Source organism: Oncorhynchus nerka, linkage group LG15, assembly GCF_034236695.1.
Source record: "Oncorhynchus nerka isolate Pitt River linkage group LG15, Oner_Uvic_2.0, whole genome shotgun sequence".
Classification (NCBI taxonomy): Eukaryota; Metazoa; Chordata; class Actinopteri; order Salmoniformes; family Salmonidae; genus Oncorhynchus; species Oncorhynchus nerka.
Genome location: NC_088410.1, coordinates 16599340 through 16716839, shown reverse-complemented (window position 1 = coordinate 16716839; position 117500 = coordinate 16599340). Strand labels below are relative to the sequence as shown.

Below are 117500 nucleotides of genomic sequence, written 5' to 3'. Positions count from 1 at the left end.
AGACGACGCAATCACCATCACACTGCACACTGCCCTAACCCATCTGGACAAGAGGAATACCTATGTAAGAATGCTGTTCATTGACTACAGTTCAGCATTTAACACCATCGTATCCTACAAACTTGGGCCTCGACCCCGCCCTGTGCAACTGGGTCCTGAACTTCCTGACGGCCGCCCCCAGGTGGTGAGGGTAGGAAACAACATCTCCACCCCGCTGATCTTCAACAGTGAGGCCCCACAAGGGTGCGTTCTCAGCCCTCTCCTGTACTCCCTGTTCACCCATGACTGCGCGGCCATGCACGCCTTCAACTCAATCATCAAGTTTGTAGACGACACTACAGTGGTAGGCTTGATTACCAACAACGAAAAGACGGCCTATAGGGAGGAGGTGAAGGCCCTCAGAGTGTGGTGTCAGGAAAATAACCTCACACTCAATGACAACAAAACAAAGGAGATGATCGTGGACTTCAGGAAACAGCAGCGGGAGCACCCCCCTATCCACATGGACGGGACAGTAGTGGAGAGGGTGGAAAGTTTTAAGTTCCTCGGCGTACACATCACAGACAAACTGAAATGGACCACCCACACAGACAGCGGGGTGAAGAAGGCGTGGCTTGTCACCAAAAACACCCACAAACTTCTACAGATGCACAATGGAGAGCATCCTGTCGGGCTGTATCACCACCTGGCACGGCAACTGCTCTGCCCATAACCGGAAGGCTCTCCAGAGTGAGGTCTGCACAACGCATCACCGGGGGCAAACTACCTGCCTTCCAGGACACCTACACCACCCGATGTCACAGGAAGGCCATAAAGATCATCAAGGACAACAACCACCCGAGCCACTGCCTGTTCACACCACTACCACCCAGAAGGCGAGGTCAGTACAGGTGCATCAAAGCTGGGACTGAGAGACTGAAAAACAGCTTCTATGTCAAAGACTATTAAACAGCCATCACTAACATTGAGTGGCTGCTGCCAACATACTGACTCAACTCCAGCCACTTTAATAATGGAAAAATTGATGTAATAAATATACCACTAGCCACTTTAAACAATGCCACTTTATATAATGTTTAAATACCCTACATTACTCATCTCATATGTATATACTGTATTCTATACCATCTACTGCATCTTGCCTATGCCGTTCGGCCATCACTCATTCATATATTTTTATGTACATATTCTTATTCATTCCTTTACACTTGTGTGTATAAGGTAGTTGTTGTGAAATTGTTAGGTTAGATTGCTTGGTAGATATTACTGCATGGCCGGAACTAGACGCACAAGCATTTCGCTACACTCGCATTAACATCTGCTAACCATGTGTATGTGACAAATACAATTTTATTTGATATCCCTACTCTTTCTCCATCTTTCCCCTCTCTCACTCTTTCTAAATCACACATTCAATCTTTTCCGCTCCCCTTTTCTGTCTCACCCCTTCCCCCCTCTCTCCGTCTCTCTCACCCCTTCCCCCTCTCTCTCCATCTCTCTCTGCCCATGCCCCTCTGTCAGCCCTTCACCACACTCTCTCCATCTCTCTCAGCCCTTCCCTCTCTCCCTCTACCTCCCTCACCCCTCTCTGTCAGCCCTTCCCCCACTCTCTCCATCTCTCACCCCTTCCCCCACTCTCTCCATCTCTCACCCCTTCCCCCACTCTCTCCATCACTCTCACCCCTTCCCCCTCTCTCACCCCTTCCCTCTCTCTCTCCATCTCTCTCACCCCTTCCCCCTCTCTCTCCATCTCTCTCACCCCTTCCCCCTTTCTCTCCATCTCTCTCACCCCTTCCCCCTTTCTCTCCATCTCTCTCACCCCTTCCCCCTCTCTCTCCATCTCTCACCCCTTCCCCCATCTCTCTCACCCCTTCCCTCTCTCTCCATCTCTCTCACAACTTCCCCCTCTCTCTCATCTCTCTCACCCCTTCCCCCTCTCTCTCATCTCTCTCACCCCTTCCCACTCTCTCTCCATCTCTCTCACCCCTTCCCACTCTCTCTCCATCTCTCACCCCTTCCCCCTCTCTCTCCATCTCTCTCACCCCTTCCCCCTCTCTCTCCGTCTCTCTCACCCCTTCCCCCTCTCTCTCCGTCTCTCTCACCCCTTCCCCCTCTCTCTCCGTCTCTCTCACCCCTTCCCCCCTCTCTCCCGTCTCTCACCCCTTCCCCCTCTCCCCGTCTCTCTCACCCCTTCCCCTCTCTCTCTCTCTCACCCCTTCCCCCTCTCTCCGTCTCTCACCCCTTCCCCCTCTCTCTCCGTCTCTCTCACCCCTTCCCCCTCTCTCCGTCTCTCACCCCTTTCCCCCTCTCTCCGTCTCTCTCACCCCTTCCCCCTCTCTCTCCGTCTCTCTCACCCCTTCCCCCACTCTCTCCGTCTCTCACCCCTTCCCCCCTCTCTCCGTCTCTCTCACCCCTTCCCCCTCTCTCCGTCTCTCTCACCCCTTCCCCCACTCTCTCCATCTCTCACCCCTTCCCCCTCTCTCTCTCATCTCTCACCCCTTCCCCCTCTCTCTCTCATCTCTCTCACCCCTTCCCCCTCTCTCTCTCATCTCTCTCACCCCTTCCCCCCCTCTCTCTCATCTCTCTCACCCCCTTCCCCCTCCTCTCTCTCATCTCTCTCACCCCTTCCCCCTCTCTCTCTCTCATCTCTCTCACCCCTTCCCCCTCTCTCTCATCTCTCTCACCCCTTCCCCCTCTCTCTCTCATCTCTCTCACCTCCCCCCTCTCTCTCTCATCTCTCTCACCCCTTCCCCCTCTCTCTCTCATCTCTCTCACCCCTTCCCCCTCTCTCTCTCATCTCTCTCACCCCTTCCCCCTCTCTCTCTCATCTCTCTCACCCCTTCCCCCTCTCTCTCTCATCTCTCTCACCCCTTCCCCCTCTCTCTCTCATCTCTCTCACCCCTTCCCCCTCTCTCTCATCATCTCTCTCACCCCTTCCCCCTCTCTCTCATCTCTCTCACCCCTTCCCCCTCTCTCATCTCTCTCACCCCTTCCCCCTCTCTCTCCGTCTCTCTCACCCCTTCCCCCTCTCTCTCCGTCTCTCTCACCCCTTCCCCCTCTCTCTCGGTCTCTCTCACCCCTTCCCCCTCTCTCCGTCTCTCTCACCCCTTCCCCCTCTCTCCGTCTCTCTCACCCCTTCCCCCTCTCTCTCCGTCTCTCACCCCTTCCCCCCCTCTCTCCGTCTCTCACCCCTTCCCCCTCTCTCCGTCTCTCACCCCTTCCCCCTTCCCCCCTCTCTCCGTCTCTCTCACCCCTTCCCCCTCTCTCCGTCTCTCTCACCCCTTCCCCCTCTCTCTCCGTCTCTCTCACCCCTTCCCCCCTCTCTCCGTCTCTCTCCCCTTCCCCCCTCTCTCCGTCTCTCTCACCCCTTCCCCCTCTCTCTCCGTCTCTCACCCCTTCCCCCTCTCTCCGTCTCTCACCCCTTCCCCCTCTCTCCGTCTCTCTCACCCCTTCCCCCCTCTCTCCATCTCTCTCACCCCTTCCCCCTCTCTCTCAGTCTCTCTCACCCCTTCCCCCTCTCTCCGTCTCTCTCACCCCTTCCCCCTCTCTCTCTCAGTCTCTCTCACCCCTTCCCCCCCACTCTCTCCGTCTCTCTCACCCCTTCCCCCTCTCTCTCCGTCTCTCTCACCCCTTCCCCCTCTCTCTCCGTCTCTCTCACCCCTTCCCCCTCTCTCTCTCATCTCTCTCACCCCTTCCCCCTCTCTCTCTCATCTCTCTCACCCCTTCCCCCTCTCTCTCTCATCTCTCTCACCCCTTCCCCTCTCTCATCTCTCACACCCCTTCCCCCTCTCCTCTCTCTCTCATCTCTCTCACCCCTTCCCCCCCTCCCTCTCTCATCCCTTCCCCTTCCCCCTCTCTCTCTCTCTCTCACCCCTTCCCCCTCATCTCTCTCACCCCTTCCCCCCTCTCTCCCTCCATTATCTATTCATCAATCTCTGTGTAAATCAGTGTGGAACAGTGTACCACACACAGATGAATTACAGAGAGATGATATTATCTGCTATTAACATTAACACAGGAGCTGACTGTAGAGTGTGATTGGGGATCTATATTTAGCAGAGAAGATCAGAAAAGGTGAGTGTGTGATACACTGTGAAACACACACACAGTGAGATTTCGAATGAGTGTGTGTGGGTTTTACTTTGATGAGAATGATGATGATGAGGCATACGGGCACGGCACACACACCTGGTTCATCCAAGTCCATACCTGTCACAATTCAAAAAGACCCCCCCCCCCCACACACACACACACACACACACACCATCCCTCAACCAACCAATCCGCCCCCCCCCACACCAACCAACCCCTCCCCCCCCACACGCACCAACCAACCCCTCGCCCACACGCACCAACCAACCCCTCGCCCACACCAACCCACCCACCAAACAACCAACCCCTCCCCCACACCCACCCACCAACCAACCCCTCCCCCACACCAACCCACCCACCAAACAACCAACCCCTCGCCCACATCCACCCACCAAACAACCCCTCCCCCACACGCACCAACCAACTCCTCGCCCACATCCATCCACCCACCAACCAACCCCTCCCCCACACGCACCAACCAACCCCTCCCCACACCCACCCACCAACCAACCCCTCGCCCACACCAACCCACCCACCAACCAACCAACCCCATCCACCCACATCCACCCACCAACCAACCCCTCGCCCACATCCATCCACCCACCAACCCCTCCCCCACACCCCAATCAACTCTCAACTCAACCTCTTCCTTCTTCAGGTCTCATCTCCCTCCATCTCCTATGGAGTTACTATCCAGGCCTGGTATTTCTGGTCAGACAGAGTCAAGGACGACAGAGACCTGAACTTGTGAAGTGTTTTTAGGGGGTTGACAAAAGTGCTGTCAGTGTATCACATATAGACCTGCCTTATGGGCCCTGGTCTAAAGTAGTGCACCCAATCCAACTATAGACACATATAGACCTGCCTTATGGGCCCTGGTCTAAAGTAGTGCACCTAATCCAACTATAGACACATATAGACCTGCCTTATGGGCCCTGGTCTAAAGTAGTGCACCTAATCCAACTATAGACACATATAGACCTGCCTTATGGACCCTGGTGTAAAGTAGTGCACCCAATCCAACTATAGACACATATAGACCTGCCTTATGGGCCCTGGTGTAAAGTAGTGCACCCAATCCAACTATAGACACATATAGACCTGCCTTATGGGCCCTGGTCTAAAGTAGTGCACCCAATCCAACTATAGACACATATAGACCTGCCTTATGGGCCCTGGTCTAAAGTTTTGCACCTAATCCAACTATAGACACATATAGACCTGCCTTATGGGCCCGTGTCCTAAGTAGTGCACAAGGGAATAGGGTGCCAGTCTAGGGTGCCGAATCAAACTATAGAAATGTGGCCCAAGGGTCACGTAGACCTGCGATCTAGATTCAGCTTCCCCAGAGGACTGATTAACACCTGGTCTAACTATAGAGTCATGGCTCTAGGGTTAAGGAGACAGGGGGATAGTGTCAGACTAGACCTAGTGGTCCAACTACAGAGTCATGGCTCTAGGGTTAAGGAGCCAGGGGGATAGTGTCAGACTAGACCTAGTGGTCCAACTATAGAGTCATGGCTCTAGGGTTAAGGAGACAGGGGGATAGTGTCAGACCATACCTAGTGGTCTAACTATAGAGTCATGGCTCTAGGGTTAAGGAGACAGGGGGATAGTGTCAGACTAGACCTAGTGGTCTAACTATAGAGTCATGGCTCTAGGGTTAAGGAGCCAGGGGGATAGTGTCAGACTAGACCTAGTGGTCCAACTATAGAGTCATGGCTCTAGGGTTAAGGAGCCAGGAGCCAGGGGGATAGTGTCAGACTAGACCTAGTGGTCCAACTATAGAGTCATGGCTCTAGGGCACATATGTCAGAGTAACCTAGTGGTCCACATCCATGGCTCTAGGGTTAAGAAGGTTTTTAGACCCTGTGGATGATCTTGATCAGAACCGGCCAGCAAGCCGGCAGCCCGCAGATCTTTTACAGGGGATAGTGTCAGACACCTAGTGGTCCATAGATTTCCTGCAGGTGACGCAGGGGATAGTGTCAGACTAGGCTGTGGTCATTTCAATATTTATTGGCACAGCAGTGTCAGCATCAACAGTAAAATTAACTTTCAGATACCCATCAAAAATGGCAAAACGGAAGGTGGATACTGAGAACCGGGGTTTCAAACAAGGTGGGAGTCGGAGTATATGTTCAGGGTAGCTGGAAAACCTGTGTGTCTTCTGTGTGGAGAAAGTGTGGGGTTGGATATAATGTCAGACTAGACCACGGCTCTAGGGTTAAGGACAAAAACAAGAATATGGTCATGGCTCTAAGGTTACAAGGGCAGAGGAATTAAAACGTGGCCTCAAATCTCGACAGGCTCTGTGGTCAAAAAAGCTAAATCACAAGGCCAGGCTCTGTTAAGGCCAGGGGGATTTTGTCAGAAGAGATCCTAGTGGTCAGCCCGGCCATTTACGGAGGGGATTTCATCAAAAACTGCATGATTAAAGTTTGACTAGACCTAGTTTGCCCAGAAAAAAGGCAACTCTTTTTAAATGTGAGTCTGAGCAGAAACACCATTGTCAGACTAGACCTAGTGGTCCAACAATCTAAAAGAGCAGATTGCTCTATTCCTTGGGGGATAGTGCAGACTATTTCTGACATTGCCCAGTTGTCAATTTTCATCCGTCATGGCTCCAACCTTAGACAGGGGTTTTTGGCTAGTGTCAGATGGCACAACTAGATGATTTGTATAGTGGTCTAAATGAGATGGAGGCCTTAAGGAAACAGGTGGGTTTGACAGACCGGTCCAACTAGCACCTGCGATGTGTGGACACAGGAGCGGACTGGGTTAAGGAGACAGGGGGATGGCGAAGACCTAGGGTCCAAAAGATGCTCTAAGGGTTAAGGAGACAGGGGATAGGTGAGCTGACAGCTTATCATTGTATCTACACCAGGAGGAGCCCAGGGGATAGCGTTGACTAGACCTAGGGATAGAGTCATGGCTCTAGGGTTACGGGTGCGGTCAAGGCTCTGAAAATGGAGCATGGGATGAGTCATCAGACTAGACCTAGTGGTAACTTTAGAGCCAAAGGTCATGGCATTTCTGACGGAGTTAGAAACGGAGCATGGTGATTTGCCTTATCACACAGAGATGGCTAAGCCAGGGCTCTGGTGCTTCAAAGATGTTTCAGGGGAGATTTGTCTGTTCTTAGCAAAGGGAAAGACACAACACAACTCCTCTATGGTTAGGAGACAGAAATGTTTCAGACTAAATGGCCTGGCTCTAGTGGTCATCTGAATGCAATAAACTTGCAGCTGCAGGGTTAAGGGATCAGGGGATCATGTCAGCTGATATGTACAGTACAGTTTTAAAACCAAACTGGAGACAGGGGATAGTGTCAGGGGAAAGAAAATTTGAGCCACTTTCAGACTGCCAGACCATAGTGGCTCTCTACCAGTGCGTTCCCGAGCACACAGTGGTCCAACTATAGGTCATGGCTCTAGGGTTAGGAGCCAGGGGGATTGGCTGATAAAATAGGTAGCCAGACTTTCGACCCGGATAGCACAAAAAAGCAGGTTGGAACTGCTCGGAACCCATTTGCTGTTGAGTGGTCACCACAAACCTCCAAATGGAGTTGAGACCTCAATGCAATGATGCACTGAGGGCAAAATATGAGCTGCAGGGGGCACATAGTGTCCAGCTGCGCATCCAGGCTGCTCAAACGTTGTCTATGTTTGGCAGCACTCTATTACCAGTGTGTGAACAACTGTTTTCTTTCATGGCCTGAACAAAACATCACACAGAAGTGTCGACTTACTGTGAACACCTCCACTCAATTCTGAGGCTCAGAGCCTTACCCGAACATTGATGAACTTGTGGAAAAGATGGGACACCACCAAGTATCACCCTCAACCTCAAACAAGTGAACATTACTGTGCAATCACATATTTAGAGTTTTACTCAGTTCAAGTTTAAAAGTTAAAATTTAATATTTGTTTTCACTGTCATGGCTCTCCTTAAACAAAGGTTGTTTTGATTAATAGATCAGCACTTTATTTTTTTGTATTTCAATCCAATTATATTTTAAAAATATTTCAGTTGAGTGGATGATAGAAAATTGCTATTATTGTTTTTTTCTTTGAAGTAAATTTAGCCCACTTTTGCTAAAATAGAAAATATAGTCTACTGATGGTGCCTTGAATACTCTAGGTTTCTATTTAATGTTCATGTTATGGGGATATTTATATAAAGGAAATTTGTCTTTTGTGTCTGTTGAAAATTAAAGATTACTGACAGAGCCATAAGAAAATATTGCTTTATTTATCTGATCATATTGTAATATATTTGTTAGGTTTTCAGTAGGTTCAATTAGGTTCACTAGACTATATGGTCATTTAAAAAGTTTCAATGAACTCTGAACAGTCCGGCCCTCGTCTTGTAGCTGATTTTTTTATTTGGCCCTCCGTCCATTTGACTTTGACAGTCATGGCTCTAGGGTTAAGGAGACAGGGGATAGTGTCAGACTAGACCTAGTGGTCTAACTATAGAGTCATGGCTCTAGGGTTAAGGAGACAGGGGATAGTGTCAGACTAGACCTAGTGGTCCAACTATAGAGTCATGGCTCTAGGGTTAAGGAGACAGGGGGATAGTGTCAGACTAGACCTAGTGGTCTAACTATAGAGTCATGGCTCTAGGGTTAAGGAGACAGGGGATAGTGTCAGACTAGACCTAGTGGTCTAACTATAGAGTCATGGCTCTAGGGTTAAGGAGACAGGGGGATAGTGTCAGACTAGACCTAGTGGTCTAACTATAGAGTCATGGCTCTAGGGTTAAGGAGACAGGGGGATAGTGTCAGACTAGACCTAGTGGTCTAACTATAGAGTCATGGCTCTAGGGTTAAGGAGACAGGGGATAGTGTCAGACTAGACCTAGTGGTCCAACTATAGAGTCAGGGCTCTAGGGTTAAGGAGCCAGGGGGATAGTGTCAGACTAGACCTAGTGGTCCAACTATAGAGTCATGGCTCTAGGGTTAAGGAGACAGGGGGATAGTGTCAGACTAGACCTAGTGGTCCAACTATAGAGTCATGGCTCTAGGGTTAAGGAGACAGGGGGATAGTGTCAGACTAGACCTAGTGGTCTAACTATAGAGTCATGGCTCTAGGGTTAAGGAGGCTCTAGGGTTAAGGGGGGATAGTGTCAGACTAGACCTAGTGGTCCAACTATAGAGTCATGGCTCTAGGGTTAAGGAGACAGGGGGATAGTGTCAGACTAGACCTAGTGGTCTAACTATAGAGTCATGGCTCTAGGGTTAAGGAGACAGGGGGGGATAGTGTCAGACTAGACCTAGTGGTCCAACTATAGAGTCATGGCTCTAGGGTTAAGGAGACAGGGGATAGTGTCAGACTAGACCTAGTGGTCCAACTATAGAGTCATGGCTCTAGGGTTAAGGAGCCAGGGGGATAGTGTCAGACTAGACCTAGTGGTCCAACTATAGAGTCATGGCTCTAGGGTTAAGGAGCCAGGGGGATAGTGTCAGACTAGACCTAGTGGTCCAACTATAGAGTCATGGCTCTAGGGTTAAGGAGACAGGGGGATAGTGTCAGACTAGACCTAGTGGTCTAACTATAGAGTCATGGCTCTAGGGTTAAGGAGACAGGGGATAGTGTCAGACTAGACCTAGTGGTCTAACTATAGAGTCATGGCTCTAGGGTTAAGGAGACAGGGGGATAGTGTCAGACTAGACCTAGTGGTCCAACTATAGAGTCATGGCTCTAGGGTTAAGGAGACAGGGGGATAGTGTCAGACTAGACCTAGTGGTCCAACTATAGAGTCATGGCTCTAGGGTTAAGGAGACAGGGGGATAGTGTCAGACTAGACCTAGTGGTCTAACTATAGAGTCATGGCTCTAGGGTTAAGGAGACAGGGGATAGTGTCAGACTAGACCTAGTGGTCTAACTATAGAGTCATGGCTCTAGGGTTAAGGAGACAGGGGGATAGTGTCAGACTAGACCTAGTGGTCTAACTATAGAGTCATGGCTCTAGGGTTAAGGAGCCAGGAGCCAGGGGGATAGTGTCAGACTAGACCTAGTGGTCCAACTATAGAGTCATGGCTCTAGGGTTAAGGAGCCAGGGGGATAGTGTCAGACTAGACCTAGTGGTCCAACTATAGAGTCATGGCTCTAGGGTTAAGGAGACAGGGGGATAGTGTCAGACTAGACCTAGTGGTCTAACTATAGAGTCATGGCTCTAGGGTTAAGGAGACAGGGGGATAGTGTCAGACTAGACCTAGTGGTCCAACTATAGAGTCATGGCTCTAGGGTTAAGGAGACAGGGGGATAGTGTCAGACTAGACCTAGTGGTCCAACTATAGAGTCATGGCTCTAGGGTTAAGGAGCCAGGGGGATAGTGTCAGACTAGACCTAGTGGTCCAACTATAGAGTCATGGCTCTAGGGTTAAGGAGCCAGGGGGATAGTGTCAGACTAGACCTAGTGGTCCAACTATAGAGTCATGGCTCTAGGGTTAAGGAGACAGTGGGTTAGTGTCAGACTAGACCTAGTGGTCTAACTATAGAGTCATGGCTCTAGGGTTAAGGAGACAGGGGGATAGTGTCAGACTAGACCTAGTGGTCTAACTATAGAGTCATGGCTCTAGGGTTAAGGAGACAGGGGGATAGTGTCAGACCATACCTAGTGGTCCAACTATAGAGTTATGGCTCTAGGGTTAAGGAGACAGGGGGATAGTGTCAGACTAGACCTAGTGGTCTAACTATAGAGTCATGGCTCTAGGGTTAAGGAGCCAGGGGGATAGTGTCAGACTAGACCTAGTGGTCTAACTATAGAGTCATGGCTCTAGGGTTAAGGAGCCAGGGGGATAGTGTCAGACTAGACCTAGTGGTCTAACTATAGAGTCATGGCTCTAGGGTTAAGGAGCCAGGAGCCAGGGGGATAGTGTCAGACTAGATAGTGTCAGACTAGACCTAGTGGTCCTAGTGGTTGGTTAAGGAGACAGGGGGATAGTCTCAACTATACCTAGAGTCATGGCTCTAGGGTTAAGGAGACAGGGGGATAGTGTCAGACTAGACCTAGTGGTCTAACTATAGAGTCATGGCTCTAGGGTTAAGGAGACAGGGGATAGTGTCAGACTAGACCTAGTGGTCTAACTATAGAGTCATGGCTCTAGGGTTAAGGAGACAGGGGGATAGTGTCAGACTAGACCTAGTGGTCCAACTATAGAGTCATGGCTCTAGGGTTAAGGAGACAGGGGGATAGTGTCAGACTAGACCTAGTGGTCCAACTATAGTCATGGCTCTAACTTAGAGTCAGGGGGATAGTGGCTCTAGGGTTAACTATAGAGTCATGGCTCTAGGGTTAAGGAGCCAGGAGCCAGGGGGATAGTGTCAGACTAGACCTAGTGGTCTAACTATAGAGTCATGGCTCTAGGGTTAAGGGGCCAGGGGGATAGTGTCAGACTAGACCTAGTGGTCCAACTATAGAGTCATGGCTCTAGGGTTAAGGAGCCAGGGGGGTAGTGTCAGACTAGACCTAGTGGTCCAACTATAGAGTCATGGCTCTAGGGTTAAGGAGCCAGGGGGGTAGTGTCAGACTAGACCTAGTGGTCTAACTATAGTCATGGCTCTAGGGTTAAGGAGCCAGGAGCCAGGGGGATAGTGTCAGACTAGACCTTGTGGTCTAACTATAGAGTCATGGCTCTAGGGTTAAGGAGACAGGGGGATAGTGTCAGACCATACCTAGTGGTCTAACTATAGAGTCATGGAGATCTAGGGTGCCTTATGGGACCTGGTCTAAAGTAGTGCATCTAATCTAACTATAGACACATATAGACCTGCCTTATGGGCCCTGGTCTAAAGTAGTGCATCTAATCTAACTATAGACACATATAGACCTGCCTTATGGGCCCTGGTCTAAAGTAGTGCACCTAGTCTAGATATAGACACATGGAGAACAGGAGGGACTGATTAAAACCTGATCTAACAATATAGCTATGGCCCTAGGGTCACCTCACCAATGGGAGGAGTCACACGTTCCAATTACACTCTTAACGACCCATAACTTAATGAATGCATTCAGCTCGTTTAACACAGCTAGCCAATAGGGAGGGAGTTTTTCTGTTTTGTCTTAATTGGATGACCCACTTCATGGTTGGCTTGGGTGAAGTGAAGGATCATGGGAGGATATAAATGGTGCCCTTAAGGAGGAGGGCACCTGAGCGGCTGGTTGGTGTGTGTGTGTGTGTGTGTGTGTGTGTGTGTGTGTGTGTGTGTGTGTCCTGTCCCCACTTAAATAGTTAATAACCAAACTGTGCCATTGACACAGCAACCAAATCTAGAGGCATTCTGCCAAAAATGAAACTTCATTCAAGACATCAAGACATGACTACACCTGAACACAACTCTCTCCCTCTGTCATCTTTTGCACTGTCAAAGACAAAAGACAAACCTCACCACTTTCTCACCTTCTTACTCTGACTACGACTGGCTTAGCTAACGCTAGCTACTAGTGCATCTATGGCCCATCGCCTCGACTGGGTAACAACGCTAACATTAGCTAGCGCATCCCTATGGCTCATTGCCTGTAGCGCTAACGCTAAACTGGACAACACAAGTCAAATGTGTGATTAGTGCCATCCATCTCCACGTCGGGTCATTGACCATAGTTTACATTACATCTAATGGACACTTCAGTTCACATGACCAAACGCAGATAACAGTCTGAAGCACTCAACCACACACACACACAGTGCTGAGAGGGATGGATAAACTATAATAACTATGGTGTGGGCAGAGAGGACTGTGAGTTTACGGTTCTCTGTACTGTGTGTGACAGGAAGGGGAGGGGGGAATGAGTGTGTGTGACAGAGAGAGGAGGGGAGAATGAATGTGTGTGTGTGTGTGTGTGTGTGTGTGTGTGTGTGTGTGTGTGTGTGTGTGTGTGTGACAGAGGGGAGTGGAGAGAATATGTGTGTGAGAGATGCAGTATGTTTGCCCATGTCCCAAGCTAAAGTACTGGTCTCCTTTAACTGTGGTTAGTGAAGCTTTAAAACTGAGTGATACGACACACACACACACACACACACACACACACACACCTTATTTAAACAACAAGCTCTCACAGTCTTACTGTAGACATCCAAACCCTTGTCCATAAATGTCAAATTTTGAAAGTTAAGTTTAGGCAATAATTCCCAATGGTTAAAGGATAGGGTTAAGGGTTAAGGGGTTAAAACTAAAATAAATAAAAAGGTCCTATCACTGGGATTGAACACGTGACCCTCGGAGCCGCCCGTCCGCCATCCCCGCCCACAACGCCATAGCATAACCCAAGACAACTTGATGGTAATAGCGCTCACCGTTGCCCCTAGTGGACAGCTTTGAAGTCATCTTTTTTCTTTAATTTGGCAGTGGATCTTGTGTGACCTGGCTGTATATAACCTACAGTCCAGAGGAGAGTCATCCTCCCGCTGTCATAACGGTCTTTCCTGACATTATGGAATCTGTGTGTCTGTGTGTGGGGAGGGGTTAACTATTGTAACAGAGATTGTGTGTAAAGACTAAAAGCCATTTTCTCTGCAAGGATTTCAAACGACCACTGACGGCCACTTTAGACCAGGTCCTCGAGAGTAGACACACACACACACACTCTAAACAAGGTCACCCAAACACACCCACTAACCTATCCCCACCCTCACACACACCCCTTATCTCCCTTCCCAGTCGAGTTAAGACAGCAGTAGAACTTAAATGGTGTTTTTCCTCTCGATCTCTCTGGCATGACCAGAATGAGAACAGGGGGAACTAAAAGAAAGACAGACAAACCTCTCCCAAGGAAAGATGACGGGAGCGAGAGGAGAGAGCGTGACAGAGGATGGATGGAAAGAGTGGAGAGAGAGAGAGGAGAAAGACAGTAGAGGATAAAAGGAGCAAAACAGAATGAGAAACCACTCTCAGAGACAACGGAGTCACTGACTCAGGGGGGTGGAGAAACAACCTCTGTTTAACCCTGTTAATGACTCCATCAGGTCCTTTCCAGTCACAAATAGATCTATAGAGAGACTAGTCAATTCTTCAGCTAGAAACCAAACAGATCTACACTACCGGTCAAACGGTTTAGAACACCTACTCATTCAAGGGTTTTTCTTTATTTTTACTATTTTCTACCTTGTAAAATAATAGTGAACACATCAAAACTATGAAATAACACATATTGAATCATGTTGTAACCAAAAAAAAGTGTTAAACAAATCTAAATATATTTTGAAATAGCCGACCCTTTGCCTTGATGACAGCTTTGCACACTCTTGACATTCTCTCAACCAGCTTTATGAGGTAGTCACCTGGAATCCATTTCAATTAACAGGTGTACCTTCTTAAAAGTTAATTTGTGGAAGTTCTTTGCTTCTTAATGCGTTTGAGCCAATCACTGGTGTTGTGACAAGGTAGCCCAAATAAATGAGTAACAGACACATCTCAACATCAACTGTTCAGAGGAGACTGTGTGAATAAGGCCTTCATTGTCAAATTGCTGCAAAGAAACCACTACTAAAGGACACCAATAATAAGAAGAGACTTGCTTGGGCCAAGAAACACGAGCAACAGACAATAGACCGGTGGAAATGTGTCCTTTGGTCTGGAGTCTAAATTGGAGATTTTTGGTTCCAACCGCCGTGTCTTTGTGAGATGTGGTGTGGGTGAACGGATGATCTCTGCATGTTTATTTCCCACCGTAAGGCATGGAGGAGGAGGTGTTATGGTGTGGGGGTGCTTTGCTGGTGACACTGTCCGTGATTTATTTAGAATTCAAGGCACACTTAACCAGCATGTTTACCACAGCATTCTGCAGCGATACGCCATCCCATCTGGTTTGGGTTTAGAGGGACTATCATTTGTTTTTCAACAGGACAATGACCCAACACACCTCCAGGCTGTGTAAGGACTATTTTACCAAGAAGGAGAGTGATGGAGTTCTGCATCAGATAACCTGGCCTCCATAATCCCCCGACCTCCAACAAATTGAGATCGTTTGGGATGAGTCAGAAAAGCCAACAAGTGCTCAGCATAAGTGGGAACTCCTTCAAGACCGCTGGAAAAGCATTCCAGGTGAAGCTGGTTGAGAGAATGCCAGACGTGTGCAAAGCTGTCATCAAGGCAAAGGGTGGCTATTGAAGAATCTCAAATATAAAATATATTTTGATTTGGATTTGAATCCATGTGTTATTTCATAGTTTTAAAGTCTCTAAAGTCTTCTACACTGTAGAAAATAGTACAAATAAAGAAAAACACTTAAATGAGTAGGTGTTCTAAAACTTTGGACCAGTAGTGTATGTTGATGTATATCTACAATGTTTTGTGTAATTCCCACCTGATTGTGTGTTGTGTGTGTGGAGGGGCTGTCCTTCATATGACCCTGTGGTTACTTCAAACAACATGCTAACTGTCATTGATCACAATGTTACATGGTTGCTTGTTTATGTGGTGGTTATGGTAACATGTTGCGTTATCCTGACAGGGTTTGAGTTGTGTGGGTAAGCGTGAAGACCGTAACCAAAGCAACAGTTTTACAGTATTGTAGGCCTACCTCAGCTCGATAGATAGATAGATAGAGAGATATAAAGAGAGAGAGATCGAAACAGAGGGTTAAGAGGAAAAAAGAGAAGTACTGCATCCCTACCTCAGCTCTGGGGGAGGAGAAGACATCTGTCTGGTTGGTTTTGACTGTCTTCCTGGAGAGAGGGGGAGAGAGGGGGAGGGGGGGGAGCGAGAAATAGAAAGGGAGTTTTAACATTTCATCGTACTGTCAGAGATGACAGTTTAGAAAATGTGAAAAACCCTGCGGTGAGTGAGGTCAGTCCAAAGAGGAAATAGAGAGAGTCCTAGTTTACATCACTTCCTGTTGAGAGAGTCCCTAATTAGCACATAACATGTCCTTAGTTACCACATATCCTAACGGGGAACTCTGACAACATCCCAAACAGCACCCTATTCCCTAAATAGTGTACTATGGGCCCTGGTCAAAAGTAGTGCACTATATAGGGAATAGGGTGCCATTTGGGACTCAACCCCGTGACACGAGAGAGCAACACATCAGAGAAGTGAACATTAGAGGAAACGACAGTGGCCAACAACTCTCTGTTACAGGGCTAAGTGAAGGCGGTTCAGAGGTCAAGCAGTCTCAGTCATGTGAGACTGTGGTGCAGTGAACTCTGAATGAGTCAACGGTATAAAAGAAGTATGGAGGGAGCAAGTTGTTTTGGGGGAGTAGTAGCTGACTGCTAAAGAGTCCCAGAGTTACAGGAAGTAGCAGCAGTAGTGACACGTTGAAACAGTATTACTGTGGTATTATATTTAAGCAATAAGGCCCAAAGGGGTGTGGTATACAGCCAATATACCACGGCTAAGAGCTGTTCTTAGCATGACGCAACACGGAGTGCCTGGATACAGCCCTTATCCCATATACTACAAACCCCCTGAGGTGCCTTACTGCTGTTATAAACTGGTTACCAGCGTAATTAGAGCGGTAAAACTAAATGATAGCTTACACTCTACGTGTAGGGGGCCGGAGGCGACGCAGGGCTCGTGGTTGGTGCTGACTGTCTGACTCAGTCTGGTAGAAAAACATCCTGATGTCGTCATCCAATAGAACCCAGGTAGGCAGGCCCAGCAATCTCTAGGAGAGAGGAGAGGAGAGGAGAGGAGAGGAGAGGAGAGGAGAGGAGAGGAGAGAGAGGAGAGGAGAGGAGAGAAACATATAGAGAGAGACATATAGAAACATATAGAGAGAGACATATAGAAACATATAGAGAGAGACATATATATAGAGAGAGAGAGAGAGAGAGAGAGAGAGAGAGAGAGAGAGAGAGAGAGAGAGAGACACACAGTGGTGGAGCAACATTGTGACATGAGAAAAAGCCCTGGCTAAATTTGGAGATCACTCACTGCCCTTTCAATCTGCAGATACACACTGAGTGGACAAAACATTAGTAACACCTTCCTAATATTGAGTTGCGCCCTCTTTTGCCCTCAGAACAGCCTCGTCAGGACAGGGACTCTACAAGGTGTTGACAGCGTTCCACAGGGATTCTGGCCCATGTTGACTCTACAAGGTTTTGAAAGCGTTCCACAGGGATGCTGGCCCATGTTGACTCCAATGCTTCCCACAGTTGTGTCAAGTTGACTGGATGTCCTTTTGGTGGTGGACCATTCTTGATACACACAGGACACTGTTGAGCGTGAACAACCCAGCAGCGTTGCAGTTTTTGACACAAACCAGTGTGCCTGGCTCATAATACTGTACCCCGTTCAAAAGCACTTAAATCTTCTGTCTTGCCCATAATCACTCTGAATGAGAAACATACACAATCCATGTCTCAATTGTCTCAAGGCTTAAAAATCCTTCTTTAACCCGTCTCCTCCCCTTCATCTTTAACCCGTCTCCTCCCCTTCATCTTTAACCCGTCTCCTCCCCTTCATCTTTAACCCGTCTCTCCCCTTCATCTTTAACCCGTCTCCTCCCCTTCATCTTTAACCCGTCTCCTCCCCTTCATCTTTAACCCGTCTCCTCCCCTTCATCTTTAACCCGTCTCCCCTTCATCTTTAACCCGTCTCCTCCCCTTCATCTTTAACCCGTCCCTCCCCTTCATCTTTAACCTGTCTCCTCCCCTTCATCTTTAACCTGTCTCCTCCCATCTTTAAACTGTCTCCTCCCCTTCATCTTTAACCTGTCTCCTCCCATTCATCTTTAACCCGTCTCCTCCCTTCATCTTTAACCCGTCTCCACCCCTTCATCTTTAACCCGTCTCCCACCCTTCATCTTTAACCCGTCTCCGCCCCTTCATCTTTAACCCGTCTCCTCCCCTTCATCTTTAACCTGTCTCCTCCCCTTCACCTTTAACCCGTCTCATCTTTAACCCGTCTCCTCCCCTTCACCTTTAACCCGTCTCCTCCCCTTCATTTTTAACCTGTCTCCTCCCCTTCATCTTTAACCTGTCTCCCTCCCTTTAACTTCATCTTTAACCTGTCTGCTCCTCTCATCTTTAACCTCCCTCCCCTCATCTTTAACCCGTCTCCTCCCCTTCATCTTTAACCTTCCTCCCTTCATCTTTAACCCGTCTCCTCCCCTTCATCTTTAACCCGTCTCCTCCCCTTCATCTTTAACCCGTCTCCTCCCCTTCATCTTTAACCTGTCTCCTCCCCTTCATCTTTAACCCGTCTCCTCCCCTTCATCTTTAACCTGTCTCCGCCCCTTCATCTTTAACCCGTCTCCTCCCCTTCACCTTTAACCCGTCTCCTCCCCTTCATCTTTAACCCCTCTCCTCCCCTTCATCTTTAACCTGCCTCCTCCCCTTCATCTACACTGACTGAAGTGGATTTAACAGGTGACATCAATAAGGGATCATAGTTTTCACTCGGGGTATATTCTCCGTATGACTTACCTTCATATAAGTGTTGAGTTCTGGAATTCTATTCTCTGCAATCTCCTTCTTATTGCCAATGAACACTTTACCTAGAGACACACAAAGACACACACCATAGATCGTCTCCCGACATTTTCCCCTCCAACAAGACCAACCAATAACTAAAACTCTTCCTTTCTGGAAATCGATCAATCCGAAATAACTCATTTCAAGGTTGACAGTATTGCCTTTGGGTGGTTGCATAAATATCAACAACATAATGACGTTTTAATTGCATTTCTCATCAGAGTTGATGATATGTTAATGAAACATCCCACAGGCCACAGATGTAGGATCTTCATTTGATCACTCTTTTGTCACTGAGAATTTTCATGCACAGCAGGGAATGAAACCGTGTAGTGTATTCGAGGTTTAAAAAGGCCTCTGAAGTTTGTACTTTTCCCTTTACTATGGCACACTTGATGTTCCCTAAATGAAAAATGTATCAAACACTACAAAAATGTCCATGAATCATAATCCACATTATAACTCACATTTGTTGTTGCTGCAGGATTATTTTCCTGCTGTAAACTGGCTCAAATTAAGAGTCCACATCTGTAGCGTGTGTTCCATATGACACCCTATTTCCCATATAGCCACTATGGGTCCTGGTCTAAAGAAGTGCACTACATAGGGAAAGAGGGTGCCATTAAATAGGGTGCCATTAAATAGGGTGCCATTGAGACACAGACTGACGGTACGATACAAATAAACAAAGACTGTAGTTGAATGACTGTCCAACCAACAGCTATCTGAGATACTCAGAACACACACACACACACACACAGCTACAGTACAACTCGGCCCAACTGAATGTCACCTAGAACTTCTAGCTGAATATAATTATTAACATTTAGAACACCCCCCTGAAGTTCCTCTGTGCTCCAATTGTAACGTTCTACATTAGATTCAGCTACTTCCCTCTGCTGATAAAACTCATTTAGAGGGAGAGAGAGAGAGGAGAGGACAGAGAGAGAGGAGAGGACAGAGAGAGAGAGAGGAGAGGACAGAGAGAGAGAGAGAGAGAGGGAGGGGAGATGGAGGGAGGGAGAGAGGGGGTGGAGGGAGGGAGAGAGAGAGGAGAGGACAGAGAGAGAGAGAGAGAGAGAGAGAGAGAGAGGAGAGGGCAGAGAGAGCGAGAGGAGAGGACAGAGAGAGAGAGAGAGAGAGGAGAGGACAGAGAGAAAGAGAGAGAGAGAGAGAGAGAGAGAGAGAGAGAGGAGGACAGAGAGAGAGAGAGAGAGAGAGAGGAGAGGACAGAGAGAGAGAGAGAGAGGAGAGACAGAGAGAGAGAGAGGAGAGGACAGAGAGAGAGAGAGAGAGGGACAGAGAGAGAGAGAGGAGAGGACAGAGAGAGAGAGAGAGAGAGAGAGAGGACAGAGAGAGAGAGAGAGGACAGAGAGAGAGAGGAGGGACAGAGAGAGAGAGAGGGAGGACAGAGAGAGAGAGAGAGAGAGAGAGAGAGAGAGAGAGAGAGGAGAGGACAGAGAGAGAGAGAGAGGACAGAGAGAGAGAGGAGAGGAGAGAGAGGACAGAGAGAGAGGAGAGGACAGAGAGAGAGAGAGAGAGAGAGAGAGAGAGAGAGAGAGAGAGAGAGGAGAGGACAGAGAGAGAGAGAAGAGAGAGAGAGAGAGAGAGAGAGAGGAGAGGACAGAGAGAGAGAGAGAGAGAGGACAGAGAGAGAGAGAGAGGACAGAGAGAGAGAGAGGAGAGGAGGACAGAGAGAGAGGGGAGAGGACAGAGAGAGAGAGAGAGAGAGAGGAGAGGAGGACAGAGAGAGAGAGAGAGGAGACAGAGAGAGGAGAGGAGAGGACAGAGAGAGAGAGAGAGAGGGAGTGGATCAGAGAGAGAGGGGGAGATGGAGGGAGGAGGACAGAGAGAGGAGGAGAGGACAGAGAGAGATTTAGAGACAGAGAGAGAGGAGAGAGGGAGAAAGAGGAGAAGGACAGAGAGAGGAGAGAGAGAGGGAGAGAGAGAAGGACAGAGAGAGAGAGAGGAGGGAGACAGAGAGAGAGAGGGAGGAGGACAGAGAGAGAGAGTGGGGAGATGGAGAGAGAGAGGGAGAAGGACAGAGAGAGTGGGGGAGAGGGAGGGAGAGAGAAAGGGGAGGAGGACAGAAAGAGTACCTCCAGGCTCTGATCAGGCCCTAATTTACCCAAACAAGGGCACTGTGATCGTTCATCCACCATCTGGCCTCTGGATCCCTCCCTACCACTGAGGAAGGCTGGACAGTTCCGCTCCAGCCCAGTCAAAACTGTTCCCTCCGCTCTGGCCCCCCGGTGGAACAAACTCCTCCGACGATCTCCAGGACAGCGGAGTCAATCACCACCTTCCGGAGACACCTCAAACCCCACCTCTTTAAGGAATACTCTATCTGGATCTCCCTCCATCTCCCTCCATCACTAGGATCTGGCTATCTCCCACTCCATCCCTCTCTCCCCCCTCCATCTATCTTAAAAGATTTAGATGCACTACTGTTCCACTGGATGTCATAAGGTGAATGCACCAATTTGTAAGCCAATGTCTGGATAAGAGCTGTCTGCTAAATGACTTAAATGAGAGGACAGAGTGAGTGTGTGTGAGAGAGAGAGAGAGAGAGGGGACAGAGAGACTGTAAGAGGAGGACAGAGAGAGTACAGAGGAGAGTAACAGAGAGAGAGAGGAGAGAGGGGAAGAAGAGAGGGAAGAGATGGGGGAGAGAGAGAGAGAGAGTGATGGATGGAGGGAGGGAAACATGGAGGGATGGGAGAGAGAGAGAAGGAAAGAGGGGTGGAGAGAGAGAGAGAGAGCAGTTTTCTAGGAGAGAGACACTAATTATTCTGTTAAACAGGTATTCAGTCTTGGCAGAAATCCAACTGTTTGGGACACAGACAGAAAGAGAGAAGGAAGAGATGAGACAGACAGAGAAGGAGAGAGAGACATATAGAGATGGACAGACAGACAGACATATAGAGAAGGAGAGACAGACAGACATATAGAGAAGGAGAGACAGACATATAGAGAAGGAGAGACAGACAGACAGAGAAGGAGAGACAGACATATAGAGAAGGAGAGACAGACATATAGAGAAGGAGAGACATATAGAGAAGGAGAGACAGACATATAGAGAAGGAGAGACAGACATATAGAGAAGGAGAGACAGACATATAGAGAAGGAGAGACAGACATATAGAGAAGGAGAGACAGACATACAGAGAAGGAGAGACAGACATATAGAGAAGGAGAGACAGACAGACATAGAAGGAGAGACAGACAGGAGAAGGAGAGACAGACATATAGAGAAGAGACAGACAGATAGAGAAGGAGAGACAGACAGATAGAGAAGGAGAGACAGACAGATAGAGAAGGAGAGACAGACAGATAGAGAAGGAGAGACAGACATATAGAGAAGGAGAGACAGACATATAGAGAAGGAGAGACAGACATATAGAGAAGGAGAGACAGACATATAGAGAAGGAGAGACAGACAGATAGAGAAGGAGAGACAGACATATAGAGAAGGAGAGACAGACATATAGAAGGAGAGACAGACAGATAGAGAAGGAGAGACAGACATATAGAGAAGGAGAGACAGACATATAGAGAAGGAGAGACAGACAGATAGAGAAGGAGAGACAGACATATAGAGAAGGAGAGACAGACAGATAGAGACAGACATAGAGACAGACAGACATAGAGAAGGAGAGACAGACACATATAGAAGGAGAGACAGACATATAGAGAAGGAGAGAGACATATAGAGGAGAGACAGACATATAGAGAAGGAGAGACAGACAGACATAGAAGGAGAGAGACATATAGAGAAGGACAGACAGACAAAAAAAGGAGACAGACATATAGAGAAGTAGATACAGACATATAGAGAAGGAGAGACAGACATATAGAGAAGAGAGACAGACATATAGAGTCCAGACATATGGTCAGGAGAGACATTCAAAGTCATAAATCTTTAGAAGGCAACGATGCTAGAGCTATCGGAGACAATCACTAAAGGAGCCTTGTAACAATGTATTTATAGGAGACATAGATGTCTTTCTCAGACATACAGAGACTCGCTGTCTGTCATTCTCTCCTACTCCTAAGGAGAGTCTGTCATATAGAGACTCTCTGAGTCAGCTTCTGTGTCTGTCTGTCATATAGAGAAGGAGAGTCTTTCTGAGAAGGTCTTTCTCTACAGAGAAGGAGAGAGACATAGAGAAGGAGTGACAGACTGTCTTTCTCTCTCTCAGTCTGTCTTTCTCTCTCAGACATATGGAGAAGGAGAGACAGACAGACAGAGAAGTCTGTCTGTCTGAGAAGGAGTCAGACTGTCTGTCTGTCTCAGACATACAGAGAAGGAGAGACTCTCTCTGAGTCTCTGTCTGACTTTCATAGAGAAGGAGAGACTCTCTGTCTGAAGGTCAGACTGTCTGTCTCTCTCTCTGTCTGTCTTTCTCTCTGTCTTTCATACTCTCTGTCTTCTGTCAGACATACTCTCTCTTCTCTCTGTCTGTCTGAGAAGTCTGACAGACTGTCTGTCTCTCTCTCAGACTCTCTCTCTCTCTCAGACATCTCTCTGTCTGTCTGTCTGTCATCTCTCTGTCTCTCAGACTGTCTCTCTCTCTCAGACAGACATATAGAGAAGTCTTTCAGACTGTCTGTCTGTCTGAGACAGACACTCTCTCTCTGTCTGTCTGTCTCACATATAGAAGGAGAGACAGACATATAGAGAAGAGAGTCTTTCTCTCTGTCTGTCTGTCTGTCATATAGAGAAGGAGAGACAGACATATAGCTCTCTCTCTCTCTCTCATCTCTGTGTCTGTCTGTCTTTCTCTCTCCCTCTGTGACTGTCTGTCTTTCTCTCTCTCTTTCAATTGGCTAATCCCTGGAGAGACAGACACTCACTCTCACTTTCTGTCTTTGAATTGGTGAGTGTGTGTGTGAGTGTGTAAATGAGAAGGAATAAAGTAAAAGTGTTTGACTGACATATAGAGATAATATCCAGTAACACAGAGAGGGAATAGAGAAGGAGGTCTATCTGATATGGTGTTAACACAGAGATATAGAATAGGAGTCCTGGTCTATCTGACATGAAGTTAACACAGAGAGGAGAATAGAGAGTCCTGGTCTATCTGATATGGTGTCAGACACAGAGAGGGAATAGAGTCCTGGTCTATCTGAATGGTGTTAGACAGACAGAGAGGAATAGAGTCCTGAGTCTATCTGATATGGTGTTAACACAGAGAGGGAATAGGAGTCCTGGTCTATCTGATACAGTGCCATAGAGAAAGTATTCGGACCCCTTGAACTTTGCAACCTATTGACATTTCAGGCTTCAAACATAAAGATATAAAACTGACATTTTTGAGAAGAATCAACATACAGAGAAGGGGACACAATCATGAAGTGAAACAGACATTTATTGGATATTTCAAACAGAGAATGAAGACAGACATACAAAATGAAAAGACATGAAAAGATTCAGACATACAGAGAAGGAGAGACAGACATACAGAGAAGGAGAAAATTATTCAGCCCCTTTACAGACAGTGCAGCAAACTCTGTCCAGAAGTTCAGTGAGGATCTCTGAATGATCCAATGTTGACCTAAATGACTAATGATGATAAATACAATCCACCTGTGTGTAATCAAGTCTCCGTAGAAATGCACCTGCACTGTGATAGTCTCAGAGGTCCGTTAAAAGCGCAGAGGCATCAGACAAGAACAAGGAACACACCAGGCAGGTCCAGATACTGTTGTGAAGAAGACATTAAAGCCGGATTTGACATATACAAAAATATTTCCCAGACATATAGAGAAACATCCAGACATAGGAGCACTGTGCAGACATATAATATTGAAATGGAAGGAGTATCAGACCACTGCAAATCTACATAAGACCTGGACAGACCAAGGAAGACTAGAAAGGAGAGACAGACATATAGAGAAGGAGAGACAGACAGATAGATACAGACATAAGAGAAGGACTGACAGAGATATGGAGAAGAGGACAGACAGATCACTATGGATGAACTGCAGAGATCTACAGCTGAGGTGGGAGACTCTGTCCATAGGACAGACAATCTGTCGAAGGATATTGCACAAATCTATAGAGAAGGAGAGACAGCCTTTATGGAAGAGTGGCAAGAAGAAAGCCATTTCTTAAGATATCCATAAAAAGACAGACATATAGAGGAGAGAGAATGTAAAGTTTGCCACAAGCCACCTGGGAGATCCCCATTCAAAGTCATAAACATGTGGAAGAAGGTGCTCAGAGCTAGATGAAACCAAAATTGAACTTTTTGGCAACAATGCAAAATGTTATTTATAGGCGAAAAGCAACACAACTCATCACCCTGTCTTTCACACCATCCCCACTGTCAAACATGGTGGTGGCAGCATCATGGTTTGGGCCTGCTTTTCTTCAGCAGGGACTGGGAAGATGGTTAAAATTGATGGGAAGATGGATGGAGCCAAATACTCTCTCTGTCTGTCTGTCCATTCTGGAAGAAACCTCTGATGGAGTCTGCAAAAGACCTGAGACTGGGACGGTCTGTCTTTGTCTTCCAACAAGACAATGATCCAAAACATAAAGCAAAATCTACAATGGAATGGTTCAAAAATAAACATATCCAGGTGTTAGAATGGCCAAGTCAAAGTCCAGACCTGAATCCAATCGAGAATCTGTGGAAAGAACTGAAAACTCCCTTCTGTGCTCTTTCATCCAACCTCACTGAGCTCGAGCTGTTTTGCAAGGTCTATCTTTCTAGTCTCTCGATGTGCAAAACCCTGATTTGAGACATACCTCACACTCACTTTCTGTCTTTGCAAAAGGTGGCGCTGTGTGTGTATTAACTTAAGGGGGCTGAATCATTTTGTGTGTGTGTTTTTCAGTTTTTGATTTGTTAAAAAAGTTTGAAATATCCAATAAATGTGTTCCACTTCATGACTGTGTCCCACTTGTCCTGTTGATTCTTCAACAAAAAATACAGTCCTTATATCTTTATGTTTGAAGCCTGAAATGTTGCAAAAGGTGTCAAAGTTCAATAAAGGGTCTATCTGAATAACACAGAAGGCACTGTATGGTCTGTGATAACACAGAGAGGTAATAGGAGTCCTGGTCTATCTGATATGGTGTTAACACAGAGAGGGAATAGGAGTCCTGGTCTATCTGATATTGTGTCAAAACAGAGAGGGAATAGGAGTCCTGGTCTATCTGATATGGTGTTAACACAGAGAGGGAATAGGAGTCCTGGTCTATCTGATATGGTGTTAACACAGAGAGGGAATAGGAGTCCTGGTCTATCTGATATTGTGTCAAAACAGAGAGGGAATAGGAGTCCTGGTCTATCTGATATGGTGTTAACACAGAGAGGGAATAGGAGTCCTGGTCTATCTGATATGGTGTTAACACAGAGAGGGAATAGGAGTCCTGGTCTATCTGATATGGTGTTAACACAGAGAGGGAATAGGAGTCCTGGTCTATCTGATATGGTGTTAACACAGAGAGGGAATAGGAGTCCTGGTCTATCTGATATGGTGTTAACACTGAGGGGGAATAGGAGTCCTGGTCTATCTGACATGGTGTTAACACAGAGGGAATAGGAGTCCTGGTCGATCTGATATGGTGTGTTTTACACAATGCCAGGGTGAATGATATTTTTTACATAACTCATACCCAACATACCCAACATACACAACATACACAACATACCCAACATACCGAACATTCATGTACAAGGACACACCCAACAGCATAGACATAATATGTATATGTGCAAAAGCGCATATAACGTACACACACACACACAAACACACACACACACACACACACACACTGAGCAGCCCACCCCTCCACCCCCCTCTCACCAGGCAGGGTGGGCAGCCTGCAGGTGTTAGGTCCAGATGTGCCCTGGTCTCCAGGTGAATGCTTCAGCTCCAGGTCACTGTGCAGGTTGAAGAACTGGCTGTACCTCCGGTAGATCAGGTACTTACTACCACCTCTGGTCCTTACCTCCATCACAAAACGCTGCCGGGAGACAGGGGGAGCAGGGAGAGGGGGGCAGGGAGAGAGGGGGGGGAGCAGGGAGAGAGGGGGGCAGGGAGAGAGGGGGCAGGGAGAGAGGGGGAGCAGGGAGAGGGGGGCAGGGAGAGAGGGGGGCAGGGAGAGGGGGGGGCAGGGAGACAGGGGGGGGGAGGGAGGGAGGGAGGGAGACAGGGGGGGCAGGTAGAGAGGGGGAGGGAGGGAGAGAGGGAGAGAGGGGGCAGGGAGAGAGGGGGGAGCAGGGAGAGAGGGGGGGATCAGGGAGAGAGGGAGGGGGGCAGGGAGAGAGGGGGGGGCAGGGAGAGAGGGAGGGGAGGAGCAGGGAGAGAGGGGGAGCAGGGAGAGAGGGGGGAGCAGGGAGACAGGGGGCAGGGAGAGAGGGGATGGGGGAGGGGGGGAGGGAGACAGGGGGGCAGGGAGAGAGGGGGGGGGCAGGGAGGGAGGGAGGGAGGGAGGGAGACAGGGGGGAGGGAGAGGGGGGGGCAGGGAGGGGGGGAGCAGGGAGAGAGGGGGGCAGGGAGAGAGGGGGGGGAGGGAGGCGAGGAGGAGGAGGAGGAGGAGGCGAGGAGAGCAGGGAGAGACGGAGGGGGAGGAGGAGGGAGGGAGGGAGGGAGGGAGGGAGGGAGGAGGAGGGAGAGAGGGAGGAGGGGAGGAGAGCAGGGAGGGGAGGGGAGGAGGAGGAGAAGGGGAGGAGAGCAGGGAGGGAGGGAGAATTCTTACATGAGCTTTTGAGATGCTTTTCACACCATTCTTAGCGTTTAAAGCGTTCTCACCATTCTAACTCGTGGGTTGTGTGGTCAGTGTTCACCAGCATACAGAGACACACTTACATAATAATCGATGAAGCCCTTTTTCTCCTCGATGTCTGCGATGGTGGCACTGATGGGAATGTCGTGCGGAAGCTGGTCAAAATCACTGAGCGAGAGGAGAGGAGGAGGAAGAGGGAGAGGAAGAGGAAGAGGAGAGGAGGTGAGGTGAACTAAGAAGTAAACAAATGCTTAGGTGATGTTCAGCTTCAAGACGTGCTGTATGACGTCAATAATATGTACAACCATGGATTGGGAAAGAACCCTGGGGGTTATAGAACATCAGCAACATATCAGACAGGTTAGAGCAGTCCAACCGCAGGCTGATGTACAGGGCTTCATGGCACCGAGAACTCTCTCTCTCACACACACACACACACACACACACACACACACACACACACACTGCGAGGAAACACACGTCATAGCGTACACACACGCATTTATGTAGGGTGAATGTTGCAAAACGAGTCACTCTGGTGACTATTATGGAATTTAGTTTAGTTTCAAATTCACAATCGTGACAGATGACTGTTCTAGAAAGATTGGAAACGCGCTGCATACACTATAGAAGAATAGGCTCCTACCACAGATAAAAGGGAAATATCTTCGCTGTTACTATTCCATTGCCTAGTTACTGGCTAAATGCCCAATCTGGCCCTCACATGGCCACCTAATCTTCCCCTGTTCCCAGTTGGCTCATTCATCCCCCCTCCTCTTCTCACTTCTCAGTCGATTTAACTGGTAAAATAAGGGTTACATAAACGCACATTAACAACAGTTCCGGAATCAGAAGTTCACATTTGCTAACAGTCCTATGCTGCCTTCAACAACCGCTGTCACCACCGGCCTCGTAACTCACCTCTCGTCTCGTAGTTGCTTGGGCAGCGACGACATGTTGATGGAGACCGGGCCGATTGAAGAATGAAACTTTCGGATGGATTTATCAGAACACAGTACAGTCGCCTCTCACTTCAACCCTCCTTCGATGAACAGAAACATGAACTGAAAATCTGCTACAGACTCGCAAAGTGGTTTCATGGAGCGGAACGAACGCGATCAGAAGGCGCAAACAGGCGACAGAGCGGAACGTGTGCAATCAGGAAGCCAAAATCAAGTTCCCCAAAATGATTAGGCTACACGCAGCGCCCGTTTCTGAAGTTTGCTGAGGTGGATGTGGAGGGAAACAGTGTCTTGTTGTTCTCGAGCCTCTTAACAGAGAATCAAATAAGATGCAGATGTAAACTTGATAGGTTAAAATAGGTTAAAACGCACACACATATATATATACATATCTCCCTCTCTCACTATTGCTCTCTCGACTACTGTGTGGGTTCGTTCAAGCTTGAAAAGTATGTCAATTACAATGCAACTGGCAACATCAGGCATTGTACAATCATGCGACTGGCAGAGTAAAATAGCCACTAATTGATAAATGGACCATGTATGTTGTATGTCTTCTGTTTTCTGCAGATAGAATGCTTGGCCTGCACCTGTTCTTCAATCCGCCGTCATAATAAGGGAAGGGGGGGAGGGATCAGTTGAAGATCATTTTTACGCAGCACCATCTAATCTGAGGCCTTTGGCCCAGTTGTAACATGTAAAGTCGATTCCTTTTCACCAGATGTCAGCGAAGAGAGCAGTACAGGGTAGAAGAGAGCAGTACAGGGTAGAAGAGAGCAGTACAGGGTAGAAGAGAGCAGTACAGGGTAGAAGAGAGCAGTACAGGGTAGAAGAGAGCAGTAAAGGGTAGAAGAGAGCAATACAGGGTAGAAGAGAGCAGTACAGGGTAGAGGAGAGCAGTACAGGGTAGAGGAGAGCAGTACAGGGTAGAGGAGAGCAGTAAAGGGTAGAATAGAGCAGTACAGGGTAGAGGAGAGCAGTAAAGGGTAGAAGAGAGCAGTACAGGGTAGAAGAGAGCAGTACAGGGTAGAAGAGAGCAGTACAGGCTAGAAGAGAGCAGTACAGGGTAGAAGAGAGCAGTACAGGGTAGAAGAGAGCAGTAAAGGGTAGAAGAGAGCAGTACAGGGTAGAAGAGAGCAGTACAGGGTAGAAGAGAGCAGTACAGGGTAGAAGAGAGCAGTACAGGGTAGAAGAGGGCAGTAAAGGGTAGAAGAGAGGTACAGGGTAGAGGAGAGCAGTACAGGGTAGAAGAGAGCAGTACAGGTTAGAAGAGAGCAGTACAGGGTAGAAGAGAGCAGTAAAGGGTAGAGAGAGCAGTAAAGGGTAGAAGAGGGCAGTAAAGGGTAGAAGAGGGCAGTAAAGGGTAGAAGAGAGCAGTACAGGGTAGAAGAGAGCAGTACAGGGTAGAAGAGAGCAGTAAAGGGTAGAAGAGAGCAGTACAGGGTAGAAGAGAGCAGTACAGGGTAGAAGAGAGCAGTACAGGGTAGAAGAGAGCAGTAGGGTAGAAGAGAGCAGTACAGGGTAGAAGAGAGCAGTAAAGGGTAGAAGAGAGCAGTACAGGGTAGAAGAGGGCAGTAAAGGGTAGAAGAGGGCAGTACAGGGTAGAAGAGAGCAGTAAAGGGTAGAAGAGAGCAGTACAGGGTAGAAGACAGAGTACAGGGTAGAAGAGGGTAGAAGAGAGCAGTAAAGGGTAGAAGAGAGCAGTACAGGGTAGAAGAGAGCAGTACAGGGTAGAAGAGAGCAGTAAAGGGTATAGGAGAGCAGTACAGGGTAGAAGAGAGCAGTACAGGGTAGAAGAGGGTAGAGGAGAGCAGTACAAGGTAAAAGAGAGCAGTAAAGGGTAGAAGAGAGCAGTAAAGGGTAGAAGAGAGCAGTAAAGGGTAGAAGAGAGCAGTAAAGGGTAGAAGAGAAGGTGTAGGGTGGAAGAGAGCAGTAAAGGGCAGAAGAGAGCAGTACAGGGTAGAAGATAGCAGTAAAGAGGTAGAAGAGAGCAGTACAGGGTGGAAGAGAGCAGTAAAGGGTAGAAGAGAGCAGTACAGGGTGGAAGAGAGCAGTAAAGGGTAGAAGAGAGCAGTACGGGGTAGAAGACAGCAGTACAGGGTAGAAGAGAGCAGTAAAGGGTAGAAGAGAGCAGTAAACGGTAGAAGAGAGCAGTACAGGGTAGAAGAGAGCAGTACAGGGTAGAAGAGAGCAGTACAGGGTAGAAGAGAGCAGTAAAGGGTAGAAGAGAGCAGTACAGGGTAGAAGAGAGCAGTACAGGGAAGAAGAGAGCAGTAAAGGGTAGAGGAGAGCAGTAAGAGAGAGGGGAGAGAGAGAGGGAGAAAGAGAGGTGGGTAAGAAAGAGAGGGGGGAGAGAGAGGGATGAAAGGGGGAGAGAGAGAGGGGGAGAGAGAGGAGGGGTAAAGAGGTGGGAGAAAGAGAGGGGAAGAGAGAGAGGGGGTGAAAGAGGGGGTGAAAGAGGGGGAGAAAGAGAGAGGGGAGAGAGGGGGGAAGAAAGAGGGGGAGAAAGAGAGAGGGAGGGAGGAAGAGAGAGATGGGGAGAAAGAGAGAGGAGGGAGAGAGAGAGGGGAAGAGAGAGGGGAGAAGAGAGAGGGGAAGAAAGAGAGAGGGTGGAGAGAGGAGCAGAAAGAGAGAGGGGGAAAGAGAGGGGGATGAAAGGGGGGAGAGAGAGGGGGAGAGAGGGGAAGAGAGAGAGAGGGGAGAGAGGGGGGAAGAAAGAGAGGGGAGAGAGAGGGGGATGAAAGAGGGAGGGGAGAAAGAGAGAGGAGGGAGAAAGAGAGAGAGGGGAGAGAGAGAGGGGGAAGAAAGAGGGGGAGAAAGAGAGAGGGGTGAGGGAGGAAGAGAGAGGGGAGAAAGAGAGGGGGAAAGAGAGGGAAAGAGAGAGGAGGGAGGAAGAGAGATGGGGAGAAAGAGAGAGGAGGGAGAGAGAGGGGAAAGAGAGGGGGAGAGAGAGGGGGAAAGAGAGAGAAAGAGAGAGGGGGAAGAAAGAGAGAGGGGGAGAAGAGAGGGGGAGAGAGGGGGAGAGAGGGGGAGAAAGAGTGAGGGGGATGAAAGAGGGGGAGAGAGAGGGGGATGAAAGAGGGAGGGGAGAAAGAGAGGGGAGAAAGAGAGGGGGGAAGAGAGGGGGAGAAAGAGAGAGGGGGAAGAAAGAGGGGGAAAAGAGAGAGGAGGGAGGAAGAGAGATGGGGAGAAAGAGAGGGGGAAAGAGAGAGGGGGAAAGAGAGAGGAGGGAGGAAGAGAGATGGGGAGAAAGAGAGAGGGGGAAGAAAGAGGGGGAGAAAGAGAGAGGAGGGAGGAAGAGAGATGGGGAGAAAGAGAGAGGAGGGGGAGAGAGGGGGGAAAGAGAGAGGAGGGAGGAAGAGAGAGGGGGAAAGAGAGTGGGTAGAAAGAGGGGGAAGAGAGAGGGGGATGAAAGAGGGGGAAAGAGAGAGGGGGAGAACGAGGGGGAGAGAGAGGGAGAAAATATAGAGGGGGATGAAAGAGAGGGGGGGGGAAGAAAGAGAGGGGGAGAGAAAGGGGATGAAAGAGGGAGGGAGAAAGAGAGAGGAGGGAGAAAGAGAGGGGGGAAAGAGGGGGAGAAAGAAAGAGGGGGAAAGGGGATGGGAGAAAGAGAGAGGGGAAGAAAGAGGGGGAGAAAGAGAGCTGGGAGGAAGAGAGATGGGGAGAAAGAGAGAGGAGGGAGAGAGAGGGGGAAAGAGAGGAGGGAGGAAAGAGGGGGAAAGAGAGAGGGGGAGAAACGAGGGGGAAGAGAGGGGAGAAAATATAGGGGGATGAAAGAGGGGGAGGGGAAGAAAGAGAGGGGGAGAGAGAGGGGGATGAAAGAGGGAGGGGAGAAAGAGAGAGGAGGGAGAAAGAGAGAGGGGGAAAGAGGGGGAGAAAGAAAGAGGGGGAAAGGGGGTGGGAGAAAGAGAGGGGGGAAGAAAGAGGGGGAGAAAGAGAGCTGGAGGAAGAGAGATGGGGAGAAAGAGAGGGGGGAAGAGAGGGGGAAAGAGAGAGGAGGGAGGAAGAGAGATGGGGAGAAAGAGAGAGGAGGGAGAGAGAGGGGGAAAGAGAGAGGAGGGAGAAGAGAGATGGGGAGAAAGAGAGGAGGGAGGAAGAGAGAGGGGGAAGAGAGGGGAAAGAGAGAGGAGGGGGAAGAGAGAGGGGGAAAGAGAGAGGAGGGAGGAAGCGAGGGGGAAAGAGAGAGGGGGAGAGAGAGGAGGGAGGAAGAGAGGGGGATGAAAGAGATGGGGAGAGTGAGGGGGAGAAAGAGAGAGAGAAAGTACATAGTCCGTATGTCCATCTCCTAACTGCATATCTACATCAGTTATTCAGGCATCTTGTAGAGCAGGGGTGTCAAAGTCAAATGGACGGAGGGCCAAATAAAAAAATCAGCTACAAGACGAGGGGGACTGTTCGAATGTTCATTGAAAATTTTTTAAATGACGGTCTAGTGAACCTAATTGAACCTACTGAAAACCTAACAAATATATTACAATATGATCAGATAAATAAAGCAATATTTTCTTATGGCTCTGTCAGTAATCTTTAATTTTCAACAGACACAAAAGACAAATTTCCTTTATATAAATATCCCCATAACATGAACATTAAATGAAAGAAACCGGTATTCAAGGCACCATCAGTAGACTATATTTTCTATTTTAGCAAAAGTGGGCTAAATTTACTTCAAAGAAAAACAATAATAGCAATTTTCTATCATCCACTCAACTGAAATATTTTTAAAATATAATTGGATTGAAATACAAAAAAATAAAGTGCAAAAATCTATTAATCAAAAACAACACTTTGTTTAAGGAGAAGTAACATGCAGAAAACAAATATTAAATTTTAACTTTTAAACTTGAACTGAGTAAAACTCTAAATATGTGATTGCACAGTAATGTTCACTTGTTTGAGGTTGAGGGTGATACTTGGTGGTGTCCCATCTTTTCCACAAGTTCATCAATGTTCGGGGTAAGGCTATGAGCTGAAGAAATCCTCAGAATTGAGTGGAGGTGTTCAGCAGTAAGTCGACTTCTGTGTGATGTTTTGTTCAGGTTCATCAAAGAAAACAGTTGTTCACACAGGTATGTGCTGCCAAACATAGACAACGTTTGAGCAGCCTGATGCGCAGCTGGGGCATTGTGCCGGGAGGAACGGGCGGGCAGCACCCACTGCCGCATATTTTGCCCTCAGTGCATCATTGCATTGGAGGTCAATCAACTCCATTTGGAGGTTTGGGGTGAGCTTTCCACGTCAACAGCAAATGGGTTAAGAGCAGTTCCAACCTGGGGTGCTTCAAAGTCAGCAAATCGGCGGAAAGTCAGCGGCAAGCATACCTATTTTATCAGCCAACTGTGTGCTCGGGAACGCACTGGTAGAGAGCTTCTCTTTCATGGTCTGGCAGCTGGGAAAGTGGCTCAAATTTTCTTCCGCATCTGCGTCTCCCACAGAGTCAGTTTGGTTTTAAATGCCTTCACTGTACTGTACATATCAGAGATGACAGATCCCGACCCTGCAGCTGCAAGTTTATTGCATTCAGATGACTCGGGTCACACAGAAAAGCCATTTCACACAGAAACATTTCGAGTTGTGTTGTGTCTTTCCCTTTGCTGTCCAAGAACAGACAAATCTCCTCACGAAGCTCGAAACATCTTTGAAGCACCTTTCGAGCTTAGCCATCGCACCTCTGTGTGATAAGGCAAATCACCATGCTCCGTTTCTAACTCCGTCAGAAATGCCTTGAACTGGCGGTGATTCAAACCTTTGGCTCTGATAAAGTTAACTGTGCGCGTGATGATGCTCATTACATGCTCCATTTTCAAGGCTTTACCGCACAACGCTTCCTGGTGTATGATACAATGATAAGCTGTCAGCTCACCTGTCGCGTTTTCCTCTTGCATCTTTTCCCGGTCCGCTCCTGTGTCCACACATCGCAGGTGCTCCGGGTTGTCAAACCCAGAGTTTTTCCCAAGGCAGCTCCATCTCATTTACACATCTTGACACCTCTTCATACAAATCATGCCCCGTAGTTGTGCCATGCATAGGGTAAAGCCAAAAACTCCTCTGTCACGCTTAGGTTGGAGTCCACTCCGGGATGAAAATTGACAACTGGGCAATGTCAGAAATGGGTGCTCTCATCCACAGCCAAGGAATATGCAGCTGCTCTTTTAGATTGATGGACAACTGGTCTACTCTCTCGGCAATGGTGTTTCTGCTCAGACTCACATTTAAAAAGAGTTGCCTTTTTTTCTGGGCAAACTTCGACAAACTTTAATCATGCAGTTTTTGATGAAATCCCCCTCCGTAAATGGCCGGGCTGATTTAGCGATCTCTTCTGCCAAAATAAAACTGGCCTTGACAGCAGCCTGGCCTTGTGATTTGGCTTTTTTGAACAGAGCCTGTCGAGATTTGAGGCCTCGTTTTAATTCCTCTGCCTTTTGTAGCCTTTGTTCCATGTCCATATTCTTGTTTTTGTCCGCGTGTTTCGTTTCATAATGTCGTCTCAGATTATACTCTTTCAGTACCGCCACACTTTCTCCACACAGAAGACACACAGGTTTTCCAGCTACCTTCGTGAACATATACTCCGACTCCCACCTTGTTTGAAACCCCGGTTCTCAGTATCCACCTTCCGTTTTGCCATTTTTGATGGGTATCTGAAAGTTAATTTTACTGTGATGCTGACGACTGCTGTGCCAATAAATATTGAAATGAAGCAGCCTACTGGGGGTCAGCATTGTGGGAAATGTAGTATTGGTGCGGAAAAGATCTGCGGGCTGCCGGGCTGGGGCCGGTTCTAATAATAAATCAAGATCATCCCAGGGGCCGTAAAAAACCTTCTCCATCCCGATTCAGGTGTTGTAGAGGGAGCAGTCAGCAGTGTACACTGAATGAACAAAACATTAAGGACACCAGGGGAAAGTTAGGATCCCTGTCACTTGTTAAATCCACTTCAATCAGTGTAGATGAAGGAGAAGAGACATGTTAAAGAATCATTTTTAAGCCTTGAGTCAATTGAGACATGGGTTGTGTATGTGTGCCATTCAGAGGGTGGATGGGCAAGACCAAATATTGAAGTGCCTTTGAAAAGAGTATGGTAGTAGGTGCCAGACGCAGTGGTTTGTGTCAAGAACTGCAACGCTGCTGGGTTGTTTACGCTCAACAGTTTCCCGTGTGTATCAAGAATGGTCCACCACCAAAAGGACATCCAGCCAACTTGACACAACTGTGGGAAACATTGGAGTCAACATGGTCCAGCATCCCTGTGGAACTCTTCAATATTAGGAAGGTGTCCTTAATGTTTTGTACACTCAGTGTGTGTATGCGTGTGTGTGTATGTGTGAGTGTGTATGTACATGCATATATCCTTGCCAATATCTGGGCATTTAAAGAGATGACAGAGGACATATCGATTCCCTCTCTATTCTCACACTGTGTGGCTGACTGACTACACGGACAATTTGAAACCGAGGGTGTGTGTGTGTGTGTGTGTGTCAAATCCCCCGTGATGAAATGTAGATATGTATTTGGACACAAGTGGTGAAGCCCATAATAGAAACACACACTAGACCCATAACTTGGCTGTTCCAAGCTTCAGACATCCACGTGTGTTTTTAACACCAAGGTCACATCAGTTGTGTGTGTGTGTGTGTGTGTGTGTGTGTGTGTGTGTGTGTGTGTGTGTGTGTGTGTGTACGTTTTATGCGCTTCTGCACATATACATATTATGTGTATGCTGTTGGGTGTGTCCTTGTACATGAATGTAAACCAACAATAGTAAACCAACAAAAATTCAGAGAAGTGAGAACATTTTTCCGGGATTCACTATTACTTCACACCCAGAGAAGGAGAGAACGGAGGCCCCATGGAATCATCCCTAAATATATTCTACTACAGAAGAACATAAAAGGTCAAACCTAAGAGGTGAAGATTTTACATTACAGGTTTTACATTATAACATGCTGGGACATAATCTATCTTCACCTCTTAGGTTTTACATTAACACATGCTGGGACATAATCTATCTTCACCTCTTAGGTTTTACATTATAACATGCTGGGACATAATCTATCTTCACCTCTTAGGTTTTACATTATAACATGCTGGGACATAATCTATCTTCACCTCTTAGGTTTTACATTATAACATGCTGGGACATAATCTAAGAGGTGAAGATAGATTATGTCCCAGCATCTGTTAAACTCTTAGAAATAAAGGTGCTATGTAGAACCTAAAAGGGTTCTTCGCCTGTCCCCATAGGAGAACCCTATTAATCAACCCATTTTGGTTCCATGTAGAACCATTTTGGTTCCAGGTAGAACTCTTTTGGGTTCCATGTAGAACTCTTTGTGGAAAGGATAACCATTTGTTGGAACCAAAAGGTGCTGCACCTATCCTATAGGTGCTGCCAAAGAACTCTCTTGGAACCCTTTTTCTCTAAGAGTGTACAGTTCTAACTAGACTTTTTCTAACTCCTTTGTAGATGGTGTTATGTGATGATGAAGTATGGATTTTAGGGCCCATACTAAACATAGTATGCAACACCATAAATGCCTGTGTGTGTGTGTGTGTGTCAGTATGTCCATGTAGGCTACATCCATCTCATACTGTACTTCAAGATCTCTCTCTCTCTCTCCTTTCTTCTTCCCTTCATCCCCTCTGGAGGTCTCCATGTTACCAAGGTAACGGAGTTTCAACATCGAGGGCCATGCGTGTCGGTCGAGTGTTCCCGTTAGATAGACTGTGTGTGGCATGTTATTTGCTTAGGCTTGGTATTGTAATCCAGACATGTCCACTAAGACATGAAACCACAGGGCCTCAGACACGCTCACAGTATACACACTGAGTTATAACCCATTTCACACCTGTCATGGAGTGTAACGCTCCACCTGCTGCTGAAAAGCACTTGGACCATTTAAAACTGAGCTGCTTTCACCTCTCTCTCTCTAGAATGAGTTGAGTCTTTTCATCTGTCTTTCTGTCTCTGCCTTGTCCTTGATTAACCCTCTATCCTTCCGTTGGTCCGTCGTCTCCTTATTTAACACAGACAGACTTACGTTACTGTTTCCATTTCTCCCTCTCTGCCTCCCTCTCTGCCTCCCTCTCTGCCTCCCTCTTTGACTCCCTCTCTCTCTCCATTTCCCCCTCTCTGCCTCCCTCTCTGCCTCCCTCTCTCTCTCCATTTCCCCCTCTCTGCCTCCCTCTCTGCCTCCCTCTCTCTCTCCATTTCCCCCTCTCTGCCTCCCTCTCTCTCTCATTTCCCCCTCTCTCCATTTCCTCTCTCTGCCTCCCTCTCCCTCTCCATTTCCCTCTCTCTCTCCATTTCCCCCTCTCTGCCACCCTCCCTCTCTCCATTTCCCCTCTCTGCCACCCTCTCTCTCTCCATTTCCCCTCTCTGCCTCCCTCTCTCTCTCCATTTCCCCCTCTCTGCCACCCTCTCTCTCTCCATTTCCCCCTCTCTGCCTCCCTCTCTCTCTCCATTTCCCCCTCTCTGCCTCCCTCTCTCTCTCCATTTCCCCCTCTCTGCCACCCTCTCTCTCTCCATTTCCCCCTCTCTGCCACCCTCTCTCTCTCCCTTTCCCCCTCTCTGCCTCCCTCTCTCTCTCCATTTCCCCCTCTCTGCCTCCCTCTCTCTCTCCATTTCCCCCTCTCTGCCTCCCTCTCTCTCTCCATTTCCCCCTCTCTGTCTTCCTCTCTCTCTCCATTTCCCCCTCTCTGCCTCCCTCTCTCCCTCCCTCTCTGCCACCCTCTCTCTCCATTTCCCCCTCTCTGTAGCATGTCCATACTTCAGGAAAGTGCTGATGCAGGGTAATGCAATAGATGGGGAAACAGCATGATGAACAGAGAGAAGGAATGGGGGAGACAGGGAGGGAGGGAAACAGAGAGAAGGAATGGGGGAGACAGGGAGGGAGGGAAACAGAGAGAACAGAACAGGAGGAACAGGGGGGGTCAACCAATATGAAGAGGGAGAGAGGTGGGGAGAGAGACAGACAGACAGCTGTGGCCCAGGATTTTGACTCTCTCTTTGTGTCATAGGGAGTATGTCTGGGATATTACACACACATACACCTTTGACAGTGAGCAGCCACAGAGAGATGGATCTAGCTATGCTGGCCTTGGTTGCCAGCAGCTGGCAAGAAAGACTGATAAATATAGTCTGAGGAAGATGAGAAGGACAAAGCAAGGGATGAGGGGAAGTGAGAGAGGGGGGGCCTTTTAAAGAGATTGAGGGAGAGATAAAGGATAGAGAGATACAGATTGATAGAGGGAGATGGGGAGAGAGATACAGATTGACAGAGGGAGATGAAGGGAGAGAAAGGAGAGAGGTAGAGAGAGATACAGATTGACAGAGGGAGATAAAGGGAGAGATAAAGGAGAGAGGTAGAGAGAGATACAGATTGACAGAGGGAGATAAAGGAGAGGTAGAGAGAGATACAGATTGACAGAGGGAGATGAAGGGAGAGATAAAGGAGAGAGGTGGAGAGAGATACAGATTGACAGGGGGAGATGAAGGAGAGAGGTAGAGAGAGATACAGATTGACAGGGGGAGATGAAGGAGAGAGGTAGAGAGAGATACAGATTGACAGGGGGAGATGAAGGAGAGAAGTAGAGAGAGATACAGATTGACAGAGGGAGATGAAGGGAGAGATAAAAGAGAGAGGTGGAGAGAGATACAGATTGACAGGGGGAGATGAAGGGAGAGATAAAGCAGACTGCAGAAACAGGCTACCAAGAAGATTGCAGAAACAGGCTACCAAGAAGATTGCAGAAACAGGCTACCAAGCAGACTGCAGAAACAGGCAACCAAGCAGACAGCAGAAACAGGCTACCAAGCAGACTGTAGAAACAGGCTACCAAGAAGATTGCAGAAACAGGCTACCAAGCAGACTGTAGAAACAGGTTATCAAGCAGACTGCAGAAACAACCTAAGAAGCAAACTGTAGAAACAGGCTACTAAGAAGACTGCAGAAACAGGCTACCAAGGTCAGCTGTATTTTCTTTGATTACTAGATTTCTTGAGTTATCTTAGATTAAATCAGACTATTTTGAGGGAGTATGCGATCACACTCATTCGGGTCACCTAGCCAAATTCAGCTAGCCGCCAGCAGAACCGAAAAATGTGGAACCCTTGAGCGAAAGAGAGAGAAGAGAGAGAGAGAGAGAGAGAGAGAGAGAGAGAGAGAGAGAGAGAGAGTGCGGTAGAGAGGTAGAGAGTGAGGGAGAGAGGTAGAGAGGTAGAGGTAGAGTGAGGGAGAGAGGTAGAGAGGTAGATGGTGAGGGAGAGAGATAAAGAGGTAGATGGTGAGGGAGAGAGGTAGATAGTGAGGTAGAGAGGTAGATAGTGAGATAGAGAGGTAGATAGTGAGGTATAGAGGTAGATATTGAGGTAGAGAGGTAGATAGTGAGGTAGAGAGGTAGATAGTGAGGGAGAGAGAGGTAGATAGTGAGGGAGAGAGGTAGATAGTGAGGGAGAGAGGTAGATAGAGAGTGAGAGAGGTGGAGGTAGATAGTGAGGGAGAGAGGTAGATAGTGAGGGAGAGAGGTAGAGAGGTACATACTGAGGTAGAGAGGTAGATAGTGAGTTTGTATGTTGTCTACCTCACTTGCTTTGGCAATGTTAACACATGTTTCCCATGCCAATAAAGCCCTTGAATTGAATTGAATAGTGAGTGAGAGAGGTAGATAGTGAGGTAGAAAGGTAGAGAGGTAGATAGTGAGGTAGAGAGGTAGATAGTGAGGTACATAGTGAGGTAGAGAGGTAGAGAGTGAGGGAGAGAGGTAGCGGTAGAGTGAGTGAGAGAGGTAGAGGTAGAGTGAGGGAGAGAGGTAGATAGTGAGGTAGAGAGGTAGAGAGGTAGATAGTGAGGTAGAGAGGTAGATAGTGAGGTAGAGAGGTAGATAGTGAGGTAGAGAGGTAGATAGTGAGGGAGTGAGGTAGATAGTGAGGGAGAGAGGTAGATAGTGAGGGAGAGAGGTAGAGGGGTAGATAGTGAGGTAGAAAAGTAGAGAGGTAGATAGTGAGGTAGAGAGGTAGATAGTGAGGTAGAAAAGTAGAGAGGTAGATAGTAAGGTAGAAAGGTAGATAGGTAGATAGTGAGGTAGAAAGGTAGAGAGGTAGATAGTGAGGTAGATAGTGAGGGAGAGAGGTAGATAGTGAGGGAGAGAGGTAGATAGAGAGTGAGAGAGGTGGAGGTAGATAGTGAGGGAGAGAGGTATATAGTGAGGGAGAGAGGTAGAGAGGTACATACTGAGGTAGAGAGGTAGATAGTGAGGGAGAGAGGTAGATAGTGAGGTAGATAGTGAGGTAGAGAGGTAGAGAGTGAGGGAGAGAGGTAGCGGTAGAGTGAGGGAGAGAGGTAGAGAGGTAGATAGTGAGGGAGAGAGGGAGATATTGAGGTAGAGAGGTAGATAGGTAGATATTGAGGTAGAGAGGTAGATAGTGAGGTAGAGAGGTAGATAGTGAGGTAGAGAGGTAGATAGTGAGGTAGATAGTGAGGTAGAGAGGTAGATAGTGAGGTAGAGAGGTAGAGAGTAGATAGTGAGGTAGAGGGGTAGATAGTGAGGTAGAGGGGTAGATAGTGAGGGAGTGAGGTAGATAGTGAGGGAGAGAGGTAGATAGTGAGGGAGAGAGGTAGAGGGGTAGATAGTGAGGTAGAAAAGTAGAGAGGTAGATAGTAAGGTAGAAAGGTAGATAGGTAGATAGTGAGGTAGAAAGGTAGAGAGGTAGATAGTGAGGTAGATAGTGAGGTAGATAGTGAGGGAGAGAGGTAGATAGTGAGGTAGAAAGGTAGAGAGGTAGATAGTGAGGACAGCAAAGAAATGTTTTATTAATAGTAGTGGTTGATTGGTTAGTAATGTTGAGAAAGTGATCTGACCCTAGGGCAGTGTTAGTACGTCATGTCTTGAACCCCACTGTCCCTCTCCCATACACTCCCAAAATAAATGCTATGTATGTATGTATGCATGTATGTATGTGTATGTATGTATGTATGTATGTATGTATGTATGTATGTATGTATGTATGTATGTATGTATGTATGTATGTATGTATGTATGTGTGTGTGTGTGTGTGTATGTGTGCATGCGTGTATGCGTATGTGTGTGTGTGTGTGTGTGCCTACATATGTGTGTGTGTGTGATATATAAGACTGATAGTGGACACCCCCCTCTCTTACCCTATCTCAACTCCTGCCCCTGTCTCTTTTTCTCCTTCACTTTCTCCCTCACTCTATCCCTCACTCTCCCCATCTCTGTCTCTTTCCAGTGTCTAGTCCCTCACTAGCCAGGTAAGGTTGATCATTGAAAGGTCTGGGTTGTGGGATTGGTTGTCATTGGTTCACGAGACTGGATGCATAATTATTACTAATTCTTATTAATTATTGCAAGCAAATACTGTCTGGTTGGGGTCTGTAGTTAATGCCTGACGTTCAAACTCGCAGAAAAATAATGTTCTTTATTCACTTTACGTTGGTTTGTTTTTGGTCATCTTGTGTTAGAAAAGGATTGTTGTTTTGAGAAGTGTTGGACAGGTTGATATGTAGTATGCTGTGAATTCAAACAACATGTATAGACAATTCTGGGTAGTGACTCTGTGTTCTTGAATGGCTGGATGTTGGTAGAATTCCATTTTAAAACCTGCAGCTATTCTAAGTCCCAGTTCTGACCCAGACGGAATCCTCAGGATATTTGTAATTCTTAGAATATTCCTGAAACAATGGTTCTAGTATTCTATGGTCTGCTTGGAAATGTCAGTCTCCTGTCCACTCAGCCAAAATATGACTGCGTGTGTGACTGTAGACCAAGACACGTGTGTGTGTGTGTGTGTGTCACACCCTGACAATAGTTTGCTTTGTATGTTTCTATGTTTTGTTTGGTCAGGGTGTGATCTGAGTGGGCATTCTATGTTGTGTGTCTAGTTTGTCTGTTTCTGTGTTTGGCCTGATATGGTTCTCAATCAGAGGCAGGTGTTAGTCATTGTCTCTGATTGGGAACCATATTTAGGTAGCCTGTTTGGTGTTGGGTTTTGTGGGTGATTGTTTCCGTGTCTGTGTTTTTCACCACACGGTACTGTTTTGGGTTTCGTTCATTCCACGTTTATTGTTTTTGTATTCAGTTGTTCATGTGTACTATTTCTTATTAAAAGATTAAAAGAACCATGGACACTTACCACGCCGCATATTGGTCCTCCGATCCTTTTCGCCTCTCCTCTTCGGAAGAAATCCCTTAGTGTGTGTGTGTGTGTGTGTGTGTGTGTGTGTGTGTGTGTGTGTATATACTTTAAACCAAGACATGTACGACTCCATGACTTATACAACTGTTATACGATGTCAAGGTTGAAATATTACCCAGTGCAATACATCATAGTCACATACATCATAGTCACATACATCATAGTCACATACATCATAGTCACGTACATCATAACCACATACATCATAGTCACGTACATCATAGTCACATACATCATAGTCACGTACATCATAACCACATACATCATAGTCACGTACATCATAGTCACGTACATCATAGTCACATACATCATAGTCACATACATCATAGTCACATACATCATAGTCATGTACATCATAGTCACATACATCATAGTCACATACATCATAGTCACGTACATCATACTCACATACATCATAGTCACATACATCATAGTCACATACATCATAGTCACATACATCATAGTCACGTACATCAGTCACATACATCATAGTCACGTACATCATAACCACGTACATCATAGTCACGTACATCATAGTCACATACATCATAGTCACGTACATCATAACCATATACATCATAGTCACATACATCATAGTCACGTACATCATAGTCACGTACATCATAGTCACATACATCATAGTCACATACATCATAGTCACATACATCATAGTCACGTACATCATACTCACATACATCATAGTCACATACATCATAGTCACATACATCATAGTCACGTACATCAGTCACGTACATCAGTCACATACATCATAGTCACGTACATCATAACCACGTACATCATAGTCACGTACATCATAGTCACATACATCATAGTCACATACATCATAGTCACGTACATCATAACCATATACATCATAGTCACATACATCATAGTCACATACATCATAGTCACGTACATCATAACCATATACATCATAGTCACATACATCATAGTCACGTACATCATACTCACATACATCATAGTCACATACATCATAGTCACATACATCATAGTCACGTACATCAGTCACATACATCATAGTCACGTACATCAGTCACATACATCATAGTCACGTACATCATAACCACGTACATCATAGTCACGTACATCATAGTCACATACATCATAGTCACATACATCATAGTCACGTACATCATAACCATATACATCATAGTCACATACATCATAGTCACATACATCATAGTCACGTACATCATAGTCATGTACATCATAGTCACATACATCATAGTCACATACATCATAGTCACATACATCATAGTCACGTACATCATACTCACATACATCATAGTCACATACATCATAGTCACATACATCATAGTCACGTACATCATAACCATATACATCATAGTCACATACATCATAGTCACGTACATCATACTCACATACATCATAGTCACATACATCATAGTCACATACATCATAGTCACATACATCATAGTCACGTACATCAGTCACATACATCATAGTCACGTACATCATCATAATCATAGTGACACATCATAGTCACATACATCATAGTGACATCATAGTCACATCATCATAGTCACATACATCATAGTCACGTACATCATACACATACATCATACATCATCAGTCACATACATCATAGTCACATACATCATAGTCACATACATCATAGTCACATACATCATAGTCACATACATCATAGTCACATACATCATAGTCACATCATAGTCACATACATCATAGTAGTCACATACATCATAGTCACGTACATCATAGGCACATCATAGTCACGTACATCATAGTCACATACATCATAACCACATACATCATAGTCACGTACATCATAGGCACGTACATCATAGTCACGTACATCATACTCACATACATCATAACCACATACATCATAGTCACATACATCATAACCACATACATCATAGTCACGTACATCATAGTCACGTACATCATAGTCACGTACATCATAGTCACATACATCATCGTCACATACATCATAGTCACATACATCATAGTCACATACATCATAGTCACATACATCATAGGCACGTACATCATAACCACATACATCATAGTCACGTACATCATAGTCACATACATCATAGTCACATACATCATAGTCACGTACATCATAACCATATACATCATAGTCACGTACATCAGTCACATACATCATAGTCACGTACATCATAACCACGTACATCATAGTCACGTACATCATAGTCACATACATCATAGTCACATACATCATAGTCACGTACATCATAACCATATACATCATAGTCACATACATCATAGTCACATACATCATAGTCACGTACATCATAGTCATGTACATCATAGTCACATACATCATAGTCACATACATCATAGTCACATACATCATAGTCACATACATCATAGTCACGTACATCAGTCACATACATCATAGTCACGTACATCATAACCACGTACATCATAGTCACGTACATCATAGTCACATACATCATAGTCACATACATCATAGTCACGTACATCATAACCATATACATCATAGTCACATACATCATAGTCACATACATCATAGTCACGTACATCATAACCATATACATCATAGTCACATACATCATAGTCACGTACATCATACTCACATACATCATAGTCACATACATCATAGTCACATACATCATAGTCACATACATCATAGTCACGTACATCAGTCACATACATCATAGTCACGTACATCATAACCACGTACATCATAGTGACGTACATCATAGTCACATACATCATAGTCACGTACATCATACTCACATACATCATAGTCACATACATCATAGTCACATACATCATAGTCATGTACATCATAGTCACATACATCATAGTCACGTACATCATAGTCACGTACATCATAGTCGCGTACATCATAGTCACATACATCATAGTCACATACATCATAGTCACATACATCATACTCACATACATCATAGTCACGTACATCATACTCACATACATCATAGTCACATACATCATAGTCACATACATCATAGTCACGTACATCATAGGCACGTACATCATAGTCACATACATCATAACCACATACATCATAGTCACGTACATCATAGGCACGTACATCATAGTCACGTACATCATACTCACATACATCATAACCACATACATCATAGTCACATACATCATAACCACATACATCATAGTCACATACATCATAGTCACGTACATCATAGTCACGTACATCATAGTCACATACATCATAGTCACATACATCATAGTCACATACATCATAGTCACATACATCATAGGCACGTACATCATAACCACATACATCATAGTCACGTACATCATAACCACATACATCATAGTCACATACATCATAGTCACATACATCATAGTCACATACATCATAGTCACGTACATCATAGTCACGTACATCATAACCACATACATCATAACCACATACATCATAGTCACATACATCATAGTCACATACATCATAGTCACATACATCATACTCTATTTGACCGTTGTATGACACAAACCTGAAGCCAGTCAAATGTAGGACTATAGCAGCACTTCCTCATTTCAACGCCCGTCACCCAACACGGTGATAAATAGCTACTATTGGGATAAACATCCCATTAAAAAGAGGCTTTGCACCATCTGATAGAGAGAGAGGACATCTGGGTGTCCCCTAAAGACAACCCACACAACACAGGCCCAATCCCAAATTCATCTCTCAGCCCTTCATCAGCTTGTGGAGATCCGAGAGGATTTGATTGGTTAAAGCAATATGGTGACACTTCAACCTAGCCTATCATAGGGCAAGATGAAACTATTACCATATTGCTTATACCAATCGAATCCTCTCAGATCTCCACAAATGCTGGAAATAGGGCTGAGGGATGGATTTGGAATTGGGCCATGGTCCTGTTAAAATAATGTTAAAAAATAAGACATTTGACCATTGTAGTTAACGGTATATGTCACTTTAGCTAACAAATTTGTTGTAGTTAGTTATATTGCTCCTTCTTGGTCAGGTCGTTATTGTAAAAGCTAATATGTTCTCAATGACTTACAGAGGCATAAATACAGTTCTATGTCGTAGAGTTGTACACCACTCGACGTGACATAGTACCCTGCAGTGGAAGGCTCACATTGTCAAGACTAATCGTCACGTTGTTTTACCTCGAGTGGGCTACACTAACCTTCGACCCCCTGTGTACGTGCCAGAAGGGTTCGGGTCGCTGTCAATCATATACCGAATGTGTGTAGATGTCAAAGACAACTGGAGAAGTTGTTTTACCTGTGATGAAGTGGAACTGTTAAAGATTCTAGAAGGGTTAGGTAGCTTTGAAACATATGTAGATGCCACTGGTAACCCCATACTGCTAGAAGGGTTAGGTAGCTTTGAAACATATGTAGATGCCACTGGTAACCCCATACTGCTTGAAGGGTTAGGTAGGTTTGAAACATATGTAGATGCCACTGGTAACCCCATACTGCTAGAAGGGTTAGGTAGCTTTGAAACATATGTAGATGCCACTGGTAACCCCATACTGCTAGAAGGGTTAGGTAGCTTTGAAACATATGTAGATGCCACTGGTAACCCCATACTGCTTGAAGGGTTAGGTAGGTTTGAAACATATGTAGATGCCACTGGTAACCCCATACTGCTAGAAGGGTTAGGTAGCTTTGAAACATATGTAGATGCCACTGGTAACCCCATACTGCTAGAAGGGTTAGGTAGGTTTGAAACATATGTAGATGCCACTGGTAACCCCATACTGCTAGAAGGGTTAGGTAGTTTTGAAACATATGTAGATGCCACTGGTAACCCCATACTGCTAGAAGGATTAGGTAGCTTTGAAACAGCTTGTTTTACCTCTGATAAGTGTAGCTGTTGATTCAATATACATACTATAAGGGTTGGACTTGTGGAACACAAGTTGTTTTACTTCTGACACACCACACACACACACACGTATGTAGATGCAGAAGATGACTGAGGTTCATGTGCCACACCCCTTAGCGCTTAGCCACAAGCATGACAACATGCTAACATGCTAACATCATGATGAAAACATACCTGTAGGACACAGAAGCCACAAGAGACCTGGAATATATAGAAGATACAGGACATATAAAGAGATACTATCGGCAGGGTTACAATATTCTGGGAACTTTCAGCTTCTCCAGAAATCTTGCTTGGTGGAATTCATGATTTTCTGCTTATCGCCTCCTAAATATAGAATATATGAGACATGGGAGACATGGGAGATATGAGAGATGTGAGAGATATGAGAGATGTGAGAGATGTGAGAGATGTGAGAGATGTGAGAGATGTGAGAGATATGAGAGATGTGAGAGATGTGAGAGATATGAGATATGAGATATGTGAGCGATATGAGAGATGTGAGAGATGTGAGAGATATGAGAGATGTGAGAGATATGAGAGATGTGAGAGATGTGAGAGATATGAGATATGTGAGAGATATGAGATATGTGAGAGATGTGAGAGATGTGAGAGATGTGAGAGATATGAGAGATGTGAGGGATATGAGAGATGTGAGAGATATGAGAGATGTGAGAGATATGAGAGATGTGAGAGATGTGAGAGATATGGGCCTTGGCTGCGTCCTTGGCGGATGTCTTGGTCCATACTGTACTATTATTAGAAAAGTCCAACAGACAGACAGATGGACAGAGTTAGATTTCAAAATATATCTGTTACCAAGGAAGAGAGAGGAGGGGGCGAGATAGAAAGGGGGAGATGAAGAAAGAGAGAGAGATAGAGATATATTAAGAGAGAGAGAGAGGAGAGAGAGAGAGAGAGAGAGAGAGAGAGAGAGAGAGAGAGAGAGAGCTATTTTCACATTTAATTAGTCACAGTCTCCTCATACACGTTTCTGCCAAAACCATACAACCATACAAACACACACACACACACACACACACACACACACACACACACACACACACACACACACACAACCAAACACACACACACACACACACAACCATACACACACACACACACCAGAAAAAGCAACAAATACTTATGCACATTTACAGAAGCTCTGGCACTGACTTACCCACACACACACACAACCACACACACAACCACACACACAACCACACACAACCATACACACAACCACCCACACACACACACACACACACACACATACACACAAACATACACACACCACCACACACAACACAACAACCACACACACAACCACACACAACCATACACACAACCACACACACACACACACACACATACACACAAACATACACACACCACCACACACACACACAATCATACACACACAAACACAGGAACACACATACATGGACACACACAAACACACAGCTCAAACAGAGCAGTAATATCTAACACACACTAGACTCTATCCACCTCCATGTAAATAGACTCTATCCACCTCCATGTCACTAGACTCTATCCACCACCATGTCACTAGACTCTATCCACCTCCACGTCACTAGACTCTATCCACCTCCATGTCACTAGACTCTATCCACCTCCATGTCAATAGACTCTATCCACCTCCATGTCAATAGACTCTATCCACCTCCATGTCACTATACTCTATCCACCGCCATGTCACTAGACTTTATCCACCTCCATGTCACTAGACTCTATCCACCACCATGTCACTAGACTCTATCAACCTCCATGTCACTAGACTCTATCCACCTCCATGTCACTAGACTCTATCCACCTCCATGTCACTAGACTCTATCCACCTCCATGTCACTAGACTCTATCCACCACCATGTCACTAGACTCTATCCACCTCCATGTCACTAGACTCTATCCACCTCCATGTCACTAGACTCTATCCACCTCCATGTCACTAGACTCTATCCACCTCCATGTCACTAGACTCTATCCACCACCATGTCACTATACTCTATCCACCTCCATGTCACTAGACTCTATACCGCCATGTCACTAGACTCTCCACCTCCATGTCACTAGACCACCACCATGTCTACTCCACCTCCATGTCACTAGACTCTATCCACCTCCATGTCACTAGACTCTATCCACCTCCATGTCACTAGACTCTATCCACCACCATGTCACTATACTCTATCCACCTCCATGTCACTAGACTCTATACCGCCATGTCACTAGACTCCATCAACCTCCATGTCACTATACTCTATCCACCGCCATGTCACTAGACTTTATCCACCTCCATGTCACTAGACTCTATCCACCTCCATGTCACTAGACTCTATCCACCTCCATGTCACTAGACTCTATCCACCTCCATGTCACTAGACTCTATCCACCTCCATGTCATTAGACTCTATCCACCACCATGTCACTAGACTCTATCCACCTCCATGTCACTAGACTCTATCCACCTCCATGTCACTAGACTCTATCCACCTCCATGTCACTAGACTCTATCCACCACCATGTCACTAGACTCTATCCACCACCATGTCACTAGCCTCTATCCACCTCCATGTCACTAGACTCTATCCACCACCATGTCACTAGACTCTATCCATCTCCATGTCACTAGACTCTATCCACCTCCATGTCACTATACTCTATCCACCACCATGTCACTAGACTCTATCCATCTCCATGTCACTAGACTCTATCCACCTCCATGTCACTATACTCTATCCACCACCATGTCACTAGACTCTATCCATCTCCATGTCACTAGACTCTATCCACCTCCATGTCACTAGACTCTATCCACCTCCATGTCACTAGACTCTATCCACCACGTCACTAGACTCTATCCACCTCCATGTCACTAGACTCTATCCACCACGTCACTAGACTCTATCCACCACGTCACTAGACTCTATCCACCTCCATGTCACTAGACTCTATCCACCGCCATGTCACTAGACTTTATCCACCTCCATGTCACTAGACTCTATACCGCCATGTCACTAGACTCTATCCACCTCCATGTCACTAGACTCTATCCACCTCCATGTCACTAGACTCTATCCACCTCCATGTCACTAGACTCTATCCACCTCCATGTCACTAGACTCTATCCACCTCCATGTCACTAGACTCTATCCACCTCCATGTCACTAGACTCTATCCACCTCCATGTCACTAGACTCTATCCACCTCCATGTCACTAGACTCTATCCACCTCCATGTCACTAGACTCTATCCACCTCCATGTCATTAGACTATATCCACCACCATGTCACTAGACTCTATCCATCTCCATGTCACTAGACTCTATCCACCTCCATGTCACTAGACTCTATCCACCTCCATGTCACGAGACTCTATCCACCACCATGTCACTAGACTCTATCCACCTCCATGTCACTAGACTCTATCCACCTCCATGTCACTAGACTCTATCCACCTCCATGTCACTAGACTCTATCCACCTCCATGTCACTAGACTCTATCCACCACCATGTCACTAGACTCTATCCACCTCCATGTCACTAGACTCTATCCACCTCCATGTCTCTAGACTCTATCCACCTCCTCACTAGACTCTATCCACCTCCATTTCACTAGACTCTATCCACCTCCTCACTAGACTCTATCCACCTCCATTTCACTAGACTCTATCCACCTCCATGTCACTATACTCTATCCACCTCCATGTCACTAGACTCTATCCACCACCATGTCACTAGACTCTATCCACCTCCATGTCACTAGACTCTATCCACCTCCATGTCACTAGACTCTATCCACCTCCATGTCTCTAGACTCTATCCACCTCCTCACTAGACTCTATCCACCTCCATTTCACTAGACTCTATCCACCTCCTCACTAGACTCTATCCACCTCCATTTCACTAGACTCTATCCACCTCCATTTCACTAGCCTAATCAGGCTTTATCTCAGTAATATAGAGGCTTCCTCACCCCATGGCCTCGTTCTTATTCAGAATGATTAGACAGAGTCAGACAGAATGTCCCTCTGACGGCTTCCACCAAATTATCTTTCAACGTCTTCTTGCATTATTGCAGGCGAGGGAAAGGATGCTACTGGAGACTATTGAGATTCTCTCTCAGTTGTACTGAGTAGTTATTAAGAGATATCTGTCTGGCTCTTTACTGACATCTATTGAGCAATTTACGGCAATGCAGGAATTTTATTTTTATTTTTTTTATTTCACCTTTATTTAACCAGGTAGGCTAGTTGAGAACAAGTTCTCATTTGCAACTGTGACCTGGCCAAGATAAAGCATAGCAGTGTGAACAGACAACACAGAGTTACACATGGAGTAAACAATTAACAAGTCAATAACACAGTAGAAAAAAATGGGCAGTCTATATACAATGTGTGCAAAAGGCATGAGGAGGTAGGCGAATAATACAATTTTGCAGATTAACACTGGAGTGATAAATGATCAGATGGTCATGTACAGGTAGAGATATTGGTGTGCAAAAGAGCAGAAAAGTAAATAAATAAAAAAAACAGTATAAAAACAGTATGGGAATGAGGTAGGTGAAAATGGGTGGGCTATTTACCAATAGACTATGTACAGCTGCAGCGATCGGTTAGCTGCTCGGATAGCTGATGTTTGAAGTTGATGAGGGAGATAAAAGTCTCCAACTTCAGCGATTTTTGCAGTTCGTTCCAGTCACAGGCAGCAGAGTACTGGAACGAAAGGCGGCCAAATGAGGTGTTGGCTTTAGGGATGATCAGTGAGATACACCTGCTGGAGCGCGTGCTACGGATGGGTGTTGCCATCGTGACCAGTGAACTGAGATATGGCGGAGCTTTACCTAGCATGGACTTGTAGATGACCTGGAGCCAGTGGGTCTGGCGACGAATATGTAGCGAGGGCCAGCCGACTAGAGCATACAAGTCGCAGTGGTGGGTGGTATAAGGTGCTTTGGTGACCAAACGGATGGCACTGTGATAGACTGCATCCAGTTTGCTGAGTAGAGTGTTGGAAGCCATTTTGTAGATGACATCGCCGAAGTCGAGGATCGGTAGGATAGTCAGTTTTACTAGGGTAAGCTTGGCGGCGTGAGTGAAGGAGGCTTTGTTGCGGAATAGAAAGCCGACTCTTGATTTTATTTTCGATTGGAGATGTTTGATGTGAGTCTGGAAGGAGAGTTTGCAGTCTAGCCAGAATGATTTCACAAACATTTCAAAACTGTGCCCCAGGACACTACAACTGCCATGATCAAATTGAGCTTGGTGAACTTGTAAATGTGAGGCAATAGGACTCTGGCTCCATTTTGAGAGAGTGGTAGTCATATGCTTTCTTCTAAGATTTGTCTTGGGAAGAATCTTGTTGATTTTCATTGCACCTTTGGTCCGCTTTCCCCCTCCTCTCCCCTTTCCCCCCTCCTCTCCTCTCCCCTTTCCCCCTCCTCTCCTTTCCCCCTCCTCTCCCCTTCCCCTCCTCTCTCTCCTTTCCCCCCTCTCTCCCCCTTTCCCCCTCCTCTCCCCTTTCCCCCTCCTCTCCCCTTTCAACCCCTCCTCTCTCCTTTCCCCCTCCTCTCTCCTTTCCCCCTCCTCTCCTTTCTACCCTCCTCCCCTCTCCTTTCTCCCATCCTCTCTCCTTTCCCCCTCCTCTCCCCTTTCCCCCCTCCTCTCTCCTTTCCCCCTCCTCTCCTTTCTACCCTCCTCCCTCCCTCCTCTCCTTTCTCCCATCCTCTCTCCTTTCCCCCTCCTCTCCCCTTTCCCCCATCCTCTCTCCTTTCCCCCTCCTCTCCCCTTTCCCCATCCTCTCTCCTTTCCCCCATCCTCTCCCCTTTCCCCCTCCCCTCCTCTCTCCTTTACCCCCTCCTCTCTCCTTTCCCCCTCTTCTCCCCTTTCCCCCTCCTCTCCCCTTTCCCCCTCCTCTCTCCTTTCCCCCTCCTCTCTCCTTTCCCCCTCCTCTCCTTTCTACCCTCCTCCCCTCCTCTCCTTTCTCCCATCCTCTCTCCTTTCCCCCTCCTCTCCCCTTTCCCCCATCCTCTCTTCTTTCCCCCTCCTCTCTCCTTTCCCCCATCCTCTCTCCTTTCCCCCTCCTCTCTCCTTTCCCCCCTCCTCTCCCTTTACCCCCTCCTCTCTCCTTTACCCCTCCTCTCCCCTTGCCCCCTCATCTCTCCTCTCCCCTTTCCCCCTTTCCCCCTCCTCTCCCCTTTCCCCCTCCTCTCCCCTTTCCCCCTTCTCTCTCCTTTCCCCCTCCCCCTCCTCTCCTCTCCCCTTTCCCCCTCCTCTCCCCTTTCCCCCTCCTCTCCTTTCTACCCTCCTCCCCTCCTCTCCTTTCTCCCATCCTCTATCCTTTCCCCCTCTCCCCTTTCCCCCCTCCTCTCTCCTTTCCCCCTCCTCTCCCCTTTCCCCCTCCTCTCCTTTCTACCCTCCTCCCCTCCTCTCCTTTCTCCCCTCCTCCCCTCCTCTGCCAAGTTCATTTGGGTGTCCGTTGAATGCCAGAACGATATAGAACCCAGCTCATGGTCACTGGCCAAACTCTGATGCTGTTCCTCTCCTCTCTCCTCCTGTCCTCTTCTCTCCTCCTCCTCTCCAGTGTGTCCTTACATCCACTGTCCTTACTTTGTGACTGCCAGACACTATTCCTGGTGCTTTACATCACCACAGTCCAGAGACAGTGGGTCTGTGTATCTCTGTCTGTCCTGTTCCTTAGCCAAGGGCTCAGGGTTCAATAGAACCTAGTAACTGACACTAAACACTTTGTCCTAGCGCCTCATTTATGCTATCCATATTATATATTCATAAACCTCTCTCTCTCTCCCCTCAGTTACCAAGATGGCCGCTTTGAAAGATTTTTTGAAAGCTGATGATATTCAGAAGGCCCTTGATGCAGTCAAAGGTGAGCACAAGTTTTCACTGTTGAAAACCAAACCAAATCTTTTGAAAATGATATAATATATATCTCTCCATTTCCTCTTCCCGTCACCTCCCTCCCTCTCCTCCCTGTCCATGTGCTTTCCTGTCCGTGTGTGTGTGATGACCTGCCCGTGTGTGTGTGTGTGTGCTTACCTGTCCGTGTGATGACCTGCCCGTGTGTGTGTGTGTGTGTGCTTACCTGTCCGTGTGTGTGTGATGACCTGCCCGTGTGTGTGTGTGTGTGTGCTTACCTGTCCGTGTGTGTGTGATGACCTGCCCGTGTGTGTGTGTGTGTGTGCTTACCTGTCCGTGTGTGTGTGATGACCTGCCCGTGTGTGTGTGTGTGTGCTTACCTGTCCGTGTGTGTGTGATGACCTGCCCGTGTGTGTGTGTGTGCGCTTACCTGTCCGTGTGTGTGTGATGACCTGCCCGTGTGTGTGTGTGTGCTTACCTGTCCGTGTGTGTGTGATGACCTGCCCGTGTGTGTGTGTGTGTGTGCTTACCTGTCCGTGTGTGTGTGATGACCTGCCCGTGTGTGTGTGTGTGTGCTTACCTGTCCGTGTGTGTGTGATGACCTGCCCGTGTGTGTGTGTGTGTGTGTGCTTACCTGTCCGTGTGTGTGTGATGACCTGCCCGTGTGTGTGTGTGTGTGCTTACCTGTCCGTGTGTGTGTGATGACCTGCCCGTGTGTGTGTGTGTGTGTGTGCTTACCTGTCCGTGTGTGTGATGACCTGCCCGTGTGTGTGTGTGTGTGCTTACCTGTCCGTGTGTGTGTGATGACCTGCCCGTGTGTGTGTGTGTGCGCTTACCTGTCCATGTGTGTGTGATGACCTGCCCGTGTGTGTGTGTGTGCGCTTACCTGTCCATGTGTGTGTGATGACCTGCCCGTGTGTGTGTGTGTGCTTACCTGTCCGTGTGTGTGTGATGACCTGCCCGTGTGTGTGTGTGTGTGTGTGCTTACCTGTCCGTGTGTGTGTGATGACCTGCCCGTGTGTGTGTGTGTGCTTACCTGTCTGTGTGTGTGTGATGACCTGCCCGTGTGTGTGTGTGTGTGTGCTTACCTGTCCATGTGTGTGTGTGTGTGTGCTTACCTGTCCGTGTGTGTGCATACCTGTCCATGTGTGTGTACTTACCTGTCCATGTGTGTGTGTGTGTGCTTACCTGTCCGTGTGTGTGTACTTACCTGTCCGTGTGTGTGTACTTACCTGTCCGTGTGTGTGTGCTTACCTGTCCGTGTGTGTGCATACCTGTCCGTGTGTGTGTGATGACCTGCTCATGTGTTTGTGTGCAAACCTTTGCGTGTGTGTGTATGTGTCTGTGCTTACCTGTCCATGTTTGTGTATGTGTGTGCTTACCTGTCCATGTTTGTGTGTGCATACCTTTGCGTGTGTGTGTGTGCATACCTTTGCGTGTGTGTGTGTGCATACCTTTGCGTGTGTGTGTACCTGTCCGTTCGTGTGCATCTGTGTGATGACCTGTCCGTGTGTGTGATGACCTGTCCGTGTATGTGTGTATGCTTACATGTCCATGTGTGTGTATGTGTGTGTGCTTACATGTCCATGTGTGTGTGTGTGTGTATGTGTGCGTGTGTGTGTGTGTGTGTGTGTGTGTGTGTGTGTCCAGCGGAGGGTTCCTTCGACCATAAGAAGTTCTTTGCTCTGGTGGGCCTGAAGGCCATGACTCCTGACAATGTCAAGAAGGTGTTCCAGGCTATTGATGCTGACCAGAGTGGATTCATTGAGGAGGAGGAGCTCAAGTAAGAGGAAGAGAGATACACATAGACGGACACACACACACACACACATAGACTCATACCAAATACGCACATGGATAGGTGTGCACACACATTCATCAGATGTGAATGTGTGGCTATTTTCCCATTTACAAGCTAGCATACCATTTAGAATGCATGCCCAATGCAGGGTTGCAAAATTCCGGTAACTTTGCCAAAATGCCAAGGTGTTCCAGAAATCCTGATTGGAAGATCCCTGGCGTCATGATGGAATAAGCAGTAAATCCAGGAATTGTCCAAACATGATATCTGGAAAACCTAGAGATTGTGGGGAAAGGAAACAGGATGTTGCAGCTTATTACATTTTTTTCTTCACGCTAAATCTCTGACCTCAGGTTCATACTGAAGGGTTTTGCTGAGAACATCAGACACACACACACACACGCGTAGCTCCTTAATCTTGACCCCTAACCTTTGAACTCTCTTCTACCTCAGGTTCATACTGAAGAGTTTTGCTGAGAACAGCAGACACACACACACACACGTAGCTCCTTAATCTTGACCCCTAACCTTTGAACTCTCTTCTACCTCAGGTTCATACTGAAGAGTTTTGCTGAGAACAGCAGACACACACACACACACGTAGCTCCTTAATCTTGACCCCTAACCTTTGAACTCTCTTCTACCTCAGGTTTGTGCTGAAGAGTTTCGCTGAGGACGGCAGAGACCTGACCGACGCCGAGACCAGAGCCTTCCTTAACGCCGCCGACAAGGACGGAGACGGAAAGATCGGCATCGACGGTGAGAGAGGTGGTAGGATGATAACGGAATGAAATCCTGACTCATTCCCAGTGGATCTTAATGTCGTCCTCTTCTTCTCTTTTCCAGAGTTTGAAGTCTTGGTCCATGAGGTGTAAAGAGCACCTCTAGTCTCCCCCTTTCTCCTCCCCTGTGAATTCATGTTTTAAATGCAATCTCCCCCCGCCCCCCCCATCACCCAAAAAGCACCATCGAGTCCAGGGTGAAGTTTCTCCTCGACACAGATCTAGGATCACCTTCCCCAATCCCAACCTTAACCATTAGTCGGGGAAAAATGCCAACTGACCCAAGATCAGCGTCAAGGCTACTTCACCCTACTCCGCACCACGCAGGCCCAGTCTCTCTAACCAGAAACAGGCCCAGATACGTCCACCAGGGGGAGGTAGAGAGGGGACTCCCCAACAAGCACTACTGTATTTATTTGTATGTTTTTCTACCACACCAACATCCTGTATATATGTCCTGTTTTGATTTGAAAACCTCATGACTGTCTCATTTTAAAAGAAAACCTTTCCTGTAGATATAATGTACCCAGACACCTTCCCTTTCTAGCCGTCTATGGACCCTATGTCACCTTACCCAAATGGCACCCTAATCCCTTTATAGTGCACTACTTCCAAAGGGTGCCAAAAGGGAATAGGGTGCCATTTTCAATAGAGTGCCATTTTTTGGGGCCTGAACCAAAACAACCTGTGTCTCTCATTTTTTATTTTTTCCACCTCACACATACTTGTACCCTCCTTCCTTTCCTCCCTCCCTCATTTCCTTCTTCCTCTCTTGTCTGGTGATGAGATGTATAAATAAAGAGGTAGAGTGGTGAAGAGAGAGAAATGATTCAAAATAAGAACTACTAAGAAATAAAACACCTTGAGTAAAATGACTATTTTATTTGTTATTATTTAATGATTTTAATATAAACTAGACTGGATACTAATATACTGTAGAACAAGGGATGCACAAATGAGACGATTCATTTAGATATTTTCAAAATTAAAGTACCTATTTCACAATAAAAGCATCCCAGATCGAACAATTAGTAAACCATTGGAAAATCTATCGAAACACACAAACAATGTGACAAAGTGCTATTCTTAAATCGCATAATAGTACGAATAAATATAGATATTTTTACACGATTAGATGATCTACATCATTTCTCTAAAAATAGACTCAATGTCAAACTCAAGGACGTCAGCTTTTCTTGACGTCGACATCTCTGTGCTGATTGGTCAGTGGGTCCTGGGTGCTGATCTGTCATTGGTGGTTGTTGGTTTAAGCTTCACTGTCGCAAAGGGATTGGTTCCCCTGCAACAGATCAGGTGACATGTAAAGAACTAGCACTCAACACGAATGACAAACATCACAGCAGGCACACACACACACACACACACTGACACACACCTACCTGGGAAAGAGTAGGTTTTCTCCAGAAGCTCCAAGGGGTGACAATGATTCTGATGTCCTCTCCGGGAAAGTAGGCTGGATTGGTCGAAAGTCAGCTGACCCCCTCCGGAGCATTGTTGTTGGGTGAGGGGGTGGCGGGGGCGGAGGAGGAGGGGGCGGGAGCTCGTTGTAGCCTTTCAGGCTATTTGTTCTCGTCACAATCTCTGGCTCCGCCCTCCTCTCAGGGAGGGGAGAGATTGGTCGGAGGTCGACGGAGGCCCTGCGTGTGGGTGTGGTAGGGGGCGCGACATCACCGTAGGCCTTTTCTGATTGGCCCATGGAGGTGTCAGAGGGATCCAATAGGTTGTTCATGCTGTGGCTCCTCAAGGAAGTGCCACTGGAGGGTCAAATGTCAGATATGATCATATTGATTCATTGATTCATTGATTCATTGATTGATTGATTGACATACCTGGATCCCAAGAGGTTAGAGAACTCCTCAATAGAAGAAACATAAGCTGCTGGGAACCAGCCCTGGCTGTTGGAACAACAGAGACCAGAGGAATATTAGCAAACACAACAATGGCCTAAATACTGGAACAGACAAGTTCCTAGATAAAGTCCACTGTTTTCCCAGCCAGCCGGCCGGCCAGCCAGCCAGCCAGCCAGCCAGCCAGCCACATAGGAATGAATGAATGATGGATGGATAAAGGAACAAACAAACAGACAAACAAAGGAATGAATCATAATGGTCCTTGCTGTTATCCACTGACCCCTATCATCATCTGTTATCTATTGTAAAGAGTAACTGACCCCTATCATCATCTGTTATCTATTGTAAAGAGTAACTGACCCCTATCATAGTCTGTTGTCTACTGTAGAGAGTAACTGACCCCTATCATAGTCTGTTGTCTACTGTAGAGAGTAACTGACCCCTATCATAGTCTGTTGTCTACTGTAGAGAGTAACTGACCCCTATCATAGTCTGTTATCTATTGTAGAGAGTAACTGACCCCTATCATAGTCTGTTGTCTACTGTAGAGAGTAACTGACCCCTATCATAGTCTGTTATCTATTGTAGAGAGTAACTGACCCCTATCATAGTCTGTTGTCTACTGTAGAGAGTAACTGACCCCTATCATAGTCTGTTATCTATTGTAGAGAGTAACTGACCCCTATCATAGTCTGTTGTCTACTGTAGAGAGTAACTGACCCCTATCATAGTCTGTTATCTATTGTAGAGAGTAACTGACCTCTATCATAGTCTGTTATCTATTGAAGAGAGTAACTGACCCCTATCATAGTCTGTTATCTATTGTAGAGAGTAACTGACATCTATCATAGTCTGTTATCTATTGTAGAGAGTAACTGACCCCTATCATAGTCTGTTATCTATTGAAGAGAGTAACTGACCCCTATCAATGTCTGTTCTCTACTGACCCCTATCAATGTCTGTTCTCTACTGACCCCTATCATAGTCTGCTCTCTACTGCCCCCTACCATAGTCTGTTATCTACTGACCCCTATCATAGTCTGTTATCTACTCACCCCTATCATAGTCTTATCTACTGACCCCTACCATAGTCTGTTATCTACTGTCCCCTACCATAGTCTGTTATCTACTGACCCCTATCATAGTCTGTTATCTACTGTCCCCTATCATAGTCTTATCTACTGACCCCTACCATAGTATGTTATCTACTGACCCCTATCATAGTATGTTATCTACTGACCCCTATCATAGTCTGTTATCTACTGACCCCTATCATAGTCTGTTATCTACTGACCCCTATCATAGTCTGTTATCTACTGACCCCTATCATAGTCTGCTATCTACTGACCCCTATCATAGTCTGTTATCTACTGACCCCTACCATAGTCTTATCTACTGACCCCTATCATAGTCTGTTATCTACTGACCCCTATCATAGTCTGTTATCTACTGACCCCTATCATAGTCTGCTATCTACTGTCCCCTATCATAGTCTGCTATCTACTGACCCCTATCATAGTCTGTTATCTACTGACCCCTATCATAGTCTGTTATCTACTGACCCCTATCATAGTCTGTTATCTACTGACCCCTACCATAGTCTGTTATCTACTGACCCCTATCATAGTCTGTTATCTACTGACCCCTATCATAGTCTGCTATCTACTGACCCCTACCATAGTCTGTTATCCTCTATCCCCTACAGTAGTCTGCTATCCACTATCCCCTACAGTAGTCTGCTATCCACTATCCCCTACCATAGTCTGTTATCTACTGTAGAGATTAACTGACCCCTATCATTGTCTGTTATCTACTGTAGAGAGTAACTTGACCCCTATCATAGTCTGTTATCTACTGTAGAGAGTAACTGACCCCTATCATAGTCTGTTATCTACTGTAGAGAGTAACTGACCCCTACCATAGTCTGTTGTCTACTGTAGAGAGTAACTGACCCCTACCATAGTCTGTTGTCTACTGTAGAGAGTAACTGACCCCTATCAATGTCTGTTATCTACTGACCCCTATCATAGTCTGCTATCTACTGACCCCTATCATAGTCTGTTATCTATTGTAGAGAGTAACTGACACCTATCATAGTCTGTTGTCTACTGTAGAGAGTAACTGACCCCTATCAATGTCTGTTATCTACTGACCCCTATCATAGTCTGCTATCTACTGACCCCTATCATAGTCTGTTATCTACTGTAGAGAGTAACTGACCCCTATCAATGTCTGTTATCTACTGACCCCTATCATAGTCTGCTATCTACTGACCCCTATCATAGTCTGCTATCTACTGACCCCTATCATAGTCTGTTATCTACTGACCCCTATCATTGTCTGTTATCCACTGACCCCTACCAGAGTCTGTTATCCACTGACCCCTACCATAGTCTGTTATCTACTGTAGAGAGTAACTGACCCCTATCATTGTCTGTTATCTACTGACCCCTATCATTGTCTGTTATCCACTGACCCCTACCAGAGTCTGTTATCCACTGACCCCTACCAGAGTCTGTTATCCACTGACCCCTACCATAGTCTGTTATCTACTGTAGAGAGTAACTGACCCCTATCATTGTCTGTTATCCACTGACCCCTATCATTGTCTGTTATCACTGACCCCTATCATAGTATGTTATCTACTGTAGAGAGTAACTGACCCCTACCATAGTCTCTTATCCACTGACCCCTATCATTGTCTGTTATCCACTGTCCCCTACCATAGTCTGTTATCCACTGACCCCAATCATAGTCTGTTATCCACTGACCCCAATCATAGTCTGTTATCTACTGTAGAGAGTAACTGACCCCTATCATTGTCTGCTCTCTACTGCCCCCTACCATAGTCTGTTATCTACTGACCCCTATCATAGTCTGCTATCTACTGACCCCTATCATAGTCTGCTATCTACTGACCCCTATCATAGTCTGCTATCTACTGACCCCTATCATAGTCTGCTATCTACTGACCCCTACCATAGTCTGTTATCTACTGACCCCTATCATAGTCTGCTATCTACTGACCCCTATCATAGTCTGCTATCTACTGACCCCTATCATAGTCTGCTATCTACTGACCCCTACCATAGTCTGTTATCTACTGACCCCTACCATAGTATGTTATCTACTGACCCCTCCCATAGTCTGCTATCTACTGACCCCTCCCATAGTCTGCTATCTACTGACCCCTATCATAGTCTGCTATCTACTGACCCCTATCATAGTCTGTTATCCATTGTCCCCTATCATAGTCTGTTATCTACTGACCCCTACCATAGTCTGCTATCCACTATCCCCTACCATAGTCTGTTATCCACTAACCCCTACCATAGTCTGCTATCCACTATCACCTACCGTAGGCTGCTATCCACTATCACCTACCATAGGCTGCTATCCACTATCACCTACCATAGGCTGCTATCCACTATCACCTACCGTAGTCTGCTATCCACTATCCCCTACCATAGGCTGCTATCCACTATCACCTACCATAGTCTGCTATCCACTATCACCTACCATAGGCTGCTATCCACTATCACCTACCATAGGCTGCTATCCACTATCACCTACCATAGGCTGCTATCCACTATCACCTACCATAGTCTGCTATCCACTATCACCTACCATAGTCTGTTATCCACTATCCCCTACCATAGTCTGCTATCCACTATCCCCTACCATAGTCTGTTATCCACTATCCCCTACCATAGTCTGCTATCCACTATCACCTACCATAGTCTGCTATCCACTATCCCCTACCATAGTCTGTTATCCACTATCACCTACCATAGTCTGTTATCCACTATCACCTACCATAGTCTGTTATCCACTATCACCTACCATAGTCTGCTATCCACTATCCCCTACCATAGTCTGCTATCCACTATCCCCTACCATAGTCTGCTATCCACTATCACCTACCATAGTCTGTTATCCACTATCACCTACTGTAGGCTGTTATCAACTATCACCTACCATAGTCTGCTATCCACTATCCCCTATCATAGTCTGCTATCCACTATCCCCTACCATAGTCTGTTATCCACTATCACCTACCATAGTCTGCTATCCACTATCACCTACCATATGTTGCTATCCACTATCCCCTACCATAGTCTGCTATCCACTATCACCTACCATAGTCTGTTATCCACTATCACCTACTGTAGGCTGTTATCAACTATCACCTACCATAGTCTGCTATCCACTATCCCCTATCATAGTCTGCTATCCACTATCCCCTACCATAGTCTGTTATCCACTATCACCTACCATAGTATGTTATCCACTATCACCTACTGTAGGCTGTTATCAACTATCACCTACCATAGTCTGCTATCCACTATCCCCTATCATAGTCTGCTATCCACTATCCCCTACCGTAGTCTGTTATCCACTATCACCTACCATAGTATGTTATCCACTATCACCTACCATAGTCTGCTATCCACTATCACCTACCATAGTCTGCTATCCACTATCCCCTACCATAGTCTGCTATCCACTATCCCCTACCATAGTCTGTTATCCACTATCACCTACCATAGTCTGCTATCCACTATCCCCTACCATAGTCTGTTATCCACTATCACCTACCGTAGGCTGCTTTCCGTTCTCCCATACAGCCACCCATTCCTTGGCTCCTGGACCAACACGGTGACCATCTCTCCCCGGGTGAAGGGTAGGAGTTTGGGGTTGGAGGAGGGTGGGTGGGACACCAGGGCTCTCATGGCCCTACCCCCACCCAGACCCAGAGACTCACCCACTGAGGAGGAGCGGGATCGGCTGTGGAGGGGGGACGGGGCTGGGGGAGGAAGGGGGTAGAGAGGGTGATGGATGGAGAAGGAGAAGAAAGAGAGACGGGTGGAGAAAAGTTTATCCAATGAAGAATCCCCACGGTATCAACCAAAATATTTCCCTGCTATGCACTAAATGAATACAATAACACGTGAGTAGTGTAGCTGATTGACTAAATATAACCCTGTTCTTTAGGGGTGCAGTGTAGTCATCACACCTCTAGAGGGCACTCTCCCCAGGGCCTGCTGTTCTCTCCTGGCCCAAGACATGTCTCTGTCCTCATCTACTGTCTGCAGCAGAGAGCTCACTGAGCCACACAGCTGAGGAGAGAGGGAGACAGGGGAAGGTTGATTGGTTGGGTGGAATACTTGTCTCTAACTTGTTCCTCCTGGTCAGGGTGGGGGGGGCTACGGGGTCTCTAACCTGTTTCTCCTGGTCAGCGTGGGTGGGGCTACGGGGTCTCTAACCTGTTCCTCCTGGTCAGGGTGGGTGGGGCTACGGGGTCTCTAACCTGTTCCTCCTGGTCAGGGTGGGTGGGGCTACGGGGTCTCTAACCTGTTCCTCCTGGTCAGGGTGGGTGGGGCTACGGGGTCTCTAACCTGTTCCTCCTGGTCAGGGTGGGTGGGGCTACGGGGTCTCTAACCTGTTCCTCCTGGTCAGGGTGGGTGGGGCTATGGGGGTCTCTAACCTGTTCCTCCTGGTCAGGGTGGGTGGGGCTACGGGGTCTCTAACCTGTTCCTCCTGGTCAGGGTGGGTGGGGCTACGGGGTCTCTAACCTGTTCCTCCTGGTCAGGGTGGGTGGGGCTACGGGGTCTCTAACCTGTTCCTCCTGGTCAGGGTGGGTGGGGCTACGGGGTCTCTAACCTGTTCCTCCTGGTCAGGGTGGGTGGGGCTACGGGGTCTCTAACCTGTTCCTCCTGGTCAGGGTGGGTGGGGCTACGGGGTCTCTAACCTGTTCCTCCTGGTCAGGGTGGGTGGGGCTACGGGGTCTCTAACCTGTTCCTCCTGGTCAGGGTGGGTGGGGCTACGGGGTCTCTAACCTGTTCCTCCTGGTCAGGGTGGGTGGGGCTACGGGGTCTCTAACCTGTTCCTCCTGGTCAGGGTGGGTGGGGCTACGGGATCTCTAACCTGTTCCTCCTGGTCAGGGTGGGTGGGGCTACGGGGTCTCTAACCTGTTCCTCCTGGTCAGGGTGGGTGGGACTACGGGGTCTCTAACCTGTTCCTCCTGGTCAGGGTGGGTGGGGCTACGGGATCTCTAACCTGTTCCTCCTGGTCAGGGTGGGTGGGGCTACGGAGTCTCTAACCTGTTCCTCCTGGTCAGGGTGGGTGGGACTACGGGGTCTCTAACCTGTTCCTCCTGGTCAGGGTGGGTGGGGCTACGGGGTCTCTAACCTGTTCCTCCTGGTCAGGGTGGGTGGGGCTACGGAGTCTCTAACCTGTTCCTCCTGGTCAGGGTGGGTGGGGCTACGGAGTCTCTAACCTGTTCCTCCTGGTCAGGGTGGGTGGGGCTACGGGGTCTCTAACCTGTTCCTCCTGGTCAGGGTGGGTGGGGCTACGGGGTCTCTAACCTGTTCCTCCTGGTCAGGGTGGGTGGGGCTACGGGGTCTCTAACCTGTTCCTCCTGGTCAGGGTGGGTGGGGCTACGGGGTCTCTAACCTGTTTCTCCTGGTCAGGGTGGGTGGACCTACGGGGTCTCTAACCTGTTCCTCATGGTCAGGGTGGGTGGGGCTATGGGGTCTCTAACCTGTTTCTCCTGGTCAGGGTGGGTGGGGCTACGGGGTCTCTAACCTGTTCCTCCTGGTCAGGGTGGGTGGGGCTACGGGGTCTCTAACCTGTTCCTCCTGGTCAGGGTGGGTGGGGCTACGGGGTCTCTAACCTGTTCCTCCTGGTCAGGGTGGGTGGGGCTTCGGGGTCTGGAACCTCGTGTCTCGTTCACTTTCTCCTTCCATCCATCAGCCTTCTGCTGTAGCGAAGCCCCTGTCTGAGGGAGAGATGGGGACATTTCAGAACCTGTGTGTGTGTGTTTGTAAAGGTTTCTGACGTCCCCGTTTGTGACATAAACATGTCTGTCGTTGTGTTGTGTTGTGTTGTGTTGTGTTGTGTTGTGTTGTGTTGTGTTGTGTTGTGTGTACCTTGTTGATGAGGAAGAGCAGTGACTGTGTCAGTCCGCAGTGTTTCTCTGCCAGGAAGCGATACCTACAAATAACAACCGTCATCATAGTCATCATCATAATAATGGTTCTAATAGTAATTGTGTTGGTAATGTATTAATAACGGTTCTAATAGTAATTGTGTTGGTAATGTATTAATAACAGTTCTAATAGTAATTGTTTTGGTAATGTATTAATAACGGTTCTAATAGTAATTGTGTTGGTAATGTATTAATAACGGTTCTAATAGTAATTGTGTTGGTAATGTATTAATAACGGTTCTAATAATAATTGTGTTGGTAATGTATTAATAACGGTTCTAATAGTAATTGTGTTGGTAATGTATTAATAACGGTTCTAATAGTAATTGTGTTGGTAATGTATTAATAACAGTTCTAATAGTAATTGTGTTGGTAATGTATTAATAACGGTTCTAATAATAATTGTGTTGGTAATGTATTAATAATGGTAACGACTGACCTCCTCTCCTCCTCCTTCATAATGTCATGTTGACTCTGTCTCAGGTACTGCATGTACTCACTGTGCTCCTAGAGAACATACACACACACACACACACACCATTACTGTATGGAATGTGGTAGTGTTGGACAGTGTCTGATTTAACTGTAAGAAGGAGGGTGGGTGTGTGTGTCTTTATTATTTTATGTATTTAACTAGGCAAGTCAGTTAAGAACAAATTCTTATTTACAATGACTGCCTGCCAAAAGGCAAAAATACCTCCTGTGGGAATGGGGGCTGGGATTAAAAATACAAATATAGGACAATACATCAGGCGAAGCAGCCACAAGTGTCAGTAAGAGTGTCCACATGGTGTGTGTGTGTGTGTGTGTGTGTGTGTGTGTGTGTGTGTGTGTGTGTGTGTGTGTGTGTGTGTGTGTACATGGTGTGTGTGTGTGTGTGTGTGTGTGTGTGTGTGTACCAGTGAGTCTCTGAAGGCTCCTCTTCTCAGCTGTCTCTCCAGAGCTTCTGCCTGGTTCCTCACCTCCAGCTCATACACCCTGCGACTGCCCTGTGGAAGAGATAGAGGAGTATGTGTTAGTACATACAGACACACACACACACACACGCCAGATACTCACATCAATGTACTCTTCATCCAACTTGACATTCTTCTCCATGGCCTGTAAAACTTCTACCTGGAACCATCGAATCTGAAGGGGAAGAATTACAACGTTACACCCTGAGGGGGGAAGAACAACAATGTTACACTCTATGGCAGTGTCCACACACATGCTGTGGATGGAAACAGTGGGGTGGACATATTGTAAATAAACATAGATAAATAGGAGGTATAAAGACACTAAATAGGATCAGGAACATATAGACATAGACAAAACAGATACTGACCACTCCCTCCATCTCAGCTGTGAGTCTTCTCTGCGTCTCAGATATCTGTACCAGGACATCTCCTGTGGATCACACATACACACATTAGTATCACCAATTAGCAATGGCGATAGCATCTCATAGGGAATGAATGGGGCCGTGCATCAGAGCTAGCAACCTAGCCTTATTAGCACTGACAATAGCATCTCATGGGGAACGAATGGGGCCGTGCGTCAGAGCTAGGCTAGCATGACAGTGTAGCTACAGCAGGTCAGCCAAGTGAAAAGGTCAGCGCAGCAGTGTGACCATGAAGAGAGGATCAGGTAGCTGCTTTGAATTATAGATGACAGTCTTTCCGCCGCACTCAATTCATTAGCTCAACTGGCCTACGGTGTGTGTGTGTGTGTGTGTGTGTGTGTGATCATTCCATCCTTACCTCTCAGTAAACTCTGTTCTTATTGCTATTTATTGGCAGTCATCCACACCGCCTGCCACAACAACCTCAAAGTTACTCAAAGACGCTAAGAAGGAAGTAGTAAAGGTAGACTCAGCAAAATGACGTTGTCGTTGTCACGAGCAGCACCACAGATATTGAGATGAGCAAGATGCAAGACTTTGCTCTCACAGTCACACACAGTATCTGTGCATGTGCACAGGTTCACATCACACTGTTCACAGCGTAGTAGCCAGGGCACCAAACAGAGGAGAAGTTCTTAGTTGTTGCAGAAATTGACCCACTATGCTATTGACTTTCTGCATCTAGGTCATATCGCTGAGTCTACCTTTAAAATAGCCCCAGTCTGTGCTTGGCCCATTGTAGCTGGTTCTATGGTACAATACAGTAGACAGACATACACACACACTTACCAAGTGAGCGAGAGGAGAGTGTGTGAAGGGCCTGTTCTCCCATCTTCGCTACAGCACTAAAGTAGGCCTCACTGGTAACAGCCAAGGCTGCAGCACACACACACACACACACACACACACACACACACACACACACTACCTGTTAGCATTATAGCTATTAACTCACAAGCCCAATAATGACACAAACCAAACCTTGTAATCATATCTTAACTGTCCCAAACAATTGACCCAATAAGTAAAACACCTGTGGTGATTGACACCTGATACAGGTAAGACTGGGTCCATAAATAGCCCAGTGGTTAGGTAACATCCATAGAGGTGGAACGAGGGCTCTGGATGGATAGCAGCTGTTTTAGCGTGGACATTGCCAATGAAGGTTTCCACCATTTTAAAGTCACAGAAGCCATCATGGCACAGATACAAAGATGAGCCCTCTTTCTACCTCTATGGGAAACAGGCCTTTATTTACCATGTTACATCTACCTGCTAACTTCTACCTCGATGGGCAACAGGCATCTGTTTACCATGTTACATCTACCTGCTAACTTCTACCTCGATGGGCAACAGGCATCTGTTTACCATGTTACATCTACCTGCTAACTTCTCCTCGATGGGCAACAGGCATCTGTTTACCATGTTACATCTACCTGCTAACTTCTACCTCGATGGGCAACAGGCATCTGTTTACCATGTTACATCTACCTGCTAACTTCTACCTCGATGGGCAACAGGCATCTGTTTACCATGTTACATCTACCTGCTAACTTCTACCTCGATGGGCAACAGGCATCTGTTTACCATGTTACATCTACCTGCTAACTTCTACCTCGATGGGCAACAGGCATCTGTTTACCATGTTACATCTACCTGCTAACTTCTACCTCGATGGGCAACAGGCTTCTGTTTACCATGTTACATCTACCTGCTAACTTCTACCTCGATGGGCAACAGGCATCTGTTTACCATGTTACATCTACTCATCATATGTTTACCATGTTTAGCTGACCTGCTATCTTCTACCTCTATGGGAAACAGGCCTGTCTTTACCATGTTACAACTACCTGCTAACGCTTGTCTTTACCATGTTAAATATACCTGCTAACGCCTGTCTTTACCATGTTAACTCTACCTGCTAACTAGCTGACCTTCTATCTTCTACCTCTATGGGAAACAGGCCTGTCTTTACCATGTTAAATCTACCTGCTAACGCCTGTCTTTACCATGTTAAATCTACCTGCTAACGCCTGTCTTTACCATGTTAACTCTACCTGCTAACGCCTGTCTTTACCATGTTAAATCTACCTGCTAACGCCTGTCTTTACCATGTTAAATCTACCTGTTAGCCCAACTAGGTCTAGGGAACTTGTCAGAGGAAGGACGATGACATCATGTCAGCCCAACTAGGTCTAGGGAACTTGTCAGAGGAAGGACGATGACATCATGTTAGCCCAACTAGGTCTAGGGAACTTGTCAGAGGAAGGACGCTGACATCATGTCAGCCCAACTAGGTCTAGGGAACTTGTCAGAGGAAGGACGATGACATCATGTCAGCCCAACTAGGTCTAGGGAACTTGTCAGAGGAAGGACAATGACATATCAGCCCAACTAGGTCTAGGGAACTTGTCAGAGGAAAGCGATGACATCATGTCAGCCCAACTAGGTCTAGGGAACTTGTCAGAGGAAGGACGCTGACATCATGTTAGCCCAACTAGGTCTAGGGAACTTGTCAGAGGAAGGACGATGACATCATGTCAGCCCAACTAGGTCTAGGGAACTTGTCAGAGGAAGGATGATGACATCATGTCAGCCCAACTAGGTCTAGGGAACTTGTCAGAGGAAGGACGATGACATCATGTCAGCCCAATTAGGTCTAGGGAACTTGTCAGAGGAAGGACGATGACATCATGTCAGGGTCTAAACTTGTCAGAGGAAGGACGATGACATCATGTCAGCCCAACTAGGTCTAGGGAACTTGTCAGAGGAAGGACGATGACATCATGTCAGCCCAACTAGGTCTAGGGAACTTGTCAGAGGAAGGACGATGACATCATGTCAGCCCAACTAGGTCTAGGGAACTTGTCAGAGGAAGGACGATGACATCATGTCAGCCCAACTAGGTCTAGGGAACTTGTCAGAGGAAGGACGATGACATCATGTCAGCCCAACTAGGTCTAGGGAACTTGTCAGAGGAAGGACGATGACATCATGTCAGCCCAACTAGGTCTAGGGAACTTGTCAGAGGAAGGACGATGACATCATGTCAGCCCAACTAGGTCTAGGGAACTTGTCAGAGGAAGGACGATGACATCATGTCAGCCCAACTAGGTCTAGGGAACTTGTCAGAGGAAGGACGATGACATCATGTCAGCCCAACTAGGTCTAGGGAACTTGTCAGAGGAAGGACGATGACATCATGTCAGCCCAACTAGGTCTAGGGAACTTGTCAGAGGAAGGACGATGACATCATGTCAGCCCAACTAGGTCTAGGGAACTTGTCAGAGGAAGGACGATGACATCATGTCAGCCCAACTAGGTCTAGGGAACTTGTCAGAGGAAGGACGATGACATCATGTCAGCCCAACTAGGTCTAGGGAACTTGTCAGAGGAAGGACGATGACATCATGTCAGCCCAACTAGGTCTAGGGAACTTGTCAGAGGAAGGACGATGACATCATGTCAGCCCAACTAGGTCTAGGGAACTTGTCAGAGGAAGGACGATGACATCATGTCAGCCCAACTAGGTCTAGGGAACTTGTCAGAGGAAGGACGATGACATCATGTCAGCCCAACTAGGTCTAGGGAACTTGTCAGAGGAAGGACGATGACATCATGTCAGCCCAACTAGGTCTAGGGAACTTGTCAGAGGAAGGACGATGACATCATGTCAGCCCAACTAGGTCTAGGGAACTTGTCAGAGGAAGGACGCTGACATCATGTCAGCCCAACTAGGTCTAGGGAACTTGTCAGAGGAAGGACGATGACATCATGTCAGCCCAATTAGGTCTAGGGAACTTGTCAGAGGAAGGACGATGACATCATGTCAGCCCAACTAGGTCTAGGGAACTTGTCAGAGGAAGGACGATGACATCATGTCAGCCCAACTAGGTCTAGGGAACTTGTCAGAGGAAGGACGATTACATCATGTCAGCCCAACTAGGTCTAGGGAACTTGTCAGCGGGATGACCCCCACACACAATGACACAAATGCATACTTATGTATTAACTTTCACACACACTCGCTCATATACACACACACCTTGGAAAGCCTTGACATAGCTGTTTCCTAATGTAACTAGCGTCTGTAGGCCTGGGTTGAACTGTTCCATCAGGTTCTATGGAAGAGAACACAAAACAAACAAACATTGAATATTGGCTAAAACTAAATGCTATGCCTTGTGTTTAGTAGGGCTTACAAGTGGTTGTATATTTAATCAATAAGGCCCAAAGGGGTGTGGTATATGGCCGATATACAACGGCTATGGGCTGTTCTTAGCTCAACGCAATGTGGAGTGGCTGGATACAGCCCTTAGCCGTGGTATATTGGCCATATACAGTGGGCTCCAAAATTACTGGCACCCCTGACTGGCAATGCACAAACAATACTTTAAAACATAGAAACAATATCATTATAGAGAGAAACTCAAAATACCAACATGTGAGAAATACTGTGCTTTATTAATGTTTCAATGGAACCAACCAAAATCAAACAATTATTTAATACAAAATACATTTTACCAAAACCAAGGTTTCATAATTATTGGCACTCCTCATTTACTACTTAGTGCAACCACCTCTGGCAAGGATAAGTATTTTCCTGTGATGTTTGACAAGGTTAAGGAACACATTTGGATGGATTTTGGACCATTCCTCTGTGCAGATCCTTTCAAGATCCTTCACATTCTTGGGTTTGCGCTTATCAACTGCCCTCTTCAACTCAGCCCACAGGTTTCGATTGGATTGAGGTCCGGCGACTGAGATGGCCATGGCAGAACATTGACTTCGTTGTCACAGAACCATTTCTGTGTGGATCCTGAGGTATGTTTCAGGTAATTGTCTTGTTGGAAAGTCCATATATGGCCAAGTCCCAGCCTTCTGGCAGAGGCAACCAGATTGTCAGCCAAAATTGCCTGATACTTGGTGGAATTCATTATGCCATCAATCTTAACCAGTGTCCCTGGACCACTGGAATTAAAACAGCCCCAAACATCACTTAAATAAGTGGAATTTAATTTGTGGTTTAATTTTGGTTGATGTTACTTACAACAATCTTTAAGGGTGCCATTAATTGTGAAACATTGATTTGGAGGACATAGATTTTTAATTAAATCAATAAATTATTTTGGTTGGTTCCATTGAAACATTAATAAAGCACAGTATTTCTCACATGTTGGTATTTTGAGTTTCTCTCTATAATTATATTGTTTCTATGTTTTAAAGTATTGTTTGTGCATTGCCAGTCAGGGGTGCCAGTAATTTTGGAGCCCACTGTATCACAAACCCCCGAGGTTCCTTACTGCTATTATAAACTGGTTACCAACGTAATTAGAGCAGTAGAAATAAAAGTTGTCATATCCTGGTATATGGACTGATATACAACACCTGTCAGCCAATCAGAATTCAGTGCTCGAACCACCCAGTAAAATGTTTTTTGAAAAGTTTTTGTACATTTTTCCCCCAATACACCCACATTTAGAGTATTATTGGAGTGTGAAAGATGGGGGTAGATTACTGGGAATACTCTATTTACAACATTTCAATAATCTAACCCCATAGTATTAGCCTACCATAAAATATATACTTACCGCGTACACAGACAATGTAGACCTATGTAACTGATCACTGTTCGCCCCCGACATAGTAACCGCTTCGATTTCCACAAAACAAAAACGGAATAATAATTAGGAAAAATACATGAATAAACTATTCTCTTTACACTCCAGAGTACTAGTTGACAGTTAAGAAATAAAACAATTTAGTTGGTAGTAGGCTAGCTAGGTACTAATCAGCGTATTCAGTTACAGGCTTCTTTTCTTTTGATAGTGAAAGTCACCTTGGCTACTAACCCACTCCTCCTTCTGCCTCGTTGTTCCCTTGTTCTTTCTGCCACCAACAACAACCTGTTGTGATCGCTCCTTTCTCTCGCTCCCTCTTTCTCCCTTTCGTTAATCAGCCTCTTCATCCCTGCATCATACGCCAGTTTTACAGAGGGAAGGAAAGAGACACCGATACGGCCGGGTCAGCTGAATTATAGATGGATGGATCAGAGTGAAAGGATGGAAACATCCCCTGTTCCAACTCAGCCACCACCACAGGGAGGGACGTGGGTAGGTAGGCTCACACTCGGAGCACTATATGTAGTATTAAATTACGGTAATAATAAAAATACACTTGTAGGACACATTTCCAGTGCATAAGGTAAAGACGAAACTAAAAAAACTATACCTCAAAATGTAGAAAAACATCACACTACCTGTAGGCATAGCAACCGAGATAGGACACCTTTTATTTTACAGCCATGTGTTTACCAAGTTGTTACTTAGAAATGACGTTTTAAAATAGTCCTTACCTAATTAATTGCATAGTAATTACACAGTAAAAATCAATGATTCTGTTCCATAGGTTACTATTTTATTCATATATCCACTTCATCATCAATAATAAAGCCGATACACAACCGTACATAGGATATTCATACAAACAAGTGGTGGTGTTCAGTTAAAACCTGAAAGTCTTTAGTCTGAATACCATCCTATTCACGAGGTAGACTTACTTTTGACCAGGGCGCCATTTCAGACACAAACAAACAGTGCAGATAGATAGTATCACAACCCATTGAGATGAGTTAAGACTGCAAGAAGGCAGGTATTATAGGACAAAAGTAGTTACAAGAGATAGATCCGGGTCGTATTCATTAGTGCACACCGTAGCAAATCATAGTAGAACATGTGGCAACGAAAACAAGAGTTTCTTATTGACCAGGTTCAGAATGGCCCGCCAGCCCTCCCATTAAGGCATCGTTGACTTGAATGGGGATGTCGGTTTGAGGGATTATGGGTGTAGTATGTGGTAATAATGATGCAAAACAGTGATTCACATCATTTACATGGCTGCATTTGTTTTATTGAATGTAAATCTGCTTATTTGAAGGATTTGGATTAGCTCAATAAATAAATACAACATCAGGATATGTCAAGAAGACTGTACAAACTGTAATCCTCCATTTCTTATCTTTTTCCAGTATAAATGTTTCTGATCTTTATTTTTTATATAATTTGTAACTGTGTCAGTCTCAGGACTGTTGTGCAAAGCTGAATCTTCCTTTCCCCAGGTTTTAGACTGACTTATTGAAAGAGAAGAAACGTCACTCTTTCTTTTATCTCCCTCTCTCTGTGTGTCTCTCTGTGTGTCTCTCTGTGTGTCTCTCTGTGTGTCTCCCTCTACCTCTCTGACAAACCATCAGGTGATGGACATTTGCTCTGAGATTTTTCAAGTACATTTTTCATCTACACAACGATTACACCCCAATAGAAAATTAGTTTCTACTGAACAAATTGGTAGGTAGGTATTGGTAGGTCACTCCCCGTTTCCTTCCATTTGCTTCTGTTGACGAAACGTTTGAACAAACCCCTGTAGTGCCAGTAGTTGTATGATGTCCCTCTGTTCATAGAGGTACATCTGGGATTCCCATAGCATGCTCCCATCCCTGCCTCTGCCTCTCCTCTCCTCAGTAGCCGTTGACTAGTTGCTGTGCCAGGAGTTGGACGTTCTCCCTCTGTTCGTAGAGGTACATCTGGGTCTCCCACAGCATGTCCACCAGCACGGCGTCACTCACCTCATCCAGCATCACCTCCTGGGAGAGCTGGGGGCTCAGTCTGGGGGGGGATGGGAGGAGAGAGCAGGCTAGTTCAACAAGAGCACAGTGTCACACAGAATGTTTTTAACCCGTTACACTTGTGGGAATTGGCCTTTATGGAATAAAGATGAAATGCATAACCACTGTAGCAATGGAAAGGGAACCGTTAGGAGATAATGGGGACATTATTAGACTGAAGACAACAGTTCACCTGACAAGACTGAAGACAAAACACTTTGACTTTATGTGCATTTTACATTTACTGTTCTTTTCGCTCCATTTGTTGACTTCGAAAACTGAAAATACTCCGGATACATTCAGTAACATAAGAATATTCCTGGAAAACGTGGGGGAGGTGCAACACAAGACACAAAACAATGACAAGAGTTTCAGTGAGGACCAACTGGTGTCTCCAAGTGGAGACACACCTCTCCAGTGAGGACCAACTGGTGTCTCCAAGTGGATACACACCTCTCCAGTGATGACCAACTGGTGTCTCCAAGTGGAGACACACCTCTCCAGTGAGGACCAACTGGTGTCTCCAAGTGGAGACACACCTCTCCAGTGAGGACCAACTGGTGTCTCCAAGTGGAGACACACCTCTCCAGTGTGAGAACAGTTTCAACTATAAGGTGTTGTTTGGCGCTCTCCTAGCTGTGCCGTTGAGGAACCTGATCAAGCACACTTGTAGTTGATTTGTTTGGAACACAACCCTGCAATTACACAATTACTGTTGACGTTCACACAATACAAAAACAGGTCTGTTATAACTTACAATGTGTGTCAGGTGGGCATCATGTGACAGCTTGTTCCATTGCCAACATGTAAAATAGGATCTTCCAGGCTTCCACAAGGCAAACAGATTGTAACGTAGGTGGCCATAGAAAGGAGTCCTGAGTGCATTCAGGTGTGTGTGCCGTGCCAAAACAAACAAACACAGGCTGATTGTGTTCAGAACAACCCAGGGTATGACGCCACGTCATCTTGTAACTGAACAACAAACCGTGATCATAAAAACGCTGACACCTTAAACAACATGATGATTTGTGGTAGACAGTATCAGTATGACGAGGTTAGTGTCAGACTGACCTGTGGTAGACAGTATCAGTATGATGAGGTTAGTGTCAGACTGACCTGTGGTAGACAGTATCAGTATGATGAGGTTAGTGTCAGACTGACCTGTGGTAGACAGTATGACGAGGTTAGTGTCAGACTGACCTGTAGTAGACAGTATCAGTATGATGAGGTTAGTGTCAGACTGACCTGTGGTAGACAGTATCAGTATGATGAGGTTAGTGTCAGACTGACCTGTGGTAGACAGTATCAGTATGATGAGGTTAGTGTCAGACTGACCTGTGGTAGACAGTATGACGAGGTTAGTGTCAGACTGACCTGTAGTAGACAGTATCAGTATGATGAGGTTAGTGTCAGACTGACCTGTGGTAGACAGTATGACGAGGTTAGTGTCAGACTGACCTGTAGTAGACAGTATCAGTATGATGAGGTTAGTGTCAGACTGACCTGTGGTAGACAGTATCAGTATGATGAGGTTAGTGTCAGACTGACCTGTGGTAGACAGTATCAGTATGACGAGGTTAGTGTCAGACTGACCTGTGGTAGACAGTATGATGACAGTATCAGTATGATGAGGTTAGTGTCAGACTGACCTGTGGTAGACAGTATCAGTATGACGAGGTTAGTGTCAGACTGACCTGTGGTAGACAGTATCAGTATGATGAGGTTAGTGTCAGACTGACCTGTGGTAGACAGTATCAGTATGATGAGGTTAGTGTCAGACTGACCTGTGGTAGACTGTATCAGGACGAGGTTAGTGTCAGACTGACCTGTGGTAGACAGTATTATGGCAGTATGATGAGGTTAGTGTCAGACTGACCTGTGGTAGACAGTAGTATGACGAGGTTAGTGTCAGACTGACCTGTGGTAGACAGTATCAGTATGATGAGGTTAGTGTCAGACTGACCTGTGGTAGACAGTATCAGTATGACGAGGTTAGTGTCAGACTGACCTGTAGTAGACAGTATCAGTATGATGAGGTTAGTGTCAGACTGACCTGTGGTAGACAGTATCAGTATGACGAGGTTAGTGTCAGACTGACCTGTGGTAGACAGTATCAGTATGATGAGGTTAGTGTCAGACTGACCTGTGGTAGACAGTATCAGTATGACGAGGTTAGTGTCAGACTGACCTGTGGTAGACTGTATCAGTATGACGAGGTTAGTGTCAGACTGACCTGTGGTAGACAGTATGACGAGGTTAGTGGCAGACTGACCTGTAGTAGACAGTATCAGTATGATGAGGTTAGTGTCAGACTGACCTGTGGTAGACAGTATCAGTATGACGAGGTTAGTGTCAGACTGACCTGTGGTAGACAGTATCAGTATGATGAGGTTAGTGTCAGACTGACCTGTGGTAGACAGTATCAGTATGACGAGGTTAGTGTCAGACTGACCTGTGGTAGACAGTATCAGTCATCTCACACCAGGACCGGGCCCTGTCCACAGCACAACCATCAGAGTCTGTACACTGACAGACAGAAGGAGGGAGAGAGAGAGACAGAGGAAATCAGTGTGTTGCAGATTAGTAATAACACAGGGACCTCTTCAAACAGGGACCACTAGGACATTGGTTTCAGAGCGGAAATGTTGAATGAAAATGTGAGGATTTTTAAAATGTGAATTACTATCAGCTATTAGTGTCACCTACGTTTCACTAATTCAAACATTTAACTATGCAGGATTAAAGGTCACTCAATAAATCAAATCAACCAATCGTTAAACCAACTCACGCAGTCCACCAGCATCTTGCCCAGCTCCTTGGCGCCTACAAAGCTCTTGGCCAGTTCCAGAGGGTTGGAGGGTCTGAACACATCTACAGAGTTCACCACTACCTGGGGAGGCTTACCTGTCCCAATATAATAATATACACATCCATATGATCTCTACATATTATATACCAATATAAAGCTCTACCTGTCCCAATAAATATACACATCCATATGATCTCTACATATTGTAATATACCAATATAAAGCTCTTACCTGTCCCTAAAGAAACCACCACACCTAGACGCTGCACCTCCAGGCCACGCCCCTACATTCAAAATAAACAGAGAGAGAGAGAGAGACAGAGATGTTAAACAGACGAGTCAGTACAAAAGGAACATTTCAGATGAAACTTCTTAGAGTCACACCTCTGCTTTCAGCGATTTGTTGTATTGGTGGATCTCAGTCATGGCATCCAGTGTCGGGTTATTGGCCAGCAACCCTCCGTCCAGAAACCGCCCCATTGGTCGGAAGTAGGTGGGGGCGGCGCCACTGGAACGGGCGGCTCTCCACACGACCTGCTCTGATAGGCCAAGAGGGTTGGGGCTAAGCATCAAGTCAACCAATCAATCAGACAAAATCATGATTGATGATGAAAAAAGTTAAAGTGAAATTGGTGAGGTGTGAGAGCAGATTCACCAAGCATCTTCACTGTGACCCTTTCACCTCCACTCAGAGAGAACAGGCATCACACACACACACACAGAGACCAAACACACAGTCAGACCACACACAGACATAACATACAGAGCCATAACACACACACACACACACCTTGGTTGGTCACCTTCCTATGTTTTTTAGCAGGTTCCTGAGTGTATCCAACTATCAACACATCCTCATCCTCCCATCCTGAAAAAACAACACACACACTCATACCACCACCAGATGGAAACACAGCTGGCCCTGACACACACACTCCAAACACCGACACTCAGACCACAGGGCGATCATTATCAATCAAATGGTTTTATAAAGCCCTTTCTACATCAGCTGATGTCACCACGTGCTTATACAGAAACCCAGACTAAAACCCCAACCAGCAAGATGCAGATGTAGAAGCACGGTGGCTAGGAAGAACTCCTTAGAAAGGCAGGAACCTAGGAAGAACCCCTTAGAAAGGCAGGAACCTAGGAAGAAACCTAGAGAGGAACCAGACACTGAGGGGTCAGTCCTCTTCTGGCTGTGCCGGTTGCAGATTATAACAGTACATGGCCATTATCACTTCACACACACTGAGGTAGAACACAAACACAGCCTGCCCCCCCCCACTCTGTTACCTTGTGGTATGGTGAGGGGAAGGAAGGTGGCTGTGCCAGCGTAGGGGCGTTCTCTGGGCAGGGAGGGGGGTCATAGTTCCTAAAGAGATGGAGCTCTCCTGGATGTCTGTCTGCCAGCACACTGGTTACCATCACCCTTTGGAGAGAGACAGAAACACACACAGAGACAGAGACACACACACAGAGACAATATTAGAGAGACAAAGGAAACCTCAGGATGAGAGAAAACATACATTCATAGCTAATGAAAATACATTTGAAACTAATGAAATAGTGTTAGTATTACAGCAGCCCCCTGAATTGACCAATCAGACAAAGCCTGAGTGTTGCCATGGTTACCTGGGGTGCCGTACGTCTGTCATCATGGTGTTCTCGCCGAACTCTTTCTTCAGGAAGTCTTCCAGAGGGGCCGACTCGTAGGGTCGCGACCCCTTGAACACCTGCTCCTTCATACGGAAGTAGAGGCATCGCAGATACTCCATATCCTTACCTGGGGGGGAGAGAGAGAAGAGAGAGAGGAGATTTACGCCATATCCTTACCTGGAAAGGTACGACAGCATCTCACAAACAAACACTTTCAATGTGGAAAGGGTCTACGGTTCAAGGCTGCTCTTTAAGAAGTTAGGGACAACTTTGTATGAAAAAAAACAATCCATTAAAACTATTGAGGACCACATCAACTATATAAAACACATAACACCATATGAGTTTCTCTGCACACAGACACTCATAATACACACGCAGTAACATCTCACCATGGACGATAGCCAGGGCCAGTATGCCCCCTGTGCTGGTCCCAGAAACCCAGTCAAAGAGTTCCTTGATGGGCCTGCCAGCCTCTTTCTCCAGGGAGATTAACAACTGGATCAGAACCAAGCCTTTAATGCCCCCTCCATCCAGACACAGCAGTCTGTCTATCCTAGAGGAGAGAGGAGGCCATTAGTGTGACTCTTACACAGCAGTCTGTCTATCCTAGAGGAGAGAGGAGGCCATTAGTGTGACTCTTACACAGCAGTCTGTCTATCCTAGAGGAGAGAGGAGACCATTACACAGCAGTCTGTCTATCCTAGAGGAGAGAGGAGACCATTACACAGCAGTCTGTCTATCCTAGAGGAGAGAGAGACCATTACACAGCAGTCTGTCTATCCTAGAGGAGAGAGGAGACCATTACACAGCAGTCTGTCTATCCTAGAGGAGAGACCAGACCATTACACAGCAGTCTGTCTATCCTAGAGGAGAGAGGAGACCATTACACAGCAGTCTGTCTATCCTAGAGGAGAGAGGAGACCATTACACAGCAGTCTGTCTATCCTAGAGGAGAGAGGAGACCATTACACAGCAGTCTGTCTATCCTAGAGGAGAGAGGAGACCATTACACAGCAGTCTGTCTATCCTAGAGGAGAGAGGAGACCATTACACAGCAGTCTGTCTATCCTAGAGGAGGAGAGGAGACCATTACACAGCAGTCTGTCTATCCTAGAGGAGAGAGGAGACCATTAGAGTGACTCTTACACAGCAGTCTGTCTATCCTAGAGGAGACCAGGAGACCATTACACAGCAGTCTGTCTATCCTAGAGGAGAGAGGAGACCATTAGAGTGACTCTTACACAGCAGTCTGTCTATCCTAGAGGAGGAGAGGAGACCATTACACAGCAGTCTGTCTATCCTAGAGGAGAGAGGAGACCATTACACAGCAGTCTGTCTATCCTAGAGGAGAGAGGAGACAGCAGTCTGTCTATCCTAGAGGAGGAGAGGAGGCCATTACACAGCAGTCTGTCTATCCTAGAGGAGAGAGGAGACCATTACACAGCAGTCTGTCTATCCTAGAGGAGGAGAGACCATTAGACCATTACACAGCAGTCTGTCTATCCTAGAGGAGAGAGGAGACCATTACACAGCAGTCTGTCTATCCTAGAGGAGGAGAGGAGACCATTACACAGCAGTCTGTCTATCCTAGAGGAGGAGAGGAGACCATTACACAGCAGTCTGTCTATCCTAGAGGAGAGAGGAGACCATTACACAGCAGTCTGTCTATCCTAGAGGAGAGAGGAGACCATTACACAGCAGTCTGTCTATCCTAGAGGAGAGAGGAGACCATTACACAGCAGTCTGTCTATCCTAGAGGAGAGAGGAGACCATTACACAGCAGTCTGTCTATCCTAGAGGAGAGAGGAGACCATTACACAGCAGTCTGTCTATCCTAGAGGAGAGAGGAGACCATTACACAGCAGTCTGTCTATCCTAGAGGAGGAGAGGAGACCATTACACAGCAGTCTGTCTATCCTAGAGGAGGAGAGGAGACCATTACACAGCAGTCTGTCTATCCTAGAGGAGGAGAGGAGACCATTACACAGCAGTCTGTCTATCCTAGAGGAGGAGAGGAGACCATTACACAGCAGTCTGTCTATCCTAGAGGAGAGAGGAGACCATTACACAGCAGTCTGTCTATCCTAGAGGAGAGAGGAGACCATTACACAGCAGTCTGTCTATCCTAGAGGAGAGAGGAGACCATTAGACAGCAGTCTGTCTATCTCTTACACAGCAGTCTGTCTATCCTAGAGGAGAGAGGAGACCATTACACAGCAGTCTGTCTATCCTAGAGGAGGAGGAGACCATTACACAGCAGTCTGTCTATCCTAGAGGAGGAGAGGAGACCATTACACAGCAGTCTGTCTATCCTAGAGGAGGAGAGGAGACCATTACACAGCAGTCTGTCTATCCTAGAGGAGGAGAGGAGACCATTACACAGCAGTCTGTCTATCCTAGAGGAGGAGAGGAGACCATTACACAGCAGTCTGTCTATCCTAGAGGAGAGAGAGACCATTACACAGCAGTCTGTCTATCCTAGAGGAGGAGAGGAGACCATTACACAGCAGTCTGTCTATCCTAGAGGAGAGAGGAGACCATTACACAGCAGTCTGTCTATCCTAGAGGAGAGAGGAGACCATTACACAGCAGTCTGTCTATCCTAGAGGAGAGAGGAGACCATTAGAGTGACTCTTACACAGCAGTCTGTCTATCCTAGAGGAGAGAGGAGACCATTACACAGCAGTCTGTCTATCCTAGAGGAGAGAGGAGACCATTACACAGCAGTCTGTCTATCCTAGAGGAGGAGAGGAGACCATTACACAGCAGTCTGTCTATCCTAGAGGAGAGAGGAGACCATTACACAGCAGTCTGTCTATCCTAGAGGAGAGGAGACCATTACACAGCAGTCTGTCTATCCTAGAGGAGAGGAGACCATTACACAGCAGTCTGTCTATCCTAGAGGAGACCATTATTGTTACTCTTACACAGCAGTCTGTCTATCCTAGAGGAGAGAGGAGACCATTAGAGTGACTCTTACACAGCAGTCTGTCTATCCTAGAGGAGAGAGGAGACCATTAGAGTGACTCTTACACAGCAGTCTGTCTATCCTAGAGGAGAGAGGAGACCATTAGAGTGACTCTTACACAGCAGTCTGTCTATCCTAGAGGAGAGAGGAGACCATTACACAGCAGTCTGTCTATCCTAGAGGAGAGGAGACCATTACACAGCAGTCTGTCTATCCTAGAGGAGAGAGGAGACCATTAGAGTGACTCTTACACAGCAGTCTGTCTATCCTAGAGGAGAGAGGAGACCATTACACAGCAGTCTGTCTATCCTAGAGGAGAGAGGAGACCATTACACAGCAGTCTGTCTATCCTAGAGGAGGAGAGGAGACCATTACACAGCAGTCTGTCTATCCTAGAGGAGGAGAGGAGACCATTACACAGCAGTCTGTCTATCCTAGAGGAGAGAGGAGACCATTACACAGCAGTCTGTCTATCCTAGAGGAGAGGAGACCATTACACAGCAGTCTGTCTATCCTAGAGGAGAGGAGACCATTACACAGCAGTCTGTCTATCCTAGAGGAGACCATTAGACTTACACAGCAGTCTGTCTATCCTAGAGGAGAGAGGAGGCCATTAGAGTGACTCTTACACAGCAGTCTGTCTATCCTAGAGGAGAGAGGAGGCCATTAGAGTGACTCTTACACAGCAGTCTGTCTATCCTAGAGGAGAGAGGAGGCCATTAGAGTGACTCTTACACAGCAGTCTGTCTATCCTAGAGGAGAGAGGAGACCATTACTCTTACAGCAGTCTGTCTATCCTAGAGGAGAGAGGAGGCCATTAGTGACTCTTACACAGCAGTCTGTCTATCCTAGAGGAGAGAGGAGGCCATTAGAGTGACTCTTACACAGCAGTCTGTCTATCCTAGAGGAGGAGAGGAGGCCATTACACAGCAGTCTGTCTATCCTAGAGGAGAGAGGAGACCATTAGAGTGACTCTTACACAGCAGTCTGTCTATCCTAGAGGAGAGAGGAGACCATTAGAGTCTGTCTACCTCTTACACAGCAGTCTGTCTATCCTAGAGGAGAGAGGAGGCCATTACACAGCAGTCTGTCTATCCTAGAGGAGAGATTATTGTTACTCTTACACAGCAGTCTGTCTATCCTAGAGGAGAGAGGAGACCATTACACAGCAGTCTGTCTATCCTAGAGGAGAGAGGAGACCATTACACAGCAGTCTGTCTATCCTAGAGGAGAGAGGAGACCATTACACAGCAGTCTGTCTATCCTAGAGGAGAGAGGAGACCATTACACAGCAGTCTGTCTATCCTAGAGGAGAGAGGAGACTCTTACACAGCAGTCTGTCTATCCTAGAGGAGGAGAGGAGACCATTACACAGCAGTCTGTCTATCCTAGAGGAGGAGAGGAGACCATTACACAGCAGTCTGTCTATCCTAGAGGAGAGAGGAGACTCTTACACAGCAGTCTGTCTATCCTAGAGGAGAGAGGAGGCCATTAGAGTGACTCTTACACAGCAGTCTGTCTATCCTAGAGGAGAGAGGAGACCATTACACAGCAGTCTGTCTATCCTAGAGGAGAGAGGAGACCATTAGAGTGACTCTTACACAGCAGTCTGTCTATCCTAGAGGAGAGAGGAGACCATTAGAGTGACTCTTACACAGCAGTCTGTCTATCCTAGAGGAGAGAGGAGACCATTACACAGCAGTCTGTCTATCCTAGAGGAGAGAGGAGACCATTAGAGTGACTCTTACACAGCAGTCTGTCTATCCTAGAGGAGAGAGGAGACCATTACACAGCAGTCTGTCTATCCTAGAGGAGAGAGGAGACCATTACACAGCAGTCTGTCTATCCTAGAGGAGAGAGGAGACCATTACACAGCAGTCTGTCTATCCTAGAGGAGAGGAGACCAGTACACAGCAGTCTGTCTATCCTAGAGGAGAGAGGAGACCATTACACAGCAGTCTGTCTATCCTAGAGGAGAGAGGAGGCCATTAGTGTGACTCTTACACAGCAGGAGAAAGAGGAACAAGCCATTCAGACAATATGTAAAGTCATTTGTCTATATTGTACACTTGACTATTCATTCAAACTGGTGTTATAATTAATCAACCAACCAAAGAATCACACAGATCAGCAGGACGTTGAATTAAGAAAAAAACTGATACATTTCTAAATAACCAAAATAAAATACACAGAAACGTACTTCCTGCTTCCTGTTTTGAACCCGTCCACTTCCTCCCGGCCGCGACTCATGGCACCCACCGCCGCCGCAACGTGCATGATGTCCTCGAACCCTGTCGGCCAATCACAGACAAGGACCCAGGTCTAATCAACCAATAGGAGCGCAGAGTGGAATGGAAGAGAGGGACAGAGAGAAGGGGAGGAGCCTGGGGGGAAAAGGAGTGAGAGAAGTGGGAAGAGAGAAGAGAGGGGAGAAGTAACAGCATAACTCAAAATGCAGGGAGAGAACAGAGGGATGAATACAAACATGGAGCGATAGCAGAGGGAAGGATGAATTAAAAACAAAGCAGATGAATGTTTGAAGGGACTGACGAAGGGAGGAAAAAGAAAAAAGTGCGAAAAAGAGAGAAAGAAAGAAAAGGAGAAAGTCTTCAAAAGGGGAAGACCATAAGGTAAGGAGGATCACGATGCCGGAGAGAGGAGAGAGGAAGACCATAAGGTAAGGAGGATCACGATGCCGGAGAGAGGAGAGAGGGAAGAGAGAGAGAGAGAGAGGAAGACCATAAGAAGGAGGATCACGAGGGAGAGGAGAGAGGAGGAGACCATAAGGTAAGGAGGATCACGATGCCGGAGAGAGGAGGGAGGAGACCATAAGGTAAGGAGGATCACGATGCCGGAGAGAGGAGAGAGGGAGACCATAAGGTAAGGAGGAGGATCACGATGCCGGAGAGAGGAGAGAGGTAAGGAGGAGACCATAAGGTAAGGAGGATCACGATGCCGGAGAGAGGAGGAGGGAGACCATAAGGTAAGGAGGATCACGATGCCGGAGAGAGGAGAGAGGGAGACCATAAGCCGGAGAGAGGAGAGACCATAAGGTAAGGAGGATCACGATGCCGGAGAGAGGAGAGAGGGAGACCATAAGGTAAGGAGGATCACGATGCCGGGGAGAGGAGAGAGGGAGACCATAAGGTAAGGAGGATCACGATGTCGGGAGAGGAGAGAGGGAGAGGAGGATCACGATGAGAGGAGAGGGAGACCATAAGGTAGGAGGATCAAGGAGGATCCACGATGCCGGAGATGAGGAGAGAGAGGGAGACCATAAGAGGAGAGAGGGAGACCATAAGGTAAGGAGGATCACGATGCCGGAGGAGAGGAGAGAGGGAGACCATAAGGTAAGGAGGATCACGATGCCGGAGAGAGGAGAGAGGGAGACTTCAGTAACGAAAAGACAGAAAACAAAAAGAGGGGATGAAAGAAAGGATAAAACACCATCAAATAAAGGAGGGGTCAGAGAAGAGAGAGGGAGGGAGGTTCTGGGGTATTGGGGTCAGAGAAGAGAGAGGGAGGTTCTGGGGTATTGGAGTCAGAGAAGAGAGAGGGAGGTTCTGGGGTATTGGGGTCAGAGAAGAGAGAGGGAGGGAGGTTCTGGGGTATTGGGGTCAGAGAAGAGAGGGAGGGTGGTTCTGGGGTATTGGGGTCAGAGAAGAGAGAGGGAGGGAGGTTCTGGGGTTGGGGGTCAGAGAAGAGAGGGAGGGAGGTTCTGGGGTATTGGGGTTGGGGGTCAGAGAAGAGAGGGAGGTTCTGGGGTATTGGGGGGGGTCAGAGAAGAGAGAGGGTTCTGGGGTATTGGGGTGGGGGTCAGAGAAGAGGGTGGTTCTGGGGTATGGGGTCAGAGAAGAGAGAGGGTGGTTTTGGGGTATTGGGGTTGGGGGTCAGAGAAGAGGGTGGTTCTGGGGTATTGGGGTTGGGGGTCAGAGAAGAGGGTGGTTCTGGGGTATTGGGGTTGGGGTCAGAGAAAAGAGAGGGTGGTTTTGGGGTATTGGGGTTGGGGGTCAGAGGAGAGGGTGGTTCTGGGGTATTGGGGTTGGGGGTCAGAGAAGAGGGTGGTTCTGGGGTATGGGGGTGGGGGTCAGAGAAGAGAGGGTGGTTCTGGGGTCAGAGAAGAGAGAAGGAGGTTCTGGGGTAATGGGGTGGGGGTCAGAGAAGAGAGAAGGTGGTTCTGGGGTATTGGGGTTGGGGGTCAGAGAAGAGAGAGGGTGGTTCTGGGGTATGGGGTTGGGGTCAGAGAAGAGAAGAAGGAGGTTCTGGGGTAATGGGGTGGGGGTCAGAGAAGAGAGAAGGTGGTTCTGGGGTATTGGGGTGGGGGTCAGCGGGTGAAAGATTAAATGGTATCAGGGCCTGTATTCATAAAGCATCTCAGAGTAGGAGTACGGATCTAAGATCAGATCCCCTCTATCAAACTCATTATGATCAGAATGGCAAAAACTGATCCTAGCACTCCTACTCTGAAATGCTTGATACATATGTCCCCAGGAGGAGAAGGGTCAGAGAGACATTTGGGGATTGAGGATGGGGGGGGCTTTACCTATGCCTGGTGACGAAGCAACCTTCTTGGGGGGAGGATGGAAGTTGAGGGGGGAGGAGGGTGGGGCGCACCGCTGTACCCCTACACTACACAGCATGTCCAGTAGCACCTTTCTGTTGGCGCCTTCAGTCAATCAACACACCAAGCCACAGGGTTAGAGACATGCAACACAATGACAGGCAGGAAGGAGAGAGAAGAGAGAACGAGAGAGTGAAAGAGTAGGGGAGAGAAGAGAGAACGAGAGAGTGAAAGAGTAGGGGAGAGAAGAGATAACGAGAGAGTGAAAGAGTAGGGGAGAGAAGAGAGAACGAGAGAGTGAAAGAGTAGGGGAGAGAAGAGAGAGAAGAGAGTGAAAGAGTAGGGGAGAGAGAGAGAGAAGAGAAAGAGTAGGGAGAGAAGAGAGAACGAGAGAGTGAAAGAGTAGGGGAGAGTGGGAAGAGAAGAGAGCAAAATGTTCAATTTCACAAACAGTCAGTTACAGAGAGAGAGACAGTTGGAGAGACAGAGGAGTGGTCAAACAGATCATACAGACATTCACACTGACACACAAACAATCACACATGCAGATTGGAACAACACGCATAGTTTCCATAGAAAGACATATGTAACATGTATTCTTTTGTATTGAGACATTATCAATTAATAAAAACTATATAAATGTATAACCATGGAAACCACAACAGAGGGGTTGATTGACATGGACAATAACTTCAAAAATACAGAAATTAACACCAGGCGACAGGTTTGATAGGACGTAGCTAACTTTCAATACGACCTGCTTGCTAAAATCCCTGCTTGCTCACGTTAGTTAGTTTGTTTCCATTCTGACTTGCAAGCTAACGTCAGCTAGCATTCGAGGGCGGACTGTTCTCATGAACGTTTATTGTGTCATGTAAAAATAAATGAAGGATCCAACTATGTTGGTAATTTGTCTCATGTCTCACTACTGCAGTATGCTACTGATTGTCCGTATGCTAAGAGCAACAAACCCACACAGGCTAAACGTGAAAGCATCCAGCACTGATTAGCTTTCATTAGCTATATTAATGCTATAAACCACTGATAATGTTCTGAAATAACATTATATATTTCTTTGATTGTATAGTCTTAGCAAGCTCTTTGGTAGCAAGCTAAGCTTTTTCAGCTATAATGTTCAGCTACCTCGCTAGCTTTAGAAACGTTAGCTTAGCTAGCAACCCGTCTCAGGCTGCTGGCTTCCTAAGTGACAGTGGATGACAAATCAAGTGTTGGTGGAAAAAACCCAGGAAATAGTCATCCCCAGAAAGTCCCCCGCAATGTGACCCTCGAGCCAAAGGCCTATGATCATTTCAGCACATTTCAAACAGCTGATTAATCAATGTAATCGAGGTAAAGAGCAGAGTTCACGTGATCAATGAATACAATACACTGTAGTTAATGTTATATTAATGTTCACACAGCCTTAACACATACATGCTATATCATCCACAATAACACATGCTTTTGAATTCATTAATATCCACATCAACGTGAGATTGTTGTTGTGTTAGGATTCATTCATCTGCTGGCTGCTGGCTTGTGACGTTTTATAAAGGCAGCAAGGAACTAACTCTCCTCTACCTTTCTCATTAATCCATCCACCCATTCATTCCTTCCTTCCCTTTGCTCACTTTATCCCTCCACCCACCTACTCTATTCCCTTCCCTGTCGACCCCTCCCCCCAATCCCTCTCACCTTTACTAGTGCGTGATACTTTGAGTCCGGGTGTCTCACCCTCTCCCCCATCCTCTCTCCTCTCTTTCTTCCCTCTCACCTTTACTAGTGCGTGATGCTTTGAGTCCGGGTGTCTCACCCTCTCCCCCATCCTCCCTCCTCTCTTTCTTCCCTCTCACCTTTACTAGTGCGTGCTGCTATCAATCCGGGAGTCTCTCCCAGGTCATTGTGGATCTCCACGTCGGCTCCAAACACGATCAGAGCCTTGATCAGTTCCATGTGGTCCATCTGTAAGTAGCGAAACAGCAGGGGTCAGAGAGTAAAGGTCAAGGAAGGGAAAGAGGGGTCAGAGAGAAAAACAAGGGGTCATGAACGGATAGGGACTATGTAGTGTCCAAATTCTAACCCTAGACCGTACCCCTAATCATTCCCGTCTAACCCTAGACCGTACCCCTAATCATTCCCGTCTAACCCTAGACCGTACCCCTAATCATTCCCGTCTAACTCTAGACCGTACCCCTAATCATTCCCGTCTAACCCTAGACCGTACCCCTAATCATTCCCAATCTAACCCTAGACCGTACACCTAATCATTCCATCTAACCCTAGACCGTACCCCTAATCATTCCCAATCTAACCCTAGACCGTACACCTAATCATTCCCATCTAACCCTAGACCCCTAATCATTCCCTCTAACCCTAGACCGTACCCCTAATCATTCCCGTCTAACCCTAGACCGTACCCCTAATCATTCCCGTCTAACCCTAGACCGTACCCCTAATCATTCCCGTCTAACCCTAGACCGTACCCCTAATCATTCCCGTCTAACCCTAGACCGTACCCCTAATCATTCCCTTCTAACCCTAGACCGTACCCCTAATCATTCCCGTCTAACACTAGACCGTACCCCTAATCATTCCCGTCTAACCCTAGACCGTACCCCTAATCATTCCCTTCTAACCCTAGACCGTACCCCTAATCATTCCCGTCTAACCCTAGACCGTACCCCTAATCATTCCCGTCTAACCCTAGACCGTACCCCTAATCATTCCCGTCTAACCCTAGACCGTACCCCTAATCATTCCCGTCTAACCCTAGACCGTACCCCTAATCATTCCCGTCTAACCCTAGACCGTACCCCTAATCATTCCCATCTAACCCTAGACCGTACCCCTAATCATTCCCGTCTAACCCTAGACCGTACCCCTAATCATTCCCGTCTAACTCTAGACCACATATGTCTAGATCAAGGCCCTTCTAACCCAGCCGGCCCGCAAGAAGGTTTTAATCCCCTGGGATGATCTAACCCTTAGAACCGGATGACCGCAGCAATCATTCCGTCTAACCTTTTACCGCACCCCTAATCATTCCCACAATGCAACCCTGAGACCGAGCAGTAGGCCTAATCATTCCAGCAGTCTAACCACAGTAAAATTAACCAGATACCCATCAAAAATGGCAAAACGGAAGGTAACCCTAGACCGTTTCAAACAATGGGATTCCCATTAAACCACTAGCTGGAAAACCTGTGTGTCTTCTGTGTGGAATCATTCCTGAAAGAGTCAATCCCATTATGAAACGTAACACCGGACAAAAACATTCCCATGGAACAAAGGCTACAAGTCTAGATATCATCATTCCAGAGGAATTAAAACGAGGCCTCAATCATTCCAGGCTCCCTTCAAAAAAGCCAAATCACAAGGCCAGGCTGCTGTCAACCCAGTTTTATTTTGGCAGAAGAGATCCCTAATCATTCCCCATTTACGGAGGGGATTTCTCAACCCTGACATGATTAATCATTCCCTCTAACCCTAGAAAAACCAACCTTTTTAAATCAGTCTGAGCAGAAACCCATTGCCGTACCCAGTTGTCCATTCCCATCTAACCCTAGACAGCGTGAAAAAGGGAAAAGATTTTATCATATTCCTTGGCCCATCTTACCGACATTTCTGACATTGCCCAGTTGTCAATTTTCATTCCCGTCTAACCTAAGCGTGACAGAGGAGTTTTTGGCTTTACGTCCTATGCATGGCACAACTAATGATTTGTCTGAAGAGGTGTCAAGATGTGTAAATGAGATGGAGCTGCCTTGAAAACTCGTGGGTTTGACAACCGATTCCCTAATCATTCCCGTCTAACCCTAGGACCGGACCCCTAATCATTCCCGAAAAATGCAAGAGGAAAACCCGACAGGTGACCGACCCCTAATCATTCCCAGGAAGCGTTGTGCGGTAAAGCCTTGAAAATGGAGCCCTAATGAGCATCAATCATTCCCAGTTAACCCTAGAGCCAATCATTCCCGTTTGAACCCGCCAGTTCAATCATTCCTGACGGAGTCTAACCCGGAGACCGTGACCCTAATCATTCCCAGAGGTCTAACCCTAGACCGTACCCCTAATGTTTCCCAGCTTCCTGATCATTCACAACTAACCCTAGACCGAAATCATTCCCATCTAACCCTAGACCTGTACCCCTAATCATTCTGAATGCAATAAACCTAGCTGCAGGGTCCCCTAATCATTCCCTTCTAACCCTCACCTGATATGTACAGTACAGTAATCATTTAAAACCAAACTAACCCTAGACCGATGCCCCTAATCATTCCCAGCTCTAACCCTAGACCGTACCCTAATCATTCTAATCATTCCCGAGCAACCCTAATCAAAATAACCCTGCTTGCCCTAATCATTCCCTAGACCGTTTCCCGCTAACCCTTGAGACAAAAAGCAGTAACCCTAATCATTCCTGTTGACGTCTAACCCCTCCAAATGACCGTTGACCCCTAATCATTCCCTGAGGGCAAACCCTGGGTGCCGTCAGTTCCCCCCCTAATCATTCCCGTCTAACCCTAGACCGTACCCTAATCATTCCACATAACCTAACCCTAATCAACCTGTACAAACCCACACAGAAGTCATTACCGCTAACACCTCCACTCCCTAATCTGATTTCCCTCAACCCTAGCCTTACCCCTAACATTGATGAACTTGTGGAAAAGATGGGACACCCCAAATCATTCCTCAAACCCTGAGACCGTACCCCTAATCATTCCAGTTCAACCCTTAGACCGTTAAAATAATCATTCCCGTCTAACCCTAGACCGTTACCCCTAATCATTCCCGATTAATAACCCTTTATTTTTTTGTATTTCAATCCCCTAATCATTCCCGTCTAACCCTAGAAAATTGCCGAAGTAAATTTAGCCCCTTTTGCTTCCCGTCTAAATAGAAAATAATCATCCCGTCTAACTGATGGACCGTACCCTAATCATTCCCGTCTAACCCTAGACCGATATTTAATCATTTGTCTTCTAACCCTAAAGACCGACAGAGCCATAAGAAAATATTCCCCCTAATCTGATCATATTGTAATATATTTGTCTTTTCACCCTAGACCGTTCCCTAATCATTCCATTTAACCCTAGACCGTAGTCCGGCCCTCATTTGTAGCTGATTTAACCCTAGACCGTCCCCCTAATCATTCCCGTCTAACCTAGACCGTACCCCTAATCATTCCCGTCTAACCCTAGACCGTACCCCTAATCATTCCCGTCTAACCCTAGACCGTACCCCTAATCATTCCCGTCTAACCCTAGACCGTACCCTAATCATTCCCGTCTAACCCTAGACCGTACCCCTAATCATTCCCATCTAACCCTAGACCGTCCCCTAATCATTCCCGTCTAACATTCCCGTCCTAGACCCCCTAATCATTCCCAGTCTAACCCTAGACCGTACCCCTAATCATTCCCGTCTAACCCTAGACCGTACCCCTAATCATTCCCGTCTAACCCTAGACCGTACCCCTAATCATTCCCGTCTAACCCTAGACCGTACCCCTAATCATTCCCGTCTAACCCTAGACCGTACCCCTAATCATTCCCGTCTAACCCTAGACCGTACCCCTAATCATTCCCATCTAACCCTAGACCGTACCCCTAATCATTCCCGTCTAACCCTAGACCGTACCCCTAATTATTCCCATCTAACCCTAGACCGTACCCCTAATCATTCCCGTCTAACCCTAATCATTCCCGTCTAACCCTAGACCGTACCCCTAATCATTCCCGTCTAACCCTAGACCGTACCCCTAATCATTCCCGTCTAACCCTAGACCGTACCCCTAATCATTCCCGTCTAACCCTAGACCGTACCCCTAATCATTCCCGTCTAACCCTAGACCGTACCCCTAATCATTCCCGTCTAACCCTAGACCGTACCCCTAATCATTCCCGTCTAACCCTAGACCGTACCCCTAATCATTTGTCATATTGTTGAGAGGATTCATATGTTTGAGATAAAGAGGAAGGTTACCGAAGCATTAAACTCCCACTGAGTGCAACAAACACACCCTCCCTAACTTCATAGGCAGGGCCGTGTTTCCTCTGTGTGTGTGACACACACACACACACTCCCTACCTTCATAGCCCGAGGCAGGGCCGTGTTTCCTCTATGTGTGACACACACACACACACACACACACACACACACACACTCCCTTCATAGCCAGAGCAGTGTTTCCTCTCTGTGTGTGAGACACACACACCCTCCCTACCTTCATAGCCAGGGCCTTGTTGCCCCTATGACACACACACACACACACACACACACACACACACCCTTCATAGCCAGAGCAGTGTTTCCTCTCTGTGTGTGAGACACACACACACACCCTCCCTACCTTCATAGCCAGGGCCGTGTTTCCCCTCTTTGACACACACACACACCACATACCTTCATAGCCAGATGCAGGGCTGTGTTCCCATCCTGACCCTTGAGGTTGGGTTCCCCCCCGTGTGTGAGCAGCACCATGGAAGCATCGAAGCGCCCCCTCTTGGTCAGGACGTGCAGTGCACTCTCCCCTGTCTTACTGAGGTAGTTCACCAAGCAACCTCGTTCCAGCAGCGTACGACACATCTAGAGGAGGGAGGGGAATGGGTAGAGAAAGGGGGGAGGGAGGGGAATGGGTAGAGAAGTAGAGGGGGAGGGAGGGGAATGGTAGAGAAAGGGGGAGAAGTAGAGGGGAGGGAGGGGAATGGGTAGAGAAGTAGAGGGGGGGAGGGGAATGGGTAGAGAAAGGGGGAGAAGTAGAGGGGAGGGAGGGTAATAGGTAGAGAAAGGGGGAGAAGTAGAGGGGAGGGCGGGGAATGGGTAGAGAAAGGGGGAGAAGTAGAGGGGGAGGGAGGGTAATGGGTAGAGAAAGGGGGGAGAAGTAGAGGGGGAGGGAGGGTAATGGGTAGAGAAAGGGGGGAGAAGTAGAGGGGGAGGGAGGGAAAGCATGATAGCCATGTTCAACACAGACTTTAAATAATATCTGTTTGACCATAACTTGATACATAGAAACAAGTAGGTACTTCAGGTTTCAGTATGTTTAACTAGCAACAACATGTTGTCCCCCACAGAATGATACAGCGCCCCCTTGGCCACTCAGTGTAGTTTAGTCAAACGTTGGATCTCCACAGCGAGATGCATTCACCCCAGTATCCTGTTTCTCATGAGGAGAAGCATATACAGTACAAAGTGTCAGGACTGGAGCTCAACGGGACAGGAGAAATGCTCGTTCAAACCTTCTCAGTTCAGCTGAGTACTATATCGCCCCCGTCGGGCCAATCAGATGCCGGATCTCCATGGCAAGACGCATCATTCACCAGAGTTTCGTAAAAAATGTCAAATAAATCAGGCGAGTGGTGTCTGAGATATGGCGTGTGATTAACCCACAGTGCCCAGTAGGGCGTCCACCCACAGTGCCCAGTAGGGCGTCCACCCACAGTGCCCAGTAGGGCGTCCACCCACAGTGCCCAGTAGGGCGTCCACCCACAGTGCCCAGTAGGGCGTCCACCCACAGTGCCCAGTAGGGCGTCCACCCACAGTGCCCAGTAGGGCGTCCACCCACAGTGCCCAGTAGGGCGTCCACCCACAGTGCTCAGTAGGGCGTCCACCCACAGTGCTCAGAGTGACAGAAATCACATCTAGATGAAGGTAATTGATCGTAACATAACGTGCAGCTCCTGTAATGAAGCAGCCAATAAAACGTCATGTAAAACACTAGGATGAGTTTCTACTATGACTCATGTGGCTTTGGCTTCTGGACAACGAAAGAACGTCGAAAACCAATACAACAGGAGAGAAACGCTAGTCTCAATGGGGAAGACTTTATAACATAACTGCTTTCATGTTTGTATGGTGGGATTTTGACTCGGCTACTTTGAAGCAAGGTGGGACATGCCTCATAATATGAAGTAAAACGTTCAGGTTTCAAACAACCAAGTATATGTTTTCAAAATGCATGCTGCCTCCAGCTCATTGTAAAGTGGTGGGTGACACGTTGATAGCCTCCCTACCGTTGCTTATGCACTGGAACGGCGATTGGGAGGTGCATTTCAATTACCAATTAAGATTTTAAAAATTGTAGCATTTCTTTTCACAAAATTAGGCAAATTAAACTATAGACAGACAATTTGTCAGGCAAAACATTAATTTATCGTTGTTACATCGGCCAAATGTGGGTAAATGGAAACCCTGGTAAGCAGCCAGTTAGTAGGTACGAACGGACGGATCCACAGTTCCTCCCATATTATCATGTTAGTAGGTACGAACGGACGGATCCACAGTTCCTCCCATATTATCATGTTAGTAGGTACGAACGGACGGATCCACAGTTCCTCCCATATTATCATGTCAGTAGGTACGAACGGACGGATCCACAGTTCCTCCCATATTATCATGTTAGTAGGTACGAACGGACGGATCCACAGTTCCTCCCATATTATCATGTCAGTAGGTACGAACGGACGGATCCACAGTTCCTCCCATATTATCATGTTAGTAGGTACGAACGGACGGATCCACAGTTCCTCCCATATTATCATGTTAGTAGGTACGAACGGACGGATCCACAGTTCCTCCCATATTATCATGTTAGTAGGTACGAACGGACGGATCCAGAGTTCCTCCCATATTATCATGTTAGTAGGTACGAACGGACGGATCCACAGTTCCTCCCATATTACCATGTTAGTAGGTTCCTCCCATATTACCATGTTAGTAGGTACGAACGGACGGATCCACAGTTCCTCCCATATTATCATGTTAGTAGGTACGAACGGACGGATCCACAGTTCCTCCCATATTATCATGGAGGAGCAATTCAAATAATTATCACAACTCATTTTGGGGGAAAAAGTATAAGTGTAATTGTAAAGTGTTCCCCTCTACCCCTGCAGTCTTGTCATTGTAAAGTGTTCCCCTCTGCTGTCTTGTCATTGTAAGTGTTCCCCTCTACCTCTGCAGTCTTGCACCAGTGTAGGGGGGTTCCTCCATAGACGGCATCTTCTACCTGTAGCTGACCTGGGTCTGCATCCAGGACAGCCTCAGCACAACTAGAGGGAGGGAGAGAGAGGGAGCGAAAGAGCAGGAAGAGAGCAGGAGAGCAGGAAGAGAGGAGGGAGAGAGCAGGAGAGGAGGGAGAGAGGAGGGAGAGAGGAGGGAGAGAGCAGGAAGAGAGGAGGGAGAGGGGGATCCACAGTTCCTCCCAGAGCAGGAAGAGAGGAGGGAGAGAGCAGGAAGAGAGGGGAGAGAGTTCCTCCCATATTACCAGGAGAGAGAAGCAGGATCCAGAGAGTAGGAAGGGAGAGAGTTCAGGAGAGAGAGGGGGAGAAAAGCAGGAAGAGAGCAGGGTCAGAGAGCAGGAAGAGCAGTCTTGAAGAGTGTAGGGGGTTCCTCCAGAGAGCAGGAAGAGAGCAGGAAGCCTCAGCACAGAGGGAGGGAGAGAGAGGGAGAAAGAGCAGGAGAGAGAGCAGGAAGAGGCAGGAGAGAGGGAGGGAGGAGAGAGAGGGAGAGAGGAGAGCAGGAGAGAGAGGGAGAGGAGGGAGAGCAGGGAGAGAGGGAGAGAGGAGGAGGAGCAGGGAGAGAGAGGGAGAGAGAGCAGGGAGAGCAGGGAGAGAGCAGGAGAGAGGAGGAAGAGAGCAGGGAGAGGAGAGAGGAGGAGAGAGGAGGAGAGGAGGGAGAGAGAGAGAGGAGGGAGAGAGGGAGGGAGAGAGAGGGAGAGAGGGAGAGCGAGAGAGGAGGGAGAGAGGAGAGAGAGGAGGGAGAGAGCGAGAGAGGAGGGAGAGAGCGAGAGAGGAGGGAGAGAGCGAGAGAGGAGGAGAGAGGGAGAGAGGAGCGAGAGAGGAGGAGAGAGCGAGGGAGGAGGAGAGGAGGAGAGCGAGAGAGGAGGAGGAGGGAGGAGGGAGAGAGGAGGGAGGAGCGAGAGAGGAGGAGAGAGAGAGGAGAGAGAGGAGGAGAGAGCGAGAGCGGAGAGAGAGAGAGAGGGAGGAGGAGAGAGAGAGAGAGAGGAGGAGAGCGAGAGAGGAGGAAGAGAGCGAGAGAGGAGGAAGAGAGCGAGAGAGGAGGAAGAGAGCGAGAGAGGAGGAAGAGAGCGAGAGAGGAGGGAGAGAGCGAGAGAGGAGGAAGAGAGCGAGAGAGGAGGAAGAGAGCGAGAGAGGAGGAAGAGAGCGAGAGAGGAAGAAGAGAGCGAGAGAGGAGGAAGAGATCGAGAGAGGAGGAAGAGATCGAGAGAGGAGGAAGAGATCGAGAGAGGAGGAAGAGAGCGAGAGAGGAGGAAGAGAGCGAGAGAGGAGGAAGAGCGAGAGAGAGGAAGAGAGCAATGGAGGAGAGAGCGAGAGAGGAGGAGAGAAGAGAGGCTGAAACCCCAGGAGAGAGAGCGAGAGAGGAGGAAGAGAGCGAGAAAGGAGGAAGAGAGCGAGAGAGGAGGAAGAGAGCGAGAGAGGAGGAAGAGAGCGAGAGAGGAAGAAGAGAGCGAGAGAGGAAGAAGAGAGCGAGAGAGGAGGAAGAGAGCGAGAGAGGAAGAAGAGGGGTAGAAAGAAGAGTGAGAGAATTGTAAACAATGTAGTGGAATCTTGTTTGACCTATCCAGTGCCTTCACATCTGCAAACACTGTGGGGAAAACAGGAGCTAGGGGGTAGATTTGGGACGGGGCAATCTCCTCTCACCACTCTACCACCAATAAGTGTTCTCCATTCTCCCTTAGCTAATGAAAGAGCCAATCAACATTCATCACCATTCCCTCTTTGCCCATCAGTGCCCTCACCTCTTCTCACTGTACTTCATGGCGGCGTGGATTGGGTAGCCCCTGCTCCCGATGATGTCACAGCGGGCTCCTCCCCCCAGGAGTGCGTTCACGGCCTCTACCCTCCCAAGGCGACAAGAGACATGGAGGGGCGTCTCCCCCGCCCCGTTCAGCTCATTCACCCCCGCACACATCCTACTGCACAGCGCCTAGAGGGAGAGAGACCAAAAGCAGACACATTTTAATAGGGACCTTGCTCCAATTTCAACATTTTAATTGCAATGTATACGTTTCTGATGAAGGCCATCAATATATGTTTTTAACTTGAAAAAGTGAATAAACATTGCATGTTTAACTGCGAGTGAGATCGTGACTATTCCCTCCCAAATGTGTATAGAAACCCCAGGCTGAAACCCCAGGCTGAAACCCCAGGCTGAAACCCCAGGCTGAAACCCCATTTAAAAGAAGGAAGGAAGTCTTGTAGCTAAACTGAATGCAGGGAACAGACAGCGTTGTGTCCTAACAGCTATAGAGAGGTGACCCAGAGTCCTCAGTCTGACCTGTATAACAGCAGCCGGGTCCTGTCCCTGTCCTAACAGCTATAGAGAGGTGACCCAGAGTCCTCAGTCTGACCTGTATAACAGCAGCAGGGTCCTGTCCCTGTCCTAACAGCTATAGAGAGGTGACCCAGAGTCCTCAGTCTGACCTGTATAACAGCAGCAGGGTCCTGTCCCTGTCCTAACAGCTATAGAGAGGTGACCCAGAGTCCTCAGTCTGACCTGTATAACAGCAGCAGGGTCCCTGTCCTAACAGCTATAGAGAGGTGACCCAGAGTCCTCAGTCTGACCTGTATAACAGCAGCAGGGTCCTGTCCCTGTCCTAACAGCTATAGAGAGGTGACCCAGAGTCCTCAGTCTGACCTGTATAACAGCAGCAGGGTCCTGTCCCTGTCCTAACAGCTATAGAGAGGTGACCCAGAGTCCTCAGTCTGACCTGTATAACAGCAGCCGGGTCCTGTCCCTGTCCTAACAGCTATAGAGAGGTGACCCAGAGTCCTCAGTCTGACCTGTATAACTCCTAACAGCTATAGACAGCACCCAGGGTCCTGTCCCTGTCCTAACAGCTATAGAGAGGTGACCCAGAGTCCTCAGTCTGACCTGTATAACAGCAGCCGGGTCCTGTCCTAACAGTTCTGGGCCCCAGCAGAGTATCGGAGACACAGAGCTCTAATACTTCAACACTGCAAAGCAGAGTTTCATTCAATAGCAATCAAACAGAAGAAGAAAACAGGCCAAGACAAGCAGGAACCTGAATCTGTCCAACGAGAAACTCTCTTTTGCTACAGTGTGGACTAATGAGTAGCACCCAGCACTGGACTAAAAGAACTGGCACAGCCCTGCCTTGCCTTGGCAGGAGTGTCAATGTCCCCTTTGAGACTAGATACCTGTGACTGGCACAACCCTGCCTTGCCTTGGCAGGAGTGTCAATGTCCCCTTTGAGACTAGATACCTGTGACTGGCACAGCCCTGCCTTGCCTTGGCAGGAGTGTCAATGTCCCCTTTCTGAGACTGGATACCTGTGACTGGCACAACCCCCCGCTGCCTGGTTGATGTTAGCCTGCCGTTAGCCTGCCGTTAGCCTGTTGTAGCAGGCATGAGACAAACGCCTGAGTGGAGTTCACACATTTTCAGTAGAAAAAGGAAGCTAGGTTGAAAATAGCTGTATCCCTGGAAACCGGAAAATGGGGTTGTTGGCAACTCCACTCAGGCCAGCCTGCCCTATTCCCATGTAATGCAGTGTCTATGACTGTCATATTGGTATCGGTACAAACTGGAACTTGTTACAGTGCATGGGACCTCTTTGTACACACACACACACACACACTTGAGTCCTGTTTGACAGCACAGTGCATGGGCGTCTTACTGAGTATACCAAACATTAGGAACACCTTCCTAATATTGAGTTGCCCACCCCCATTAACACAAACCAGTGTGCCTGGCAACTAACATACCCAGTTAAATATTTTGTCTGCCCATTCATCCTCTGAATGACACAGACACACAATCCATGTCTCAACTGTCTCAAGGCTTCAACATCCTTCTTTAACCTGTCTCCTCCCCTTCATCTACACTGATTGAAGTGGATTTAACAAGTGACATCAACGAGGAATCATAGACGGACCAGGTGAAAGCCATGTCATGGAAAGAGCAGGTGTTCTTAATGTTGTGGATACTCACTGTGGACGTGTTTAACTAGTAAACAAACAACAATTTCACCAACTGGGGACATTTTGTTAGTCCTCACGAGGTCAAATGCTAATATAGGGTGTTTAGGGTAAAGGTTAGAATAAGTGTTAAAATTACGTTAAGGGTTAAGGTTAGGGTAAGAGTACGGGTTAGTTTTAGGGTTTACACCGGATTTTGAATGGGACTGAATTGTGTGTCCCCACAAGATTAGCTGTACACGACTCTGTGTGTGTGTGGTGTGTCACCTGTATAATAGTAGCAGAGTCCTGCTTGGCGGCACAATGCATTGGAGTCTCCCCGTTCTTGTCTTTGATGTCGGTGCGAGCCTGGCATTCCTCCAGCAGCTCTCTGACACACGCCACTTCCCCCCGCTCACACGCCAGGTGTAATGGGGTCTGACCAGCACCGTCCCTGGCATTGATCTGGCTGGAGAGGAGGAGCGTGAAGCATCAGTATGATTAGGGAGAGAGGAGAGGGTGAGGAGTGTGAAGCATCAGTATGATTAGGGAGAGAGGAGAGGGTGGGGAGTGTGAAGCATCAGTATGATTAGGGAGAGAGGAGAGGAGGAGTGTGAAGCATCAGTATGATTAGGGAGAGAGGAGAGGAGAAGCATCAGTATGATTAGGGAGAAGGAGAGGAGGATTCATCAGTATGATGGGAGAGGAGAGGGTGAAGCATCAGTATGATTAGGGAGAGAGGAAGGGAGGGAGACCATCGCTCATTTTAAAATCAACATATTCCCTATTGCTCAAGCCACAATATCGGTTAACTCAGAACTAAAGTCTCATGTAAATCTCTCTCTCTCTCTCTCTCTCTCTCTGTAATTTGTCCAAATAACCAGTGACGAAAACCCCCAAACCTACTGCTGCTAGTTATCTCACCCATCACATTCCTTCCTGACAGATTCTACAGTAGCAGTTCTGTTGACGCAGATCTGTCCGAGGGATTACTCACTGCTTTACAGCAACTCTTTGGTAATAACATGCTTATAACCACTCCTTTTTACATGCTTATAGCCACACTTTACAACCTCACCTCTGGACGTGGTTGTGCTTCAGGCATTCCCTCAGGCCCGTATCCACGGCGATGTGGGCTGAGCTCCAGTCAGCGTGACTACGGAGGCAGTCTACTATTGGCTGGACTGCCTCTGGCTTGGGGAGGGGGAGGGTCTCGTAGAAGGGACGAAGCTTGAGGGCGTACTGGGGGAACCAGTTCATGGCATCCTCCTCGGAGTTGACCTGAAACAACCTAGGAGAAAGGAAGTGGAGATGTCAACCAAAGATCAGCTGACCCCTGACCAAAGATTGTCCATTATACTGGCAAGATAGAAGATCAACAGTGGAAATATATGTCCTCAAAGATGGAATGCAGGCGTGAGGAGGAGAGATCAGGTGGGACCATTCTAGCCAATGAGAAGACAGATACGCATGTAAACAACAGGAGATTGAGATAGAGGACTCATCTTTGTATCAGTGACATTATAGCATCTGTGACAGCCTCAATGGTGTTGCCCAGGCTATCTCCATTCTAAAGCAGACAATTTTCTTCTTCGTTGGCTGATTGCTCCGAACTGATAGGAATCCCCACCCAGTTGACTACTTAAAAATTGTGGAAGCCCTCAATGGCAATGTCCATGTTAAAACGGGGTATATCCATGATGAGTCCTCTATGACAACAGGCACAACTCCGACAGTTGTTTCTTTCAACGTTGCTGAAATGCCACGTGCGTCCACTTATATTAGCGCAGTCCTAACAACCTAACCCTTAGGGAAGATCTAGTCGATCAAATAAGCCTCAGGTAGCAATCTATCATATTCAACACTCTCTCATTGAGCTCCATTCAAACATTCCTCACTTCGTGGGCTTATTTTCCATGGACAGATTGTGGGCGGAGTAAAAAGTCTTGTTTCACCTCTTCCTCTCTGCACTCAGATGTTCTACTCTTCTTCCCAAAGTGTCATAATTCACTCACCCTCGGAAAGCCTACGGACTGGGAAATGAAATATAGTGAGTGAGTGCACCCTTTGCTGGGAAGGAGGAGTAGGAAATCGGAAGTAGGAAATGATTTGTGGAAAGATATACAGCTATGGACAAGTGCAAAAGTGTTGCTACAGGTCTCGACGTTGCTGCGCTGGATGTAGCAGGTGCTATGGACAGAACGTTTACTTAGAGAGACTACTTTCTGGAGGACAATGCCATGCTGACTCACGTGAATTCTTAAAGAGATGGTTGGGGCTAAGGCTTAAAAAAGGTCTGCAATGATGTTGAATGGGCGTAAACAAAGAGGGGCTCTAGCCAGCAAGTATGAAAATCTCAGCAAAATAAAAATAAATTTAAGGTCTCTCCACCTCCATCCTCCATCACACTCTCCTCCTGTCCTCTCCCATCCCACTCTCTCTGCCCCCCAACCCACCTCAAGGCGACTGTGGGCGTATCAGGGCACGTGAGCAGGCAGTCCCAACTCTGACAAGGGGTGTTCTTGTACAGCACCATGCGTCCCTCCTCCTTCAGCTTGACTTTCCCCCCTCCGCTGTACTCTGACAGTGGTACTTCCCTGACGCGGTAGGGGTTGGAGAAGAGGTTGGAGACGGCGGACACAGTCTCCATGACTCCCCTTAGAAACTGCATGGTGGTGGCCTGGGTACAGAGAGGAGAGAGAAAAGGAACAGGCTCTGTCTCATTTCATTCTTCCACAATACATCACATTCTCTCTGTTTGCTTCCTTCTCAAAACCCATTGGAGTAGAAGGTTTGAGGGGAGGGTCCTTGGACGACCTCCTCCAATACAGTTGAGAGTTAGGCCTAGGCGAGGAGATTGGATGCAAGGATGCAAGGAATCAAGCAAGGACAAATAGGGGATGATAAGAGTGCAGACAGGGATGGAAATCAGCAAGACGTATTGTGTGATTCCTCACGAAAATAGAGACCAATTCTTCTATGGATTACATTTTGTGAAAATCTCCAAAATCATGGTCTGTCTGGGTTCTAGTTGAGAGGAATCACTGCAAACAGTCAAGATATGAATCTGTGTACAAAGGTCATAATGATGTTTACCTGATCTGGTATCTTCAGTAGTTCTCTCTGGTCTATGAACAACAACAGTGATGCAATCAGACTTGGGTTCAAACACTATTTGAAATCTTTCAAATACTTTGAGCATTCACTTCAGCGTGTCTGTAATGCCAACCCCAAATGGGTGGGTTTTACACATCTGGGACAATTATGTTGGTTCCATTTCACCAGACAAGCTTAATTGAACACAGGTAAATGTATCAAAATGTATTTAAAATAGTATTTGAACCCAGCCCAGCATTTGGTCCCCACCCACTCCCTTGACAACCATGTCCCAACTGCATAGCTAAGCAGCATTATGTGCTTAGCTTGACTAAAGACTACAGAGGGGAGGGGGGGGTGACAATCAAAAACTGAAAGCAAAAGTTTATTTCAAAACTGCCACAGCTTGTGGAGTCAATGTGGAATTGCTTTGCCTTTAGTCCGTTTCCATTGCAAACCTCTTGAATGATAAGGCATTGTCTGGCTCCTTATTCAACGTGAACAAGTGGTGCCATTCATGCAATTCACGAGTCCTGCCAGTTAAAGCGTATGACTCTCTCAGTCCAGTCTCTGAATCAATTCGGCACACATAACATAGCTAGCTTCGCTTAGCTACCGATACAGTCAAGGGCAGAATCACGAAAGAGAACTGACACTGAATGAATATTCTTTCAATTGGAAACAAACGCATTTGTTTCATTGTACTCTTATCTACGATAATCGGTTTAGTTTAGGAAAGAGCTGATCATAAACCTTACCTGATTACTGCGACTCCTCTCCACCAGTGACTGACGACTTTTGATGGGACATCAACTACCGGCTGGCGTTCAACCAACCTTGCTGCAAAGCTTGATTGATGTGAGCTGCACCAATCAGTGAACACGCATTGGAAGGCGTTGCCTACACCAATTTTAGAAAACCAATAAATTAGAGGAGGGGACACAGCGCATAGACTGAATGTGTATCGGACGAAGCGGCCTACTACAGGCTTTTTCATTCACACTCTAAATGGTTAATTAGAGGATTTAGAGAGAAAATCTGACCCTGGATCTGTGTACAGGGGCGTCACAGATTAAAGCAGTTTTTTTGGTAGACATAATAGAATAGAATATTCTAGTTTATTGTTCTCCAGGTACATTTTCTGCACTTCTCAAATCGAGTTTTATTAGTGACATGTTTCAAAAACAACAGATGTAGACTAACGGTTAAATGGTTACTTATGGAACCTTTCCAACGATGCAAAAAAATATAGAGAAATAACAGAACATTTGAAAAATAATAACATGAGGAATAAATACACAATGAGTAACGATATCTTGGCTATATACACGGTGTACCAATACCAAGTCGATGTGCTGGGGTACAAGGTAATGGAGGTAGATATGTACATATAGGTAGGGATAAAGTGACTAGGCAACAGGATAGATAATAAGCAGTAACAGCAGCGTATGTGATCAGTCAAAAGAGTACAAAAAGGGTCCATGCCGAGAGTCGGAGTAGCTATTGATTAATTATTTCACTAACCATTTAGCAGTCTTATTAAGGCTTGGGGGTTTGAAGCTGTTCTGGGTCCTGTTGGTTCAAGACTTGGTGCATCGGTACCGCCTGCCATGCAGTAGCAGAGAACAGTCTATGACTGGGTAGCTGGAGTCTTTGACAGTTTTTAGGGCTCTGAAACCGGCTGGTATAGAGGTCCTGGATGGCAGGGAGCTCGGCCCCAGTGATGTACAGGGCCGTCCTCACTATCCTCTGTAGCGCCTTGTGGTCAAATGCCGAGCAGTAGCCTTACAAAGCGGTGATGCAGCCAGTCAAGACGCTCTCAATGTTTTAGTGGTGTAACATTTTGAGGATCAGAGGATCCATGTGGAATCTTCTCAGCCTCCTGAGGGGGATGACGCGTTGTCGTGCCCTCTTCACGACTGTGTTGGTTTCTGCGGACCATTATAATTCCTTTGTGATGTGGACACTAAGGAACTTGAAGCTCTCGACCTGGTCCACTACAGCCCCATCGATGTGGATGGGGGCCTGCTCGGCCCTCCGTTTCCTGTAGTCCACGATCAGTTCCTTTATCTTCCTGACTTTGATGGAGAGATTGTTGTCCTGGTACCACACTGCCAGGTCTCTGACCTCCTCCCTGGCTGTCTCATCATTGTCAGTGATCAGGCCTACCACCGTCGCAAACTAAATGATGGTGTTTGAGTCGTGAGCGGCCAAGCAGTCGTGGGTGATGAAGGCGTACAGGAGGGGGCTAAGGGGCCCCCGTGTCCGCGTTGAGGGTTAGCGTGGCGGATGTGTTGGTGCCTACCCTCACCACCTGGGGTGGGGGGGGGGGGTGTTAGGAAGTCCAGGATCCAGTTGCAGTGGGAGGTGTTTACGCCCAGCATCCTTAGCTTAGTGGTGAGCATGGATGGCACTATGGTGTTGAACGCTGAGCTGTAGTCAATGAACCTCATTCTCACAGAGGTGTTCCTTTTGTACAGATGTGAAAGGGCAGTGTGGAGTGCACTAGAGATTGCATCATCTGTGGAACTGTTGAGACGGTATGCGATTTGGAGTGGATCCAGGGTGTCTGGGATGATAGTGTTGATGTGAGCCATGACCAGCCTTTCAAAGCATTTCATGGCTACAGATGTGACTGCTACCGGGCGATAGTAATTTAGACAGGTTACAAGGACTATGGTGGTCTGCTTGAAACAAGTAGGTATTACAGACTGGGTCGTGGAGAAGTTGAAACTGTCAGTGAAGACACTTGCCAACTGGTCAGTGCATGCTCTGAGAACGTGTCCTGGTAATCCATCTTGCCCTGCAGCCTTGTGAATGTTAACTTGTTTAAAGATCTTACTCACATCAGCTATGGAGAGTGTGATCACATATTCATCCGGAACAGCTGGTTCTCTCATGCATGGTTTAGTGTTGTTTGTCTCGAAGTGAGCATAGAAGGTATTTTTGGTAGACTTGCGTCACTGGACAGCTCGTGGCTCGGTTTCTCTTTGTAATCCATGATAGTTTGCCATTTCTGCCACATCCGACGAGCATCAGAGCCAGTGTAGTAGAATTTGGTCTTGGTCCTGTATTGACGCTTTTCCTGTTTGATGGTTCGTCAAAGGATGTAGTGGGATTTCTTATAAGCGTCCAAATTAGTGTCATGCTCCTTGAAAGTGGCAGCTCTAGCCTTTAGCTCAGAGCAAATGTTGCCTGTAATCCAATGATTCTGGTTTGGATATGTACGTACAGTCACTGTGGGGATGACGTCGTTGATGCACTTATTAATGAAGCCGGTGACTGATGTGGTAAACTCCTCAATGCCATCAGATGAATCCTGCAACATAGTCCAGTCTGTGAAAACTCTTGGTAAATTGTATGGTCTACAGCTTATCATGAGGTATTCTAACTCTCACTCCATCTAAGGCTAGGACACACTGCCAGGGTTGAGCTGAGGATAAGAGAGTAATGGCCAACTTGATCTATTTTGACAGTTCAAATAGTAGGGAAGGATCTCCTGTGAGAAAAGTTGACTTGATCAGATTGCACATCTTTTTTTAAACAACAACTCTTTCCTCCAAACGCAACTCATCTGCACATGATCCACTTTCCAGTGACAGAAATGTAATAGAAACAATACAATAGAATAGAATAGAATAAATACAATAACATTGAATTTAATAGAATACAATAGAATACAATAAAATATCATAGAATACAATACACTACAATACAATAATATAGAATACAATAAAATAGAATAGAATAGGTCTTCTGCATGACCTTGCTGCTATGCTGATCCTTCCAGACACACTGTTTCTAAATGTATACACACTGAACAAAAATATAAACGTAGCATGCAACAATTTCAAAGATTTTGCTGGGTTACAGTTCATATAAGGAAATCAATCAATTGAATTGAATGAATTAGACCCTAATCTATGGATTTCACATGACTGGTTAGGGGCACAGCCTTGGTCGGCCTGGGAGGGTATCGGCCCACCTACTGGAGAGCTAGGCCCAGCCAATCAGAATGAGTCTTTCCCACAAAAGGGCTTTATTACAGACATAAATACTCCTCAGCACCCCTCCCCCTCAGATGATCCCACAGGTGAATAAGCCTGATGGGGAGGACCTGGGCTGGTGTGGTTACACCTTGTCCCCAGCACAAGGTACATCTGTGTAATGATCATGCTGTTTAATCATCTTCTTGATATGCCACACCTGTCAGGTGGATGGATAATCTTGATAAATGATAAAATGCTCACTAACAGGGATGTTAACAAATTTGTGCACAACATTTGAGAGAAATATGCTTTTTGTGTGTATGGAACATTTCTGGGATCTTTTATTTCAGCTCGTGAAATATGGGACACCTTACATGTTGCGTTTTATATTTTTGTTCAGTATAGTTTAACCTCCCTCTCTCTCTCTCATTAGCAAAATAACCAACTATAACAGAGTGCTCCACTGCTCCTAAATTACTGGTAGCAGCCCGCCATTTCCTTTTTCTTCTGTAACAAAAGGTCGTTAAAACACAAAGAGATGATCTGTGTCCAAGACTCCTCCTTGTCCCTGCCGGTTTGTGCTGTCTTGCCAACTCCTATGGTCACTGTCACGCTAAACAATGACCATAGAAGTCGGCAAGGCAGCACAATAACAGTTTTGGGAACAGGCTACCTCATTCACTACCATTGAAATCAGGAAAGGCAAAATGCACAGGACAAAAGTGCACTTAATATGTTAAGGTTAGCAGGTTGTATGATTTGGTGGCTGTGCCAGCTAGTGACCACTCTGCAGAACTGCCTCCAGAACAAGACTCAGGACAAATAACGCTCTCCTTCCTGCCCTTTCTGCATCTTGTCGAGGCCTCCTGCGTTGCCAGGACAACCAGAAGGGGCTGACCCCGTCCACGTGACAGAGCTCCTCTCTTCTCCTGCCTCCGGGTGTAGTGTGTGTTGTCTGCTGCCACTGTGACAGATTTGGGGGAAAGAGAAAGTGGTCTGCTCTGGTCTTGCCACCAGATAGTGGAGTTGGTCGTCTGGACCGAGAGAGCAGTCGGGCGTTGAGAGATGGAGCTCTCTGCGGTCGGGGAACGCGTTTTCGCCGCGGAAGCCATTCTGAAACGCCGCGTTCGCAAGGTGAGCATGCCGCCGTTTTTTTGTCGCTGCAGAAGAGCAGACGTGGGCGAGGGTCTCCGCGGCGTGCTTCGAGGGCGAGAACCGAGGATCTGTTTTTTTAATGACAACGGGGAGGCCTTGTTGTAGCTAGTAGCAAGCGGATGCTTCTCTAGCAAGCCGTTTTAGCTAGCCGAGAAGCTAGCAAGTGTGCTGTGCTGATGGTTTGCAGTGAATCGTCGTAAAAAAATAGCTAACGTTACACAAACGAGTCGGCGTGTAAAGACAACGTAACCTTTAGCTAATTAGCAATGCCAATTAAAATAAAGGCCGGTTTTGCGTCAAATGCAAATATATGCTTTGTCTTTTACTTTTTACCCAGACAGCTAGTCTAGAAATATATGATTGCACCCCACATACCATAAACTAGCTCGCCAAACCATACATTAAAGTCGACGGTGTGTCATTATTAACTTTAGCTACATAGCAGCTAAATCAGTTATTCCCTCTCTAGTTTGAGTGAATGTTTTGTCCAGATGCCAGTGGAACTAATCTGCTAGCCAGCCTGTCTGTGTCTGCTTGATGGTAGTGTTTTGTAGCAGCTTTTCCCTCTAAAACTACAAAACAAGACGGGCACTCCAGCCCAACGTGTTAGTCAGAACTGAGCCAGTTTATATTACTCAATGTATTGAGTTACGTATTATTTAGAGTAATACGTTACTGTTAATATTTATCTTAGTGATCATGAATAGCTAGATAATAAGAAGCCATTTTTGATCTTACACTAGCTATAAAATGGCTGAATACAGTATAGAACACTTTTGGGCTTTTTCCCTCATTCCTCTGTACCTTTCTCTCTCCAGTCTCGCCTAGAATACCTAGTGAAATGGAAAGGATGGGCACTGAAGTAAGTGATTGCGTTCCTAACAAAAAAAATCATTCAGAATTGTGAGTCTTTGCATACCAGCAATCACCTTGTCTGAAGAGACATGTTGTGTTTTTTTATAGTACATCTATCCTACTAGCTACATCTTTCATAGACTTATAAGTCTCCAATTTATACAATAACCAGAAAATGTTAGCCTGAAATCCAGACCTGTTTTGTGCTAACATTCCACTCCTTGTACTCTGTGTCAAACATGGAGTGGAATGTCAGCACAAACATACTGTTACCCAGGTTATGTAAATGTAGAAATAAAACCATTGTGCCACCTCTTTGCTTTAGACACAGTACCTGGGAACCAGAAGAGAATATCCTGGATGACAGACTGATCGCAGGATTTGAACAGAAGTGAGTGGAACAGTTAACCGTATTTCAATTCTTACACATTATTCAATTCCTTTAAGAGAAGTGATGTTTATGACACAGTAAGAACATTTGAGAAATTGTCAAAAAGGGTAACACAATTCTCTCTCCTGTTCTCTCTCATCCCAACATCAGTTTTCCTGTTCTCCCTCATTTTCCCAGCCCCCCCTCTCTCTCTCTCTCTCTCTGTTGCGCTCTCTTTTCTCTCTCTCTCTCTCTGTTGCGCTCTCTCTCTCTCTGTTGCTCCCTCTGTTGCTCTCTCTCTCTCTCCTTGCTCCCTCTGTTGCGCTCTCTCTCCCTCTCTTTCACTCCGTCTATATATAAAGGTCTTATATCTGTGCAAGTCCTCTCTTTGTCTCTTCCTGCCAAACACACTTCAAAGCACTCTGCTGCTTACAGGGGGATCATGGAACTAAAATGATCCCGTGTGTGTGTCTCTCTCTTTCTCTCTGTTCAGTCTTAGTCAAACAAACGTCAAACTGTTATTCTTAAGTTTTTTCTTCATTCAGATCCCTATGAGCTGACGCCATAGCAACCAACCGCTAGCTAGTCGTCCTGGGGACCGCAGTTCTGCTTTCACACACCCAGTCTGTCTCATATTGCACCCTATTGCCGATATAGTGCAGTACTTTTGACCTGAGCTCATAGAGATTTGGTTAACAGTAGTGCCCTACGTAGGGAATATGGTGCGATTTTTGGGACGCCAAACCCAGGTCTTTTGATGATCCCTGTCTAACTGGAAGTTGGGATGTATGAGAAACAGGATGTTACATTAATAAACGTCTCCCTCATTTGGCTTTGAACTGTATCAGTCGAGGCCTAGATGTTATTACTTCAATAATTGGCTCAATCCCAATTCAACCCATCCCAGCCTATTGTATCCAGGCAGGCTAGGGTCGTATTTCAACGTATTTCACTGTTGTGACGTTGACTTTATCGGGTGATTAATTGTAATCCCTTTGTTTTTTTCCTCAGAGAGCGTGAGAGAGAACTCCACGGACCAAAGAAGCGGGGACCCAAACCCAAAAACCTTCCTGCCAAGGTATTGTTTTGGATGTTCTTGTGCCACTATCACAACCACACCAGAATTAGGACTAGCTGATATATTACCTGTCCCAATGAGAATGTAAGAGCAAGACAAAACCTTTCCTGCTGGAAGTTATGATGATGATATTCTCCTTTTGAGTTTACGACTCACTTTACTTTCATCTCTCACTTTCTCTCTCCTCCCTTCTCAGGCACGTGGAGCCCAGAAGAGGGAGACCTCCACCCCTCGAGCTCCTCGCTCCACTTCTTCCTCTTCTCCTCGAGCCCCTCCATCCTCCTTCCCCTCCGCCTCTCCGGCACCCTCCCCTAAACTCAACTCCCTGGCAGCGACACACAAGCTGAAGAAAGACATTCGCCGCTGCACTAGTATGTCCCGCCGCCCCTTACCTCGCCCCGACCCCCTGGCCTCTCCCGGATCCTTCTCCGGCTCCAGTGGGTTCCCCTCGCGGCCCCCCGTCTCCCCCTTCTCAGAGACCGTCCGCATCCTCAATCGTCGCGTCAAACCGCGCGAGGTCAAACGGGGTCGCATCATCCTAAACCTCAAGGTCATCGACAAACCAGGAAGTGGAGGCGGAGGAAGGGGCGGCGGGGGTATCCGGAGGGCGCCATCCGGCTCCATGTCACTCCAAGGGGGTCGTCAGAACATCCCCTCCCGTAATAGGATCATAGGGAAGAGGAGTGGAGAGGCTCCGTACCGGCCCTTCCAGCCCATGCTGGGGTTCCCCATGTACGGGAAGCCGTTTGGTCTCCAGTGTGGCGGCCCCGGACCTCTACACCTTCCACACTCAGCTACAGGCTCCAGCACAGGGACCTCAGGGGCTAGGGACACCCAGCCACCCCCCTCTCCCTCCAGCTCCAGTGGATCCACCACACCCGCCCAGAACCATCCTACCCCTCCTGGACCCGCCACTGGGGCCTCTGGGTCGGCTCCCAACTTGAGCACCCAGGCTTCGGCCTCCTCTGCCCAGTCTACCCCTAGCCACCCCCCAGAGCTCCAGAAGAACCAGAACGCCGAACAAGGACCAAACCCCCTCCTCCCCTCCCTCTCCTTTGCTTCCGGATCCTCCTCTTCCTCCTTTGATGAAGAGGAGGATGATGCTGATGCTCTGGACCTTTCCGCACCTCAGGAGGGGAAGAGGAAGCTTCGCCGTCGGCGCCGGCAGAAACGCCAGCCGCCCTCCGTCAGTACCGCTTCCCCTCCTCACCCCGCTGCCGCCAGCTCCTGCCCCTTGACCTCCAACCCTCAGAGGGTCCCCGCCGAGGGCGACCCCGACTGGCACCCGGAGAAGGTGGCGAGCAGCGCCAACGTGGTCGTGACCGACGTCACCACCAACCTCCTCACCGTCACTATCAAAGAGTTCCCCTCCCCCTCATCCCGCCCCTCCTCCCCCCAACCAATACACCCAGAAAATACCACCTCCTCACCCCAACTGAAGAACCCCCCACAACCCAAGCCATAGGAAGAGATCAAAGAAGTGGAGATGAATGAATTAGCCTGGCTCCCTGATGTGCTTTTGCTTTCTTGGCCAACTCCTGTGGTCATTGTCTGGGACCAGGCTAGGGAGTAATGCTGTATTAAGAAGGTTAAAAAAAACTTCCAATAATAATGAAATTCAGGCCATTTGAATATTGAAGAGCGTTATTTTTTTGAACAGAACTATAAAAAGCTAAGAGCAGGGCGTGCAATATACATCTATAATAATGCTGATTGTCCATCTTTATGCAGCATGATTTCTCTTCTGAGGATCAATAAAGTTTATTCAATTCATGTCCACTCTCGCAACCGTGACTGTTTGGAGGCTGGTAACAGATACCGTCGGTCATAATAACGTTCAAATCAATTCAATCTTTATTGTAGGGAAATTCATACAACCAATAAGTGTTTGTTATTTGTTCATATTTATACCCATTTTCTCCATTGGAAGTCCAACTCTTTAAGGTTTAAATGAGGTGATGAAATGACGTTGCACTTGCTTTGTTGGGCTTCGGCAATACTGCATTTCTACATTGAGATATTTAGCAACACACTTGACTCCATTGTTGACAACAACCGTATTCTGTATCATTTCCGTATCCAATATCCACAGGTGAATTACAAGCCCTTCTTTTCCCCCCTCTCTCTCTCTCTCGAATGCACAGGCCGATATAAGTATATATTTATATGCACGCACAACGTTAATTCAGCTGCAAAAAGAATACAAATAAGCGAGGAAAGCATAGAAAGTTAAGTTATTGCTTTTCTTATTGCCATGTTCCAACGCCTGCCTTTAACTCGCTGTCGCCTTCAAGATTCCGGAACGTCCAGTATTCCTGGAACCTCAGTCAAGACTCTAAACGGACTCTCTAATTATTGAAGCTGTGGACTGCATGGAGTGGGAGTCATGACGATGTAGTATGTAACCTATCCACCGGGAACACTTCTGTTTGTACCTACCAGATATTCTCTGCATCATGTCTGTACCTACCTACCAGATATCCTCTGTGGAATAACCTGTAGTCCAAACCTCTCAATGGCCTTCTGACCCAGTTTGTGTTGACGTTCTGATATCCTGGTCCCAGATCTGACCATCTTCTGGTGCTGCCCCTGTTTCTATAGCCCCCCTCTCTCTCTGTTTCTATAGGCCCCCCCTGTTTCTATAGCCCCCCCTCTCTGTCTGTCTGGTGTATTTGTACAATATTACAATATTTAAAAGCATGTGTTGCCTTATAGCTGCTCAGTTCCAACTCCACTGCATCTGGTCCGTATACTGTATTAGATCGATGGTTGATTGTCGTCTAGTCTTTGATACTGTGATAATAATAATACACATCCTACCACAAACACATCTTCATTCAGCTGTTAATGGATAAAAACAGATTCTCTTGACTGTCATTGGCTAAACCAGTAGATTCTGTTGACTCATTGGTTAAGCCAGTAGATTCTCTTGACTGTCATTGGCTAAACCAGTAGATTCTGTTGACTCATTGGCTAAACCAGTAGATTCTGTTGACTCATTGGTTAAGCCAGTAGAAGGAGTGTTCATGTACTTCTTGGTGGTGATTTAACAGTTGATATAAATAGGTAGCACAACTTGACATAGTGGCCTACATTTATACCAAGCAGGGCTCTAGATTTCTTTTGTTTAAAACAATTATTTTTTCATTTGTCAATTTTGGATGTAATTTCAAGAGCCATGTCATTGGCACTTTAATGTAATGACAAGAAGCCGACCTGAAGAATCAAATATGAAATGTTTGTCCATGTAAACTGTTTTATGGGGGGGGGTTCATTTCGAGGGCTTTTGCTTATGTACCTCATTATATATGTTTGAATGAAGCGTAATGTGTGTTGCTTTACCTTTTTGAATAATTACCTTTGATTGTTATGGTTGTTTTTGATTCATGTCCAATATGGGTTTGATAAGAATGAAAACCCCCGATTTTAATGAATTATAAATGTGTATCAAGACTGCAGTTTGTGTCTCGTAATATTGGTAATATGAATGATGTACATTGAATTGTTGTTAATGGTAATAATGATGCTAATGACGAGGATAATGTCGATGGTAACGTTGTGATAATGTAGCTGAAGCATGTTTTGCGAGCCCTTATTGTACAGGTAAGGTGAGCGTGGTCATGTTGACATTGGTTCGTTGTTGCTTTCTGTATATGTTCTGTTGTGCGAGGCTTTTAATAAACAACACCTCCAAGACCGTTCCTTTTGTCGTTAATCTCTTCAGTTCTTTACAGAGGAGTTCTCTGACCTCTTTTTATATGCTGATTCTGGTGAGTTTATCGCTTTAAGATTCAATCTGGAATCTTGGCTTTCAACTGAAGGTGAAGGTTGTATTTGATTCTCTATGGCTGGTTTCCAGGGCCCAGATCAAGCCTAGTCCTAGACTTCGAGTAGTAGGTCTGGGGAAACTGGCCTGAGCTCAGACCCCTGTTTGTAGTTCCCTGATGGTCCACATGGTGGCACTGTTAACACAGGTCACATGGGCAGGATTTTTGCTCTTAGCCTGCACTCAGAAAAGGTTTGAAGAGATGAAGGTTGGGGCGATGGTTGTGCTTCCAGGGATCTGGTGGCCTTCAGGGGTTAGCCACGGAACACAGAAGTTGAGAGAATATCTGTGGACACACTATTGTGAGAAAAGATAGCAGCTTCTCTTCCCATTGTCCTTCCCACAACCTGTTTTAAGTACCTAGGTGTACACATCACAGACTAACATCAGACAGTGTGGTGAAGAAGACGCAACAGTCACCCAAAACCCTGACAAACTTTTACAGATTGCACAATAGAGAGGATCCTGTTGGGCTGTATCACAGCCTGGTATGATGGCAACTGCACGGCCCTCTCCAGAGGATGGTGCGGTCTGCACAACGCATCACCTGGGGCAAACTACCTGCCCTCCATGATACCTACAGCACCCGATGTCACAGGAAGGCCAAAAAGATCATCAAGGACAACAACCACCTGAGCCACTGCCTGTTCACCCTGCTATCATCCAGAAAGCGAGGTCAGTACCGGTACATCAAAGCTGGGACCGAAAGACTGAAAAACAGCTTTCATCTCAAGGTCATCAGACTGCTAAACAGAAATCACTAACTCAGAGAGGCTGCTGCCTACATTGAGACTCAATCAAGGGCCACTTTAATAAATGGATCACTAGTCACTTTATACAATACCACTTTAATAATGTTTACATATCTTATGTATCACATGTATATACTGTATTTTATACCATCATTTTATACCACCATTAGCATCCATGTCCTCAACTCTCTACCACCTTCTCCCAGCCAGCCCAGCCCATACTCTGACAGGCCACCCAGGCCCCCCTGGTCCCCCCCAGCCAGCCCAGCTCCCAACCCCCCCTCCTCCAGCCAGCAGCCCATACTCTGACAGGCCACCCATGGTCCCCCTCCTCTCTCTGACAGGCCACCCCCCCTCCAGCCAGCCCAGCCCATACTCTGACAGGCCACCCATGGTCCCCCCTCCTCTCCCCCCAGCCAGCCCCACTCTGGCAGGCCACCCATGGTCCCCCTCCTCTCCCAACCCCATCCAGCCAGCCCAGCCCATACTCTGGCAGGCCACCCATGGTCCCCCTCCTCTCCCAACCCCATCCAGCCCAGCCCATACTCTGACAGGCCACCCATGGTCCCCCTCCTCTCCCAACCCCATCCAGCCCAGCCCATCCAGGCCACCCATGGCCCCCTCCTCTCCCAACCCCATCCAGCCCAGCCCATAGTCTGGCAGGCCACCCATGGTCCCCCTCCTCTCCCAACCCCAGCCAGCCCAGCCCATACTCTGACAGGCCACCCATGGTCCCCCCTCCTCTCCCAACCCCAGCCAGCCCAGCCCATACTCTGACAGGCCACCCATGGTCCCCCCTCCTCTCCCAACCCCAGCCAGCCCAGCCCATACTCTGGGCAGGCACCCATGCCCAGCCCATCTGGCAGGCCACCCATGGTCCCCCTCCTCCCCAACCCCAGCCAGCCCAGCCCATACTCTGACAGGCCACCCATGGTCCCCACCCCTCCTCTCCCAACCCCAGCCAGCCCAGCCCATACTCTGACAGGCCACCCATGGTCCCCCTCCTCTCCCAACCCCAGCCAGCCCAGCCCATACTCTGACAGGCCACCCATGGTCCCCCTCCTCTCCCAACCCCAGCCAGCCCAGCCCATACTCTGGCAGGCCACCCATGGTCCCCCTCCTCTCCCAACCCCATCCAGCCCAGCCCATACTCTGAGGCCACCCATGGTCCCCCCTCCTCTCCCAACCCCATCCAGCCCAGCCCATACTCTGGCAGGCCACCCATGGCCCCCCCATCTCCCACCCATCCCCCTCCCCCAACCCCATCCAGCCCAGCCCATAGTCCCCCTGGCAGCCCATACCAGGCCACCCATGGTCCCCCAGGCCACCCATCCTCTCCCCAACCCCAGCCAGCCCAGCCCATACCCCCCTCTGACAGGCCACCCCCTCCTCTCCCAACCCCATGGTCCCCCCACCTCCTCTCCCAACCCCAGCCAGCCCAGCCCATACTCTGACAGGCCACCCATGGTCCCCCTCCTCTCCCAACCAACCCAGCAGCCAGCCCATGGTCCCCCTCCTCTCCCAACCCCAGCCACAGGCCACCCATGGTCCCCCTCCTCTCCAACCCCAGCCAGCCCAGCCCATACTCTGGCAGGCCACCCATGGTCCCCCCTCCTCTCCCAACCCCAGCCAGCCAGCCAGGCCCCAGCCCCCTCCTACTCTGAACCCCAGCCAGCCCAGCCCATACTCTGACAGGCCACCCATGGTCCCCCCTCCTCTCCCAACCCCAGCCAGTCCTCCTCTGGATGGCCTCAATCCTCTCTAGTTTGGTCTCCCTGTTCCTCCTCCATTCTCTCCCAGAACCAGCCCGTCCTCCCTTCTCCTCACCCTCTCTCCTCTCCCCATCTCTGGCTGGCCTCCCATTGCGGTTTAGGGACTATGGGACTTCCTAGTGTGATGGCTGTCACTCCAGGACATCTACAGCACCTGGTGTCACAGGAAGAAGAAAATCATCAAGGACCTCAGCCACCCACGTCATGGCCTGTTCACCCCGCTACCATCTAGAACCCGGAAACAGTACAGGTGCATCAAAGCTGGGACTGAGAGACTGAAAAACAGCTTCTATCTCCAGGCCTTCAGACTGTTAAACAGTCACCACTAGCCGGCCTCAGTACTCTGTCCTGAACCTTAGAGACTGCTGCCCTATGTACATAGTCATGGAACACTGGTCACTTTAATCATGTTTACATACTGTTTTACCCACTTCATATTTATATAATGTATTCTGGTCAAGGCTTATCCTAACTACTGCGGTACACCTTTTCTATTCATAAACTGTCCATACTGTCTATGCCCACCATCATATACATACACTGAGTAGACAAAACATTATGAACACCTGCTCTTTCCATGACACAGACTGACCAGGTGAATCCAGATGAAAACTATGATCCCTTATTGATTTCCCTTATTAAATCCACTTCAATCAGTGTAGATGAAAGGGAGGAGATGGGTTAAAGAAGGATTTTTAAGCCTTGAGACAATTGAGACATGGACTGTGTGTGTGCCGTTCAGAGGGTGAATGGGCAAGACAGAATATTTAAGTTCCTTTGAACAGCTGTGGTAGTTGGTGCCAGGCCACTGGCTTGTGCCAAGAACTGCAACACTGCCGGGTTTTTCACACTCAACAGTGTCCTGTGTGTATCGAGAATGGTCCATCACCCAAAGGACATCCAGCCAACTTGACACAACTATAGGAAGCAT

General features: G+C 47.2%; 5 protein-coding genes across 7 annotated transcripts in view; 2 read left to right on the top strand and 3 right to left on the bottom strand.

The window, feature by feature from the left end:
- ncf4 (neutrophil cytosolic factor 4) overlaps positions 1-28405 on the bottom strand; it is a 55488-nt gene extending 27083 nt beyond the window's left edge. The window contains exons 1-6 of the mRNA XM_065001130.1: positions 28185-28405; positions 27347-27431; positions 26342-26501; positions 18473-18543; positions 16580-16707; positions 15712-15763 (exon numbers count right to left, since the gene is read on the bottom strand). Of these exons, the coding sequence (XP_064857202.1) occupies positions 15712-15763; positions 16580-16707; positions 18473-18543; positions 26342-26501; positions 27347-27431; positions 28185-28219 (531 nt within the window). The 5' untranslated portion in view covers positions 28220-28405. The remainder of the gene's footprint in view (positions 1-15711; positions 15764-16579; positions 16708-18472; positions 18544-26341; positions 26502-27346; positions 27432-28184) is intronic.
- A 12971-nt stretch (positions 28406-41376) lies between these two features.
- Positions 41377-57702, top strand: LOC115126629 (parvalbumin alpha). The gene is made up of 5 exons (XM_065001137.1): positions 41377-41496; positions 54183-54254; positions 55895-56027; positions 56695-56804; positions 56892-57702. Exons 2-5 carry the CDS (start codon positions 54191-54193, stop codon positions 56918-56920), a joined length of 336 nt encoding a protein of 111 aa, XP_064857209.1. The 5' UTR covers positions 41377-41496; positions 54183-54190; the 3' UTR covers positions 56921-57702.
- baiap2l2b (BAR/IMD domain containing adaptor protein 2 like 2b) lies at positions 57690-73191 on the bottom strand. Of its 3 annotated transcripts, XM_065001122.1 has the most exons (15): positions 72913-72995; positions 72665-72726; positions 71119-71194; positions 67863-67949; positions 67017-67078; positions 66749-66820; positions 66589-66678; positions 66129-66196; positions 65631-65694; positions 65375-65479; positions 63716-63818; positions 63298-63505; positions 58678-58743; positions 58228-58602; positions 57690-58127 (listed from the first exon to the last, which is right to left on the bottom strand). In XM_065001122.1, the coding sequence occupies exons 2-15, from the start codon at positions 72716-72718 to the stop codon at positions 58052-58054; spliced, it is 1506 nt and encodes a 501-aa protein (XP_064857194.1). In that variant the 5' UTR covers positions 72719-72726; positions 72913-72995; the 3' UTR covers positions 57690-58051. The 3 variants fall into 3 exon arrangements, with proteins under 3 accessions (XP_064857194.1, XP_064857192.1, XP_064857193.1); XM_065001120.1 differs by lacking the exon at positions 72665-72726 and having other exon boundaries at positions 72913-73191; XM_065001121.1 differs by having other exon boundaries at positions 72665-73003.
- Positions 73192-73468: 277 nt separating this feature from the next.
- pla2g6 (phospholipase A2, group VI (cytosolic, calcium-independent)) lies at positions 73469-103672 on the bottom strand. The gene is given in 21 exon segments (XM_065001107.1): positions 73469-74734; positions 77186-77259; positions 77522-77637; positions 77774-77825; positions 77926-78080; positions 78332-78409; positions 78838-78900; positions 78903-78973; positions 79177-79327; positions 79593-79756; positions 84372-84462; positions 86715-86837; positions 88586-88694; positions 93141-93323; positions 95689-95785; positions 97495-97682; positions 99965-100145; positions 100755-100967; positions 102133-102356; positions 102773-102804; positions 103531-103672. Coding segments are annotated over 19 exon segments (2472 nt in total). The 5' UTR covers positions 102348-102356; positions 102773-102804; positions 103531-103672; the 3' UTR covers positions 73469-74586.
- Positions 103673-107186: 3514 nt separating this feature from the next.
- On the top strand, positions 107187-111996 carry cbx6a (chromobox homolog 6a). Its single transcript, XM_065001123.1, has 5 exons — positions 107187-107895; positions 108735-108778; positions 109097-109162; positions 110153-110219; positions 110416-111996. The coding sequence occupies exons 1-5, from the start codon at positions 107827-107829 to the stop codon at positions 111682-111684; spliced, it is 1515 nt and encodes a 504-aa protein (XP_064857195.1). The 5' UTR covers positions 107187-107826; the 3' UTR covers positions 111685-111996.
- The last annotated feature ends 5504 nt before the right edge of the window (positions 111997-117500 follow it).

Coding starts and splice junctions, on each gene's coding strand:
- LOC115126629 (XM_065001137.1), top strand. CDS start 54,191: ATGGCCGCTTTGAAAGATTTTTTGAAAGCTGATGATATTCAGAAGGCC. Junction 54,255..55,894: donor GGCCCTTGATGCAGTCAAAG/GTGAGCACAAGT, acceptor GTGTGTGTCCAG/CGGAGGGTTCCTTCGACCAT. Junction 56,028..56,694: donor ATTGAGGAGGAGGAGCTCAA/GTAAGAGGAAGA, acceptor CTTCTACCTCAG/GTTTGTGCTGAAGAGTTTCG.
- baiap2l2b (XM_065001120.1), bottom strand. CDS start 73,041: ATGAAGAGGCTGATTAACGAAAGGGAGAAAGAGGGAGCGAGAGAAAGG. Junction 65,695..66,128: donor ATGAAGGAGGAGGAGAGGAG/GTCAGTCGTTAC, acceptor TGTTATTTGTAG/GTATCGCTTCCTGGCAGAGA. Junction 58,744..63,297: donor AGAACGGAAAGCAGCCTACG/GTAGGTGATAGT, acceptor TTGTTCCAACAG/CCAGGGCTGGTTCCCAGCAG.
- cbx6a (XM_065001123.1), top strand. CDS start 107,827: ATGGAGCTCTCTGCGGTCGGGGAACGCGTTTTCGCCGCGGAAGCCATT. Junction 107,896..108,734: donor TGAAACGCCGCGTTCGCAAG/GTGAGCATGCCG, acceptor TTCTCTCTCCAG/TCTCGCCTAGAATACCTAGT. Junction 109,163..110,152: donor ATCGCAGGATTTGAACAGAA/GTGAGTGGAACA, acceptor TTTTTTCCTCAG/AGAGCGTGAGAGAGAACTCC.